Source organism: Elephas maximus, chromosome 10, assembly GCF_024166365.1.
Source record: "Elephas maximus indicus isolate mEleMax1 chromosome 10, mEleMax1 primary haplotype, whole genome shotgun sequence".
Taxonomy (NCBI): Eukaryota; Metazoa; Chordata; class Mammalia; order Proboscidea; family Elephantidae; genus Elephas; species Elephas maximus.
In genome coordinates this window covers 35,368,515-35,490,410 of record NC_064828.1, presented here as the reverse complement: position 1 = coordinate 35,490,410, position 121,896 = coordinate 35,368,515, and the positions used below count along the sequence as shown (strand labels likewise).

At 48.7% G+C, this 121,896-nt stretch overlaps 6 protein-coding genes and 2 long non-coding RNA genes across 17 annotated transcripts; 3 read left to right on the top strand and 5 right to left on the bottom strand.

The window, feature by feature from the left end:
- Positions 1-1,162: 1,162 nt before the first annotated feature.
- DCAF11 (DDB1 and CUL4 associated factor 11) lies at positions 1,163-10,042 on the bottom strand. Of its 9 annotated transcripts, none has more exons than XM_049898476.1 (15): positions 9,553-10,042; positions 9,088-9,321; positions 7,707-7,834; positions 7,315-7,442; positions 6,974-7,038; positions 6,562-6,662; positions 6,181-6,327; positions 5,918-5,972; positions 5,495-5,563; positions 5,099-5,156; positions 4,816-5,001; positions 4,216-4,369; positions 3,281-3,433; positions 2,163-2,269; positions 1,163-2,064 (listed from the first exon to the last, which is right to left on the bottom strand). In XM_049898476.1, the coding sequence occupies exons 2-15, from the start codon at positions 9,240-9,242 to the stop codon at positions 1,930-1,932; spliced, it is 1,641 nt and encodes a 546-aa protein (XP_049754433.1). In that variant the 5' UTR covers positions 9,243-9,321; positions 9,553-10,042; the 3' UTR covers positions 1,163-1,929. The 9 variants fall into 9 exon arrangements, with proteins under 9 accessions (XP_049754433.1, XP_049754435.1, XP_049754434.1 ...); XM_049898478.1 differs by having other exon boundaries at positions 9,088-9,294; XM_049898477.1 differs by having other exon boundaries at positions 9,088-9,267.
- A 7,950-nt stretch (positions 10,043-17,992) lies between these two features.
- PCK2 (phosphoenolpyruvate carboxykinase 2, mitochondrial) lies at positions 17,993-29,166 on the bottom strand. Of its 2 annotated transcripts, XM_049898717.1 has the most exons (10): positions 29,030-29,166; positions 26,490-26,735; positions 25,805-25,989; positions 25,514-25,717; positions 24,949-25,136; positions 24,486-24,648; positions 23,999-24,217; positions 21,751-21,888; positions 21,353-21,448; positions 17,993-21,084 (listed from the first exon to the last, which is right to left on the bottom strand). In XM_049898717.1, exons 1-10 carry the CDS (start codon positions 29,056-29,058, stop codon positions 20,630-20,632), a joined length of 1,923 nt encoding a protein of 640 aa, XP_049754674.1. In that variant the 5' UTR covers positions 29,059-29,166; the 3' UTR covers positions 17,993-20,629. The 2 variants fall into 2 exon arrangements, with proteins under 2 accessions (XP_049754674.1, XP_049754673.1); XM_049898716.1 differs by lacking the exon at positions 25,514-25,717 and having other exon boundaries at positions 29,030-29,140.
- An 8,994-nt stretch (positions 29,167-38,160) lies between these two features.
- On the top strand, positions 38,161-41,092 carry NRL (neural retina leucine zipper). Its single transcript, XM_049898131.1, has 2 exons — positions 38,161-38,535; positions 39,613-41,092. Exons 1-2 carry the CDS (start codon positions 38,161-38,163, stop codon positions 39,943-39,945), a joined length of 708 nt encoding a protein of 235 aa, XP_049754088.1. The 3' UTR covers positions 39,946-41,092.
- Positions 41,093-42,911: 1,819 nt separating this feature from the next.
- CPNE6 (copine 6) lies at positions 42,912-49,441 on the bottom strand. Its single transcript, XM_049898015.1, has 17 exons — positions 49,348-49,441; positions 47,838-48,009; positions 47,231-47,410; positions 46,788-46,862; positions 46,536-46,610; positions 46,294-46,377; positions 46,113-46,202; positions 45,650-45,754; positions 45,354-45,440; positions 45,045-45,104; positions 44,654-44,787; positions 44,524-44,578; positions 44,390-44,441; positions 43,926-44,059; positions 43,551-43,787; positions 43,198-43,370; positions 42,912-43,091 (listed from the first exon to the last, which is right to left on the bottom strand). Exons 2-16 carry the CDS (start codon positions 48,003-48,005, stop codon positions 43,233-43,235), a joined length of 1,674 nt encoding a protein of 557 aa, XP_049753972.1. The 5' UTR covers positions 48,006-48,009; positions 49,348-49,441; the 3' UTR covers positions 42,912-43,091; positions 43,198-43,232.
- Positions 49,442-51,517: 2,076 nt separating this feature from the next.
- CARMIL3 (capping protein regulator and myosin 1 linker 3) lies at positions 51,518-69,535 on the bottom strand. The gene is made up of 40 exons (XM_049897795.1): positions 69,435-69,535; positions 67,787-67,881; positions 67,427-67,477; positions 67,268-67,327; positions 67,070-67,185; positions 66,755-66,852; positions 66,461-66,531; positions 66,287-66,360; positions 65,985-66,060; positions 65,814-65,902; positions 65,243-65,337; positions 64,930-65,016; positions 64,617-64,726; positions 64,395-64,472; positions 63,191-63,267; positions 63,005-63,109; positions 62,845-62,914; positions 62,290-62,371; positions 62,065-62,161; positions 61,849-61,903; positions 61,593-61,765; positions 61,287-61,355; positions 60,900-60,993; positions 60,713-60,811; positions 60,184-60,312; positions 59,893-60,006; positions 59,274-59,449; positions 58,202-58,289; positions 57,924-58,061; positions 57,573-57,636; positions 57,224-57,432; positions 56,731-56,831; positions 55,769-56,084; positions 55,293-55,424; positions 54,433-54,493; positions 54,244-54,333; positions 52,480-52,598; positions 52,216-52,396; positions 51,956-52,066; positions 51,518-51,832 (listed from the first exon to the last, which is right to left on the bottom strand). Exons 1-40 carry the CDS (start codon positions 69,472-69,474, stop codon positions 51,807-51,809), a joined length of 4,116 nt encoding a protein of 1,371 aa, XP_049753752.1. The 5' UTR covers positions 69,475-69,535; the 3' UTR covers positions 51,518-51,806.
- Positions 69,536-70,309: 774 nt separating this feature from the next.
- Positions 70,310-84,849, bottom strand: LOC126083815 (dehydrogenase/reductase SDR family member 4-like). The gene is made up of 8 exons (XM_049897794.1): positions 84,584-84,849; positions 82,849-83,026; positions 76,171-76,272; positions 74,117-74,187; positions 73,965-74,016; positions 73,540-73,674; positions 73,045-73,100; positions 70,310-71,023 (listed from the first exon to the last, which is right to left on the bottom strand). The coding sequence occupies exons 1-8, from the start codon at positions 84,715-84,717 to the stop codon at positions 70,909-70,911; spliced, it is 843 nt and encodes a 280-aa protein (XP_049753751.1). The 5' UTR covers positions 84,718-84,849; the 3' UTR covers positions 70,310-70,908.
- LOC126083817 (uncharacterized) lies at positions 74,183-88,204 on the top strand. Its single transcript, XR_007518877.1, has 3 exons — positions 74,183-75,398; positions 76,109-84,433; positions 85,166-88,204. It is a non-coding gene; the product is annotated as an uncharacterized LOC126083817 (long non-coding RNA).
- A 3,079-nt stretch (positions 88,205-91,283) lies between these two features.
- Positions 91,284-115,318, top strand: LOC126083818 (uncharacterized). Its single transcript, XR_007518878.1, has 3 exons — positions 91,284-92,058; positions 113,153-113,259; positions 113,813-115,318. It is a non-coding gene; the product is annotated as an uncharacterized LOC126083818 (long non-coding RNA).
- Positions 115,319-121,896: the final 6,578 nt, after the last annotated feature.

The following is a 121,896-nucleotide window of genomic DNA, read 5'->3' as shown; positions in this document are numbered from 1 at the left end:
TTTACAAAATATCACAAGATTTTCATAAGTCAGAAATCATATATCCATTCTACTTCCCCCACAGAACTGATTGTTTTTTATGCTTGAAAGATTTTACTAAAGATTTTATCACACTTCTCTGTAAAAAAAAAAAAAAAGATATAATTTGAAATTTATTTTTTTTAACTTCCTGTGACCAGAAGGCGGCCCTAGGAGTTAATTTTTTTTTTTTTTTCTTCTGGATTGAATTCTCATTACAACTGTTAGTAGTACAAAAAAAACGTTCACAAATTTGGTAATAGCTAAAACTGTCTTGAAAATCCATCTCTTCATGAGAAACACGGCCAGTTTGTGGGGCCTTGCACAAATGAGGCTTTGGGGACACTAAAAACCTTAACTTGCCCCTTAGTTTGGTGCCTGGAGATAGTTCAGGTACTGGGTGAGGTAAGTGGGGCCTCTCAGGTAAAGTGACGGGGGGACTGAAAAAGGGCAGGTGGGAAAGGTGATCTGGCATGACATCACACTAGGCAGATCAACATAAGGAGAACACAGGAGGCTGAAGACCTAGACAATTTCTTCTTTTAAAACTACCTACTTTGCATACTGCATTTTAATGAGAAAGTCTCCAAGTACCCTGGGGGTGTTTGAAAATTGCCTCAGAGACAATGAAATATAGTGGAAAGATCTGGTCAGAGCTAGATGAGAATCCCAGCTCTCCCAAAGACCACCAGTTTGCTTTGGGGCATGTCTCTGACCTCTGCACTTCTCCTTTTCCTCAACTGATACAGTGGGGCCTGGGGCCGTGAGGGTGGATGAGGTTTTAGGTGTGAAGTGCCCAGGATGGGGCCTGGCGTCAGTGTCAACCAGGTTCTCTGTGGCTCTGTGTTCATGGGCTGCCTCTTCTGTAGACTGTACCAGCTCCAGGGCACAGCCAATGTGGGCAATCCTGGGCTCTAACTTAAAATGTGCTCAGTCCCCTGCTGTCCCTATGTTTACTTGCTGAGAAGTTTGTGAGGTTGATGAGGGAGTTGTAAAGTTTTGGCATTTCCCTTGATCTTAGGGGTGTCAGGGCACTGTTTTCTCCCATATAGGAGATACCTAAGGCTTTGTTAGAACTTTGTTTTCTTGAAGTGAGAGGCCTAAAGAACTTAGATATAAAAGAGACAGAGGAAAGACACTGAGGCAGGTTTCCCACAGGAAGTTTATTGAGGGAGCCAAAACCAGTGAGAGGACAAAGGAGTTCTACCTCAGCCTTCCTCCTTGAAGCTGCTGGCCTCCAGCATGATGGGACACTCTGGGTGGGGAGGGCCTACACTGTGTGGGGCTGCATAGAGCTTTTGGAAGCTCCTGCCCCTCACACCACAGTGTGTCCTGCCCCCAAAAACCCAGATATATGAGACAGAAGACATAATTCCCACCCCTGGACGGTGCTGAGGAAACACCATTACCCATCCCACCCCTCCCCCAAAGGGCTAGAGCTCTAGCCATCAAGACCTCAGGAACAAGAATGCCCAGCAGCCCTCTGATTGGCCAGTCTAATCCTCAGCTTGAAGGCTTGGGCAAAGGGCCTGGCAGGGATGAAGAGGCACTGACTAGTCAGTTCAGACCTGGCCTCAGGCGTATTACTCTAGGAGCTAATACCTAATATCCAAACATGATTAAAAACACTCTGGACAGTTCTGGTGGCAGAGGCCACACCCCAGATAATGGCAGTCCTGCTAGACCCTGCCCAGAGATAGGGATCCAAACCAACTGGGTGTATGTGAGTGAGACCACTCTGCCCCGCAAGGAGGATCCTCCAGGGCTCAGCTGGGGCCCAGAAGCCTGGGCTTCTGTTTCTCCCAGTCCAATGCCAGAAATTCCTCCAAACATCCCCCAGGTGGGAGAAAGGGAGGCAGAGGTGGAGAGCTCGTCAAAAGGCTCACCCATGTATGAAGCTGGAGGTCAGATCTACTGGGGAGAGGAAAAGGCGGTAGAAGGGTGAGGTGTTGCGGTGGGAGCACTGGGGCATTCCTCAGACTCTGGCATGTCATCCTGGAAGTATTCAGCCTGGCGGTACTGCCACAGACGCAGGTTCCCGTCCCACTGTGGGGCAGAAGGCGACAAGTAGTCAAGGGGATGCTTCCCCATCCCAGGCCCAAGCCCGCGACATGCGCTGGCCTTCCTAGCCCTTGCAACCTCACCGAACTGCTGACAATCTTTTCCTCAAAGGGGTGCCAACTGACGTCACGCACACAGGCCTTGTGGTTGGTCAGCTTCTTCACGATGTGGCCGCTTAGGAGGTCGTACACTGTCCAGAAAAGGCCAGAGTAGAGCAGGGCCGCCAGAGGACCTCCAAACCACCCTCCTCTCTCTGAGCAGCAGTGCTTACCTGCCTCTCAGGCAACTTTCTGCTTCCCCAGGTGAGCAAAGGTCACACCAGAGGGCTGCTAGGTCTGTTTCTTTTCCCTGGTCCTTTCCCTAACTCAAGTTGAGGGGTTGGCTAGTGGAGGTTGGGTATCTCTGGCCCTTAGCTAAATTTCACAGGGCCTACAGTTAACACAGCACAGTTAAAAAACTGTGGCTTCTAGTAGAAATTTTCTAAAAAGCCCATGAGACTTGGAAGGTAAAACAACAGTGAACAATGGGTTGTCTCTGCAGATGTCTGAGCTGGCTGCTCCATATTTGAAATGGGTGTGTCTTTCTCTTTTTCTGCATGGATCTCTATCTGAAGGCCTTGTCTCAGACACAGCATTGTCATAGGCTCATTATATCTGTGCCTGTGTCTCTCTGTCCTTTACTACTTGCTGATGTCTTTTTGCATCATTCTTTTTGTCTCTGTTCCCTCCTTTCATCTGCAAGTCCTCTTTTTGACTGGCTACAAAATGGAACTGAGTATGTTCTTTGTAATTTATTATATCTACTGACTAGAATCCTATGGAAACCCTGGTGGCATAGTGGTTAAGAGCTATAGGCGCTAACCAAAAGGTTGGCAGTTCGAATCCACCAGGCACTCCTTAGAAACTCTATGCGGCAGTTCTAGTCTGTCCTACAGGCTCACTATGAGTTGGAATCGACTCAATGGCAATGAATTTGTTTTTTTTGGTTTTAGACTCCTATACTCCATTTCTTAATTTAAAATGCTGATAAACAGAATATCTTCTTTTTCTCTGTTTAAGCCTCCCCTGCTCCACACTAAATTAAATTTCACTTATAGTCATCACTGCGCTTTTTTTTAAGGTGGTCACTGGTGGTTACAGGTGGAACGCCAGAGAAACATCCCTGCCCTTCCTTAGGCCCCCTGAGCTGACACAGTCCTTACCAACCACTTTGCCGGTAGAGCAGCCGCTATAGATGAACTGTTGCCCAGTGCTGTGGGTGGGGGAGAACCGGCAGCGGATGAGGGTATGCAGCACTCCGTGGCCCCGGTAGGTCATCAAGGAGCTGTCCCCTGGGAGCTTCAGCTTCCGCCAGGCTGGGTGAGGATGCAGGGAGAGCCCTAGGTTAGGAGGTCTGCTTCTGAATTCTCCTGTACAACCAGTCCTTGGCAAAGACCAATGCTCAGAGACATTGCCTTTCCATCTCTCCACTGGTGGCTCTTTCCCCTCCTAATAGTCCACTGGGGCACTGGTGGTTCAGTGGTAGAATTCTTGCCTTCCACGTGGGAGACCTGGATTCGATTCCTGGCCACTGCATCTTGTGCACAGCCACCACCCCACTTGTCAGTGGAGGCTTACGTGGTGCTATGATCCTGAGCAGGTTTCAGCAGAGTTTCTAGTTTAATACAGACTACAAAGGAAGGCCTGGGATCTACTTCCGTAAATCAGGCAGAGAAAACCCCACGGATCACAACAGTCATGGAGTGGCTCAGGACCTGGCAGCATTTGGTGTCATTGTGCACGGGGTCACTCAGAGTCAGAGGCTAACTCAACGGCAGCTATCAGCAACGACGACAATCCACTAATGTGGTCCAGCTGTTTGAAGATACTGAAATATTTCTGTATCGGCTGGTTTGGAGTGATCCCCTGCCCAGAACCCTGGGAACCCCTGGCCTTTGCCATGGTCCAGCAAATAAAGAGTTAATTCTTGGCCAAGCAGGATGGTTGGGTGGGGTGGGGGTAGGGGTGCTCCAGGACTCAGCTCCAAACTACAACCACATGTACTATGCCTATGTCAAGACTTACCAGTGGTTAAGTGTTTGACCTGCCACCCTGGCTCCCAATTCTTCCGATCACAGGTTCTCCCTTCCACTCTCACCTTTTTTGGGCACCTGCTGCCAGCGGTAGTCCCAGTCTTGCTGTGTGGCAGCTTGGCGTGAGGCTTCCATGCCTTCCCGGCTGGAAAAGCGCCGGATGTCCCAAAGCTTGATGGTCTGGTCTTTAGAGTTGGAGATGAGATATCGGGCATCGCCCTGGGAATCCAAAGATGAATAGGAAAGCATCAGAGCTTGCAAATGTTGGTGCCTGTCAGTCGGTTCCCCTTCTCTAGTGCAGGAGGAAGAATGTCAGTCCTTTGTGTTCTTCTTCCAGGTGAGCTCACCTTTGGTTTTCTGCCTCAGGTAGCTCCTCCTGGTGAGGTTTTCATTTCTTTGCCCAGGCCACTGCCTGGTCCTCTTATTCTAATCTGGATTAGGTTCTCTTCTACTTGTCTATAGCCCTGCCCTGTTCCTTGAGGACTAGTAGGTACAGAGGGATCTCGTGTTTCCTGGCTTAAGCCCCTCCCCTAAACTCTAGCTCTTGTAAACCTTGGCTAATAAAGAGCTTGACAAGTTCCCACACTGGTCCACTTTCACACCCTCCTAGACAACTAGAAGCTTAATAGGTAGGTTGGCTGTGCAGTTCTGCCTCCCCTGCCCACCTTGCTGTCAATGAAGGTTATGCCATCCTGGTGTCCAGCCAGTGCACCCACAGGCTTGGGGTCATCCTCCCGCATGGTGCGTCGATCCCACACTTTGCAGATAGCATCATCTCCCCCGGAAAACAGGATTTGGGAGCTTACGTCAGCAAAGGCTACTGCATTCACATCATCCTCGTGGGACTCAATCTAAGGGGGAGGAGGGCAGGATACCTAGGATTTCTTTCTAGGTCTTATGACAGGTCATGAAACAGGAGGCAGAGGCTCTAAGTCTTGGGAGCAATACCTGAAGGGTGCGCTGGTTCTGTTCTCGGTCAAAGACATACAAGCAGCCATCATTGGCCCTGAAAGGGAAAGAGTAAAGAGGACCCTGGAGCCAGGACCAAGAGGAATGATGCCATGAATGCTCTGGAGAGTCCCTGTGGAGAAGTCCTGTTGAGGGGCAAGCTCCTCTCCTTGTACAAAAAGCAGGAGTTAGCTGTGTTTGCACAGAGCTCCCGTCTTGTGCTGGGGAAATGGTGAGCAAGAGATGAAGTAACTCATAAACCTTGACCTTGGAGAAGGGCTAGATGTCCTCCATAGCTGATGAGGTAGAGGTGTCCAGTGCAATCTCTTTAACAGCAGAGCTGATCCTGAAGAACTCCTATTTCATTAAGAAAGACATGCCCTGCAAAATACTTACCCTCCTAGCACTTCTCGTCCATCTGAGGAGACGGCAATGGAGAAGACAGCAAAGCGACGCTCATCTGGCCTGAAAAGAGCCAAGAATGAGCTGGTTAAGTGGGCTTCCCCTCAGCCTTTGTTAATCTACATGGGGTCTGACAAGGGGTGTACGGCACACTTCGAAGGGGAAAAAGAAGTCCTGCCAACATGTGCCAGAATGTGGACCACTTCAGTGAGAACCGAGAAATTATCCTGCGACCCTCTATTTTACCCTGTTTCTTTGGTAGGCAGGATGGGTGGCTCCCTCCCAGAAATTCACGTGCAATTTGAAACGAGTGTACTTCTTTTCCTCTAAGCAGGGACTCCAGTTCAAGAGGTTTGCTCCTGGAGAACCTTTCTTGAGAAGTTTCTGATGAGACTGACTAGGAAGGGAAGCCAGTACCTTAGATCCAGGGCAGTGTGTGTGTCTCCCTCCCCGTAGATGCTGCAGATATGAACTAAGAAAAGAGAAACAAGAATTGTTCAGGGCTGGGGGAAGGGGAGTGGAAGAGATGGCAGGGAAGAGAAGGAACAAAGGCAAGGATGTCAGAGCACCCTGGGAGTGATCATCCCGGATGAGGCGTGGAATCCTGATTCAGAGGAGATGGGAGTATGAAGACCTCACATCTCAGGTTGCAGAGACAATGAAGTCTGGTGCATACTCACTGTAATCAGACCAGCTAGAGTAAAGGAAGTGGTTTCCATCAGGGGTGAAGGCCACATCCAGGACACTCCAGCCTACATCCCGGGCCTTGATGCTCTTGAATTTACGGAAGCGGCCATACCGGCAGTCATACAGTCGGATAGTCTGGTCTGTGTAAGTGGGCATCAGACAGAATTAGGGAACACCCTCCTTGGGTCCTCTCTTGATCAGACCTCTCTCACTCAGGGTATCTGTGGGATCTTTCTTTCATCATGGGAAACATGCTCTGGCTAAGCATCCCAAGGCCAGGGTCTGAGCTCCCTGGGTCTGGGGCCTTCTAGTTCAGTCAGGGAGAATGTTCTCTGTTCCAGGAAAGGGCAGTTTATGGGACCAGGGTCTGGTACCTTGGCAAGCAGACATGAAGATTTGACCATCTTTGCTGTAGATACCACAGAAAGCCTTCTGAGAGTAGGTGTCAGTGTAGCCCAGATCATTGGGCAAGAAGCTGGGGAAGCAGAGGGAATGTGAGGGTAAGGGGAGATCAGTGTGAACTAGGACTCCCAGTCAGTAGAATGCTAACAGAGCTGGGACATCAGTACAATGCACCCTTTTGACTTTGGGTATAATCCCTTTTCTTTTATCCACTTTGCCATCCTCAAAGTTTCTATACTTTCCTCCTCCGTTTACTCTCAAAGCTGCAACCCCAGTTAATCTAACTTTATTATCTCTGAGGATCCTTGCACACCTGCCCCTTCAAAGTTTAGGTGATAAAACCTATCTGGCCCTTCGAGTCTCTCCACCAAGCCCCATACTCACTGAGACATCACTCGAGACTGTTCTCCAAGGGAGAAGCTTCCCCGGTGGCAGAGGCCCCGTTCTCTCTAAATGGAAGGGATTGGGGAATACTGCTAGCAGAAACAGAGGACCCCTTCAGCCATACCAAGTTCCCTCCTCCAAAGATACTGCTCTTGCTACAGACATAGATTCCACACACAGAAGTCTGCCCCACAAAACTCTGATGCAGCTGGCCAAGAATTCCCCAGCTCAAGTATTTGAGTCTTTCTTGGAAAGTTTACTTCCCTCCTCTCTGTGGCTAGCAGAGCTTCTGGCTATCTCAGCAGGCCTCTTGCAGTCAGGCTAGAGGTGGAAAGGCCTACCTGGTGCAGCATTCGAGGAAAGCTGTACTTCTGGGCTGCCTGCCTGAGACCCAGACGACCTGTGGCCAATTCCACTTGTGTCTTGATCTCATTGCGTTCCAGCTCTCGGGTGTCAGGGGTTGCGTCCACTGTGAGTACCAAGGAGAAGTTTCATCCTAGGTCTCCTAGCCCCAGAGGACACTTACCATAACCATACCCAAAATGTAAGAAGATGGGGCTCACTCAAAGTGGCTGGCTGAATATACTGGAGCTGTAAGGACTCCCTCATTCCCTGAATTATCTCATTTTTTTCTTCTTTCATCTTAACCCATGGTTCTTCACCAAAACAACAACAAAAACTGTTTTCTAATTAGTCTTCCAACTTTAGGGTCTTGGTCTGCTTTCCTTCTTACCAGGTGGGTTGTATCGGTCCCCCAGGCGACCATCCCAGGCACTGTCATGCTCTTCCTCTGAGTCAGAGAGGGCCTGGATGAGTTGCAAATTTGCTGCACCTCCGCCCTGCACCAACCTCACTTGGCCTCTGTTGAGAGAACCCCCATGATAAAGGGGGGAACCCCTTCCCCCAAACCAACCAAATTCAGGGTCAGTGGCTATCCAGTTCTTAGACCACCTGATACTCAAGCCCTCATACTGTCCCCATTTTGAGAGTTTGAGGCTAACTAGACTGTTATTTTCAGTCTTCTATAGGACACAGGGAAACCCTGGTGGCATAGTGGTCAAGGGCTATGGCTGCTAACCAAAAGGTGGGCAGTTTGAATCCACCAGGCGCTCCTTGGAAACTATAGGGCAGTTCTACTCCTTCCTGTAGGGTCTCTATGAGTTGGAATTGACTTGATGGCAATGGGTTTGGTTTTTTTTTTTTAATAGGACACAGGGAGCCCTGGTAGCACAGTGGTAAACAGCTCAGCTGCTAATCAAAAGGATGGCAGTTCAAATCCACCAGCTGCTCCTTGGGAACTCTATGGAGTAGTTCTTCTCTGTCCTATAGGATTACTATGAGTCAGAATCGACTTGAGGGCAACAGGTTTGGTCTTTTGGTTCATACAGGACACAGTAGGAAACAGATTCTCACTCTTGGAGCAGGAAGAGAGAACCACTTCATGCCCTGGAGGTTGACGGATCTAACTAAGCTGACTTCCCAAAGAGCTAAGAATTCTGAGAGCATTTCCTTCTGAGCCTCTGCCTGAGAAATTCAGTATAGAACTCAGCAGTCTGAAGGGATCCCCAAGTTCATCTTATCCCCAGAAGCCAAAAGCACCCCTTTCCTGTCAATTCTTTGTGATCACTCTCTTCAAGTCATTCTTTCTCAAGAACAGGATTAGCGGTAGGTCAATTTAAACCTGTTTTTTCAAGTACACCCACATGGCCTCCTATCACATAACAATGGCTTTGCTAAAGTTCAACTCCCCCCTTCCCAACTCTTGTCCTCACCCCCCACTTCACTCCTTTCCCACCAGGGCCCTTTTTTTTTTTTTTCTACTTACTTAGAAAACAGATTAAATTTGTGTAGTCATAGCCAGAAAGGCTGCCCTGACCAGCCCCCTCAAACACAAGAGTGGGTCCTCTCGGTGGCCCTCCCTAGGCAAGGTAACCACTCTTACTGGGTATGGAGCTGAGTGCCACGGGTGCCTAGCAGGGAAAGGCTGTTCTGCTCACACAGAACAGCTGCCCTGGGCCAACCCTGTTCCCTCTCCTCTGTAACTTTCCTGCCTGAGAGGTGGGATCAAGGAACTGTGGTGGTGCCTGTTGGGGACACACTAGAAAGTAAGTTACCTGCGGAGGAGATAGGCCAGTACCTGGGCCAGATCCACATCTTCATCCTCCTCTTCCTCTTCCTCACTCAGTCGAAGGCCAGCCCCTCTTCGGGGCAAGCCCTCAGAGGGGTCTCCGGACCCGGATCCTGCACTGCTGCTGTTCCGTGATCCCATCTTCTGCTCACAGCATCCTTAGGACCTGTGCAGGGGCTCTTCCTGTCAACTCCTTGGGTTTAGTGAAGCAAAGCTTGCTCTAGAAATATCAGGATCTCCTGAGATCGGGCGGTAACTATTTCTAGGAGAATGACCCTTCCTAGGAACTCAGATCCCTTCTCTTTAGCAAGTGACAACTCCCAAGCCTTCAGGAACACAAATCTTTCCCAATCTTGTGAAGCAAAGAATGCAGAGTAAAGGCTAAGGCGCTACCCTAACTCACCAATGAAAATAATTTGAAGAATTTCTCAGTTTTCTACCCCAAACTCACCTATCAAAGTCCCTGGGGGAAGTGAAGTCTCAGGTAACCACTCCGGCTGTCCAATAAAAACCCCTCGCGGAAGAAAGTGCCGCACTAGCTTATCTCATCTAGCCAATCAGAAGCTTTAGGACTCAGAGACCTCCGACGCCCCCCATACCGACCAATCAGAGCGGTCTCTTGCGAAAGAAGGCAGCAGTGACAGCCAATGAGGTTAGAATTCGGCCGACCGCCCACCTTCCTCTGCCTCACGCCCACGTGGGGTGCCGGGGGTGCGTACATCAAAGAGGAGGCAGGAGGACGCCGGGAAGCACCAGCCGCTGGAGCCAGAGGTTACGGTCCGCGCTAGACCACCCACCAGCCAGGAACGGTCGCAGGACGCAGCTGCCCGAGGCCTTGTTTACACCGACTGCCGCTATATCATCGCCAACCGCTCCTCCGTCACGCGCCTCTTCGTCACGCAACGCCCGGCTTCCCGGCCGGCGGAGCGCCTACGTCATGCGACGCTCCTAGTGGTCCCGCCCCCCCGGCCCGCTAACTGGCCAGTGCAGCATGGTGATTGGCAGGTGGGCGGGAGAAAGAGCTTGAGAGGGCTTAAAAAAAAAGCCGATGCAGTCGAGTCTATTCCGACTCATAGCGACCCTGTAGGACAGTAAAACTGTCCCATAGGGTTTCCAAGGAGCGACTGGTGGATTCGAACTGCCGACCTTTTGGTTAGCAGCTGAGCTCTTAACCATTGCGCCAGGGGGCTGAGGGGAGAAGAAAGCGCAGGATAGAGGAGGGGCGTTTACTCCTGTTGGGAGGAGGTAGTATGGGGGGAACCGGCTGCTTCCTGGATCGGGGACAACGGAACGGGACTTAATGGCATAGAGGCGGGGCTTACAAAAGAACCGGTTGGTGATTCGCTACCGAGACACCTTAGCAAGGGATACAACTTGCTGCCGGTTCCTGAAGTTCCTATCGCTTCGCACTTTTCAGGCAATCCCGAAACTTCCCCTGCTTGAGCCGTTCTTTTTTCGCTGGCTTCAGTCGGCTCTTTCCGAAGCACGAACTCCATATCCCAGCGCGTTTGGGGTGTCTTCACGTCACAGATGTGGACCCCAGGCCTCCACACTCTCCCTCCAGGGTTTAGCTTCCGGAAGCCTCGTTGTCGTGGGGATGGCCCTTTGTAGACGACCCCTAGCCGCTCCCTCATCTTTTTAGGTGATCCCTGGCCCCTCCCCGCGGTCTTTGCAGACTCCCCCTAAAGCACCTGTTGGCCTCTATGAGCCTTTCCGCTTCCCGTGGGTTCCTTTAGTTGCCCCTTAGGCACCTCACTGCACGGATTGCCTAGGTTGTGTGTCCTCGTGGGGCCTCCCGCCCCTGGACTCAGGTCCAGGATGTGCACGACCGCCGCCTCCCATCCTCTTATCCGGGTTTATGAGTAACTGAGCTGAGTCCAAGGCCGGGACTTGCCACGTCTCGGGATCCTTGCCCGGGCTCTGTTGGGGAAGGGAGGGACAGTGACCTCGTTGTGCCCAGCGCAAAGGTCTGGGTCGGTGCTGCACTCCCTGCACTCCCTTAGGCGTGCGCGAGCTTTCATCCGCCCAGAGCGCCCTTTGGTAGTGAGGGGAGTGAGGGCCCTTAGTTCCCTTGGGCCTGTCTTCTGGGGCTCGCCTACCCTAAGATGATGAGGGTGTTTTCTGTCCTTCGGGCGACACCTCCTGGTCCCTAGACCACTAGGCCAGCGCCGGCCGTATGGGCATGCGATCTGTGCAGTCCTACAGAGCTCTTTATTTAGAAGTGCCCCACGCTTGGTTTAATGCTTTGCAGTCGCTGTCTTGAAATTCTTAATATTAACTCTGAACAAACGCCTGCATTTTCATTTTGTGCTGGGGCGCACAAATTATGTAGCCAATTCTGCAGGGCACCCATCCCCTGTTGCCAGATTACTTACTGTCTGTGCCCTATAACCTTAGGATTCCATGGTTTCTGGATTTTCCAGCCTGGACAGTCTGGAATCATTTTCAGAAATAATCTTTCCTTCCTCTTTGCCCTTTAAATTCGGTTCTTTAACCTGTAGATTCTTCAGCTGATTAGTTGAAACTGTTTCACAGTTACCGCCCAAGGTCGAATTTCCATTACTTCATGCCTCTCTCCCTCCGTTGATCTGCAGGAAGTATCCTCTTAATGTAGTGTTTATTCCTTAACCTACAAGTGATTCACTGTTGTTTATTGTTTCAAATACAGATTTTCAACCCTGGTTGTCTGTTTTATACCAACTTCATTTTTTGTTACTTCTGTCGAGTATATATGTCCACAAACGCCTTGCTTGTTTCCACCTCAGCTCCTTCCCAGGAGAATTTCTTATCTGCGAGAACGCGGGTGTCTCCACCAGCCAGACTCCCTCACATCCTTGCACTTTGACCCAGTAGCACCACTTCCAGAATTTGAGCCCAGACCTGCATAAAGATTTATGTTCAGCATAACACCACACACCGGTTGTGTGGAGTCGATTCCAACTCATAGTGATCCTGTAAGACAGAGTAGAACTGCCCCAAAGTTGCCAAGGAGCGCCTGGTAGATTCAAACTGCTGACCTTTTGTTTAGCAGCCATAGCCCTTAAACACTAGCCACCAGGGTTTCCATGTTCAGTATAGCAATTATTAATAACAGTGAAATACTGGAAGCAAAATAGATCTAAATACTCTACAGCATGGTATTAGTTAAATAACCTGTGGTCTACATGGTATAGACAGTAAAATACCATGCCATCATTAAAAACATACTGTAGTCTTCTATTTTTATACCATGGGTTATTGTAAAAACTATGTTGTTAAGTTAAAAAAAAAAAAAGTGGTGGTGAGGACTTCTGGCAACGCCGCCTGGTAGATGCAAAAACAATGGTTTCAATTTTGCATAAAGTCTAAAAATATCCGGGTTCCTTTTATCATTAAACAAATAATAAAATGAAGAAGGCCTTACATTAACCAATGACAAAGGTGTATTGTGAACAAAGGATTAGGAATATAATTTGTGCACCTGAGGGTCAGAAAAAAAAATCTGTTAAACTCACCTCCTTAATAATGAATTGTTGATTGTTTTTCTACCGCTTCTTATTTACTAATCCGGCTTAAACCTGAATAAAATCTTGTTAATTCAAATTGTAACATGGAACTTGTATATTATTGAGTAAAATATTTTAAAGTCACAGTAAATTTTTTTTAAACAATGCTGGGGTTTTATGACCAAAATGAGTCCTCTTTAACATCAAATCAAATGTTAAATAACATAGGATTTCATCTTTGGATCCATTGACTAATTTTTGTATGTAAAAGATTTTTAAGCTTATGAACTCTTGGTTTTGTCACTGTGACCTGTAATTTTCCAAATGTAAAGGCCTTTATATGTGTTCTATCGAGAGAAATAAAGTGGCATTTCTTTAGAAAATTGTAATTACTTAATATGTAATTAAAAGATAATTTTTATAAGCTCTGTTCACCTTCCCTCTCATGGTTTTGAAACTTCTCTGTGGCTTTAAGTGTAGTTGGGGAGAGTAGAGGCTGCCCAAATGAAAAGCACTTTATACAAATTGTCACCAAGCAACATGGCAAGTTTCAAAAGGATCCAGAGATGAAATCCTATGTTATTTTAGAACCAGTTCTGCTAATTGCAGGATCCTTGGTGGCACCGTGGTTAAAGCACTTGGCTGCTAACCAAAAGGTCGCTGATTGAAATCCACCAGCGCTCCTGGGAGAAAGATGTGGCAGCCTGTTTCCATAAAGATTTACAGCCTTGGAAACCCTATGGGGCTGTTCTTCTCTGTCCTATAGGATGCCTGTGAGTCAGAATTGAATCAAAGGCAGTGGCTTTGGTTTTTAATTTTGTTTTTCAGGTAATTGCTAAGTAAATGTCAGCAGGCTGACTTCCTGTTCGACCTGCCTTGGGCTGTTTCCTGTTCATTAACATCTCCACTAGAGGGCGGGCTGGGCTGGAGAAGAGAGAAGAAAAACGAATTTCTCTTTGTCTGGCTAGTCCCTCTCGTGCCAGTCCCCAGCCTGGTGACTGCACAAGGCTTTTGGGACATGGGCAACATGAAGGGAAAGTTTTGCTTTCTGAGTTGACTGATGCCCATGCATGTGTCTACATGGTCTTCTTGTAGCATTCTCTGTGTAGGAGGAAGAGGGAAAGTACTAATTTATCTGGGAATTTAAAGTGTGTTGACTATAAGGCAATTGAGTAATTATGAGATATTCTAATACTCTCGTGTCCCGTGTTGCTAAGAACCAGAGCATTTTGTGTGGAGGACAGGAGTTACAGATGTAATAGAGAAGAGGCTAAAACCCTGTAACCTTGAGTTTGAATAGGGAGTATCAGCATGAACTAATACTTTTATTTATATGTTTTATTTTCCTATCTTTGTCCACTGAAAAGGTCTAGAAACAATGATCAATCCAGTAGCCATGAACACTTCTGGCACTGAGACTGTGGTCTTAAAATGCCATTTCCCACCAGAAGAAACCAGATTTTCTTGGAGAAATGTTTGATTCCAGGTCTGGGGCAGGAAATGTACAAGATTTTTTTTTTTTTATATACCAGATAGCAGGGAAGTCAGCAAAGAATATTATGGTCATGTCAAAAGGACTCAGGAGCCAAGTTCCCATGGCCAAAGATAGGACAATTTGAGCATAATAAGGATAATTTAATACACATTGAAAAACAAAACCAGTTGCCATTGAGTTGATTCTAACTTATGGCAACCCCATGTGTTTCAGAGTACTCCACAGGGTGTTCAATGACGGTGATCTTCCAGAAGTCGGTCAACAGTCCTTTCTTCCAAGGCACCTCTAGGTGGATTCGAACTACTAGCTTCTCGGTTAGTAGCCAAGCACTTAACCGTTTGCGCCACCCAGGGGCTCCTAATAAACATTAAATATGTTCAAATCCATGACTTTGTATATTTGTATAACTAAGTGGTCACTTTTCTTAAAGAATAATAGGAAACCAAATCATTACCTTGAAGATGGTAAATAAAGGAAAAGAATCAAGCAGTTATCTTGCTGTTTCTGTATATATTGAACCACCTGGTAATGAAATAGAAGATGAAGGAAAGTATGATACTTTGTAAAAGTATTCCAGCTATTATGACCAAATGCAGCTGCCTTACAACCCCTAGTGAATGAGTCAATCTACGAATTGAGCATCTAGGCCTTCATTCCTTGACAGGTAAATTGAAAGAAAGAACCTGTAGATTAAGAGACAAGACATGAAATTTTTGAAAAATCGGAAAGGGTAAACTATAGTGTCTAGAGATGCACATTTGGGTGTGGTAAAACTATAAAGAAATGCAAGGAAATGATTACCACTCACCACAGTGGATACTTATGGCAGGAGGAAGTGTGCTGTGATTGGGATGGGGAGCACAGGCAAGGGGCTTTGGTGTCCGGCAAAGTTTCATTTCTTTCCCTGGGTGATGATTTTACAAAGTGTGTCGCTTCTAACGGCACCTTCGTAACTGTGGTTCTTTCTGCACCAGGAGCTAGGTCAGTTCTCACAATTTAAAAGGACACCGTCCTTCAGGCTGCCAAAGAGGCAGACACCAGCTGCAAGTTTGGGAGTCCATATGGCACCCTCCCTTCTGACCTGCTGGCTACGAATTTGGAGTTTCCCTCTCCTTCAGGTCGCCAGACACAAGCCTGGAAGTCCCACCTCAGCCCCCTCACTTCTGATCTACTGGGTCCCATTAGTCCTTTGTGTTGGATAATTTGCTGAAAGGACTCACAGAACTTACAGAAGTGGTATACATAACTGTCGTAGTCATCTAGTGCTGCCATAACAGAAATACCACAAGTGGATGGCTTTAACAAAGAGAAATTTATTTCCTCACAATAAAGTAGGCTAAAAGTCCAAATTCAGGGTGTTAGGTCCAGGGGAAGCCTTACTCTTTTTTCTGTCAGCCTTCTCATCAATCTTTTGGCAGACTAGGAGATTCTCCTGGCAGGGACCCAGGGTCCAAAGGACATGCTCTGCTCCCAGCACTGCTTTCTTGGTGGTATGAGGTCCCCCCTCTCTGCTTTTTTCCTTTTTATCTCTTGAGAGATAAAAGGTAGTGCAGGCCACACCCCAGGGAAACTCCATTTGCATTGGATCAGGGATGAGACCTGGGTAAGGGTGTTACAATTCTACCCTAATCTACTTTAACATAAAATTATAATCACAAAACAGAGGACAACCACACAATACTGGGAATCTTGGGCTAACCAAGTTAACACATATTTTGGGCGGACACAATTCAATCCATGACAATAAGGGTACAGCTTTAATTGTAATCAAAGGGATACAAATTGATGCATCTGAGGAAGTCTGGGAGGATTACCAGCATGGAGCTTCCATGTCCCAAGGGACCACTACCCTTCTGTATGCATTGATGTCTTTCACCAACCAGGAATCCCATGGATCTTCCAAGTCCACAGCCTCTATTGGCTTCATCACAATTGGTTGAATTAGCCACCACCCCCCACCTTGTTAGGTGCGGTCGAGTTGGCTCCCACTTATTATGACCTTACCTATGACAGAACGAAATGTTGCTTGGTCCGGCACCATCTTCACAATAGTGGATATATTTGAGCCCATTGTTGCTGCCACTGTGTCAATCCATCTAGTTGAAGGCCTTCCTCTTTTTCGCTGACCCACTACTTTACCAAGCATGATGTCCTTCTCTAGGGATTGGTTCCTCCTGATAATATGTCCATAGTAAGCAAGATGAAGTCTCACCATCCTTGCTTCTAAGGAGTATTCTGGCTTTACTTTCTCCAAGGCAGGTTTGTTTGTTTTTCAGAGTCCATGGTATATTCAATATTCTTTGCCAACACCATAGTTCAAATGTGTCAAAATACGACTAGGGAAGGGCTGCCTCCTTAAAGGAGAGTTAACTTTGGTTATGTGGATGGAGTAGAGCTTTTGGGACCTTCATCTGCTGTTGTGGCATGACTCAAAATGGGAAGTAACAGCTGCAAACATCCATTAGTAATCAGAATGTGGAATGTACAAAGTATCAATCAAGGAAAATTGGGAATTGTCAAAAATGAAATGGAGCACTTGAAGATAATACTCTAGCATTAGTGAGCTGAAATGGACTGGTCTTGGCCATTTTGAATTGGACAATCCTATGGTCCACCATGCCAGGAATGACAAATTGAAGAGGGATGGTGTTGCCCTCCTTGTCAAAAAGAACATTTCAAGATCTATCCTGAAAGACAATGCTGTCAGTGATAGAATAATATCCATATGCCCACAAGAAGTCCAGTTAATCTGACTACTATTCAAATTTACCACTAATGCCAAAGAGATTGAAGATTTTTACAAACCACTGCAGTGTGAAATTGATCACACTTGCAATCAAGATGCATTGATAAATACTGGAGATTGGAATGTGAAAGTTGGAAATAAACAGGAAGGATCAGTAGTTGGAAAATACCACCTTGGTAACAGAAACAATGCAGGAAATCACATGATAGAATTCCCTCCCCTGAAGTTAGTTAATTTCAGTCCATGTGGTGGTCTTTCTGGAGTCCTGGTGGCACAGTGTTTAAAGCGCTTGGCTGCTAACCAAAAGGTTCGAACCCACCAGCTGCTCCTCGGGAGAAAGATGTGGCAGAGTCTATAAAGATTACAGCCTTGGAACCCCTATGAAGCAGTTCTACTCTGTCCTATAGGGTCTCTTATGAGTAGAAATCAACTTGATGGTAACAGGTGGTCTTTCTGGTCAGTCCAGCCCCCACCCAGGTGTGATTCCCAGGTGTGATCTAGAGATCTAGATAACAAAGGCACTTTAAATACTCGGGAAATTCCAAGGGTTTAGAGCTATCTTTCAAGGACCAAGGACAAAGGCCAAATTATCAGAGGTAAAGTAATTCTTTACCCCACACAGTGATAGTCACTTTGTAATACTTTATTAAACTATACATTTGCTTTGTGCGGTTTTATTTTAAAATAAAAAGGTTAATTAAAAATCTGCTAATCATGTTTTATTATTTATCTGGAGCTGTAAGGGCATGCAGCCCAAATTCATTCTCATTGACAAAATCATTTTTAAGGCTAACACCTTCCTGTCACCATGCACTTAGATAGACAAAAAGTGCCTGGAACCCCATTTCTGTGCCTTTTACCTGGAGGGACTTATTTCCAAGTCTCTTTTCTTTCCCCTCTAAATTTTATTTATGTTACTCGTTTTTCTCTTAAACTGTAACATCAGTAATATAAAATGTTGACTTACAGGGCCAATTCTAATTGATACAGGATGGAAAGTTGATGATGGCTAACATACTACATTAAATGGTTACTTGGTGCCAGGCACAGTTCTGAGGTCCTTACATTCACTGACTTGTAATCCTCCCAACAACACAATGAAGTGTGTTTTAGGGTAAAAAACATCACAAAGTTTAGTAAAGCAAAAAAGAAAGTTTTATTCGGCATATATTCAAAAAGGCAAAAGTGGGAAAACAGACAAGCATGCTGCTAGAGCCATGTCTGCCTGAGTCCAAGGAATGTTACAGAATCATCAGTATATATTAATACTACAAATGGGCAAAACCATTGAAAGCTTCACCTCTTCACAGATTGCTAGAAACTGCTAAATCTCTGTGATTCTACATTTGGAATCGTCTTTCTTAACAATGATTGGTACAGGTTTCAGTCAGGAGGGTCCTCATTGGTCCAACAAATTTCCTATCCACTAAATGCTAATAGAAAAAGATAAGAGTAGAAAGTCTTTTGTGTTCTGTTTGATTGGTTTATGTGAAAGATTCCCTAAAAGATATTTTCCAAGATTGTCCTAGCTATTGTCTTTATATGTCAGGGCTCGGTTGATGTGTCCTTGTGAGTTCAGCTCCACAGCTGGTCACATTCTCTATGCTCAAAAACAGAGAATAATGACTCCAATATTATTTCCTAAATCACGTGTAGATAAAAAAAAACCTCTTGCCAAGTGTATTCGATTCTGACTCATAGTGACCCCATAGGACAGAGTAGAACTGCCCCCTAGGGTTTCCAAGGAGCACTGTCAACATTTTGGTCAACAGAGCTCTTTACTGTGCCACCAGGGCTCCATGAGGTGTACATACATCTCCACTTTACAGATAAAGTAAATGGGAGGTTAGGCGATAAATCAGGCAGTCTCCTATGGGCCTAACATCTGTGTTAGACTGCTTCTGATGGTATTGGTTCAGTTATCACATGCTGTTTATGAAGTTGTCGACTTAGCTGTATATTTTAAGTGCAATGTGCTCCATTGCTGTTTCACCTGTGACCCACTGTGACCTTTAGATTCTTTCTGTTCTACTTATACATCGTAGCTGGTCATTGGTTGTTTTCTATGAGAACACTTGATGTTTCCTCCTCCAATTCTTTCCTTTGAGGGAATTTTTCAATAATTCCATTTTATTTATTGAAGTTTGCTATTGTTTTCTGAGTACAGGCTCCCATCTTACCCACCTCGGTTTATCTCTGTGTTCACTGAGCCTGATCCAGGTCACAGGAGAGGTTATGCTCAGCTGATGCCCACTGATTCATGCGGGGTCACTGTCTCTTTCTGTTTTCCCTTCAAAGTTGATTTCAGAGGAGTTTACACTAAGTCCTTATTCCTCAGCAGCATCGGCATCATCGGAGCTTGGAAGAAAGGCAGAACCTCCAGGTCATCCCAGACTTGCTGAATGAGAATCTGCATTTTAACAAGATGCCCAGGTGATTCATATGTGCTTTAAATTTTGAGGAGCATGCAGCAGTTAAAACCTCAGCTGCTAACCAAAAGGTCAGCGGTTCGAATCTACCAGCCACTTCTTGGAAACCTTATGGCGCAGTTCTACTCTGTCCTACAGGGTCGCTATGAGTCAGAATCAACTGGACAGCAACAGATTTTTTTTTTAAGGTTCCTATGGTTGTTTTTTTTTTTTTTATAGTTAGGAAACCCTGGTTGCGTAGTGGTTAAGTGCTATAGCTGCTAACCAAAGGGTTGGCAGTTTGAATCCGCCAGGTGGTCCTTGGAAACTCAGTGGGGCAGTTCTACTCTGTCCTACAGGGTTGCTATGAGTCGGAATCAACTGGGCAGCAATAGGTTTTTTTTTTTTAAGGTCCTATAGTTGTTAAGGGGCCCTAGTGGCATAGTGGTTAAGAGCTCAGCTGCTAACCAAAAGGTCAGCAGTTCGAATCCACCAGTCGCTCCTTGGAAACTCTAAGGGGCAGTTCTACTCTGTCTTCTAGGGTCCTTATGAATCGGAATCGACTCAAAGGAATCCAACAACAACAGTTCTTAAAGTCTGTGGGGCTCTGAGAGACATGCCTGTGTACTTATCTTTGCCCCTACTGTTTACTGTGTTGCCTTGCGGTAATTACTTGGCCCCTCTGTCCTTCGTTTCTTAAACCGCAAAATGGCACCTCCCTCAAAGGGTTGCGCTTTGAACTGTGCCTGGAACACATCAAGTCCTATAGAAGTGTGAGCTGTCTCACTACTGAATACACTTTCATGAATACTTTGCGAATCCCAGTTCCAGGTAAGGCAAGGGAAGAACAGATTGGACAGCCATGGCAATACAAATGGGCTTTGCTGGAGAATGGGGTTATAGAGGTGTCTGCCTCAGGCCTGGGAGACAGTGAAGGTGTGTCTGAGTGGGAGAGCACAGATTTTAGATCTGGAGTGCATACTGAGCAGCTTGAGAGGCCCCCACCTTTTTAAGATCTCAGGACATAGAATGGAGAGTGCCTTTTCCTAGCAATTCCTACTTATGTGACCTGGTGGTAAGAGCTGCCTCTGTGATAGATCCTTGATACCACCAGGCTGTGCCAGGGACGATGGGGTGGCAGCTACTTGGAGGGGCTGGAAGAAGATTGTGGGATTGGGATTAGAGGGAAGCCTGTGAAGACAGGCAGGAAATGAAAACAACACAAATGTTATGCAAAATAAACGAGCATCTCTTATTATTGAACAGTGGCCTGGTCTAATGGCACCCAGAAGATGTTAGTTATATCAAAGTTGCTCATATTTTTTGCAAGCCTGCTGGCTCTGCTATTACTAGATGGGGAGTGCTGTGCTCTCTCCTTGGCCTGGAGCTTCAGGTCACATTCTGCACACGCGTCCCTCCAGGGCCTCCAGCTCAGCCAACACCTCCTTGGGTAGATCCTGGTTGACCTGCTCTGTCAGGTAGCTCCGAATATCACGAACTTCCTGTTTCCAGAAGTCCTTGGGGAGTGAGAACAGCTGGGTGGTATCTATGGCTCCCAGGCCACTGAGATCCAAGGCCCCTTCCTTTGGCACCAGCCCAATGGGCGTCTCTCGGGCACTGTCCTCTCCCTCTAGCCGCCGGCAGATCCAGTCTAGCACACGAGCATTCTCCCCAAAGCCTGGCCACAGGAAGCGGCCCGCCTCATCGCGCCGGAACCAGTTGACATGGAAGATGCGGGGCAGCCGAGCCCCCTTGCGCTCCTCCATGCTCAGCCAGTGTTCTAGGTAGCGCCCAAAGTTGTAGCCGAAAAAGGGCCGCATGGCAAACGGGTCGTGCATGATGATCTTCCCTGGAGAGGGAAGCACTATGGGTAAGAGATCTTCCTCCTTACTGGGCAAGGGAAGGGTACCCAGCTGGAAGAAGCTGTGAAATGTTCGAGGTTCTGAAATATCCTCAGGGCAGGGCAAAGAGAAGGGATTGATGGGGAAAAGATAGAACCGGGAAGGGATGGGACCATTAAAGATGGCAGGCATGGACAGGAAGAGGGTTTATCTCAGGAAGGGAGGTAGGACGATGAGGGCACACAGACAAGAGTGAGCAATGGGAAGGGTAATCACCTTTGTGTTCAGCTGCAGCAGTAGACTCGGAGCGCATGGCACTGCCCACAAACACGCCATGGCGCCAATTGAAGGCCTCATATACCAGGGGTACCCCTAGAATACCAATGCAGAGGGTCACAGGCAGCCCTTTCCTTTGGAACCTCACTTCATCCCTTCTGGTGATCTTGACTCCTAGTCTCCCTCTCCTAGGATCTCATCGCTCTCCTTTTCTGACCCCGTGTCTCCTCCTGTTTTTGCATCTACCAGGGGAAAACTCTGGAGATAGACAGCTACAGCTGGGGATCCAGGCCAAGGCTCCCTGAGCTTGAAATACGAGAGAAATGGCCCTAGATCTAGAGCCAGACCTTCTACCAAGAAGGTAGCCCCTTAAGGCATGGAGCCCACACATTGTTTACCTTTAGGTCTTCGGCCTCCAAAGATGATGGCGTCAATGGGGACTCCTTCAGGAGCCTCCCAAGCTGGGTCCATGATGGGGCACTGGCGAGCCGGGGCACAAAAGCGAGAATTGGGATGTGCACAGGGCTCCTTGTCACCTGGCAAAGAAAATGCAAACACTATCACTTCAAGGGGCGTGCCTGCCCCCAACACACACACACACACACACACACACACACACACACACACACACACACGCATGTACTCTTGCACAATTTCGTTTTGCCTCATCAGCTCCCCACAACCTCATATGGTAAGGTGCAGGGTGAATGGAGCCAAGATATCTTTCCCCAAATGGGCAGGCTATTTGTCCATCTTGGTGCTGCCAGCTGAGCTACATGGGACAAAAGTGGGAAGGCGATTGGAGATCATCAGGGAACTAATGTTTATGCCAATAAATAGCCACTTGGCATTGACCTGGGCTCAAGGGAAGGGGGTTAGATATTGATGTAAATCTATTATGGAATTTTCCCCCCAGAAACTATTTCTTTATTTATGGGCTTATTATTTAAATAAACATCCAAGCCTAACACAAAAGCTGAGACTGTCAGGTCAATATTTTAGACAATTGACCTTCTATCAGCAAACAGGAAGAAAAAATCTCCTAAGCTATCAAAATGCAAACAAGAATTGATTTTAAAGCTAACAGAATTTGGGTAATTTCCTCAGCCCTGCTCAGACCATTTAGCAACTTCAGGTGCCCTGGAGAGGGGTTGGGGTACCACCATGCGGGGCTCCTGAATGGGCTTTGGGTCTTCTCCACTAGAGGTTGCTGGGCAGACCTGCGGGGTGGGGGAGTCACAGAGCCAGCACCCTCCTGTCTCCGCCCCCAGCTCCCGCCTCCTCTCTCAGATAAGAGCCATCCCTGATGCTTCTCCCTTGAACTCCCATCTGGCCCCGATTCAGGACCCTAGCACAGAGTATTGTTCTGGAAACTCAAGCTGAGCACATAGCGCCCTAGTTACAACCCTGACTCTAGAGATGATGAAAGGGTTGGGGAACTAGCCTGTGGGGAGAGATTAAAGTTTCTTGGATTTCTCAGTTGGGTGGGAAGGCTGAGGGGGCTTAATGATGGTGTCTGAGAAGATGAAGGGTGATCAGATGAGGAGGGTAACTGTGAGGCCGGCCTGGCACACTTGAGTATAGGCTTTGGTGACCACAAGGCTCGCCCCCTTGTCATGCTCTTCTTTGCTCACAGTCCTAGGTCTCTGGGGCTCTGACTGTAGAATGAATGCTACTAAAAGCTGAAGGTCCAGAGTGTGGCGCTGGGGGCAGCATGGAGCCATAAGTCCCCTGGGGTAATGGCAGGGTTGAAAGACTAGCTTCTGGGAAAGGCTAAAGAGCTGGTCTGAATTAATTTGGAAGAAAGATCAGGGTGTATGTGTTGAAGGAACACGGGAAGGGGGACGGAGAGGGTAACAGTAATATTGACCTTTAGGTTATGGTTATTATACAGGGGATGGTGGGAGCCAAGTGGCAGAAGAAAAGGTGGGGGTGGGGACAGAGTAGGAGGCAGGCTTCCATCTTCCCTAACAGGTCAGACTTTATGGGGTGTGGTTTCAGCCCAATTCTTTTTGTAATAATTTTCAAACCAGTCCTTCATCTTCTTTTTTTTCCCCTTCCTTCTTATATTTCATGGAGCCCTGGTGGAGCAGTGGTTAAAGAGCTCAGCTGCTTACTGAAATGTTGGCAGTTCAAACCTACCAGCTGCTTCTCAGGAGAAAGATGTGGCAATCTGCTTCTGTGAAGATCTTCAGCCTTGGAAAACACTATGGGGCAGTTCTACCCTGTCCTATAGAGTTACTATGAGCTGGAACCGACTCCATGGCAATGTGTTTTTTGTTTGGGTTTTTCTTATATTTATTAAGAATTTATTATGCATTTGGTGCTGTGTTAAGCCCTTTGCATGCATTATCTAAATTTAATTCTCAACAACCTTATGAGATAGGTACTATAATAATTACCCCCATTTAACTAACGGGAAAACTGAAGCTTAGGAAGGTTAAGCACTTAGCCAAGTCACAAAACCAAAAAGCAGTGCAGTTGGGACATGAACTATGATCTTGACTGGGGTTGGAAAACTACAAACATTTACAACTTCCTGCGCTTTCCAGAGGTCCTGGAACATGGCTGGAGGCTGTGGAGAAGGCTTTCACATCACGAAGGTGCTAAGCCTGGGAAACTGTCAGGACTCCTCATCTGACATACCGGGTTTCCAGGGTTTGCCCAGCCAGGAGGTCACGGTAACGCCAGGTGCAAGAGGCTGGTCAATACCCTCCCAGTACACGCCGCCATCACTGGTCTCAGCCACATTGGTGAAGAGAGTGTTACTCTGGATCGTGGCCATGGCATTGGGATTGGTGGTGGCAGAGGTGCCAGGGGCCACCCCGAAGAAGCCGTTCTCAGGGTTGATGGCCCGAAGTCGACCTGTTGGGAGGAGAGGTGAAAGAAAGGAAGGACGAACCAGGACAAGTTGAGAAGTGAGACCTAGGGAGGTCCTGTTCCACCCCTCCCTGTCCTGAGCTGGTTTGTGGGGAAAGCCTCTGCCTATAGAATGGCTAGGCTACACAGAGTTATGGGACAGGGTCAAGCTGCTCAAGGGAAGCTCTGTCAGAGCTTACCACGAACAGTGGGGGAGGGACTCCTATGTGATGGCAAGAGCCAGAACTCAGAGTGTGGTCCAAGAGCCTCTCACCTTCGCTGTCAAACCTCATCCAGGCGATGTCATCTCCCACACATTCCACTTTCCAGCCTGGCAGTGCGGGCTGCATCATGGCCAGGTTGGTCTTGCCACAGGCACTGGGGAAGGCGGCGGCCACATAGCGCTTCTTTCCGGCAGGGTTGGTGATGCCCAAGATCTGCATGTTGGGGAGACAGGAAACAAGGAGTCAGTCACCAAAGGTCAGGGTAGTGTGCATGGGGAAGGACAGCTAGGGGTTCACGGGGAGGGCCAATGTTGATTCACTAAATAGGAGCACAGCCTTGCCGTCAGCAAGAGGGACCCGATATTCAGCAGCCTGGGACCAAAGCTTTGGGCAGAGTCCCTGCCCACCAGCCTGGCACCACCTGGCAGGGGGGAGGCAAGGCTGAGGCAGACCAGCCAGGCCCTGCCCCAACCCTGCCCCCCACGGCTGCCCGGATCCTCACCAGGCCCTCACCAGCATGTGCTCCGCCAGCCAGCCCTCATCCCGGGCCAGCCGAGAGGCGATGCGCAGGGCAAAGCACTTCTTGCCCAGCAGGGAGTTGCCACCATAGCCGCTGCCGAAGGAGATGATCTCCCGCTGGTCAGGCACGTGGCCAATCAGGGTTTTCTCTGGGTTGCACGGCCACTGGCTCACTGGCTCCCCTGGGGACAATGGGGTCATGGGACTGCTGGCAGGGGTATCAGAAAGTGGGGTGTTGGGGTCCGGAGGTATCAGGGATTGGCAGGAGATACTTGGGAACTGTGGTGGTGCCAAAGGGTGGCTAAAGCCCCCACCTCATATTACCCACCAGCTCCCATGCCCCTACTCTTTGACGTGGTCCACTGACTTTTCTTAATCTTCTGCGTACTCCTCTGCAAACAGCCTCACCCCCGGCCCAGACTGCTGCCCTGGATCTTGGGAATTAGGTTTTCAGAGAGGGTGAGTAGGATTTGAGGTTCCCTAAATTTTTTTTTTTTTTTTTTTTATGAATACAGCAGGAAGACCTCCGTGTCCTCCCTTGGGCAGAGTACGTGCTTACATTGCCCAGTGAGGGGCTGACCCACGGAGTGCAGACATTTCACAAAGTCGCCATCTCCCAGAGCACGAAGCACGGGTGTCCCCAGCCGGGTCATAATACGCATGCTTGCTACCACGTAGGCAGAGTCAGTGAGCTGCACCCCAATGCGGGAGAGTGGGGAGCCCACGGGACCCATGCTGAAGGGAAGCACGTACATGGTGCGGCCTGTGGAGGAGAATATCACCTGGATAAAGGGTCCCAACCCTGTTCATACCTCCAGTGCCCCTGCCTCTGTATCCCTGTGCTGATTACCCTGCATGCAGCCTGGAAACCTCTCATCCACGGCTTGCTGGAACTCAGCAGGGGACATCCAGTTGCCCAGCTGCCCACGGGCCCCACCAGCTGGGAGGGGCACTGTGTCCCGTTGAGAAGGAGTTACGATCACTGTCTTGCTCTCTACTCGTGCCACATCCTTGGGGTCTGTGCGGGCCAGCCAGCTGGGGGAGAGGGGAGTATCAGGTAGATGGTGGCCAGCAGATCTCCCTCATCCCCAGATCCTCTTCTTCAGGTCCAATTTGTTCTACGTCCTTGTGATGGCCTATTTCCCCCCATCCAAAAGCATCTCAGACCCTTCCTCCTGGTTTTGTCCCATCTAGGGGGTGGCATACCATGGCCCAGCCCGCTCGGCGACTCAGCCCCTGGGAAAAACTACTTGAGCTCATGAGTTTAAAAAAAAAAAAATTGCAAAAGCTCTTATTTATATCAGCTTCTTCATTTAATGTCAAGATACTGATCAATTCCAGTTCCTGATTCTGTTTCCCCCAAAGCTCTCATTCTTGCTGACTCCATTGGAATAAAAAAAAAAAAACCACTGCCGTTGAGTCGATTCCATTGGGATAGTCCAGTTAAATCTGGCTTTGTCTTGGTAAACACAAATGGCTTTAGTCCAGGCACCTACCCCCATCTCAGGGGTTGCTGGGCCCAGGAAGGAGCTTACCAGTTACTGTACTTGGGGAGCTTTCGGACAAGGCCTTGTTGCTCCAGCAGGGTCAGTATGGCAGTATTCTCGGCCTCGGTTCCATCACAGATGTGGATGCCCTCTGGTTGGCACAAACGGGCGCTGCGTTCCACAAAGTCTCGTACACCCTCAGGTAGCTGGCCCAGATCGCCACTGAGTACTTGAAGGGTCTGGAGGCTGCGGCGTGATGCCCAGCCCCAGGGGCTCAGCACATGCCAGTTAAGCCTGTGAAAAAAAAAGACAGGGAGGTAATGAGCCAAGTGCTCTAAGTGCTACGGTGGAGGTTGGGCAAGTGTGGGGGGTGGGACAGACAAAAAGCTTGGCGGAAAGCAGTCTGCGTTGAGGCCCCATGAAGAGTAGGTTGGAATTGGAGTGGGGGATGGCTTCAGGCCACATGTACCTTGTGGCCTTCATGAGGCTTAATGAGAGCATCTCCTGGTTAAGTGACACTGGTCTGGCTAAAGGAGTATAAAGGCACGTGCCTGGCTATGTGGAAGTGTCTGTGTAGGCATACTGATGTGTTATTATTATGTGCATAGCCCATGCCTATGTTTAACCATGTCTGGTCAATGTCTGAAATGGGCAGGTGCCCCAGGGCCCATGGCTCTAGAAACTGTGCCCAGGTGACAGTTTCATGTATCTGGTGTTTAAGCTCTTAGCCCTGTTCTTTCCATTCTCAAGTACAGTTTTTTGTAAGTTAAAATGGCAGCTGTTTTTATTTTTTTCTTCTGGTGTGTATGCTGTAGGGTTATGAAAGCCCTGAGCAAACTGAAGTTCTTTGAGGTAACCCAGCCCTCTTCTAGCCCCAGCTTTCTAATTAGGCTCTTGCACAGAGAGGGGGTGACTGGGTGTTGGAATTCTGGGCACCCAGTCTGCTGCTGCCCACCCGGGCCAACAGGATTGTGTAAAACGTTGCTGTTAGGTAGGTAGTTTTGAACTGTGTGGAAGGTTAACTGTTGGGGAATGAGTGTGACTGCTTGGGATTCATACCCCAACTCCCAGGAGGGCATGGTCCCTGTTGTCTGTCCTCTCATGTCCCTGGGAGAGGGAGAAGCAGGGTCTGCTCTGATTGGACTGGGTCCAGGGTGAAGTGATCCAGAGAGAGCAAAGGCCATGAGAGAGAAGTTGCCCTCCTCCTATGCCAGGGCCTCACCCACCAGAAAACTGTGCCCCACACACCCAGGACCATGTGATTCTGTCCCTCCCCTGGCTCCTTTCTAGAGGCCACATGCCTAGCAAGTTTGGTATCGGTGGTACGGTGGGACATCAGCTTACAGGAAATTCAGACTCAGGGGGGTGTAAGCCTAGGGATGGGAGAAAGCTACATGTTCAGATCTTGGCTGTGGTATCTTGAGCCTGGCTAGGATGGGAGCTGGGGTGGCTTCCACGAGTCACAGCAGGATGGAAACTCAGTGTAGCCCCAAAGGCAGGGAAGGAGGACTGCTGGGACCTGGGTCTGTACTTACCTCAGACAATTCCTCCCCACCCGCCAGCATTAGTTTTAAAGACACTAGTTTTTTTTTTTTAGTCTTGGGGAGTGGAGCCCTCTGGAGCAGTGGTTAAGAGCTCAGCTGCTAACCAAAAGGTTGGTAGCTGGAATCCACAAGCTGCTTCTTGGAAACCTTATGGGGCAGTTCTACTCTTTCCTATAGGGTCGCTAGGAGTCGGAATCCACTTGACCCCACCGGATGAGTCTTGGGGAGAGTCTCTCTTCACCTGGAATCTGGTTCAGGAAGCCACTCCTTCACCCCCCCCCCCAAGTCCTCTAAGCGGACCTTCTCCCTTTCCTGTTCTCCAGAGACCACCAGGAAGACATGGGGTCAGCGGCAGACTCTGGGACAAAAGCTGGGGAGACAGGAGGCCATAGAAGGAAGACAAGGGCTCCCGTTCTAGACAGGAGAAGCCAGCCAGCCATATACGAAATGAAGGCAACTTGGACCCCTCCTCCCACCTTGCTTCCCTTCCTCCCCGGCCCCAGTTCTCTCTGGCAGCGCCGGGCTTCCCGCCAGGTTCCAGCCTCGGAGGAGGCCGGGAATGGATGTTTGCCTTCTACCTTCTTTAGGGAGCTCTGAGCTCTGTTCCCCAGAGACTCAAGCACCCTTGACCCCTGGGCCCTATTGCTCCTCACAGCAACATGGGGTGCGGGCTGGGAGACCCTGCTAGGGGTCTGAAAGTTCCAAATGGGAAGGAAAGGAGAGTACACGCATACAGGGCTCAGCGGGGACCTCTGAACAGCGAGGAGGGGAAAGGAAGTTCTGTGAGTGGCAGACAGAGACCGCGCGGTCAGAGACGAGCAAGGCAGGGAGGGGGAGGCGGGGACGAAAGCGAGGAGGCCAGGAGCGGCGAGGCAGCCCCAGACCTCGGGAGAGACGCACGGCCAGTGGGCCGTGGGCCCCCTGCCTCCTCCTCCGCCGATGGGAAAGCAGGCGGAGGTGGGCGATGAAGGCAGCAAAACTGGCAGCCCCAAGGGGGCCAGCGCGGCGAAAGGTGCAGGTCGCCCCGGGCTGGGGGTCACTCACCGCAGGCCGGGGCGGTACGCAGCGGCCATGGCACCTGGACGGGGGCTGCGGGGTGGCCACGAAAACCGAGCGGAGCCGGGGAGATGTGGAAGGCGGGGAAGGAGGGAGCGCGGCGAAGGGAGCAGGAGCTGGGGCGGGAGGTGCTTAAAAAGGAGGCGGGCGGGCGGGAGGGCGCAGGAGGCGGAACCCAGCAGGGCCGGCGCGACCCTCCCCGCCCCGCCGGCAAGCCAGCTCCCCCGACCCCCGGCTCCAGGCCCTAGGCCCGCCCAGTCTACGCCCCAGAACCGGCCTCGCGGCCCCTAGCCCCATCTCGCATTGGAGGACTGGGTCCGCTCGACGGCCCCTCCCCGAGGCCCGCCCCTCGCTCAGCCTCGCCCCTCTGTATATGATGTAACTTTGAGGACTCTTGCTCCCGGGGGATGGCGACTGGGAGACACTGGTTGGCAAACAAACTAGGGACGTGGGGGCGAGGCAGGAGGAGGGAGCTCATGGGGACTGGACATCTAGAAGCTCCGGGGTTGGGCATCGCCTTTCCAGTTCTTCCTGGGGACTGGACACTCTAAGCTTTTCTGTTTGCCAAGGTCCCAATGCTAAGGTCCTCTTAGGCCCCGACCCTCAACCCCCTGTTGTCTCCACCATGATGAGGCCTTACCAAATGGTGCACAGCAAACTGTCTTCCATGGGCCTCTGCCCTGGCCAATCTCTCCATATTCTCCAGGAGAGCTCATCTGCCCCCACCTAATCAGCACCATAAAGTCTTTGGGTAATTTCTCAAGCTTTATCTCCATCCAGACACATGTCTTCAACTTGAGACCACTGGATATCACTCCAAGTGCCACAACACCTCAAACTCAACATGTCTATAGTAATAGCATCCGCCCAACATCAATTCCCCCTTTTCCAGTAATAAACCCGTTGCCTTCCAGTCGATTCCCACTCATAGTGACCCTATAGGACAGAGTAGAACTGCGGCATAGGGCTTCCAAGGAGTGGCTGGTGGATTCGAACTGCTGACCTTTTGGTTAGCAGCTGAGCTCTTAACCACTACTCTCTGACTTCAGTTATAAACCCATTGCTGTCAAGTCGATTCCAACTCATAGTGACCCTATAGGACAGGGTAGAACTGCCCCATAGAGCTTCCAAGGAACACCTGGTGGATTCAAACTGCTGACCTTTTGGTTAGCAGCCGTAGCTCTTAACCACTACGCCATCAGTGTTTCTGACTTCAGTTATAAGAGTCAAGATATCTCTTGTCTTGCTCAAGCTAATTTTACGTGGATTTCTGTCACTTGGAACAGAAACAACCTCAATTCTTGAATTTCTCAGAGTTCTGTGCTGGAACATAGTGGTACAGGACACCTGGCCTCCAGCCTTGGGCTTGACACCCCCCCATCTCTGCTCACCCAGGCTGTATCCTGCACTGGACCTCATGTGTATATTTGGGCCCCTTCCCCGCAGAACCTATATCTAAGCTCTATCCACACCTACCCTGCTGCAACTAGCTGCCTCTTAGCCACCCTTTGAGCCTAAAGATATGCCTACTGGACAGCACAGTCAAACTCTTTTGATTAATCTGCACCTGCTGCCTTGGTTCCCTGTCTTAGTGAATCTGACAACCCTCTAGTCAGCTGCCCTACAGAGGACCTGAATCAGTGTAGAATACTCTTTGCTTATCCTCCATAGCCGATCAGACACCTGGACCTTTAGATTTGTACCATTAAGTCTCAAATCCGTGTCCATCCCCACAGCCACCGTCTTAGTTTAGTGCCTTATCTCTCACCTGGCTCTAGGTAATAGCTTCCCAGGCCTCTTGGACTCCCTGCTTTCCAACCACCACTCCTTCTTCCCCCCACCAAGCCACCCGCCACGCTCTGTACACAACTTCACTCTGGAGAGTTGAGAGCAATAATTTTTATTGTGTGTTTGCCAGGTGCCAGGATCCGTGCCAGCAGCTTTACAGGCATAATCTCACTTAGTTTCACAACAACCTGTTTCATAGATGTGGACACTGAGGCTTACAGAGGTTAAATCATTTGCTCAAAATCACACAGCCGGTCAGCAGAATTGGAATATGAATCCAAGTCTTTCTGACTCTAAAGGCCAAATTTTCTTTTGTTCGTTTGTTTTTCTTTTCTGCAGCCCTATGCTGTCTCTTGGAGCTCCTGGGTAGTGCAAATGGTTAAGTCGATTGGCTGCTAACTAAAAGGTTGCTGGTTGGAGTCCACCCAGAGGTGCTTCGAAAGAAAGGCCTGGCAGTCTACTCTTGAAAAATCAACGATTGAAAACCCTGTGGAGCACAGTTATACTCTGACACACAGGGGATTGCCATGAGTCAGAGTCAACTTGATAGTATAACTGCTTGGATGGCAACTGTCTCCTTAATTGATCATCAAGAAATAAATTAGATCAGATCACTCTCAGGCATAAAAGCCCTTAATGGCTTCCTATCACATGGCATTTGATGTTCTTCGTAACCTGGCTCCAATTTATCCAGCTTCGTCACCTTCACCTCCCTGTTTGCCTTCTTCTCTCCTACGTGCTGGACCTACTGAAGTCTGTAGTTTCCAGAGCTACTGTGGACCGTTTCCTTCTATCAGGACTCAAACTGAACATCACCTCCTCCAAGAAGCCTTTCTTGTTTGTCCCTTAGAATGAACATCTATCTGACCTCTGCTGGTTGTATACTCAGAACATACCTGTGTCTGTGTACTTACCACACTTTATTATAGTTGCTGACGTGTCTCTGTAATCTTCATGAGGGTGTTTGCTCCTTGAGAGGAGGACCCAAACTTTAGACTTGTTTTTAGTCCTAGGCTCCTAGTAGTATCTGGCCTATAACAAATGTTGGTTCAATGAAAAATGAATGAATCCCACATTTCTGAACCCTCCCCCCACCATTATTTCCTTCTCTAGCTTTAGGCAGACTGAGTAAGGGACTCCCATAAGGATTTCCTTACACTCCTGATTCCTCCTTATCTGCTACACACTTTTGTTCAGTTCCTGGGTCCTCCTGAGCCAGGCCCACCCCTGGCCCAGCATTCAAGAAGCACCACCAGGGGGCAGGGTGTGACCAGCCTTGCTCTGGTCTGCATTTTCTCCTTCCCTGGCGCCCTCTGGGCTATGCCCTTGAATGTCAAATGGACCCCCTGTAGTGGATTCGGTGGTGCAATGCCCAGATTCCCCCTTCAGGATCAAGGTACCCACTGTCCCAGCTGCTGAGTGTTGGCTGCTGATGGCTCACAGCTGAGTACTTCCCTGAGCATTGTCTGTTGGCTGAAGGAGCTGTCCAATGGCTGGTTTATGTGGGGTCCAAAGGCCTGTCTTCCTTGCTGGAATTTGGCCACTCTGACGGTCCATCCTAGCTCCAGGTTTCCTATGCCTCCGCTGAGGTCTCGGCTGCAACTGCAGTGCTGTTCAGCTTTTCCCTCTGTCGAGTCCTCCTCGCTCCCTTTGAAAGTCCTCTTCAACAAACTATCTGTACACAAGGTTCCATTTTGGTGTTTGTTTCCTGAGGAATCCTTAAGATATCCCTCAAATTCGACTTGGATGTTGCATTTGCCCCCCCCGTCTGACTCCCTGATTCCATTCCCGCCCCCACATTAGAGCCAAAATGATCTTTTCAAACACAAATCGGATCACATCGTGTCCCCACTGAAAACCTTTTAATAGCTTCTCACTGCTTAGAATAAAGCCCACATCATCAGCTTGGCCTACGAGCTCTGCATGACCTGGCCCTTGCTGAATTCTCCAACCTCACCTTTTACCTTTCTCCCCACCTTCCTTGCTTTCTACTCTCTAGCTACATTGGTCTTTTTTTCAGTTTCCTGAACATGTCTACCTCTTTTCTGCCTCAGTGCCTTTGCATGCACTGTTCCAGACCCTGAAGCCTCTACCCACTCCACACCTCCAGGCACAGCCAGCTCTTACTCACTTGACCAGCTTCAATTTAATGTGGCTTGTTAGGGACGCTGTGCCTGCAACGCCACCCCTCCCCACCCTAATAAGTCTAATAAGACTAGGCCTTCATGAAATAAAATCTCATAGTACCCTGCCCTTCTCCTTCATAGCACTGATCTCAGTTACAATGGTTTCTTTTTATGTAGGCCCATCCCTAACACATGTAGGACCTGGGGCAGAGTACAATTAAAGGCTCACGTGTCTTGTGTTTAAATATTTAAAACGTATAACTCAAGCAAACAAACTGTTAAATAAAACATGTTCTATCCTTCTACCTTGACAAATACACCTTCATAATGGTCTGCAAGATCAGGTTTAAATTTGGATTTTTCTTGGATTCCTCAGCATTCTGCACCAGAATGTGGTGCTGTGCAGAGACCAGTCTTTGGGCACTGACCCTCACCTGGGTCCCCTTCTTTCCCCACCCCTGACACCATCTTGTTATCGCCAGTGGCCTCATGTGCACTCATGTGGCCTTCCTAGTTTGCACATCCAAACTCCATCTGCATCCCCCTGCAAATAGCCTCCTCTTAGCCAGCCTTTGGGCCTAGGTAGTGTGGTCCACCCCTGGGAGGACAGACTCAGGGAAGAGGTCCATGCAGGGAATTGCAGTGTGGGGTGTGGGCGGAAGAGGGCTGGACTCCTCTTTTCATGGGGTGGGGCACAACCAGAGGAGGGCCAAAGTGGAGCCTCCCAAAACACAAGGCCCAGGGCAGAGGCCACTCTTGCCCAGGTCTACTGGCAATAATTTGATGCTTCTCTGCTTCATGAAGGCAGGGCTGATGTCAGTCTTATTTACTGATGTATCCTGAATGTGTAGTACAGTTCCTGGCATACAGAAGGTGTTTAATAAATATTTGTCAAATGAATGCATAAGGTAGACCAGAAAGAGGTTTGAGGATTTGGATCTATTACTGAAGATCTAGATACCAAAAGCCAGAACTAGGAATGAGAAGTAGTCTTACAGGGTTCCAAAAATGGGGATACAGGACCGAGAAGCTGGGGTAGCATCCCAGAATGCTGACCCTGTTTCATCTCTTCTCCTTCCTCTTCATTTTCTACCCCACACCTCCAGGCCCCCTTTCCCTACGGCCTGCATCCCTCTGTCTGTATCTTTCTCCCTCTTTGTCCTTTGGTCATCACTTTTCCTCAGTCCTGACCATCTGTCTTTCTGCGTCCCCGTATCTGTGCCTAATCCTACTTTCCTCTGTCCCTTTCTTCTGCCACTTTGGTTCTTCTAGTCTCTGTGCTCCTATCCACCTCTCCTGTTCTCCCTTACTCCCTTCTTGGTCCTCTCCAGAAAGCTTCCTCCCTTTCTTTTAGTTTCCTGTGGCCTTTTGCCCGTCTCTTCCGTGTGCCTATGTCTCTCTGCTTCCTTAAATCCAAATGCCTGTGGAGCACCTGACTTGGTCAGCCGTCTCTCCCAGCTCAATACCAACTGCCTCCTTTTCCTTCCCCCCTTGCTCTGTTTTCTCATTCCTAGAGTCCACCCTGGCTTATCTTTTTCATCTTCATTTCTGTGTCTCCAGATGTCCTTGAGGGAGTCAGTTCCAGTATCCGTTTCCCATCTTCTGAGTTCCCACCCTGGGCTGGGTTCTGCCTCCCTGGTCCCTGCTGGCTGCAGCATCCTCTCCTCTCTGTTTCCTTGGTCCTTCCCTCTGGACCAGCCCTGGCCCTGCCTTCACTCCCCACGCTCCTTTCCCTGGTTAGTGGCACCTGGTCAGAGCCCCAAGCAGTTCAGCTCTCCTGAGCTTGTTTAGTCTGACTCCTTTAGCCTGTTAGCAGCTTAGCCCTCCCACGTATCCTTTGAGCCTGCTAGTAAACAAGAGAATCAGCACAGACCTGACAGCTGCTAGGTGGGGGCAAGTGTCTGGCCAGCCCTGACCAGGCATGAAAAGAAGGCTGCACAGAACACTTCCTCTTTCTTCTTCAAACAGGGAAACTCTGGGGTCTCTGTCCTGAATGTCCACCTTAGAGCTACATTCCACGGCATGTGTGTGGCCTTCCCCGTCTGGTGTTCCCCACTACCATTTCGCGGCTCTGCTCCCAGGCCTTGGGTTCATTGCTCTGAGCAAACAGCATCAGACCCAGGCACACTTTGAGAACCACTGTCTTAGACTGTCTGCATCTACCAGCTCTTCACCCAACACCTAAGGCTAGCCTGGGATCAGGTTAACGGACGTAACTGATGACCCTCAGGGTTGATGGACACCCAGGTCTCTCTGTGGGTTGGAAATGAGGACTAGTTAACCCCATGGGAGTGTTTGGGTGTCCCCAGAGGGTAGGGAAGAGACTTTAATTCCTGGAGTCCTAATACATACCCTATTTAAACAGCTTCAGACAGGTTTAAACATCTTGGGTAATTCCCAGTATCTCTGTTCCAACTCCTACTTGGGGATGATAGCTCTAAGAGGTGTTAGGGGATTAGGCTGAATATGTAGGTCACCTCCCCAGCCATCTGGAAACAAGGATGGCTGAGAGAGGAAGAGAAAGAGACAGGCACACATAGGGAAAAGGCGAGTGGGAGCAGAGGGCACATGAGGGCAGTTACAAAAGTGCCTGGGCTGGATTGCTGGTGATGAGATTTCAGTGTCCTGCAGTGTCCCGGAAAGAAGGAGCAGAGTTCCTCATTCTCTCTTTTCCTGCTCTTCCTCCCAAGCTGGGTTGCCTATACTGGGGCTGAGTCAGCAAGAGAGGGAGAGACTGAGTATTGGTCGAAGTAAGGGTTGTTTATCTTTCTGAGGAGGCCTGTCAGGCAGGGTGAGGATGGGCAGGGTGTAGAGACCCCTCAGGCCAGGTGAGAGTGAACTGGGGAGAACTTGTACTCCCTAAGGAGCCCTGGTGATGCAGTGTTTAAGAGTTCAGCTGCTAACCAAAGGCCAACAATTCAAATCCACCAGCCACTCCTTGGAAACCCTATGTGGCAGTTCTATTTTGTTATGTAGGGTTGTTATGAGTTGGAAACGGGTCTGGTTTTTTTTTTTTTTTGGTACTCCCTAAAGACAGTGCCATGGAGGATGGGGGTGCTGGGAGCTTGTCTGCCCCTCTTTCCCATTCCTAGGCTTTCAATAGCTGAGGGCTGAGGGTTGTGTTCATATGGAAAGGCACTGGTCAAGAGCCAGTGAGGCTCTGTGTACTGGGGACTGAGCACAAGTTAGTCAGACCATCACTGAGGAGCTTTGTTGGGAAGGATACCCCCCTCTCCTTCCTAGAGAACACACATACTTGTCCTCTATTCTCTTCTCACCCCCACCCCCTGCCACCCCAGGCCAATGGGATATACAAATGATCCCCTTACCTCATTGGCTGGAGGTCTGAGGACCACAGATGACCTCAGAGCACTGGCCCTTTAAGAGTGCCCTTTGGGCTCTGTGCCCACAGCCCCCTGTTCTGAGCACAGAGGCCCCAGGTCCTGCTCAATGGGGCCACCAGTCTCTGGGGAAGCTGTGCCTGCCTGGCTCGGACACTGACCACATCATCTTTGCCAACCCTGAAGTGAGTATGTCCCCAGGCCTACCTGGGCACCAGGCCTCTCACCTAGAGACTGTCCTTCGACACCTGCTGTCTGCTCTCTGCTTTGGAATCTTCACACTTCTGTACTCTGCCCCACTCCCACCCTGGCTGGCCTATGCCCTCACAGCTATCACCTCAGAAAGATAAGTAAGTTTCCCCCTTACCTCTTCTCTTACATCCACTTCTCCCTGGACACTTCTTCAGTCATTCTCTCTTAGTGTCTCACCAGCTCCTTCCCCACCAAGGACCAGTTCCTTAAATTTGTGTCTTTGTTCCTATTCCCTCTGTCCTCCCAGAGGTAGAGGCCAAAATTCTTTCCTGGGACAATGAGAGCGAGAGGCTTTGTGCTTCTTCCCACCTGTTTGGGTAGAACCTGGGGGTCTGAACTGTGGGTAGGAAAGAGGGCTACCTGGGCCTGGGGCATCAAAATGGAATCAAACTGCAAGCTGTGGTGATGAGCGCTCCCTGCCTTGCCCTGTCTGGGGATGGGATGAGGCTGTGGGAATGGGGAGCTGGGCCGGAGCGCAGGATTTCCAGGCTGGGAAGGCTCTCTGAGGTCATCTAGCTAGGGGTTCCTAAGGTGTGCTCTGAACACATGTTCCATAATTGATAACAGGGAAGAGAGCTCCTTGGTGACAAAAACTTGGGACACTCTGTGTTAAAATGGAACCGAAGGACTTCTTATGCTAATATGCTGCCATGCCTTGTGAATCTGCAAGAGGTGGGCACAGGAGGCTGTATTTCTCAAAATTTCTGAGCACAGACCTCTTCTTGGGCATTTCTCAGAATTGAGTGTTCCATAGAACACACTTTGGGAAAGTCTAATTGCCCTCATTGAACAAAAAACTAAGGTCAGAAAGGGGGAGGTGATCTGCCCAAGTTCACAGAACACAGCAGGTTCTGAATAGGAGGAAAATCAGTCTTGGTAAGTTCCAGTTGGAGAGGCTGGCCTTGGGGATAGATGGTCACCACTCAGTCCTGGTCTTTCTAGAATGGATTCTAGGACATTCTTTTTTTCATTGGAAAGTCTCTTGCTTCTATAAAAGGGATTCATTGCTTGGGTAGTTCACACAACAGATGCGTACTGAGGGTCTTCCATGTGCAAGGTATTGGCCCGGGTGTTCTGAGAGACAGAGATGTACAATAGCACATTATCCTTGATATCTTAAACTTCGCAACCAACTTGCCTTCCCACTGTCCTAAAATACACACATACTCTGTCAGAGTTAATTAAGCAATTTTTTTAAATTGCCTGGAAATGGATGATGCCTCTTGAGACGACAGAGCCTCTCAGTATGTCCCAGCACTAGGGCTGAAGCATACTGTATTGCTCTTGTTTTTCATAGACATCACCCAGAGGCACCAGTAGGGCCAGGGCCTGTGCTGCCCTGTTCCTTGTTCAGGTCCTTAGGCTGCTGTGCCCCTGTCAGGAGCCCCTCTACCCAAACATTACCCTCTTCCCCTCACCCCCACCCCCAGCCTGGAGGTGACTAAGCAGGGAACAAGGCTGCGCTCTCACTCTGGCTTTCCAGAACTCTGGCTCCAGGGCACTTGGGCTTTGGGCGAAGCAGGTTTTGGTGAAGGGAGCTGTCAGGCATCCTCCAGGTGCTCCAGACCTCTCCTATTTTTTCCAGGTGCACCCCTCCCAACCCAGCCTCAGAATGGCACTGCCCCCCAGCCCCCTGGCCATGGAATATGTTAATGACTTTGACTTGATGAAGTTTGAGGTAAAGCGGGAGCCCCCTGAGGGGCGATCTGGCCCCCCCATAGCCTCACTGGGCTCCACACCCTATAGCTCTGTGCCTCCTTCGCCCACCTTGAGTGAGCCAGGTGTGGTGGGGGCCACTGAGGGCTCCCGGCCAGGCCTTGAGGAGCTGTATTGGCTGGCTACCCTGCAGCAGCAGCTGGGGGCTGGGGAGGCACTGGGGCTGAGTCCTGAGGAGGCCGTGGAGTTGCTGCAGGGCCCAGTCCCTGCTGAGGGGCCTCAAGGCTACTACCCAGGAAGTCCAGAGGAGACAGGAGCCCAGCATGACCAGGTGAGTGAGGTGGTCTAAGGGGGAAGCAGGTTGAGGGAGCAGGAGGAGGAAAGGGACAGGCCAAGAGGAAGGAGGGTTCTTGGGGAGGGTATAGACAGGAGAAAGAGACAGAGAAGGAAAAAGACAGAAGGCAAGGTGGGCCCTTGCAAGAAATCAGACAGAGAAAAGTACGTTATGCTCTTCTCCCCTCTCTTGAAATGGAGAGAAATCAGTGGACTGAATCAGAAGGAATAGGGAGAAGATGGAGTTCCAAAAAAAAAAAAAAACCCCCAACGCCGTTGATTCCGACTCAGTGACCTGATAGGACAGGGTAGAATGGCCCTGTTGGGTTTCCAGGGAGCAGCTGGTGGATTCCAACTGTTGCCCTTTTGCTTAGGAGCCGAGTTCTTGACCACTGCACCACCAGGGCTCCGTTAACAGACAATTATGGGGAGGTAAATAGGTGCACCTTGTGAAAACCAGGGAACGGTTATGTGTGGAATGGAATGGTGTTAAGGCTGTGGGGACCAAAACGAGGTTGGCCTTTTCAAGACTGGTGTTTCCTCAGCCCCCAACCTTCTCAAGAGGGATTGGAATTCATCCAATTAATTACAGACACAGATGGGGGCGTTGAGGGCATTAGGATGTAATCCAAATCCTTTGAGGGTCACACCGTTGCGGCCTTCAGGACAGGGAAGGGCTGTGCGTTGGGAGGGCGGAGTCTGCGTGGCTGCGGTTCCACCCGACTGGCCCATTGGACGCCTCCGGCCTCGAGCCGCAGCTGGGGACGGCCCAGGGGCGGTGCCGGGTTCAGATGGCACGTCTGGCACGCATGACCGCGGGAGGCGGGGCCTTAACCGAGGGGTGGGCCTAAAGGCGCGCGTGGCCTGTGGCACGGACCAGCGGGGGCTCCCAGCTGCGTGTTGGGGCCTGGGGCGGGATCTGGACTGCTGGGTAGACTGTAAAGGGCGAGCCTTCAGGGAAGAGGCAGGAGCCGGGGGCCTGGCTTTTCCGCGGGGGGGTGCAGTCTGGAGTCGTGACCTGCGTGTAGAGCGGGCGGACCCGCGCTGACCCGGTCTCTGCACTCGCCCTCTGCAGCTGGCCGATCGGTTTTCGGACGCGGCGCTGGTGTCGATGTCTGTGCGGGAGCTCAACCGGCAGCTGCGGGGCTGCGGACGGGACGAGGCGCTGCGGCTGAAGCAGAGGCGCCGCACGCTGAAGAACCGCGGCTACGCTCAGGCCTGCCGCTCTAAGCGGCTGCAGCAGCGGCGCGGGCTGGAGGCCGAGCGCGCCCGCCTACTCGCCCAGCTGGATGCACTACGGGCCGAAGTGGCCCGCCTGGCCCGGGAGCGCGACCTCTACAAGGCTCGCTGTGACCGGCTGACGTCGAGCGGCCCTGGGTCCGGGGATCAGGCCCACTTCTTCCTCTGAGCCGCTTGATCAGGGCCGCAGGGTGGTGGTGGTGGTGTGGGTGGATGGAGGGCACCACCCAGGAGGCGGCTACATCACTCACCAGATCGTTATCCAGCGTCTTCTGGGACCAGGCACTCCACTGTGTGGCCACACAAATATCCCCAAACTTCCTGCACCCTCAAGACACGCCTGGAGGTTAGGTGCTGTCGTTTTCTGGGAGAGAGGTCCGTGACCTCCCCTCCCCTCGTGCAGGCCATACACTGAAAACCTCCACCTCCTGCCCCACCCATATCACCAGACACAGATCTGCAGGGCCAGAGCCAGGCAAGGCAGATAGACTGGGGGTGGGGGAGTAGGGGAGGGGTGGATGGTCGCTGGGTAACGAAGTAAATGGTGTCCTGGGAGGGAGTGGTGCAACTCTGCCCTCAATTTACATTTTTAATTCAAGGTTTTCAACCTATAGTGCTTTAAGGTGGTAATTAGCAAGGAGGCTGTATTTTCATTCTGAAGCTTGTGGTCTCCCCGTTTTAGAACTACGGCATTTTCAAGATTTCAATTCCCAACTGTAAGGCAGACTTTATCCAAGAGGCTTTCACCCTACCCAGCCCAGCAGCCCCCCGGGGCCCAGAGCTTCAGCAAAGTCTTGACAAAGTCTTGCTCTGGGAGTGGTTGGTGTGGCTGGGAGAGAGCCCTGGGCAGGAGTCTGGAGACTGGGCACTTGTTCCAGCTCTGCCACTGGATCTCTCTGTCACCCGGAGCAGATCCTTGCTTCATGGGCCTCAGTTGCCTCACCTAATCCTCATTTGGATTAGATACCTTCTTACACCTTTCCAGTTCTTTCTCATTCTAGTGTGGGAGCCCCAATGGCCTCTCCAAGAATCCCCCCAAAAGAACATCCCATTCTGCTTCAGCTTCCTGAGAGGGCCTACCCTTTGGGCAAGTGGCCCAGGTGAGGAAGTGTGGCTGCTCCCAGAGCACACCCGCTGCTCCTGTGCTGCTTGCTCCAGGCTGCCTCTTCTTCCAGACCTGCACAGACCCTGTGACCTTGTGCCTCTCCAAGGGCTGAGGTGAGACTTTTCCCAGAATGAGAAGAAGCTGAGAGAGAGCAGCTATTGTGAATTAAACTTGAAGTTCAGGCGGAACTCTAATACTATTGGCTAAATGCTCTCGCAATTAAAGAAGTATTCATTCTTTATTCCTTCTCTAGGCTACTGTTTCTCTCTCTTTGTGTGTGTGTGTGTGTGTGTGTGTGAGAGAGAGAGAGAGAGAGAGTGATATGAAGTGGAATGCTCCTACCTGGTGCTGAGTTGCTATCTCAATTCTGGAGTGCCAATGAAAATGGGGTGGAGTGATGGGGATTGGACCAGATGGAGCCTCCCTCCTCCCACCACCACCACGTGGAAGCCCTGGAACAGTGGCCCAGCCAGTGGCTATCTGAGAGGCTTCACAGTTGCCATGGTAACCCAGCGTTTAGCTGGGCAGCCTAAGGGAAGGGTGAGTGGGGGCTCTGGGCAGAGCAGAGGCACCAAGCTGGAGCAGGCACTGAGCTAGGAGCAAACACCTCACCAGCCACTGTCTTGATCCTCTAAAGGACATAATAAACGGGCAAGTGTGGGGGAAGAGACCCCATATGTCCCTCTTCCTTTCTGTCCCCTCTAGCCACCCCCTTCCCAGCTGTCTCTTCACTTCCCATCACAGTTCTCATTCCCTCCTCCCCCTCCTCTGCCCAGCTCATTCCTCCTCCACTCAGGAGCCTGTGACGGGTGTCCTCTCTGCCATCTCTCTCAGAGTTTCTCTCCCTTCCCCACCATATCTGCTGCTGGCTATTCTCTCTGGCTCGGGGTCCTCACTCTGAGGGGCTCACAGAACCTTTACCTCTTCACTCTACTTCCACACTCGTAGTTGAAGGGAGAGGATGGGGCAGAGAGGGGTTCCTCCAGAAGCCCAGCTCTTCTTCTCTTGATCTGAATTGCATCCATGTGCTTGTCTGCTCTTGGACCCACTATTGCTTTTGCACACCTGCCTTACCTGACTGAGGCCCTGCTTGGCACACATGGCAGAGATGCCCATCCACAGACCTGTACACCTGAACAAACAACTAGGGCACGTATACATACACCGGGGCCTTGAGATGAGGGTCATATAGGTACACCTCAAACAGGTGCTACACACTAGAGTGATTAAGAGTGTGGGCACTGGGGTCAGATAGGCCTGGGCTCAAGTTCCAGTTCTGCCAGTTCTTTGGCCATGGGTGAGTTAAAATCAAGCCTCACTTGCTTTGTCAGAAAAATGGGGGAAATAACAGTACCCACCTAATGAGAGTGAATGCATTTAAAGGATTCAGCACAAAGCCTGACACATGCTAACCCAAGTTTGCTGTTTTTGTTGATGTTATCAATAAGAGTACGCAATCACTTCCTGAAGCATTAAGTCCACAGTCATGTAGAGAGGCAGGGATTTACAGAGCATGAACATACATACCCACTCGCCCAGGAAAACCAGGCTATGAAGCCCTTGGATGCCTGCTCTATGTCCTTAATTCACCAGTAGTTCAGACCTGCCGCCCTCCTCAGTGCCTCAATACTCTTTCTCAGCCCACCCCACAGCTGTGTGGGGGCCGGGGCTCAGCCCCTGGGGGGTGCAGCTGGGCTTCTCTGGAGATGGCTGTAAGAGGGCATCAGCCTGCCCCCTTGACAGCCCCTCATTACCCACCCCCATCTCCTGTAATTAACCCCCATGGTGCCTGGACCCCCCTGGGGTTGGGGGATGAGGGTGGGGGCTCCTCAGACCCCATCAACACATAGTTGGGGGAGACTGCAGAGACAGCAGACTGCCTGGGGAGCTCTGGCTCAGATTTCAAAGGATGCTGGTCCTCATTTCTCACCATATGTGTGTGTATGGGGGGGTAGTACCGTAGACTGCCAGTGGGCATCTGAAGCATAATGGATAGATAGAGGCTGAGCTGCTTAGAATAGTTTCCTTTATTAACGGCCAGAAAGTCAGGATCACTGAAGGAAGTCACCAAGGAGCCACATGGCTGAGGGGTGTGGGGCCTGGGGAGGTGGGGACAGGGCCCACCATACACTTCCAGGACCCAGAGGAGCACAGCTTGTCCAAGAGGCAGAGGCACTGGTCACTCGAGTCACAAGGGTCCGGACAGGCACCTGGGAAGGAGTGATATAGTCATAAACACCTTCTGCGCCACACCCGGCCAAGCTGAGCCCACCTGACATCCCCTAGTCCCCACCTCCTTGGGCCCTCCCGACTCACTGAGAGGCTGAGAGAGTGTTGTCCGGTGGGTGGCGTCATGGGCTAGGGCTGGAGGTCTTGGCCGGTGTGCAGGGCCTGGGAGCCCCAGGACTGATGCCCTGGCTGGCGTAGTACTCCACCACCTGCCGCGGCACCTCTGCCAGGACGCACTTAGCTAGCGCGGAGGGTGGGGCCTGGGGGTGGAAACCGAGACTTGGTTCAGAGCATGACTGAGGGAGCCCAGGTCAGGGAGGGAGAGGCGGAGTTTTGGGATGGTCCTTCTCTGGAACCAACCTACTGGGAAAGACAGGTCAGATTTGGGGGCACGAGGAGCTGAGGAGTTCTTTGGCAGGGAGGGGGCGCCAGGCACTCACATCCTTGAAGTCCCTGAAGGGCACGAACTGGACGATGTCACGGGCCGCGGGCACCCCTCGGGGGCAGCGCAAGGGACCGTCGTCGCCGTCCAGCAGCCGCATGTCCGAGAAGTCAGCATTGCCCACTCCCACGATGATGATGGACATGGGAAGGCGGGAAGCGTGCACGATGGCAGCGCGGGTCTCGGCCATGTCGCTCACCACGCCATCCGTGAGCACAAGCAGCACTGAGTACTTCTGAGATCAGGCAGAGGGGAAGGAAGGGTTGGCTCTGAGTCCAAGGGCCTTGGCGTCAGTCCCCAGCCCAGGCCCTGGCGCTGCGGGAGAACACACTAAGGAGGAGGTAGCGCCTAGTTGCCTGCTCGGCTTCCTCACCGTGGCTTGGCCAGTGCTCTGCTCCCGCTGGGCTGGCTCAGCCACGCGGTTGATGATAGGAGCCACATTGGTGGGACCATAGAGCTGGATCTGGGGCAGGCAGCGACGGTAGGAAATGATGACCCCCGAGATCTCTGTGGGCAGACAGAAGAGGTGAGGCTAGCAGAGATCAGCAGGGAGCCCTTCCTGACCCCCCTAAGTCCCTGCCTCGGAACTCCTTCCCTCCAAGTTTCCCACTGAGCAGAGGAACAGGTGAATGAACAGATGTTGGGTGATGGGGCTGGAAGTCTTAGCAGATGAAGACAGGCCTTGGGTGGGTGGAAGGGGCAGAAAGCTTGGGCCATAGGACTGTGGGAGCTGGGCCCATGGGATTGGGCTCTGTGTTCCTTACAGGTATAAAGACATGTGCAGCAACGGTGTGTGTGGGGTGGGGGGGGCTAGCTGGTAGGAATCTCCCCTCTTACCTTCACATTCAGGATTTTCTGGGTCAAAGTTGATAGCAAAGTCATGGGACACCTGTGAAGGTGAGGAGTGAGCAGTGACAGGATGCCTTTCCTTCCTATCTGATTCTCCTCCATTCCCCTGGTGCCCAGCCTACCTCGAAGTTGGGGGGGATTCGAGCCCCAAAGCCAAATGCTGGGAACCGTTTATCACTGTGGAGGAGAAAACACTGTGAGACGCCAACTGGGCAAGGCCTCCCTGCCTGACCCTCAGCCACCTCCTCCTACCTGTCATAGTCCTGGCAGATACCTCCAACAGCACGCAAGGCCTGCAGGTAGTGGTTGGGCTGGCGGGGGCTGAGGCAGTGTAGGGACTGGCTGCTCCTTGGGTCCCCATTGGAGGCGGTGAAGTCAATGGCCACCTGGAGGGTGTGGGGGGAGAAAAGGGTCAGGGTCTGGGCTTTGAGGGCCAACAGAGGCTAGGCCAGAGCCAGGGCCTGTAGGAAGGACTTAGTTGAGTCTGGGAAGCCCACAGGGAGCCCTGACATGGGGTGCAGCCCGACAATGCCAAAGCTCGTAAGAAGCCCACATAGAGGGTGGTGGGGATTCTGGGCCCTTTTGTTTCACTATGGGTTTAGCCCCTCCCTCTTGCCTATGCCCCTATCCCCTGGGCCTTTACCGTGAAGCTGATCTGGCAGCCGCCCATTATGTAGTCCAGGAAGGTGTGTACCTTCTCCACCTGGTGGGATGGGGGAAGGCAAAATGGAGAGAAGGTCCTTTGAAGAGGGAGCTAGGTGGGGCTTCTGTGGGGGAGGTGAAGGGGCCAGAGGTTTTGAGGTTGAAGTTGGGGGTGGGAGAGGGCAAGGATTCCCAGCTCCCAGGAGCAGAAAGATTGGTCTTTGAGACAAGGGAAGGGGTGAATCTGAGGTTGTGATAGGGGGCAGGGGTTGGGTTGATGCAGGGAGTAGGGCAGGGCTTGAGAATTTACCGTGCACTGGGCCAGCACTACGGTTCCTGAGCTCTTGTAATTCTTCTTCTTGTCCCGGTACTTGGGGTTGATACAGTCCCACTGCATCTAGACCCCCGCCCACCCCACAAGCCCAGGGTCACAGTGCCATCGGGTAACCCTTCTTACTCCCTGCTAGTAGCACCTCCCAGGGTGATATCTACCTTCTCCCCCTCGGACCTTTCTATCCACCTACAGTGGTCTCTTCAGCATCACCCTCAGGATTCTCCCAGGTATTTGGGTGAGATTATAGGGGATGGAAGGGGTCTTTGTGGCACCTCCTGCCCAGGTTTTGCTGTCCCTTCCTGCATCTCCTGGAAGCTACTGGTGAACTCGCCGATGAAGTCATGCTTCCCACTGGAGTCATAGTCATACACCAGGAACTGAGAAGGCAGGGGGATGGGGGGTGGTCAGGGTCAGGGGATGCTTTGCAGTGGCTCCTGTTGGGGGTGGGCTGGAGGGACTCAGGGAGATTGGGGCCTAACGGTCTGTGGGCCCAGACAGACTTTCCCAACCTCCCAGAGAGGCCACCTGCTGAGCTTTGTTCTTTGGCTCAATCTGGCAGGAACTTTGGCCCCTGATAAAGTCCCACATGTAGGAAGCTTAACATTATGATGGTTATTTACCCCACAGTGGGAGGATCTTATCACATGCATGGTTTATGGGGGAGCCATAGGAGGCCACACTTTGGGGGGAGGGTCTCAGATAATCAGGCTGCCCTTGCTTGGTTTCAGGCTTCACCTTGAGAGGCCGGTGGACATCACAGCTGCATAGGGAGTGTAGGGACAGGCGGAAGGGCTCCCAACTGGGGTTCAGGTTGTTCTTCACCACCTTGCAGAGGCACCAGGGAGCCGATTACTTCCTGTCTAGGTTTCCCTACTCTGCTCTGCCTCCCTCCATCCCCATATCCCCAGGCACCAACCTCAGTCCTCCAGACCAGCTGGTCATTCTGATCTCCATTGGTTTTATAGATCTCCATGAAAGGGTCAGACTTGCTGAACAGATCCTGAGGAGACAGGGGAAAGTGTGGTGAGGTCTGCAGGGAGGGTCAGGAAGGGAATGAACACTGAGAAGGGGCAGGGCTAGGACCCTGGGGTCTGTCTTGAGTAGGGGCCTTGGGCTCTCTAGGGAAAGAGATGAGGGCCCAGACTCTGGGGTTCCAACCTTGTTGTCCAGCTTATGGGCTCTGAAGCTGAGTTGCACATAGTCATTGGTGCCAGACACCTCCTCGGCCACAATCTGCAAGGTGAACGCAAGTGGCAGCATCCCCCCAATCCTGCCCCACATTGCCACAATGCCTCCCCCTCAGGTCCCTTCCCTTAGGTGGGGGTGGGCTCTGGGTGTGATGTTGCCCTGGATTTCCATCCCGGGTCACTGAATGCTTGGCCCAAGGGTGAGTACAGGTGGCTTGCCTACCGTGATGGTGGACTTGCCCGCTGTCTTCCCATTCTTCAGCAGTAATGGCTTAGTGACCTTGGTTTGTGACACAATCTGGGGAGGGAGGTAGGGGGAGACTCAGCTGTGATGCCCCACCTGCTTGGCCAGGGTAGGGTGGACAGAATAATAAGTGCCCTTTGAGTGACTACAAGGGTTGGATTTGACTAGGGTTAGACTTAATTTCCACAGCAGCCTTAAGAGGTAGGCACAGTGATGTTCCTATTTTTAGATGAGGAAACTGAGACTCAGAGAAGTTAAGTATTTTACCCAAGGCTCCACTCCACAGCCTGTGAATGGTGGAGTTGGGATGGATCCAAGCCTGACTGAACTAGCTCCAGAGCTCAAAAAAAAAGCTCTCTCTAATTTTGGTTTCTGGAGGCAGAAGCTGATGGGGTAGGGTGGGGTGGGGCTAGAATACAGACCTGGCCCAAGGTGCACTCCGTAGAGCCGAGGAAGGTGTCATTCCGGGGGCTGGTGGCTCCATCCTCAGCGTCATATACGTGGAACTGCAGGGGCTGCTTTTCCTCAAAAAAGTACTCGAGGGCCAGCACCCGGGAGAAGACGGGGCTAGAGCAGGAGCGCAGCACCTCTGTGCGCTCCACCTGTGGCAGGAGGGGCGAGAGCCTCTGGGGACTGAGGCTGCTTTCCCCATCCCAGACTTCCCTGGCCATGCCAGCTCTTCTTGAGGCCCCATATCTCTAGTGACTAGCTCTTGCCTCCCTAGGCTGAACCACAAGCTTGGCGCTGCTGTTTCACTGGCCCATCAGCCCTCTGGGGCTATCACAAGGCCTTTGGGAGCTATCCCATTGCATCTGGGCTGTCTCAGGACCCTCTGGGACTATGGACTTTAGGAGCTGTAACATGATGTAGATTTTTAATGATGGCACGCCCATCTCCAAGGTTACCCACGTAACCTAGAAAAGCCCCCCTGGACTCCTCTCACTTGTCTATGAGGCTGTCATTTCCCCACCCAGACTCCCTTCTTCCCAGGTCAGAGGGTTGTTAAGGAATGCCCGAACCCGCTCTCACCTCCAACCACTGCTCATCAGAGTAGAGCTTGAGCAGCACGCAGGGGTGGGGCTTGGTGAGTGTGTCTCGGTCCAAGAGGCCATGGCAAGACACCCGCAGCTCCACCCTCGAGGCCCCCAGTGTCATGGCTGGGGGCTCAGGCACCCATCCCATCTCAGGGTTCGACATGTCACTGTGGGGACAGAGCAGACAGGCCTGGACACTGCAGAAGAGATACCTGCCAGGGAAGGGATCGGTCCTCACCTCTGATGGGGACACCAGAGACCTTGTGTGGGGTGGGGAGGGGTCCTCTGGGGCTTTGGGCCCACACCCTTGACCTCATTCCTGAGGCCCTCCTGCGTCCTCTGCTTGGCCTTCCTGGGATTCTGAGCAGGGAGGGCAGAGGACCCGGGCCTCTACTCCTGCCCAGGGCCCCTGTGCTTCTGTCACTCCCCTTGGCCTAGATGTGTGTAGATGGGGCTGGAGAGGGCTCGAGTGTTGGGGGGTTCCCAGCAGTCTTGGCTCCTAGGGACATCAATTGATCCACACTTTCTGCTGCCTCAGCATCTTCCGCTTATTTCCCGACTGATGTTTGAGCCAGCACTGCACTCAGTCTTGGCACGAGGGAGCTGAACTGGGGCAATGGGGTGGGGAAGGGGGTGGAGAGGCCGCTGGAGGTCTAAGGATGACTGAGGAGGAATTGAGTCTATAGTAGGCAGGAGACAGGTTGTAAGGTGCCCGGCTGGACTGTCCCCATCCACCCCACACCCCACTCACCTCCTAGCTGGCCAATAGAAAGATGGGATGGTGGGCTTGGGAAGTTAGGGGCAGGGCCCTATCCTTGCTGAAACCTCTTCCAGGTTCCTGGCAGGGGCTCCCACTATGACAAGCTTTGCATCCCTCCCTACCTCCCCTGTTCTCACACTTCTTGGCAACACTGGCACTGTCTCTTAGCGACAGGATTTTGGGGGAGCGGCAGCCCCCTCCATACTGCTTGTGGGATGCAAGCTTGCCACCCTCCCCCAGCAGTGGGACCAAGCCTCCAGCAGCGGCAGGCAGGGGTATGCTGGCCTGAGCTCATGGCTGGTCCATCCATCTATCTGTGTCTGTCTACATCTCAGGGTGAGGCTGTCTGCTCCCATGTCGTGCTTCCCCGAGTGACTGTACCTTGGTATGTCTGAGTGTCCCTACCCTGTGTGTCTGTCCCCCAGTCATGTGTCTGTCTCCAAGAGGTTGCGATAGTTCCTGTACCTCCCTCAGAATTGGGACCCTTCCCTGGCTGGGGTCCCAATTCCCAACAGTGTGCCCCTTTCTGCATATGTTCAGGAGGGTCTGGGTTGAGGGGGGTCTCTGCCTTCCAGCCACCAGTCTCTCAGCGCTCGTGGGAGCCCTGAGGTAGGCAGGGGCATGTGGTGGTGATGGGGTCAGACAGGGGTGGGGACCTCACTGGGGGCTAGGAGAGATGTCGTTAAGGTGACTGGGCCAGGCCGGGCCGGGCCAGGGCTGGGCTAGGGAGGAAGGGTTGGCTTACCTGGGCTCTCAGTCGGGGGCTCCTCGCTCTGGCTCTCCAGCCCTGGCCCTCACTCCCTTGCTGCTCCAGCCGCTGGCGCCGGCTCCAGCTCCGACTCGGCTCTGCTGCTATTTATGGGGCTTGGATGGGGAGGGGTGGGGGGGGGCCGCAGAACCAGCTCCCCCCTCTCAGACTGGGCGGGGAGGGAGAAGGGAGGAGAAGGGAGGAGCAGGGCCACTGCCTGGGAGGGAGCCACAGAGCCCGGGGAGGAGGGTGGGCTTGGGGTGGCTCCGAGGCAGGACCCCCCCAGACACAGTGACACACATCCTCCCCTTCACGCCACACCCACACCCAGAATCACAGAGATGCACACATTGCAGTGGTGCGTGCACACACACATTCACACAGAGAAACGGTGGAGATATACATGCACCCATGACTCATAGGCTCACACGTATCTTGACACACACAGACATCAGTACATAAACTCACAGTGACACCATGACAGTCACAGCCCCATGGATACACAAAGGGAAACACACCCAGTCTCTAACACGTTCAATGTCACACTTTTTAAGGATATTCACAGTCACGTCAACAAGAACACTGGGCTATCCTTGTCTCTCTCTCTCTCTCACACAAACACACACACACTCACTCCTCCAACCCAGAGTACAACGGTGTGTGTATCTTCATGGACGTCTTAAAAACCATCACATATTATACTGAACCTTCTGTCTTTGAGAATGATGTCTGGTTTCCTAGACACCTTTTTTAGGGAGACACAGGGAAATGGACACAAGTGCTTAAGGACGTACAATCTCACATCCTGGTCATGCAGCTCCCTGAAGAGTGGGGAGCCCCCTGCGCGCACAGTGGGGAGATGTGCATCTTCCTGGTGCCCACAATGTATGCTTTTCCCTCCCCACCAGATTCGGCCCATATGCGCACATCCTTGTGGGAGGGGCCACGCCACCCACAGATCTTAAGGAAACAAGAAATTATTCATTCCCTATTGAGGCCAAGGGAAGTGAGCAATTGCCTGGGGCGCTGCAAACCACACGTGAAGACATTTGGGCACATGGAGATCTGGGATGAGTTCGAAAGAGCTTTCACCAGGACGATCACCCTCCAGCCTCTTCGCTGCTCATACTCCCATGTGTGTCAGAGCAGAACTGTGCTCCATAGGGTTTTTAGTGGCTGATTGTTCAGCAGTAGGTCACCAGACCTTTCTCTCAAGGTGCCTCTGGGTGAACTCGGACCTCCAACCTTTTGGTTAGCAGCTGACTATGTTAACTGTTTGTACCACCCAGGGATTCCCACATTAAGGTAGCAGCCATTTATTGAGCATCTCCTGGGTGTCAGGCACTGTGCCACCTGCTGGGGCTACAAAGGTGATTAAGACACCGTGCCCATCCCTGGGGGAGGCTGACTTGTATATAGGATAGACACAGACAGAGGTGATAGGCCAAGACACAAATGTGATTTAGTGTGACAGGCACAGTTATGGGCCTGTTTAGGATGCAGTGGGAGCACAATGAGGGTTTAAATCAGATGAGCAGGAGGAGGGCATCAGGAAGGGCTTCACGGAGGAGGGGTCCCTTGATCAGAATCTTGAGTGCCAAGGTAGTATTTGCTAGTACACCAAGGAGAAACAAATCGTTTGTTGATCTCACACCATGGGTGGTACTTCTGCTCACCTACAGGCCACTCTACTGTTGAGGGTGTTGATGATGCCCCCAGGATGACTCAACACCACTTAATTCTACCATTAGTGAGCATGTGCAAACACACACACACACACACACCCCACACTGCTCTCCAGTCTCCTCCCATGCACTGGGGCCTTCTAACTCCACCACATTCCCCCAAGCTGGGCTCACAGCAGAGTTGGCTTCTGTCATTTCCATCCCCCTCCAGCCAACTTAGCCCTGACCCTGCATATACCATCCACCCTGGCTTGGGGACTTGTGAGTCCCTTCCCATCTGGCAGTTCTCTGGGGCTCTGTGAAAGCCCCTTCCCCTCTTCTCCTCTCAGACCACCAGCCTCATCCCTGTGGGGCCTTCCTCCATTTTCCCTGACTATGGCCAACCTCTGGGGGCTTGTCGGAAGAGGAGCAGATGGTGAGGGGTAGGGGCAGCAAGTGGGGAAGGCAGTAGAGACTCGAGGCAGGTAGTGATTTTGCTTTTTATTCTGTACAAGTGGGGAGAGAGCCTCCTGGGGCTACAATGACAGAGATCCGCCTTCCGGAGGAGAACGCAGGCCCCCCAAGCTCTCTGCAGAGCAAGGCAGTGAGCACCCCTCTCTCCAGGTTGCTCCCTCCCTTTCTGTCCCCCACCTCCTGCTCCCTGGAGCCTCACCCCGCCCCTGTGGGGCTAGGGGGCTGGCAGAGAAGCCTGGGGATGCAGGGTGAATGGGGGTCTGAGTCCTTGTGAGGCACATGTCGAGAGTTGGGCTGGGGAGGGTGTTGCGGTGGCCGTCAGTCTGTTCCTGGCTCACTGGTTCCTGCTGGGGACAAATTCAGGAGCGCTGTTTCCTAGGCAGGGAAAGCCAGCCGTGGTGGTGGTGTGGGCATGCTGGATAGATGCGTGGGCAGGGGACCCCGCCTCTCACCCTCCCCACTGCCACCTGTGGGGTCAGGGGGCAGTCTCCTATCAGGCTCCAGCTTGTCACAGGACTGTGCCCGCCGTGTCCTCTTGGGCTTCAGTGGTGCGGTCCGGCGGCTTGGCTCAGAGGGCCCTGAAATGACAGTTGAGGCAGGCCTGGCACATGAGCACCCACACATGGGGGATATCGATTGTTCCTTGCCCAGAAGGGGAGCCCAGGCCCACAGCAAGGTGGCAGAGGTGCCCTGAAACCCCCTCTCCTCATTAGCCAGGGTGGCAGACCTTGGGCCTCCAGCTCCTCTTGGTCTTGCTGCGAGCCCAGCCTCAGCCGGGGTTTGTTCACTCCTGGGGCTGTACTCCCAGCCTCGGCCTCCTCTCTGCCCCCTGGCTCCTGAGGGGGCCGGTGGCCCCTGGGCACAGCCACTGGCTTGGGTGGCCGTGGAGCTAAAGGGGGCTCCTGCAGCTAGCAGAGGAAGGAAGATGCTGGATGAGTTAGTCCATTGGCCTTGTGATGTTGCCTTCCCCACCCACCTCGCCGGCCCTCACCTTGCCATTCCTAGCTGGCACTGTCCTCTCTGGGAATAGGGCCCCCTCCTTCTCCTCCTCCCCATTTCGGGAGGCTGGGCTGGGGCTCTGGCAGCTGTGGTTGGGAGCACTTTCCTCAGCTGGTGGTGGGGAGAGAGGAGAAGCTGTAGGAAAAGGCATTCTTGCATAGCTCCTTCTCCCCAGGAAGCTCTGGATGCCAAGAATTTCCCCCTCCAAGCCCACTTGCTCCCACATCTCTGCCCTCAATGCCCCTTCCTGCTCCCACATTTTCTTAGCCCTTGGTTTCCAGGGTTGTCCTGAGCCTATCACTTCTGGAGGGGGCTCTGGCCTGGCTGCCCCTCTTGCAGAGCAGGACCCTAAGCCTTTCCCTGCTGGGGTAGAGCCAGGGCCCAGGGCCTGCTGGGTCCACAGGCATGGCTGCCCATTCAGGGCCGCAGTGCCTGGGCCCTGCCAAGGCTGCAGCCTGGCATTCCCAGCACTCTGTCTGCCCGTCTGAAGGAGACGGGAGAGCCTCAAGGAGAGATGCCCTGGCACCCTACCCTCCCACCTCCATGGCTTTATGCAACGTGAGCCTGGGTGTGTGATACCTGGAGTGTGTTGTCTATGTGTGTATCTGTGAGCTGTGTGAAAGAGTGGCCTGGAGGGTGCTGACAGAAGGGGCGTGTGTGTATAAGGTCTGACTACTGGGGTCTCCTAAACGAAGGATGGAGCCCCACTCTGCATGGCTCAGTATGCTCTGAGTCGGATGGGAAAATCTGCAAAGATGCTTAGAGTGCTGGGTTGGCTTTATAGATGGGGCAGCAGCACTGGCATTGCCAAGCCTCTCAGGCCCAGCCTAGCTCTGCATCACGAGGAAGGGAGGAGCAGGGCAGCATGGGGCAGGATAATACAATGGGGAGCATGCGCACAGGCCCAAGCCAGACCTGCCTGCTCATCTCTTAGCTATTTCCAGGTCTGATGCCCTGGCCTGGATAGGTTGGGATGGGGCAGGTGAGTAGGCATCTACGTCTACAGGGAGATTTTGTCTATGTCAATAGTATTGGAGGGTCATATTCCAGGTTTGCGGGAACTTAAGTTGGCCAACTTTTCTTTAGTTTCCCCCTAAGCTGCTCTGATCCCAGAAGAAGAGAAGCGTCATGCCTGAAATAACCTCCCTCCCCTTTACTCCTCCAGAGTCATGAAGCCAGAAGTTAAGCGACTTGTTTAAGGTCAACACAGCTTGTAGGTGGCTGAACTGGGACTAATACTCAGGATTTCTGACTTCTAAGCCAGGGCTCTTGCTCATGGGTGCCCTTCTCGGTAGCACGTTTCTGAGCGATCTGAGGATGGGCTGGTGAATTGTCCCAGGAGGAGGCTGGAAAATTTGAGGTTGGCCTGGTGTAGCTGGCAACTGCTAGCTTCTAGGCTTGGCCACTCTCTTTCCAGCTAAGGTGCAGAGAGTGGTCTTCTTTCTAGAGGGTGCTACTCCACTGACAGTGACCAGAGGTGGCACACTCTCTAGAAGATTCACCTGAATCATCCATAAAGCATTATGGCAAGGCTAGGGGGAGGGGGCCGCTTTTGTTCTGTAGAACCTTTCTTTGGCTTGGGTTGTTTTATCTTTTTTAGAGGTAGCTTTGTAAATATTCTTAAACATTTTCATTGTGTTGACTTCTCACTGCCCCACCTTGGCTGTAAATTCCCCAACGCAGGGGCCGTGGCTTCTGTTTCTTTGGACACACCCTGGGCCTTCAGTGCTGCTGCCTGAGAAGAGGCTTTCCATACCTATATGCCATGTGGCCTCTGCTCGGCGCATGGCGCTGAAGCTTGGCTTGGTACTTTGGGGTGGTGGTGGGGGCTTCCAGGCTCCAGGCCCTGTAAGTGGAAGTGGGGAATGGGAAAGAGGGAAGAGCAAATCAGGAGGGGCCCCTGAAAGAGGCGTCAAAGGAAGGGGGTGAGGGCAACCATTCACACCTGCATCATCTGAAGAGCGTCGTTTCTGCCAAGCGCTGTCCTCCAGGTCTGGGCCTGTGCCCTGAAAAGAAAGCTGAGTCAGGTCATAAGGAAAGTCCCCTCCCTGAGGACAGTCCCTGCAGGTAACAAGGGGCTTCTTCTCTAGCATCTCATGTCATTAGTCACTAGACCCACAGACTGTAATTCCCAAAGAGGGGTACAAGAACTGGTCTAAGTTGGTTCACAGATGAAAACACTGTTATCTTAAAAGGTACGTGTTCATTTTATGTGTAGTAGATAAAACATAACTAGTACAAAAATCCTGAAGTTTTAAAGAAAACAATGCTTAGATCCAGACTAAAAAAAAAAAGTTAGTTGATTTAAATAAAAACATTATGTAAAAATAATACAGATGGTATGTGGAAAAGATAAAAATCAAGTCACCAAAGTTTGGGAAACAGTAGCTCTAAAGGTATTTTTATGGCCCCATTCATAACAGGGAAACCATGGTGGCGTAGTGGTTAAGTGCTACGGCTGCAAACCAAAGGGTTAGCAGTTTGAATCTGCCAGGCACTCCTTGGAAACTATATGGGGTGGTTCTACTCTGTCCTGTAGGGTTGCTATGAGTCGGAATCGACTTGACGGCACTGGGTTTGGCTTTTGTTTTTGGTTCATAACAAGGAAGTAGAGGCTCCAAGAGGTTGTGACTCATCCAGGATTCCCTGGCACCTGTGTGGTAGGGGCAGGGCGACAGGTAACACCTTCTAACGCCAAAGCATCTGCTCTCTCCACTGAACCAGCACGGATGGGGGAGTGGGAGGGATGGGTGGTAGACAGGGACCCTGCAGGATCCTCAGTTCCCTGCCCCAGGCTCCCCTCACCTCTCGCTGCCCATCGAAGCTCCAACCTTTGGCTCTTCCCAATCCAGGAAGGGCAACTCCGTGTACCCGAGTGGACTGTTGCAATGCCCCAAGGGCCGGTCCCCCCTCCCCTGGCTCTGACACCTCGGTGCCCTGGAACAAGGTCTCATGTTTGCATGCACAGTTCCAGATGGACAAAGAGCTCCACCGGTAGCAGGAGGCCCCGCCCCGCCCTAGGCCCCCAGTCGGGGAAGTCCCACCCGAACCATCCGTTTTAAGAGCCCCTCCAATCGCCCTCATTTGCATATAGCACTCCCAGCATGCTCTGGGCCTCCACCTCTTCTTCCATTCTCAGGGACAGGGGAATTGAAATGACCAAAGTTCCCTAGAAACGCTAGGATTCTTTCGTTCATTGCCTTGGGTGGGGGTGGGGAGGTGGGCTACGCGTCGGGGCAGGAGAGGAGGAAGACAGACGCAGCACCCCCTGCCTTACTTACCATCTTCCTGCGGAAAGAAGGTACCCGGCCCCCTCCAAATCCAGGGAGGAGGCCGCTCTCCTCCTCTGGGCTCCAGCAGGGGGAGGAGTTATTGCCGAGGCTGGGGGGGTCTGGGCTGCGGGGGCTCTCCTGAGTGGGGGGTGGGGGCGGGGGTGGAGGGAGGAGGAGCCCGGTGGTGGGGGACCCCGGCCCTCTCTCCCCCTTGAAGCTCCGGGGTCGCCGGAAGTGAAACAGGCCTCGGCGCCTCTTCTTTTGTAGTGGAGGCAGTGGCGGCTCTGAGAGACCTGGCCGCACGGTCCTTAAAGTCCGGGGGTAGCTGGGCAGAGTCAGGAGCGAGTTAGTGACAAATGCCATGCAGAAGTCACTCAGGGTCCGGACTGGTGGTGGTGTTGGCATTAGTCCAGTCCGGGTTTAGTACACTTCCAGTTCTCCTATTCTCTTCTGCAGGGTTGTAACCCTTTTCCATTCAGTTTTCTGGGGAGAGTGTCCTCAGCTTCCCTGTCATAATCCTCCAGAAGCTTCTTTCCCTCAAATTGATTTTTTTCTCTCAGTCACCATCCCCCCACATCTCATCTCATCTCAGCTTCTCCAAGTGACACAGTTCCTTTGAACAGGTGCTGAGGGAAGGGGGTCTGTCTCCGGCAGTCACAGAGACAAGACATGCCCTTCAGGCCTCTTCCCATTAACCATCATCCCTTCCCAGGGCTTGTTACCAGACACCTCCCACCCCACTCTGTCTCCACCATCCTACGGTGCTGGTTCATTCTGACCCTACCCTTTCCACCTGTCGTGGGGAGACTCAGAGGCCATGGCAACTAAGAACTAGGTGGGGAAGGAAGGAGGAAATTGTGGGGGAAATGTCCCAGAGAGACTGGCTTTGGGAAACTGCCAGTGGATAGGACACAAGCAGCCCTTGCAATGCCCCAGGGCTGGCTGAAAATGTGAGTGTCTAGGCATCACACCTGGAACTTTCATCCATGACCCTTCGACTGAAGAAGTCCTCTAGTCCCTCATCCAGGCGTGTGGCCATCCCATTCTCCTGACGAGTCCCGGGCACTGGTACCTGCTGGGAGCAAAGTCCTGTTGGGTATCTTATCCGGTCAGGAAGTCCTGTTCCCACGCCACTCAGGGCCTTCCCCTTTGGACATGGACTTTGCCTCTTCTTGGCCTCATGGACACTTAGACTTCAGTTCACCTGGGCATCCTCGATTTGGTGACTTGGCTCTGCCCTTCACCAAAATGAGAACCATCACTGTCTGGCAGATAGCAATCTCCTATCTCTAACAAGTTCTAGCTCCCATCCAAACTGGATAATCTCTCCTCTTTTTGGTGGCCTGCCAGGGCCCCTGCCAGTTCCCCAAGGTGTGTCTCTGGCATTTGTGTCCTGAAGCTAGAACACTTAGCTCTGGCATTGCTAAGTGAAAGCATTCCTCTTGTGAGGGCTTAGAGACTCACACTGGGCCGGCCAGGTCCTGGAGGGGTAGTCCTGGGGGGCCGGGGTCTCCCTTGTGTTTGATGCCTTAGTTTATAGCCGTGAGTGGGCAGGTCGGATAGACCTTCCCAGGAGCCACTAGCTGTAGGCTGGCTGTCCCCGAGGCCTGAGAACCAGCCAGGGGGGATCCCCAGGCTCCCCAGCTGGCCTTCCATGTCCTGAGGGCTCCCACCTGTGGGGAGAGCAGCATTAGAGGGACTAGCAGAAGGGACAGGGAGAAAGCACGATGGAGGGACAGAGAAAACAGAAGAGCAGGGCTTAAGAAAGGTGTGGGAATCTGGAGGACATTAGAATTGAGGCTGGGGGACTCACTAATGAAGGCAGATACCGGGCGGATCTTGCGGCAGCGTTTCTGCTTTTTGATGGCCATGGTGTCCTGCAGAAACAGAAGCGAGTGGTGGGGTCAGATCACAAGTCCCAGGACCCTCACCTGGAGCCTCACTCCTGATAAAGGCTCGTTTTTGGAGTTCATCCTGCCTCCCCCTCCTCAGGTGGTTGAGGTATTGAGAAGAGGCAAGAAGCTGAGCTGGGTTGGGGATGGGGATGAGACCAGGCCCAGGAGGGTAGAGAGTAGAGTCCAGAGAAGTAGAAGGGGGACAGTCTGCTACAGGGTCAGGGGTAGGGCCCAGGTTAAGGAGAGGAGCGGGGTTATGGGGGACTCACGATATTGGTCCCAAGTTCATCATCTGTGGTCTCCTCATGGTCATGGCTTTGGCCTCGGCCCCGAGAGGACAGATCCTGCCCTTGGCCTGCCCCCCCTGGTGGATCTGAGAGTGTCCTTAGCTGGGCTAAGTGGCGGGCCTGGGGAAGAAAGAACAGGTATGAACAGGATCGCAAGGAAGCTGTACCTCCAGGGCCTTGAGGGGGAAAGGTGGTCAGGGTGATGGGATGATGTGGGGCAAGGGGCATGCCCAAGCATGGCCGGGGCTCCGAAGCCTCACCAGACTCTTGTGGGAGTGGTATAGCTCCTGCAGGATCTCGTCCACTATGGAGTTGGTCAAGTAGGTGACGACTGAGAGCTTCACTTCACTGTAGGCATAGGTGGAGCAGCTTAGTCACCCCATCCCCAGGCCTCTGGGCCTTAGCCCCACACCTCCTAGATGTCCCAGAGTGATCTGGATGTCCAGCTGATCTGGATGTCCATGGAGCACATGGTTACTGTAGGGGTGGGTGTCTTAGGTCCATAACACTCACGTTTGCATAAACATACACCCAGTCCCAACTACTAATTCCACTAGACTAGATGTGTGTATATGGGGAGGGTGGGCAAAGAGGACTTGAAGAAGGAGGAGGAAGGGTTTCCCAGTTAGATACTTGGAGCTCCAAGGGAACTAAAAACCAAAAACCAAACCTGTTGCCATTGATCCTGACCCATAGTGACCCCATAGGACAGAGTAGAACTGTACCATAGGGTTTCCAAAGAACGGTGGTAGATTCAAACTGCTGACCTTTTGGTTAGCAGCTGTATCACTTAACCACTGTGCCACAGGTAAATTGGGGTACCGAGTAAACCCTCCTGGTTGCTGCTGTAAGAGTAGAAGCCAGGACTTCTTGAGTCTGGTTGTTTCATGGATGTGTGTAATAATTTTCCTTTGCTTTGATGAGTGGTGCCACCCACACCCAGAGGGAAAGAACTCTATGGGGCAATGAAAACTGGGGGGAAGGGAGAGCATAGGTCACACACCCCACTTCACATCACTGTTCTTTGCCCACACCTCAGAGGAAGCTATGCTTTGTTTCTAAAAGGTGATCCCTGGTGTATATGTGTGGGTATGTGTGTACACCTGTGTGTGCGCCATCTTGGCTCCTCAGTTCACACTCAGCACTTAGAATTCTAGGACAAAAACCAGTCAGGCCCTAAATAGCAAGGCTGCATTTGGTTAAAGATTTATCCCTTGTAATGGAGATTGTGCCATCATTCATTATTCATTGCTGATAGCTCAAGGGCCCCAAGTCCCTAAGTGCTCTGTGCCAAATCCAGCCCTGCCTCCAGCCCTGCCCAACGCCTCTCACTCCAGCTTGTTCTGAATGTCTTGCCCCGCCTGTTCCAGCAGTGCCCCTCGGATGAAGTTCCGAGGCACAGTGACACGCTCGGCGACATTGCTCAGCATCTTGTTGTGCCCCTCGGCTACACGCATGGCCACGGGGCATAACTCCTGCGTTAGACTGACCATGGACTCCAGGATCACCTAGTATGGGGGGAGGGGAGGCAAGAGCCCCAAGGGGCAGGGTCAGGGCTGGCACCCTGGTGGCAGACTTTTGCATGTCTATCCCAGTCCCTATGTAGTCAGACTGAGGGACCTGCCCCCTAAGGCCGCAGGCTGGTTAGCGGCAGAGCCTTGGACACTAGGCTCCCCCACTTTCTGGTCAGCGTTCCTTCCACCCTAGGCAGAGGGAGAGTCGCCCAAGGATCAGAGTCTAGAGGGAAGAAGTCAGCATTCAGGGGCCCAGGTTGAAGCTAGTGGAAAAAAATCTAAGCCTGATTTTGTAGCAGTGACTTGTGTGGGTGGTCTCAACTCCGTGCGTTTCCTTCTTGCCCTCCGGTAATTTCCTGCTGACCAGACCCCTTCGCCTAGGGCCTGGGTCTCCACTGGGCTTCCCACCCTGGCCTCCTCCCTCCTCCAGGACTTGCCTGCAGCTCCTTATCCACTGCCTTGGACACCTCACTGGCTACTGACTCCAGCCTCTGTCGCACAGGCCCATCATTGGCCAGCACATGGCCCAGCTCATAGAGGCTGGGAAACAGCTGAGGAAGAAAGGGGTTACAGTCAGAAAGGCAGAATCAGGCCTTACTAGGTCCCTGGGGGCCCTGGGCTAGGAGCACAGATGGACAGGGCAGAGCTTGCACACTCCTGGGCTAGCCTGGCTGGCCGCCTCCGGTTCTGCTGGCTGTCAGGGAAGGGTCGGGCAGCGGAGCGCTCACCGCCCGGGAGTTCTTGGCGTCCTTGATGAGGTCCCGAGCGTAGAGCAGCTCATCTTGCACGGGCTCCAGGGGGCACAGCCTCAGGGCCCGCACCTCCTCCTGCACACGTCCGCATAGCCGCTGCAGCATCTGGAGCACAGCCGACAGGAGTGTCAGGGGGCGGCCGGCTACCCCCATCTTTCCAGGTGGGTGCCAGGTGCCCCGTTTCTAGGCAGTGGTACTGGTGCTGTCACTGACAGTGGTGGAGATGCTGTCCCAGGATGGCCTGTTCTCTCAGTCCTCCTTGGGGTGCAGACAAATACCAGCGGCGCTCCCCACAGTCCTGCGTGCCCTGTCTGTTGATCTCCTGTTGTTTGCCCTTGTTCGTGCATGTCTGGGGCCCATATTCTGAATGGCCTGTCATTTTGCTCTCCCACACGCTATGCTCAGTCCAGCTGTGGGCACCGCGCCTCTTTCATTCCCCCTCGCCGTGTGCTCTATCGCATAACGCCTGTGCCCATGCCCGTGTGTCCCAGAGGGAAACGTTTACTTGCTCGGCGCTGCTGGTCACCAGGCCCTGCTGCAGCCTGAAGGCCTGCTCCTGGGGGCACGTCTGCGAGTGGTTGTTCCTCACCAGGCACCACTGAATCTGTAGATGGTGGGGGTGGGCAGGGTGAGGGCCTGGGGGCGCGGGCTGGCCCCTGGCCCTTGCTGTCCCACCCTGCCTAGGTCACCACCTTTTGCCAGACATCCTCGGTTCGCTCAGGGGCGCTGCGGTAGGCTTGGGAGATGTCACTCACAGGGAAGGACATGAAGCGCAGCGTGTGGTTGCTGTGGGACATAGTGGCACAACTGGGTGGGCGAACGGGTGACAGGGGAAGGCCACCTCTCCCCAAAGATCCACCACCCTTTGCTGACATTTTCTTTTCTCCCTTTCCAACCTCCTATCTGGGCTCTCAATCTTCTACTTTCTGTCCCCCCTCCATTTTCCACGGCCATCCCTAATGGTTCTGTGCAAACAGGTCAAGCAGGCTGGGGTAGGACTGGGGTAGTTCAGGCCTGGACATGGTCCAGGCACAGGAAGGCTGGCGGCTTAGGGCAGGGCAGGGCCCTGGTCCACTCACCTCTCCAGCGCCCTTGCAATGTCCAGGAAGCCCAGGGCAGAGGTATTGTTCCGATCCCATAGGATAGTTCTGGGAGAAGGGTGAGCACAAGCTTGTCACCCCTCTTTCTAGGTCCCTCCTGGGGACAGGGATACAACCCTCTCTGCAGCCCTCCCTTCTTTCCTGGGAAATGAGGCTGACTCAGAGATGGTTTTGGGGCTGGTGTCTCCTGGAAGCTCAGGTACAGAGCAAGGAGGCTTGGCAAGCGGGGAGGGTGTGTTTTGGGGGGCTGGGCTCTGGGCCATGGGGTCCAGGTGTGGGCCTCACCTGAGGGAGGAGTTTATCTGCAGGGCCTTAGACAGCATCTTGGCCCCAATGTCCTCCATGCCATTGCCGCTCAGATCCACCTTAGCCAGGCAGGTATTGCTGCCCAGGGCATTGATGAGGATGCTGGTGCGAAGCTTTAGCCGGGAGTCCGCCACTGACAGTGACTGCAGGGACTGTGTGGGCAAGTGGCGGGGGTTGGGCCTAGTCCCTGCAGCCCCCTGCCACTGTGGGTCGATGCCCAGCCCCAGTCACTTACACAGTCCTCTTCCTGGATCAGCTGCACCAGCTTGTGGAGGATCTCCTCCAGGGTCCTGCCGGGAGGTGGGGCTCAGAGTAGAAGGGGAGGGGTAGGGGCCATGCTATTGGAGGGGAGAGGTGGCTTGAGCCAGGGAGGAGGCCAGAGGTCATACAGTCAGCCAGGAGGATGGATGGATGATGGGCAAGGGTCTGTGGGTATGGGGAGGGATCTCACTTGGCCTTGACATTGAAGTTCTTGCCCAGGAACAGGTGCTTGAGGGACTTGTTCTTGCCAAGTGCAGGTACCAGTGTCAGCAGGTCCGAGTCAAACCCTGGCCAGTAGATGGGAGAGGCCTGACCTTGAGGCCTGAGGCTCACTGGACTCCCCTCAGGGCTTCTCCCTCATGCTCCAGGCCCTGCCCCGACCTGGTTCTCAGAGAAGGGAGACACCCCCTCTCACCATTGTCTGACAGGTCCAGGCTGCCCACGCAAGTGACAGCCCCCAGCTGCTCCTGCAAGGCCTGGGCTCCTGCTGAGCGGAGCTGCAAGGACAAGTTGGGGCGGGAGAGGTAGGGGTTGGGGTGGAGACAGAGCAGCTTTAATGCTTACACCAGGCTCAAGGTTACATCAGGTCACTGGGAGGGCAAAATCATAGAGACCCTGTCTTGACACTAGATCCTCCTCTAGGGCTCTCTCCCCTTCAGTCAGAAAAATCCCAAGGTGGCCACTCCTGAAACAGCTCGCTCCTGCCCCCTGGTGGGAAAGCTTGGTATCTTTCACCCCAAAGCTTCAAGTGGGGAAGGTACTGGGGCTCAAGATGAATAATGGCCTCTGGAAAGAGGAACCTAGACCACAGACTGAGGGGGGAAACAGAGGCATGGTTAGGTCTGGGGGGCGGGCAGAGAAGGGTATCACAGAGGCAAGATGGAGTCGGGGTTTGACTTAAGGCAAAGAAATGAACAAGGGAGTGATGGGTGGGAGGCAGGTGGTGGGATTAGGGGGACCGAGGGCTCACCTCACAGCTGCTGAGGTCCAGGTGCAGATCACTGAGGTGACTGTTGAGGGAGAGGCCCTGGAGCAGTGCCCTGTGGGAGGAAGATCAGTAGGCCTGCTTTTACCCACTACCCCCTCCTGTGGTTCCCTTGGACCCTCCCCCAACCCTGCACCCACCCGACCTGAGGGCCTCCAGGGGCAGACGTGTGGCAGACAGGTTGACGTGGCTCAGTGTGTAGGCACTGCTGAAGAACTGCTTAAAGGCTGGTGGGGCCTCCCGGCCCTTCCTGCGGAGACCCCTGGGGTCAGCAAGGGAGGGGAACACCATGGCTTACTGAGTCCCTCCCTGCATCCCTGCCTGCTCCCACCTGTGGGAGCAGCTGTTGCGCGCCAGGTTGAGGTAGGTAAGGTGGGAGCAGCAGCCATGGAGCAGGGCGCCCAGAAGCTGTGGGGAGAGACATGGTGGGTCTTAAGGGCTGGGAGCAGTGTTGGGAGGGTACGCCAAGGACTCCCTTCCTCCCTTTCCGTCAAAGTCCTGGCTCTTCACTCTCTGAGGTCAGCCTGTGTTTGCCGTTGTTAGCTGCCATTGAGTTGGCCTCCCACTCATGGTGACCCCATACACAACAGAATGAAACACTGGCCAGTCCTGTGTCATCCCCATGACCAGTTGTGGATTGGACTGTTGTGATCCATAGGGTTTTCATTGGCTGATTTTTGGAAGTAGATTGCCATGTCTTTCTTCCTATTCTTAGTCAGGAAGCTCTGCTGAAACCTATACTGTGATGCTGAAACCAGCATCATAGCAGCACGTAAGTTTCCAGTGACAGATGCATGATATTGACTGAGAATCCAACCTGGGTCTCCTGCAGGGAAGGTGAGAATTCTACCACTAGCCACCACTGCCCCGTACTTAGCCTGTTAGAGCCTCAGTTTTTCCCTTTGTGGAAGGTGGGTCTGCCTACTCCTTGCTTGGCTTCCAGGGGTGGTGGTGGTAGTGGTAGTTGTTAGTCGCTGTTGAGTTGATTCCAACTCATGGTGACCCCATGTGTGCAGAGTAGAACTGCTCTATAGGATTTTCAAGGCTGTGATCTTTCAGAAGCAGTTCACCAGGCCTGTCTTCCAAGGCTCCTCTGGGTGGCTAGTAGGTTCGAGCACTTAATTGTTTGTGTGGTGGTGGAGAGGCTCAAATACAGTGGATATATAAAGCTAGGGCCATCATCAGCTTATAAGGTGACTTTGTTCAAGATAGGAAAAACTTCCTTTCCTCCTGGAGGATGTAGCTGGCACCCAGGCACACAGCATGGTGAATGGAGTAGGGGCTGTCTTTCAGGCACAGCTGGCAAAACCTTGGGCGGTGGCCTGCATAAAGGGCTGTACAGGTGAGCTACAGCCATTGCTTTTATAATTCACCTGAGCCTGAAGTCATCCCACCAGCTCTGCCCTACTTGGTCTCCTGTTAACTAGCATTTTCCTCCCATTTACCATCTCTGGACTCAGGAAGGGGGTGAGGCAGAAGCCCTCCCTGGGCTCTCAAGTCTCCTCAGACTTGTCCCTCCTCCCCCAACTCCTTACCAAGTCGATGGCACAGTCAGTCCCCGACAGGTCCAGGTGCACCAAGGCATTGGGCTGGGCTAGGAAACTGTAGAGGGCCTTGGGAAGGAAGGACAGAGGGGATGCTGGGAGAAGGGATGATGGAGTCCCTTCACCCCCAGGGGCCACAGAGCGGAAGCCTCCCAGACCCTGAAGCCTGAGCGTGCTTCTGCAGGGGCTTGAGGCCACATTCCATGGACTCACATTGGCCTCATCCGTGGCGAGCAGCCCAGGGTTCTTGCTCAGGTCCAGGTATCGTAGCGAGCTGGCAAAGGCTGGGTTGGCCCCAAAGGTCTGGCCCAGTGCCTGGAGCCCTGAGCACAGTGGGCACTGGGCTGGGTTGGTCCCCATCCTCACCTCCCCCAACAACTCTTCACTACTCCTGAAATGTAGCCCCCTTTCCCTCCTTGATCCCTGGGATGGTGTGTGAGTGTGGGAGTATATCTAGGGGATTCAACACCCCAGGCACCTTTGGGGAGGGTTTGGGGTCAGAGGTCAGGGGTCTCGGTGTGAGTACCTCGAGGGGAAATGGCAGTCTTGGCCAGGCACAGTTTGGTGAGGCCAGTGGGGAAGCAGAGGAGCTGCTGGCTCAGACTGAGGAAACCTGAGTGGAGAGAGAAACCGGCAGTGTGAGACGCTGGGCAGTGGACACAGGTGGTGCAGAGTCAGACTGGGGGCTTGAATAGGGTACAGGCCTGGGGTCAAGGGTAGAAGCACTGGGGTGGGGGCTGGAATCAGGCTAGAGAGCCCCTGTTCAGACCCAGGTTGGGCTTTGGGTGAGGATGGGGGTCTGCATTATGGTGGGGGTAGAATTCAGGGGTGGGACTCACCCTTGTCCTCGATGGGGTTGTGGGACAGAGTGAGGGCATGCAGCACACAGCTCCCGTTCTCCCCAAACACCCCGGCCAGCTTCTGGACAAAGTCCCTTTAGGGAAGGGTAGGAAGGATTTGGCCTGAGCTGGGCCCCATGTTCCAGCCCTCCCCTCCTCCTCCACCTCCTGCCTGCCTGGAGCTGCACTGGTCAGAGGTGGGGAGCAGCTAGGGTCCTGCCAGGGAGCTTGTCACCACTCAGGAGTACCTGGGAAGCTGTGCTGACACAAAGTCCAGCTTCAAGTCTTCAAGATGGGAGTAGCCCACCCTGCTAGGTAGCTGATAGAAAAAGGGATGGGGCAGGGGACAGGGTGCATACTGGGACAAGGCTGTGGAGCTGGGGTCAGGAGGCTTATTTTTTAGTTCCAGCTTGACCATTGACTTGCTATATGCCCTCTCTGGGCCTCAGTCTCCTCTTCTGTAATGTGAGGAGCTGAATGAGATAGTCCAGAGGCCTATCATGCTGTGAAGTTCTGGAACCCTAAGATTACATAGGGGGGCACCACTGCCCAAGGAGGAGGCTGGCCTCACGTCTTAAGCCCGGCGTTGTCCAGGACCAGCTCTTCGAGGCTCCTGGACTTGCTCAGGGTATGTAGCACCTGTTCTAGCACTTCAGAGCCCTGAGGACAGAGGGGGACCTGCAATGAGGAGCCAGGAAGGGCACTACTCTCTACCCTACCCCCGGCCCCTCCTGGTCCCTACCAGCCGCAGGTCCTTGCAGTATAGTTTGGTGAACCACTGGTTGTAGGCCAGGGCTGCCACCATTAGGGCCAAGTCCCTGTGGAGAGATTGAAGGGGGCAGGCAAGTGGTGAGCAGGTGACTGGGTAGGAGTGAGGTGCGGTGGTTGGGCTGGGACAAGAATGGATGAGTAGGTGGGAACAGGGATTGGGAATGGGGAGGTAGAGCTGGGGAAATGGGTGGGACCAGAAGTGAGACCCTGGAAAGGGCCGGGGTGGGGCCGAGACTGGGAATTTGGGGGTTGAGTCTCTGCCCATCTGCTTACCGGCTCTCCAAGTGGCTGAAATCCAAAAGATTGAACTCCCGGTTATCCTCAGCGTGGTAGATGGTATCCACATCCTTGGAGAGGTGGAGCTGGCTCACACCTGCTCCCCTCCTCCTCCTCTACCCCCTCCCTCAGGGCCCACCTGCCCGCCTGCTGGGCCCCTGGCCAACGCACCCATTGCACCTCCTCACGGCAGTGCAGCCCATTGTAGTCGCACAGGGCGGCGTAGGTCTCGGAGAAGCCACCTGTGAGGGAGGAGATGGGCTCGGTCCATGAAGGGGAAGGAGGTGGGGAATAGGCTGGGGGTTCAAGGAAAGGTCAAGGTCATTTTTTGCCTGTGCTAATGCCTGTGTTCCTGCTACACCATGAACCTCCTGAAAGCTCATGGGGTCCTCAGGGTAGGCACAAAGGGCTCTGGACATGGGCCAGGGTGGTTTAGGTCCAGTTTCCTCATCCACCCCTGCTCACCGCAGACACTGTGAGTAGTAGATGTGGAAGTCTCAGAGTTGGGGGATGTGTCTCGGGGCCCCTCTGGGGTGTCTGCATTTCCACGCCGGATCAGACACCTGGAAGATGGACAAGTCCATCCCAGAAAGGGGTGGAAAGAGGCTCTGTCAATGCTTCCTTTATTATAACTTCTGGATCCCAGGAAAACACAAGTGGGGACATGAGTGCTTTCTTCTTGGTGTCCCAGGAGCCCAGGTCCAGAGGAAGGAGGGAGGAAGGGAGGGAGAAGTCTCCCTGTTGTCTAACCCCTTGAGAGGCTCCTCCTTTGCCACTCACCCAGGGCCAGGGCAGACCTTGGAGAGGGCGGAGCTCACGTGTCTGGTCACCTGGTCCACGCTTTCAGCCGAGGGCAGCCGCATGCTCACCATGCCACGCTCCGTCTCCACCAGGATCTGGGGGCAAGGGAGCGGCAGGGCCTTAGACACGGACTCCTTTGGCTGGCCCACTTGTGGGGCCCCAAGCCCTGGTACTCACCTGGTTCTGGCTGAGCGTGTTGAAGGCGCGGATCTCTAGGACATTGAAGGAGCTCTCCACCTGGGAGGGCACAGGGATGGCTCAGCTCATGCTAAAGGCCTGGGTAGCCAGGCCCAGGAGGAAACATGCTGGGTGCTCCTGCTCCCCAGCCTAACTCACCTTGGCTGGAACCTTAAGGGGGAAGAAGTGGAGGCGCCAGGAGGTCAGGGCCTGCAGAGAGAGGAAAGAATGTCAGCCGCTTGCTGAGCTGCTGCCTGGGCCCTGATCTCCCTGCCTCACTTTAGTCTCCTTAGCTTGTGTGTAACCCTTGCCGGCAGTGGCCCTCTGCCTGAGAGTCCTCCCTTTCTCTCATGCCCTACCTTAGGCTTCTGGACATCAGCCCAGTCCAGTCCTGTATCTTCTCCAGGCTGTGTCTCCTCAGCCCCCTCCCACCTCTGTCTCGCCTGCCTCCCAGGCTCACTGTCCCCACCACCAGCCCAGCTGCCTTCATCCCCCCCACCCCAAGCTCCCTACCCTCACCAGCACTCGGTCCTCAAACTTCTTGGGCTTGATCTCCAGCTTCACGCGGTGCTGTTGGAGCACAGCCCCTTGGCTCAGGTACCTCCGGATGCTGTCTGCAGGGGGGTGGGAGCCTGCTCAGAGCTCCCCCTACCCTAGCCATCCCCTCCCCCGCCTCCCCAGGGCTCTCAGATAGAGGCAGGGGCAGGGCCAGATGGCAGGAGAGAAAGAGAGAGAGACAAAGGGCAGCAGCAGAGATCCTTCCTTCTTCGGTGATTTTTCTCGTATTAGAGAGGGGTGAGGTGTGGAGAATACTCTGGCTCCTGATGTCTCTGAGTCAGGGGATAGTTGCTGAGTGCCACTGTCTGTGGGAGGGTGTGTCTTACACTTCTGAGAGTGTGAAGGATATTTCCAACCCATGCACTACAACAGCCGTAGACATAACAGTGAGTCAGTGTGTGGGGCATGGGGGTGTCCCTTTGACTATATTCTAGGTGGTCTGGGTGTATGTGTTTGCCTTTTACAACCAGCGTGTGTGTGCCATCTGAAGGTGCCAGGAAGTCTGTGTGTGGCATTGGTGGGGATGGAGAAGTGTGAATGAGTTTCCTGTGCTTGCTCTTGTAAAAGGGGCACAGAGCCAGACGCTTCTGTGGTGTGTGTGTGTGTGTGTGTGTGTGAAGGACTGGAGGGAAGGGAGGAGTTAGTGTTTAAATGAGTCCCATACCCATCTGCTGGCAGAACCATCCAGATATCCTATAGTGTGTGGGGGTACGGTTTTTGTAACGCTGTGTGTACACACATCTCGTGATTGTGCTTGTGTGTATGGAGGTGTGGGAAATCACGACGATACAGCATGCCTCTGAGTATCCTTGAGCATCCTGGTGTCTGTGTGGGCTAGCCTGTGCTCCCGCCTCTGGGAGACAGAGATAGTAGGGTTCTGGCAGTGCCTGGAGGGGGGTGGGGGTTGGGCTTTGGTTTGGGCTGAGTCGGAGAACCACGCAAACATGAGAAGACTTGAGGTGAGGTCAGGGGCTAGCGCGAGGGGGCAGGCTGGGACGGGGAACTGTGGGGATGAGCCGCAGACACCCTACTCTTGGTTTTTGCTCCAGTTCAGGGCCTCTTCCCTGACTCCCTTCTTTGCCCCACTAGCCTGGGCGCTGCCGGGCTCCTGGGGGGGGGGGGTGCACTCTCCAGGGTCAGTTCCGGGGCGGGGCCGTGAGGAGGGAGGGTGTGGAGCCAAGCACGGTCAGGACCAGGGGCAGCTCCCACCGCCCTGCGGGGCCGGCCTGGCCTCTCCCGGCGGGAAAGAGGGGAATCTCCAAAGGGGAGACTGGACGCCACGCTGAGGGGTGGTGCCCGGAGCGCTGACGGAGCGCTGAGAGTCAGACCCAGGGAGCGCAAGGGGACTGCACCTGTCACCGAAGAGCGGGACGGGCGGCTGCGGGACAAGGAAGGTCCTGACAGGGTGAGGCGAGAGGGGGAGCAGAGGATGCTCCGGGGCCAGCGATGCCCGAGCTGGGATGCCGGGGCAGGGGCTGCCGTGGAGCCAGGATGCATGGGGGTGGGGAGGACGTGGGAGGCACCGGGGCTGGGGCGTACCGCGGGGAGGATGAACTGGGTCTGGGATGCTCCCGGACGGGGCGTCCCGGAGACCTCGGCAGCCTCGTACCTTGCAGCTCGCGGGTGAGCTCCGCGCTGGGCTTGGCCATGGCGGCCGCTGCTGCTGCTGCTGTTGCTGCAGAAGAGCCGCCGCCGCCGCCGCCGCCGGGGAGCCGCGGCACATGCTAGACCCGGCTTCGGCAGGGCCCGGGCGCGGAGCGCTGCAGCAGCGGCCGAGCCCGCTAGCGTCAGGGACCGCTGCGCGAGCGCTCCTCCCCCAGGCTCGGAGCGCCGGGGCTCCCGCCCCGCCCGGCCAGGTGCCCGACAGAGCATGCGCGCCGCGCCGCCGGGCCGCGAGAGACCCCGCGCGCGCTCGCGCCCACCCCTCCCGCCGGCTCCCGCGTGGACGCCCAGTGCGCGTCGCCTGGCGCCCCGGCCATCTCCGAGCGGGGTCCGCGTCCCGTTTTCGTGTCACCTGCTTCTCAGACACTGTGGGCAGAGCTCGTTTCTTTTGTTTGTGGGCCTGAGTACCCTTCCCCGGGTTATTCTTCCAGTGTCGCTCCCTTTCCTCTGCCTACTTAGGAAACGTCCAGCTCGTCCTCGCTGACCCTGGAAGGAGCTCGGGGCCTAGGGCTATTCCGGGAGAGGACCTGGCCAGATCTAGGGAGTTCGTCCTTCCTTTCCCGCTTGCCCAGCCTCCCGGATCCCTGCGGCGTCCCTGGCACCATTCATGGGGGGAGAGAGGTTGAGAGTGGCACCTGGGAGTTCCCGTGCCACCTCCTCCCAGCTGGCAGCTCTGCAGACACCTCCACCCCTCAGCGTCACACTCGTGTTGGAGGCAGGGAGGAGAGTTAGGGGGATCCAGAGATTCAGCCTGCCCAGACTTCTGTTCTTTGCCCAGCTACCATACCTAACCACCCCACACAGAAAAAGGAATACGTTGACTCAAAGCAACACAATCATCTGCATTTTATTTGCATCTCATTTGGAAGTTGTTAATTTCCCACTCTGCTCCTTCCACTCCAGGTTTCTTCTCTCTCATCTACAATTGAATTCCCCAGATGCCCAGAAAAAAAAATACTAGTTGGTTTTTGCCAAAACAGATTCGGCCTTCTCAGCAGGCCTGCTCTGTGGTCTCAAACCAAAAACCAAACCCAGTGCAGTCGAGTGGATTCCAACTCATAGCGACCCTATAGGACATTGTAGACCTGTCCCATAGTTTCCAAGGAACGCCTGGCAGATTCAAACTGTCAACCCTTTGGTTAGCAGCCATAGCACTTAAGCACTACACCACCAGGGTTTCTCTGTGGTCTCAGGGGGAGCCTTTATCCAGTGTAACACACCAACAGCTGGGGTCCTAGTAAGACCACACCTTGACTGCAGGAAAGATTGTCTCTTTTCATCTGGCAAATTGATTCTGGGGAGGGGGGAGTATAAGGTGAGAAGTATAACAGGCAGAGGTGGGAAAGGCTGGTCCATGGATGCTGGAACAGAGCCCAGGAGTTGGAGCCTAGCCTCTGCCCTGGTGGGTTCTCTCCAGGTCCTCAGAGGCGGGAGAGGGCCCCTCCAGCCACCACTATTGTCTCTCCAGTGATGTAGCTGGCATCTTCAGAGCACAGAAAAGACACAATGCCTGCACACTCCTCTGGTTTGCCTATCCTGGGAAATAGAGGAAACAAAGGAGTAAAAATCAGACAGCTCAGGCCCTCGGACCCCAGCCCACAGGGAATGACATTTCCTTAATCAAGAATTATCAGTTGTAGAAATGGCAAATGTTTTGTTACCTGTATACCTATATATTGTCACCTGTAGGTTCTGTTACCCATACACCCAATATACTTACCACAATGGACAACAATGAGAATTACTAGATGATTTTTCAGGACCAGTGGACAGGCTTCTCGTCCATCACATAGGATTACCATGAGGGTAAACCAAAAACCAAACCCATTGCCGTCAAGTTGATTTCTACTCATAGTGACCCTAGGACCGAGAAGAACTGCCACATAGAGTTTCCAAGGAGCGCCTGGTGGATTCCAACTGCCGACCTATTGGTTAGCAGCTGTAGCTCTTAACCACTATGCCACCAGGGTTTCTACCATGAGCATAAGCTGTTATAATTTAGTGTCAGCATAAATACTGTACTCTGCAAAAACCATTATGCATTATATTCAAATACTATAGAGATGCTGTTTTTTAGAGAACACAGTACACAAAAACTCAAAGTTATAAAAGGTAAAACAGGGAACAGTTATTTCATATCAAAAGAATTTGTTTTACATGTGTGCATACTGCTCAAGTGTCAGGTGGTCTGTGCGACCGTAAATGGCGTGTTTAAAAAATGATTCCATTTGTACAGGTTCAATTTACAGGAACTTTTTCAGGAATTTACTTTTGTCCTTTAAAGTCAGGTTCATTTTGTGAGAATGTACTAACTCTCATTGTTTGTAAGAGTGATTGCAGTTTAGGGAATACTTTTAACCTAACTGCTATAGAATGCTCTAGAGGTAGCTAGAGCAAGGAACTCAAACCTAGCAGTGCTTCCCTATCCTAGCTGCACACTACAGTTATCTGGGAAGCTTAACAGCAACAACAAAAAAGATGCCCAGGTCCTACCTTGGACCGATTACAAAGAATCCCTGGGAGAGGGGCTTGAGCATCTTTGTTTCGAAAAGTGGCCTGGGTGATTCTAATGTGCACCCAGGATTGAAAAGCATGGGGCTAAATCATTCACTGGGACTCAAGGATGGCCATACCCTGAGTTAGGAATGAGTCGTGAGCTAGTGCTGTAGCTCATGCCTGACATTAGAATGGCTTTAGCGGGAACTGAGGGAGTCTAGTGAAGGCTCCGTAGTTCAGGGGTTAGAGCACTGGTCTTGTAAACCATGGGTCATGAGTTAGAGTCTCACTGGAGCCTTAGCTCCTTACTTTGGAAACCCTGGTGGTGTAGTGGTTAAGTGCTATGGCTGCTAACCAAATGGTCGGCAGTTCAAATCCACCATGCGCCCCTTAGAAGCTCTATGCAGTTCTCCTCTGTCCTATAGGGTCATTATGAGTTGGAATTGACTCGATGGCAATGGGTTTGGGATGTCTGGTGATCTGTAAAAAGTTAGGCATTGTTGGCATTTGTCCTTGAACGGGACAAGATGGAGATGAGAGTGGAACAAGTGAATGCCCAGAAGCTAAATGGAAGAGGCGAGCTTAGAGGAAAGGGAGCCAGATGAAGGATCCTGTACAGTTTGGCCAGCCCACTGGGGAAGACGGTAGTTTTCTTAGGCAAAGGGAGTTCTTTTTATTTAGATTGTAGAATCAGGAACCTGAGCTTTGGAAGTATGACTGTTTTTATTCAAGAGGAACTAAAAAAGTGTGGTTTTGCTTTTGGTCTAGGAGCTGTGTCCCTGGTGGCTACCAATGCCCAGAGGTGGAGACAAACACCCAGGTGGAGAAAGGAGTCAGGGCCTCTCCCAGAGCTCTGTGTTTGGTTTTTGCAATGGAAGCTGACTCCTTACACACTCCACTGCAATGACACAGTGTTAATGAACTTGTAAAGCCTGTGTGTTTGTGGCAGGGGAGAGCATGCCTGCATCTGTGGGACTGAGGGGCAGCGAGCTGTGGGCTATGTCAGGGACGAAACCCTTCTACCTTTATCCCTCCGAACCCTCCCCTGTGACAAGCCTTACCTTTTTATACACAGGCTTTCTTTTATGCTTTCTTCTTTTGCCTTGTCCATCCACAACTGCAGGAAGAAGGGAGAAGTTACGTGACATCTTTTTATGTGAAAGATGAGGAAACTGAGAGACGGAGGCGGAAAGAGACTGCCTATTCTTACACTAAGAGTAAGAATGAGGAGACTCCTTCTTTCACTTAGGTCCCAGTCTCTCCCATCACCCTTTTCTGTTTCAGTCTTCTCAGTAAAGCATTTTGCTGGGTCTCTGAAGAGTAAAGTCTCCCCAGTTCTCACCACTTAAGGAGATAAGAGCCTGAATTCCTCAGTCTCCATTTATACCTCAAGAAAGGAGTGTGTGGATGTGTATGGGGGTCTGGTCTGAGGATGGTGGCTGGCATGTGGAGGGGAGATGGAAAATCCTAGGGAGGTGGGATAAAAGTGGTTGGGAGCTCAGAAGCCAGGCAGATCCAGGTAGATGGATACCCTTCAGGGATCACCCTTTCCTCACCACATGGCTGAATTTGGTCTTGATGACTCCAGGTGCCAGGCAGTTCACCCTAATGTTCCTTGCAGCCAGCTCTGTGGCCAGGTTCTTGGTGAGGCCCACCAAGGCTGTTTTACTAACATTGTAAGGACCCAGGCCCTGAAGAAAGGAGAGAATGGGTTAGTCTCTTCCCTTAGTTTCCAGTTCTTATCATTAGACATAAAGGGCAGCAATCAACAGGACATCTCCTATAAGGGAGGGTCATAATTAACTGTCTGGTGATTAAATGTTCCCTAGGGTAGGTTTGTGCATGCAAAGGACCTATTTTTGTGGGGAAGAACTTGGTGGTGTGACTCCAAAAGGGGTCACAAACTTCTTAGGGTGACTGGAGAGGTGGGAAGGTGTGGGATGGAGGAAGGGATGATGGTAGCAGAGAAAGGGGTTCTTACAGGGAGCGGGTTGTAGGCTGCTACGGAGGCCACAATCACTACTGAGCCACCTCTGGAAAAAGAAGAAAGCTGATACTTTTCCCAGTGTAGACCAACGCCCTCAGCCCCGTGTGGGGTTCCACTGTACCCAGGCTCCCTCTTATTCTTTGTACCCTCGTTTCTCCATCTCTGGCACCACTGCCTTTGTCATCAGCGCTGTGGCCTTCACATTAATGTCCAGAATCTGAAACCGAGAGAAGCGGAGGCAGCATATGAGAAAAATGAGTTGGAAGAGGCAGGGTGATGAGGAGTTACAGTAGTGTTCTTAGGATCTGTTTGTTAGATCTCAGGGGTGATCCATCCGGACCTCACAAGTGAAGAAACCTAGGCTCACGGAGAAGTGCCTTTTACCAGCTTATTCAGCTTGGTAATGACACATAAGGCTTGGGTGAGAAAGAAAGGGGCCTGGTTTATCTGGTTTCTTAACCAGCCAAGTATGATTTAGCCCAGAATGGACTTAACCTCTTAGTGCTGTCTAGGTTTTGAGCTGGGTTTTCTGTGTTTCTTTCAACTAGGGAGAGGCTGAATCTGGGTCTGCCTCTGGACCTTTCCTAAAGTAGGCTGCATATCTCAGAGAAATGGGTCTGACCTTGGGCACCTGGGGCCATTCCAGCACTTCTCTGGCCTCTGAGAACAGGCCTTGAGATGTTCTTTGCCCTCCAGGACAGATGGCCTGGCTGGGCATTTACTAGAAAGTGGGATCACGAGGAGACATTTTGGGGGAAGCTGGGCCATATGCTATAATAAAAATCCTCACGTCCATAATTTGAAGCAAATGTATGACACTTGTTTACGTTGTTCTAGACACTGCTAGGATATTCTCACTCTCCCTATGGCAACTTCTTATTTAGAAAAACTTCAGTTTTACAGAAAAAGTTGAAATAGAAGTACAATGACTATCCAGATACCCTTCACCTAGATTCACCAGTTGCTCACATTTTGCTTATTTGCCCTATCTATCTGTCTATTTATACTTTTTTCTGAACCAGTGAAGGTAAGATCTTGTAATGTTCTATCCCTATTCGTTAGCATATATGTCCTAAGAAAAAAGGCATTCTCTTACACAACCACAATCCACTATCATACCCAAGACATTTAACATTGATAATAATAATTTTATGTAATAACATTTCCCAAAATGTCTTTCTTTTTAAATCCCGAGTTCAATCATAAATCAACCATTGCATTTAGATTTGCTATTCTGTGATATTTTAAAACACTACAAAGAAAAATTACTTGGTTTAAAACTAATTTTCATATGGTCTCTATCCAGGCTGTTCATGAAAGATGGTTCTCTGCTTTAAAGGATACCAGAATCAAGAAGTGGCTCACTGAAGACCATTTTGGCACTCTGGTGTTTATGCCTGTGAAACACTGAGAAACTATAATATTCTAGTATCCTTAAACTTCAGTGTTGGGAAATTATTGACGACATCGGAATAAATGCAAATCCATGGGCGGTCATAAAAAATGTAACATTCCCAAATCATGTGGGAATATTAACCTTACTAAAAAAAGACAAATATTTTAATTAAGGCTTTATAATTAAAGAATGTAGGCATGTGAAGTATATTATAAATATAATGTAGATTATACATGTTCAAATAAAACCAATATCCTAGCACTTAAATTTAGAGATCTGGGTCTCAGACTTTTTTTGACACTGCAGTTAAGAAGAAAAAAGTACAGGTCTTTTTCAAAGGTAAAAAGTTATATAAAGTGGTAACTTACTGGTATTTCACTCAGTTAGCAGCTATTAAAGTTTCCCAACTAATGAAAAATCATTCTTTTTTGGCAGCTGAAACGGGGATGGTAGGTGTGTCCAAGACTATTAGTTATTGGCATATTAGCTGCCATGTATCTGCTGGAAATAAACCAGGAAGAGCAGCGTGGACAAGCACGTTGGGAGGAAGGGGAGGGAAGTAAAAGAAAGCTAGCAAGCAGCAAATGGAAAAAGACCAAATGGGGAGGAGCAGAGATACAAGGGAAGGAAGGGCAGGGGTAGGACCACCCCCCATTGCCCTCTTCCAGGTGTGCTCCAGGTGTGTAACAAATAGTGATGATTCCTCACATTGACATTGTACTTGACAAACACATTTTAAAAGCAGACTGAGTTGGCGTTGCATGCTTTCTGAGGCCGTCCCCTGCTGCTTTAATCCCCTCTCACCTTGTCCCATATCTCCTCAGTGACATCCATTAGGTTTCCAAAGAAAGGGCTGACAGCAGCATTGGCGACCAGGATGTCAACACCCCCATGAAGCCTCACAGCCTGGAGAGGAGTAAACCCTCAATCAGAGAGGCAGGTAAGTCAGAGAGAGCCACTTACCAATGTTAAGAATTCCTTCTTAGGGACAGCTGTCAAAATGACATACATCTCTTCTTGAAAAATTTTCTCCCCAAAGCTACCCTAAACTCTGCTGCTTAACATTTAAAGTTGTCTTGTTTCTTTTGCAGTCTTTTTTTTTTTTTTTTCTACCCTCACTTCTTCTAAGGCTTTTTCTGACCCTTTGCTCTTTATACTTTCCTTTGGAAAGCTCCTTCATTCTCACGACTTCAAGTCTCACTTCAAAGTATTTTTTTTTTCTATTTTAAAAAATTGTGGTAAATACATAGGTAACAGGACATTCGCCATTTCCACAATCTTCACATGTACAGTTCAGTGACATCAAATATGTTCATCCTGTCATTCACCCAACACCATTAACTGTTCCTGAACTTTTCCTTCACGCTTAACAGAAACTCAGTGTGCCCGAAGGGTTGTGTCTTCCTCTTTCCCTGCCTCCTGCCTGCCCCTGGTAACCACTAATAAACTTTGATCTCTATACAATTGCTTATTTAAAATGTCTTTTCTTTGTTGTGCCCCACAAGGTTTTCTTTTTTTTAGTTTTATCTATTTTGTTGCTGTTGAGTATATACACAGCAAAACATATAGTAATTCAAGTTTCTACATGTACAGTTTAGTGACATAGATTACATTCTTTGAGTTGTGCAACCATTCTCACTCTCCTTTTCTGAGTTGTTCCTCCCCATTAGCATAAATTCACTGCCCCCTAAGGTTCCCATCTAATCTTTCAAGTTGTTGTTGTCAATTTGATCCCATATAGATAATTCTTAAAGAGCTTAATGACCAAGGCAGACACTTTTTTTTGCTAGTTAAGCTAAATTACTGTTCGGTTTTAAGATGACTTTAGGGGATATTTTTGGTTTAAGTTTTAAAGGCTATCTCAGGCAAGTAATTTCAGGGTTTCTGCATTCTCCATGGCTCCAGAAAGTCTGGAGTCCATAAGAATTTGGAATTCTGTTCTGCGTTTCCCCCTTTCGATCAGGATTCTTCGATAGAATCTTTGATCAAAACGTTCAGTAATGGTAGCCGGGCACCAGGCAGTTCTTCTGGTCTCATGGCAAAGGAGGCAGTTGTTCATGGAGGCAATTAGTCACATGTTCCATATCCTCCTTCTATTCCTGCCGGGTCCTTCCTCCTTTGTTACTTCAGACTAATACAGACCAAATGTTGTGCCTTGGATGGCCACTTGCAAGCTTTTAAGCCCCCAGGCACTATACAATGAACTAGGAGGTAGAACAGAAGCACTGAACATGTTATCAGGCCAGTTAACTGGAATGTCCCAGGAAACCATGACCCTAAACCTCCAAACCAAGAAACCAAATTCCATGAGATTTTTTGTAGTACATCGGCAGTCTCAGCAGCTACTCTTTTTTTTTTTTCACTGTTGTAAATATATCACACAAAACTTTTGCCAATTCAGCTTTTTACAGGTGTACAATTGATGAGAGCAATTAAAATAATCGGCTGTGCAACCCTACCCTTAACCATTGTGATATTTCTATCACTGTTACCGGTCCATTCCCTTTCCTTCCCGCCCCTAGTAACCACTAATAAACTTCATTCTCTATACATTTGTTTTTTCTTGTCTTTTTATATAAGTGAGGTCATACAATAGTTGTCCTTCTGTGATTGACTTATTCCACTCTGTTAATGTCTTCTAGCTGAAAATGTATTTTTAATCCCCCCTCCCTCTTTTCACACTGAGTCTCGGCCTTGTTTCTCCAAGTGTTTACTGTCCAATTCTTCTTGAATAAGTTGACATTACATCAAAATCAACCTGTCCACACTTACCTTAATGGAGAAATCAGTTTAAATAGATTCATAGGAAGTTACCATGGGAGAGGCCTTTCAGATCATCTAGCCCAATGTTCTCACACTGTAGGCAATGAAACTGAGGTACAAGGAAGTTAATGTCTCAAAGTCACATAGCTCGTAAGGGCCAGCTAGGAGCAGGAGTCCTGCTCATTTGGTTGTTGGGAAAGGGAAGTGATTTACTCAGGGGACAAAGCTAGTTAGTGGGGCAGAACTGAGGTGAGGGCCTCAAATGCCTACTTTCTAGTTCCGAGCTTTTTCCATCACAGCAAACTGTACCCCTTTGTTTAGAACTGTGCCATGTTTTGGTTTAACAAAGTTTCAAAATGACGTTGTGGGAAAAGGGTGTGTGCTGTTTGTGACAGAAAGTAGGCTGTACAACAGGAGAACTGTCCTGGCATTGGTAATCCATAGGAGCCCTCTGTAGGGGAGTTGGAGTCACTGGGAAGCTGGCTGCCCCGGTGAACCAGGATGGGGAAGACACCAGCCTGGGTTTAAAGCACTCCCACACTCAGTTACGATGTCATTTCCTCATTCCCTTTTTCTTTTGGCCTGAAAGTATAGAAGATGCAAGGCAGAAATGAGATTTAAACTGGGAAAGCGAAGAAAAGGAATATCTCACCTCCTTAAAAAAAAAAAAAAATTTTTTTTTTTTTTTTCACCTCCTTAGTAAGTTGTAAATGGGTGGTGATAGCAAGTGCTTGCCGGAGTAATGGCCAAACAGACTTTGCCAACAAGAGTTTTCACTACAAAGCCACCCTGAAACCAGACTTTGCATTTGCCCAGAACTGGCAATTTTGATGCCTTGGGCAAGTAGCACTAAATGGGCCCTCAATCAACTTTGTACTTCCCGATCTGGCACACAGAGGGGTGTTATTAACAACGTGCACCATCTGCTAGCTTCCCATTTTAACTAATTATTCTTGCTAACTAGGTGCTAAGCTCAGTTGTTTCCACACTGCCGAAGGAATGCCTGAACCACCAACATGTAAATTTAAACAACATTTAAAATCATATAATCTTTTAAAATCAAAGGTAGCCCTTTTTTGCCCTGTCTAGATTTTAGTGTCCTGGGACCAAGCTCCAGTCACCTGCCTTGGCTCTGTGTAAGCCTTGCCTAGGGACTTTTGACTAGGAAAGATGTAGATGATGCTAGGAAGTGGGGTGTGCTGTGCTCTATGTGTGTGTGTTTGGAGGTGGACTGCACCAGAATCATCTAGAGAGGTTTACACTTCTGTGCATCCTGTCCCCTGCCCCTTCTACGCCTATCGGCATGGAGAGGGGGAGAAGGCTGGGTTTTGACGGAATGGAGACAGGGAACCATAGACGATTAATGAGAAAGGCACCTGTTACCTCCAGGTGTCTTCTGAGTCTTGCTCTAAGTTGTGTGATCACTTTACTACAGTAATTAGGAGTTGTTTTGATGTTGTTCTTGCTAGATGCTGTGGAGTCGGTTCTGATTCACAGCGACCCTATGTACAAGAGAATGAAACACTACCCGGTCCTGCACCATCCACATGATCGTTGTTATGGTTGATTCCATTGTTGGCAGCCACTGTCTCAGTCCATCTTGTTGAGGGTCTCCCTCTTTTTCACTGACCTTCTAGTTTACCAAGCATGATGTCCTCCCGATAACATGTCCAAAGTATGTGAGACGCAGTCTCACCATCCTTGCTTCTAAGGAGCATTCTGACTGTACTTCGTCCAAGACAGACCTGTTCGTTCTTTTGGAAGTCCACGGTATATTCAACATTCTTTGCCAACACCATAACTCAAAGGCATCAATTCTTCTTCTGTCTTCCTTATTCATTGTCCAGCTTTTGCATGCATATGAGGTGATGGAAAACACCATGGCTTGGGTCAGAAGTGCCTTAGTCCTTAGAGTGACATCTTTGCTTTCTAACACTTTAACAAGGTCTTTTACAGAGGATTGGCTCAATGCAATGTGTTGTTCGATTTCTTGACTGCTGCTTCCATGGGTGTTGATTGTGGATCCAAGTAAAATGAAATCCTTGACTTCAATCTTTTCTCCGTTTTTCATGATGTTGCTTACTGGTCCAGTTGTGAAGATTTTTTTTTTTTTTTTTTTATGTTGAGGCATAATCCATACTGAAGGCTGTGGTCTTTGATTTTCATCAGTAAGTGCTTCAAGTCCACTTCACTTTCAGCAAGTAAGATTGTGTCATCTGCATAATACAGGTTGTTAATGGATTAACAATCCTGATGCCCCGTTCTTCTTTCTAGAGTCCAGCTTCTTGGATTATTTGCTCAGCATACAGATTGAATAAGTACGGTGAAAGAATACAACCCTGTTTTGATAGTTGTAGTTTTTTTAGAGAAGTATCACGGGTGGTACAAATGACTAACTGCTCAACTACTAACCTAAAGGTTGGTGGTTTGAACTCACCAGGTGGTACCGTGGAAGAAAGAAAGGTCTAGTGACTTGCTTCTGTAAAAATGACAGCCAAGAAAACCATACGGGGCAGTTCTACTCTGTAACACATGGGGCTGCCATGAGTCATCATCTAGTCTATGGCAGTGGGTTTGGCTTTGGTTTCATCATCAAGCTGTGAAATGGCTGATCTGGTTTCTGCTTACCACGCCCTTGAGAAGCTTTGTGGTAGAGATTAGGACGCCACCAGGTAGTAACCACCCTTAAGGCAGCAGCTTTCCTTATCATAGTTGTACAGAGGGGTGTTCAATAGAGGGGTGTTCTGCCAGCAATAGGCAGAACACATCTCAAACTGATGACAAGCATCCTCTCAGTCTCCATCCTGACACTGGTCATATAAACTATATGAGAGTCATTTTGGAATCATTCTTTCTATTTCCTATTTCTTGATAACAGATTAGAGAAATCTTGGTTGATTCCTACTTTGAGGCACATGAGTTCTGGTCCCACCACCACTGCTCTAGTCCTGTACTATAGCATCAGCTTCAAACATCCTTGGCTTAGTCTCCTCTACTCCAATATGCCCTTCCTACCAGTTAACCAGCTGCCATCGAGCCAATTCTGACTCATGGAGGCCCCATGTATGTTAGAGTAGAACTGTGCTCCATAGGGTTTTCAGTGGCTGATTTTTGGGAACGAGATCACTAGGTCTTTCTTGTGAGGTGTTTCTGGGTGGACTCAAACCTCCAATCTTTCGGTTAGCAGCTGAGTATGTTAACTGTTTATACCACCCACGGACTCCATCCTTCCTACCAGTGCCAAATTATTCTTCCTTAATAATCACTTTCATCTTGTTCAAAATCTCACATGTCTTCATTATTTCCTACAAGAAGGCGTAAACTCTTCTGGGAGGCTCTGGAGGCCCCTTTCCCTTATCCTTCTGACCCAGCCATTTCCCACCAGCACTCCTGAGCCTGTGCTCTCTACTGAGGACTGACACTGCTCCCTCTTTCCTTCATTCCCTCCTTGGCTGTCTGCTCATTTGGCAGGGTCATCTGGAACCCTATCCCCCCTCCAATACCACCCACTCCTCAAGATCTAACTCAAGTCCCCTCTCTGGTCCAGGGCTGCAGGAAAGCTTAAGTGGACCTGGTGGGGCCCCACCAGAGGCTGTTTATTCCCACCAGGGTTTTGATACTAAGTTGCCACATGCATTTCATTGGCTAGTCCCTAATTGGCCCCACCTCCCAAATGGCTCCCTCACCCTGGGGATCAAGGTCTCAATCTCAGGCTGTATCTGGCAGTCTATGCTACCCAAGGTGCTTTTCTTGGATTCGCACCTGGTCCTTTCCAATGCACATTTGAGTATTTTTTAAACAGTTCCTTAAAAATGGAATAACCTTATACCATCTACCACACCAGTCTCTGCTTGCTCTAAACTGTTGTGTAAGGTCTTCCTCTTTTAAGAAGATTACCCAAATTATTTCTGCCAACCTTTCAGTCTGTTAGTACAATCTCATATTTCCCATTCTTGGGTGGATTCCCACTTCCAATGTGGGGAATAAAGTGTGTGCCCTGAGACTGGAGGGAAAAGGGCCTCCTTTGCTAGAAGTTCATGTTTTCTTGTGCAAATGAAGGCTGGTGTCAAGCACCAATTGAGACTAAGGTCCAAGTGGGCACCTAAGACCAGACCCTACGCTAATAAGGAAATGCCTGGTAGTCTGCAGGCAGCTGAAAAAGGAAGGGCGTAGGTGTAGGCTCAATCACATCTCTTTCTTTACTGGCTGTGGGACCATGGGAAGTTACTCCACGTAATGAACCAGTGTACAGAGAAATAGTCCCTGGCTGAAACATAATGGGGTGCCTCCTGTAGGTTCCTGGGGACTTTACTTTGTAATATGGAGAATTGGGAATTGTTTATTAGTTCATGGGTAGGAACATCTATTTTGCAATTGCATTTACTCTTCTCATCTGCCCAATTTGACTGGAAACTACTGGAGGGGAAGGCCACCTGTTTTTGTGTGTGCCCTAAGGGATGATATGGGGCTGAAGCATTAGAATGGTTTTGATTCTCTGGAATAGGACGATTCTGAGACTTCAGGATATGGACATAACAAAAAAGCACACTATTAAAATGTGCTGGCAGACCTGTGTGGAGATGCAGAATCCACTGTTACTTTTTAGTTAACAGTGCTGGGTTGGATGACACCAATATTTTAGAGAAAAGCAGGGAAGGAGGCTTAGACTGGCTTCCCTCTGTCACCTCCTGGCTCTGTGCCCATATCCCTGACGCTTACTGTGGCCACCAGCCGCTCGCGGTCCTCGGCCTTCCCCACGTGGCACACGGTGCCCGACACACTCAGCCCTTCCCTCTGCAGCTCCGCCACTGCCCGGTCCACATTCTGCTGCTTCCGGCTGCTGATGACCACGTGGGCGCCCTCCTGGGCCAGACGCCGGGTGATGGCAAAACCAATCCTGGGGCGGAGAGGGGCAACAACTGTCAAGGACACTACAGGTGACAAGGTTGAGGCTCTGGAGTCAGAGTGCCCCGAGTCCGAATTCTAGCTCACTCTCTGTGTGACCTCCATGCGTCTCTGTTTACTTGGGTTATTGGCATTACCATTATCTAGCCATTACCACGCAGAGGACATACTTAGCCCATTTTCGGCACTTCTTTACTTATTTTTATTATGGTCTTGGCCCTCAGCCTAGGTTCCCAGGAATTGACATCATCTCCCACAGGCCTCAGGTCTCATGGTGCCAACATTTTGAGCTGGACTATTAACCTAAAGGTCAGCTATTCGAACCCACCCAGTAGCATTGAAGAAGAAAGCCCTGGCAATCTGCTTCTGTAAAGATTACAACTAAGGAAACCATATGGAGTTCTACTCTGTAGCCCATGGAGTAGCCATACTTTGGAATCAACTTGATGGCAATGAGTTTTTTTTTTTTTTTTTGGTTTCTACAGGCTTCACCAAGGGTAACAGGCCCCATACTCTGTACAGACTGAGGAGAGAGAAATGAGCTGAGGGTATATAGCAGCAGCCAGTTCTGTGATTTGAGAGTCTTATACAAAAGAGCTTCTGTTCCCAAATATCTCCCTTACTAGTCTCCATCATTCTCAAAATTGTATCCTTAGTTACATTTTTGGGTGCACATGCAACAGCAGGTCTCTGGTTTAAAAAAAAAAAAAAAGTAAATATTTCCCTGGGAATAAAGGTTAAACACATTTACAATGGCCAGCCATTAGCATTTTTCATACACTTGTATTTCAGATTTTCAAAGAGCTGGCATCTAGCACGAAGGAGCCCTCGTGGCACAGTGGTTAAAGCGCTGGACTGCTAAAAGGTCGGCAGTCCAGCAGCTCTGGGGGAAAAAGATGTGGCAGTTGGCTTTCCTAGAGATTTAAGGCCTTGGAAACCCTATGGTGTAGCTATGAGTTGGAATCAAGGCAGTAGGTTTGGTTTTTGTTTTGGACATCTAGCAAAGTCATGTGGGAATGAGAATCAAGTGTAGGGGATGAGAAAAAGGCTGGGCAGGGGAGGCAAAAATGTACGGATCTAAATGAAAATCTGGACCATGGATCCTGTGCTGCCTCTGGGTAAGAAGGGGTTGTCTGGGAGACTTGTAGGGGAGTCATATGGGGGTGCCTGAAACATTTTCATAGTTAATGGAGGCAGTGAAACAGGATTTTTGAAATCTGGGCTCTCTTGGATTTCTGGTTTCTGGTCTTCCTGACTCTAGGTGGGGCCGGTGGGCTGGGGCAGCCCAGAGTGCTAGAGGAACGAACTGAAGGGGCAGCATGGAGTAAGAGTCGTGCCAGAGGCAGCAAGGACACATGGACAGACAGTGGAGACGCCTAGGGCCAGGGGATTGGCTTGGGTGAGGGGCCTCAGGGCCAGTACGGGTTCCTTTCTTCTGTCCTTGCGTGTGAGAGATTAAGGGCAGAGGCCACCGGGAGGCAAGGGGGCAAGGACTTAGTCCCAGTTTCCGGGCAGCAGGGGCCTGAGAGACTCCGGCCCAGTCACTCACCCATCGGTGGAGGCCGTTACCAGGGCCACCTTATTCGTGAGCGGTTGCTGGGGAGCCATCCCGGAGCTGGCCAGTCGCAGCGACACCCTCCACGCTCGGGCACAGAAGCCCCCAAACAGCCCCGCCGTCTGCATGGCGCCGACTAACCGCGCATGATTGTGCGCACAATAGGGGAAGTGACTGCGGAGCAGGGCGAGGGGCAGGGCGTAGGGCGGGCCGCCTTCTTGGCTCCCCACCGCCCCTGGCTGATCACTTTGTCCCGCTCTAAGGTGGCCCTTGGCGCAGGGAGCCTGCTGTGGCCGCGGGCGCCCCCTGAAGGCGCATTGCCGGTACGCCCGGCAGCCCTCTTCCCTCCGCCGACTTGGCCTTCCCTGGCCAGGTGTAGGAATGTGCTCCTCACAGGCCGAGTTACGGTAGGGCCTGCACTCCTGGAGACTCGGTAGATAGACCTCCCCGCCCTCCAGATCTGCTTCTACATTTGCTTGGCTGCGTCCTTTTGGGGTGGGGGTGGGAGGCAGAAGAGGGGCTTTGAGTTGGTCGGTTTTACTTTCCAGAAACTTAAGACGAACTTTCTTCTCTAAGAAATTCTGGGCCTGTGTGTGATAACCCACAGGAGGGCACATGTTCAGAGATCGCCCATGGAATCGTCTCCACAGATTCCACCACGTGAGGATCCCAGGTGAGGGTGGAAAAGGCACCGCTCTTCCTCTGACTCTAGGTCTCCTCCATCCTCCAAGGCCCTGGAGAGCTGACTGTGGTCTCCATGGTAACCAGCAGCCAGGGATAAAAATTCTGACTCTAGCCCTTCAGTTTCTCTAGAACCTGCCTCAGGAAGCTGTCTGTGCTGGACAGGAGCTCTTTATACTCTCCACCCCAAGAAGAATACTTCCCCCATTTTACAGGAAGGAAGGTGGTTGCAAGAAGTCTAGAGATCCCCAGCCAGTGGTGGAATACAGAGAACCCAGGAGCACTCAGGCTCACTGCAATCACTGTGTCCCCAGGCCTTGGCCTCTGTCCTAGTTCAATAAATATTTTTTGAATGTAAAATCACTTCATAAACTGTAAACTACCAAACACACAGTAATTTTTGCCACCTTATAGTAATTATTATTGCTGCTACAGGCCAGGCTCTTCATCTGTAAACTGAGGATGCTGGAGTAGATGATGAATAAAGTCTTTGCCAGCTATAAATTCTGTGTCCAAGACTTCAGCCTTTATTTCTACCAAGAGGGCTGAAATGATCTCCCTCCTAGGTTTCTGGGAGAATTAATACGTCTGGATGGCTTATGGTACACTACAGAAAGGCCTCAATAGACCCAAGTGTCAGCGTCTGAATTGGTTTAACCAACCAAAACCAAACCCATTTTTGTAGAGTAGGTTCTGACTCATAGTGACCCAGTAGAACACAGTAGAATTGCCCCATGGGGTTTCCAAGGCTGTAATCTTTACAGAAGCAGACTGCCACATCTTTCTCCCGAAGAGTGGCTGAGATTTGAATTGCCGACCTTCCATTAGCAGCTGAACACTTAACCACTGTGCCAACAGGGCTCCTTTGGTTTAACCCAGTGGCCTCCAGATGCCTGACTGAGAAGCAGTGCTGGTTCATGGCAAAATTTCACTAGCTCGAGGCAAAATGAAAAGAATCAAGACAATATCATGAGTTTCACAAAGCTAAAAAAAAAACCCCACCATTTAATTTAAAGGATTAAAAAATTTTTTTATTCTGAGATACGCTCTTGATACATTTTGCGTGTGTGTGTGCGCGTGTGGGTTAGTCTTTTCTTTAAGAAAAGATGATGAAAGTAGATGGATAGGTTTAGAAATGTGTTCTTAGTTGGTGAAAAATCACAAGTTTGGCAATCCTGTGTTAGTCCTTACAATTTGAGGGAAGAGAATTCTGGTCCATGAAATCTAGTTCTGGGGATCACTGTTTAATAGAATTCATACTTGCTAAAGATTCATTTAGTATATGTGTAGGTCAGCTGAGCAGCTAAAGAAGGATTTCAGCATTCAAAAGGGAGATTGTGGATAGCAAGTTATCTAACAGACATGCCCTGGATTTATACTGTATTCCTCAACCAAGAAGGTGCAACCATGGCCCCTGTTTCATCCTTGGTACTCAGCACGTCCTGATGAGATAAGAGAGCTTAAGCCTAAATTTCCCAGTGTCCGGGGAAAACGGACTCTCTGGTGCCCCTCAGTCTGAGCCTCATGAATTATTGACACCATAGGCTGGATAGCATTACACTCCTCTTCCTCCTTCACTGTTCATAGCTAATGCACTGTGGGAACCCTTCCCAGTGCTTTCCACCTGTTTGTGGAGAGGGGGAGAGTGTGCAAGGAGGACTGTAACAGGGTTTTTCAAGGCTTGACTCAAAAGGCAGACCTTCAGGGCATATTGGATCTCTCTCCGCTTCTCCACAGAGATTGAGATGAGGGCTAGGGAGACCATAATCCAAAGACCAAAAGTTTCTTGGAAATGCAGATTTTTGCCTGGAAGCTTGGAGAATATCACATGGCTCCTTGGCGTACTGGTGTCTTAGTGATCTAGTGCTGCTATAATAGAAATACGAGTGGGTGGCTTTAATAAACAGAAGTTTATTTTCTCACAATTTAGGAGGCTAGATGTCCAAATTCAGGATGCTGGCTGTAGGGGAAGGCTTTCTTTCTTTATTGGCTCTGGAGGAAAGTCCTTGTCTCTTTGAGCTTCTGCTCCTGGGTGGTCTTCATGTGGATTGGCATCAGTCATCCCCTCTGCTTGCTAGCTTTCTTGTTTAATCTCCTTCTATCTCAAAAGAGATTGACTCAAGACACACCCTACACTTACCCTCCCTCAGTAACATAACAAAGACAACCCTTTCCCAAATGAGATGATAACCACAGGCACGGAGGTTAGGATTTACAACACATGTTTATGGGAGACACAATTTAACCCATAATCATGCGTAACCAGTTAGTCAGGTACTGTCACATGGATTCTGACTCATGGTGGTCTTATGTGTGTCAGAACTCTGCTCCTTTCTTCCAAGGCACTTTTGGGTGGACTGGAACCTCCAACCTTTCAGTTAACATCTGAGTGCATTAATTATATTGCCCAGTGACTCCATTGTATGGGTAGAGTCGATATTTGGCCTCTGGCACCATTTCTTTTGGGAGAGCAGAAAAGAGTAGAGGGACGCAGGAAGTGTGAGTCTTTTGCTCCTACTCCCCAACAAGCTGTTCCTTGGAGAAGGGGGTAGGGAATCATAGGGGGAAATACGTATGTATGTAGGAGTGTCTCTTTGAGATGGGAACTTCAGTAGGTAATGGGAGCATTCTTGTACTGAAGTGGCACCATCTGCCTATCTTGAGAGGAAATGCCTCGAGGATCGAGGACTACATTCTCATCTTCTTAAGGGCTGACTGCAGTTCAGAAGGGGAGTCACCTGGGATGGAGTTTAAGTCTTGCCATTTGCAAAAACCATCCCAGTTTGATCATTGACTCATATGCCATAGACACAAGTCAGGCAATGTGAGAGAGAGGGCTGGTGTGGGGTGAGGCAACTGCCAAACAGAGAAGCTGGTAATAAAATGATGACAGTAACTAATTTATTGAGCATGTACTTACTAAGTGCTGATAATCATTGGGTGCTTTTTGTAAGCTTTATTGAATATGTCTTATCTGGTAAGGAAGGCATTTTTGTTCCCATATGTGAAATTAAAATGAGTCATGACACCCTGACCTGCTGTCAGGATTGTATTGTATAGCTCCATTTCATTTCTCCAGCACTGTTGGGGAATGACAGTTTTCATGGAAATTACTTTTCTCTGAATGGGAATTTTACTTAAAGCACCAATCATTAAACTATCTATCATTTATAAAAATAACACATGCTTATGATTTAAAAAAGGGACAGAAAGTTATAAAGTGAAAAGTAAAAAGTAATTTTGTCCAGTGCTTCTACTTGCTCCCCACATAGCCCCATTAATGGGTTCTTGTGCGACCTTACAGATGTTTCCTTTGCATTTACACGCATTTTTCCCTTAAAAAAACTTTTTTTTTACATGAATGGACTCACATTATACATACTGTTCTTCAAATTTCTCTTCTTTTCCTTCCTTCGTTCCTTCATTTCGTCCTTCATCTGTTCCTTCCCTCCTCCTGCCTTTCTTCCTTAAAATACATTCTTGGAGAATGTACAGAGTAGCACATAACAGATCCACTTTATTCTCTCTCCTTTTTAAATAAAAACCAAAACACGTTGCAATTGAGTCGATTCTGACTCATAGCAACTCTATAGGACAGGTTAGAACTGCCCCATAGAGTTTCCAAGGAGCGGCTGGTGGATTTGAACTAGTGACCTTTTGGTTAGCAGTGAGCTTTTAACTACTGCGCCACCAGGGCAGTATTCCATTGTGTTGATATTCCATAATTTATTTAGCCAGTTTCCTACTGATGGACATTTAAGTAGCTTCCAGTGTTGTTATTTCAAACAATGCTACAGTGAATTACCTTGGATTTATATTTTCCTGTGTTTGGTACAGATACATTTGGTTTGGTACAGATACAAATTGATGGCTATGGTTGAATTACCTTTAAAAAGATTTAAGCATTTTTTGATGGATTTATTTTTCTAAAATGAATTTACCTGCTGTTTGACCCTCTTAAGCGTAGTACGTAGAATGATTTGAACTCTGGGTGATGGCTTAAGCTCAGTGACAAATGGCAACACACCCTGGGCCTCTGTGGCTGGGAGCCGGTAGGAATTCAGTGGGTCCCTATGAACTGCAGGATGCAGACCCAAGGTGTCCTCGATTCCCCCATGTTTGTCAAGGAGAAGGCTGGCCCAGCATTGTCAGGTTTTAGGATTTTTAAACAGAAGATAGAAATCTGGATTTTAATATGAAAGGTTTGATTTTGAAGTGTTGGCAACTAACTTAAAAAAGCAGTGAATGGGTCTGTAGGAGCCAGAGGCTGTTAGTGTCTCTGCCTATTTAAATGCAATGGATTATTAATTCTGTGAGCTATTGCTCTATTTAGAGGTTCATAACTCTATTGTATAGCTTATTCAATTTTTGGTGAGATTTTCATTTTTTTTCCTCTGATTGCTTTGGATTTAGGCAGCTGGCTGTGAGCACTGTTCAGAAATCATTCATCTGGTCTTCACATCATCTGGGTTCTTTTCAGGAGCTCTGTATAGCAGCAGGCAAAATGTTCTTATAAGACAGGCCCTGGCCTCTCTTTTCCCTCATCACGCCCGGGATTGCCTTCTTCTGCTATATTTGGGATGGGGTGAGGTTGGGGAGATTGTCTAGGGCAGTTCCCAAGTCTGTTTTCAAGTTGCAATTGGCTTTCTCTTGGGCCTCAGTGCCCTCTGCTCCTGGTCACTTCTGTGAGCTCCAGGGATTACAGCCCTTGCATGGCTTCCCTGTGGATGCTGAGTTGCAGGCTTGGGGGCAGCGATGAGATGGGGAAGGCCACACTTCCGCAATGGCCCTTGCCTTTATTTTTTACGAAACTACTGGGCCCAATAAATTCACTGAAGATTTTGGGGATAGAGTGTTACAAGATAGGAAGACAAATCTCCCAAATAGGATGACGAATATGACTTTCCATTGGGTCCTTATAGGTACAACCAAATTCCTAGCCCAGTTTTCCTAAACTGTGGTTTCTCCCTTTTCTGCCCTTAGAGACAGTCCCTGTGGCAGACATGGAGACACAGATCACAGCACAGATCTCTCTAGTTTCTGGGAGCGTGATTGGCTGTCAGCCTCCAGCTGTTAACTCCTTCAGGTCTGCTTCTGCTTTTGAATCAAGGTCATGCTCTTCTCCGTGACTGGGCAGGACGGTGGTACAAGGACCTCGCCCGCATTTCCGCCTAATGAGGCACTCCTCTAATGAGCATAGTTTCCCGTTGGCCTGCTGTTGTCAGCCCAGCATCACGGTTTAATAGCTCCTCCTCAACCCTGTTTCACCCTTTTCCTTTCACAGGTGTTACCAGGTGCCATGAGTCAATTCTGACTCCTGGATGGAGATCCCATGTGTGTCAGAATAGAACTGTGCTCCACAGGATTTTCAATGGCTAATTTTTTAGTAGTAGGCCACCAGGACTTTGTTTCGAGGTGCCTTTGGGTGGGCTGAAACTTCCAACCTCCCAGTTAGTTGCTGAGCACTGTTAACCATCCGCACCACCCAGAAGCTCCTTTATTGCTGTTACTTCCCCAAAAACCTTTCAGATTTCTAACTCCAGCCAGGCACCTACTTCGCAGAGGACTCAATGACACGGTCTCCTTTCTTCAAAATCTTTATACTGCAGGTCTCCACTGTCAACGCTCAGGGGACATTCCCTCAGAGGATCGGCCCTTCTCATTGAATCAGAGAGTCGGGATGCTCTGAAACAAGAATACCTGTCAATACAGCGTCTGTCACCCAGAACAACGTGACGAGAGGCTTTAGGAGAAAATCACAGAGTGGGCTTCGGCAGTTCCAAGGCCAGTGCAATAGTCCAGCTTGAGTTCTGGAGCTGCAAATGTGTCTTCCTTTGTAATCTCTGTCAGTATAAGATGAAGAAATGTCTCCTCACTCCTTCTGAGGAATTCTGTTTTCCTGCAAGAAATTTCTGGACCTACTGAACACACACGCACCCACCCCCCCCACCCCCGGCTCCCCCCCCCACCCCCTCATCCCCCCCCCCCACATGCACACACACCCCTTCCAAGAACCAACAGTAATTCTTTGGGACAGTGCAGTCTAAATCCATGTTAAGGAGGAGAACCATTTCTCTAGAGGTGGCCAGCCTGCCCATGCTGGAGATAACATTTGATAGTATTATGCAAAGCCGTTTCAATTTCCTTCTGCTTTTAGAACAACGTAAGAGACCTATAGTAGGAAATAAATAAGGCCCATCACAAGCCTTGGCAGATGACAGAGCAGTCTATTTCTGAGGGCCCTCTCTTTTATGGGCCAGGATAAAATAGAATAGATTCTCTTTAATCTTTGCAATGGAAGTGGGGGTAGTTGAAGAATTTATTATCTTTCTACCTCAGGAGTGTAGGGAATGAGTGGGTTTGTCCTTATGTTTGCTCTGCATCATTCATTTTGAGTTTAATAACAACAGATTCTTCTTGCCTTTTGAAACTTTCTAAAAAAAAAAAAAACTGAGGAATCAGACAATACACACTTTTTGCACCTTACTTAGAAAAAAAGAAACCTTTTTATTTTGAAGTAATTATAGAGACTCATTGTCTTGGTTATCTAGTGCTGTCATAACAGAAATACCACAGTAGATGGCTTTAACAAAGAGAAATTAATTTTCTCACAGTTTTGTAGGTTACAAGTCCAAATTCAGGGCGTTGGCTCCAGGGGAAGCTTTTTCTGTCTGTTGGCTCTGGAGGACGGTCCTTGTCTTCAATCTTCCCCTGGTTGAGGAGCTTCTGAGATGCAGAGACCCCGTGTCCAAAGGACACGCTTTACTCCTGGTGCTGCTTTCTTGGTGGTAAGACATCCACAACTCTCTGCTGGCTTCCCTTTCATCTCTTGAGAGACAAAAGGTGGTACAGGCCACACCCCAGGGAAACTCCCTTTACCTTGGATCAGGGAGGTGACCTGAGTAAGGGTGGAGTTACAATCCCACCCTATCTTCTCAACATAAAATTATAATCACAAAATGGAGGACAAGCACACATGGCCTAACCGAGTTGATAGACACATTTTTTGGGGGACGTAATTCAATCCATGACACTCATAAGAAGTTGCACAAATAGTGCATAGAGTCCCCAGGTCCCCTTCCCCTAGCTTTCCCCAGTGGTGGCATCTTATATAACTGAAGTACAATATCAAGACTGGGAAATTGACATTGGTACAGCACCATTAAGTAGACTACAGACCTTATTCAGTTTTCTTTCATTTTTTTTGTTTTTTAATTTTATTTTTTTGTGCTTTAGGTGAAAGTTTACAAAGCAAATTAGTTTCTCATCCAAAAGTTTATACACAGATTGCTTCATGACATTGGTTGCAATCCTCTCAATGTCAGCACTCTCCCCGTTTCCACCCTGAGGTCCTCGTTTCCATTCGTCCAGTTTTCCTGTCCCTTCCTACCTTCTTGTCTTTGCTTTTGGGCAGGTATTGCCTATTTGGTCTCATATACTTGATTGATCTAAGAAGCACATTTCTTACATATGTTACTGTTTGTTTGATAGGCCTGTCTAATTTTGGCTGAAAAGTGAGTTTCAGGAGTGGCTTCAGTTCTGAGTTAGAAGGGTGTCTGGGGGCCATAGTCTCAGGGGTTCCTCCAGTCTCTCAGACTGTTAAGTCTGGCCTTTTTTGTGAATTTGAGTTTTGCTCTCATTTTTCTCCTACTTTGTCTGGGACCCTCTATCGTGATGCCTGTAAGAGCAGTCGGTGGTGGTAGCTGGGCACCATCTGGTTCTTCTGGGCTCAAGAAGGCTGTGGTTCATATGATCCATTATTCCTTTGGACTAATATTTTCCTTGTGTTTGGTTTTTTCATTCTCCTTTGCTCCAGTGGGGATGGAACAAATAGATGTATCTTAGATGGCTGCTTGCAAGGTTTTAAGATGCTAGATGCTACTCACCAAGGTAGGATGTGGAACATTTTCTTTATGAACTATGTTATGCCAATTAATCTAGATGTCCCTCAAGACCATGGTCTCCGGCCCTCATCCCCAATAGCTCGGTCCCTCAAGGTGTTTGGATGTGTCTAGGAAGCTTCTATGACTGTGCCCCCTTTGTGCTCTATTATATATATAAATATATGTGCTGTACCTGTAAATATGTTTGTGAAAATATCCACAGCCTAACCTATATATGTATGTGGGTATACTCCTATATGTCTGCCTTCCACTATTCAGCAAATGTATCTGCCTAGGTATCTGCTTATAAGTTATTGTTTGTGTTTACTGTTGTCGTAGTGTTGTATGTGCTATAGTATTTACCGTGGTTGCCTCTTTTTTTTTTTTTTTTCTTGTGATCCTCTAAGTGTCTTCCTTTGCCTTGGTCAAGTTGTGCTTACTTCTCCTATGTTGTGTATTGTCTTTTGCTTCACCTTAACACGTGTCTACTATCTAGTTAATGATCATCCCTTCCCACCCCTCCCCTCCCTCATAACCCTCAAAGATTGTTTCTTTCTGTGTATAAGCTTCTTCCTAAGTTTTTATAATAGAGGTCTCATGTAATATTTATTCTTTTGTGATTGACTTATTTCACTCAGCGTAATGCCTTCCACATTCATTCATGTCGTGAGATATCTTGCAGATTCATCATTGTTCTTTATCATTGTGTAGTATTCCATTGTGTGGTATGTATCATAATTTGCTTATCCATTTATCTGTTGATGAGCACTTAGATAGTTTCCATCTTTTTACTATTGTGAATATGCTGCAATGAACATAGGTGTGCATATGTCTATTCGCGTGATGGCTTTTATTTCTCTAGGATATATTCCTGGGAGTGGGATTGCTGGATTATATCGTATTTCTATTTCTAGCTTTTTAAGGAAGTGCCATATTGTTTTCCATAGTGGTGGTACCATTTTACTTTCTCACCAGCAGTGTATGAGAGTTCCTATCTCCCTACAACCTCGCTAGCATTTATTGTTTTCCGAATTTTTGATCAGTGCCATTCTTGCAGGGATGAGATAGTATCTCATCGTGGTTTTGATCTGCGTCTCTCTAATTGCTAATGATCGCAAGCATATTTTCACTTATTTGTTGGCCATCTGAATGACCTCTTTGGTGAAGTGTCTTTTGTCCTTTGCCCATTTTGTGATTGGGTTGCTTGTCTCTTTATTGTTGAGTTGCTCAAGTTTTCTGTATATTTTAGAGATTAAATCATTATCAGATATGTCTTTGCCAAAGATTTTTTTCAGTCTGTAGGTTCTCTTTTTATTCTCTTGGAAAAGTCTTTGGATGAGCATAAATACTTAACTTTTAGGAGGTCCCAGTTATCTAGTTTATCTTCTGGAGTTTGTGCATTTTTAGTTATGCTTAATATTCTATTTATTCCGTAAGTTAAGACCCCTAGCATTGTCTTTATGTTTTCTTTCATGAACTTTATAGTTTTAGGTTTTACATTCAGGTCTTTGATCCATTTTGAATTAGTTTTTGTTATGGGTTGAGGTATGGACCCTGTTTCATTTTTCTGCAAATGGATATCCAGTTTTGCCAGCACCATTTGTTGAAGAGACTATCTCTTCCCCATTTGGTGGACTTTGACTCTTTGTTGAAGATCAGGTGTCCATAGATGAATGGATTTATTTCTGGGTTCTCAATTCTGTTCCATTCGTTGATGTGTTTGTCGTTGTACCAGTACCAGGCTGTTTTGACTACTATAGGTGTATAGTAGGTTCTAAGACTGGGTAGTGTGAGGCCCCCTACTTTGTTCTTCTTTTTCAGTAATGTTTTACTTATCCAAAGGCTCTTTCTTTTCCACGTAGATTTGGTGATTAGTATTTCTATCTCCTTAAAGAATGTTGTTGGGATTTGGCTTAGGAGTACAATTTATCTATAGATTGCTTTCGGTAGTATTGACATGTCCACAAGGTTAAGTCTTCCTATCCATGGGCATGGTATGTTTTTCCATTTATGAAGGTCTCTTTTGGTTTATTGCAGTAGTGTTTTGTAGTTTTCTGTGTATAAGTTTTTTATGTCCCTAGTTAGGTTTATTTCTAAATATTTTATCTCTTGGGGGGCTATTAAAACTGGTACTGTTTTCCCGATTTCCTTTTCAGAGTCCTCTTTGTTAGTGTATAGGAATCTGACTGATTTTTTTTATGTTGATCTTATACCTTAACACTTTGCTGAATCCTTCTATTAGTTACAGTAGCTTTCTTGTGGATTTTCTGGAATTTTCAATGTATTGTCTGTGAATAGGGGTGGTTTTACTTCTTCCTTACCAATTTAGCTAGGACTTCCAGTACAATGCTGAATAAGAGTGGTGATCAAGGGCATTCTTGTCTGGTTCCCATTCTCAGGGGGAATGCTTTTAGCCTCTCTCCATTGAGAATAATGTTGGCTGTTGGTTTTGTGTATACGCCCTTAATTGTGTTGAGGAATTTCCCTTCTATTCCTATTTTGGTGAGTTTTTTTTTTTTAAATCAGGAATGGGTGTTGGACTTTATCAAATGCCTTTTCTGCAACGATTGAGATGATCATGTGATTCCTTTCCTTTGTTTTATTTACGTGGTGGATTATTTTGATTGATTTTCTAATGTCGAACCATCATTCAATACCTGTTATGAATCCCACTTGGTCATGACGTATTATTTTCAGTTTTCATTTTTTACGTGCACTTGTTTATGTGTGTTGGAGTCCCTGGGTGGCACAAACAATTAAGTGCTTGGCTACTAACTGAAACGTTAACAATTTGAGTCCACCCAGAGGCAACTTGGAAGAAAGACCTGATGATCTGCTTCCAAAAAATCAGCCACTGAAGAACCCAGGGGAGCACAGTATTACTCTGACACACATGGGGTCGCCATGAGTCAGCATCAACTTGATGGCAACTGGTTTGGTTTCTTAAATTTATGTGTGTCAGTGTGTCTGTGTGCATCTCAACTTGTCCGTATGTCTTAGAGATTTTGAATAGCAGGCCATGTAGATCTACTGCATTCTTATTACTTCATTCATTATCTGTATGAACTATCATTTATCATTTATTTAATCAGATCCTATTGAAGGCCACTTTGGTGGTTTACGGTTTTGCTCCAATACGTGTGATGTTGCAATAGCTATTCTTGTACATGTAGCTAAAAGAACTTGTACCAAGCCCAGGGTAAATAGTTGAAGTGCTAGGGCAAAGGCTATGTGTGTTAGATATCTTGATAGAAATTGCCAGTTGGTCTCCAGAGAAGCAGCACTCTTTTCCAGGCACAGAGAAGCTTCCTGAAGGGCAATTCAGTGTGTGATGGGGCCAATTTCACCACACCCTTGAAAGTACTCAGTTTCACCAAACATAATTAATTTTTACTAATCTGGGTGAAAAATTATTTTTGATTTGCATTTATTTATTAAGACAGTTGAGTATCTTTTTATATGTTTATAGCTATCTGTATTTCTTTTTTCGTGAACTGCTTGTTCACGTTCTTTGTCCACTTTTATTGAGTTGTTTCCTTTTTTTTCTTATTTATTTTTATAAGCTCTTTATAAAAGACATTAACCATTTGACTGTCATGCCTTACAAATGTTTTTCTGTTTGACTTTTGAATTTATGTCTTTTTAATGCCATGTAGAAGTTTTAAAATTTTATGGAATCAAATTTATTAGCCTTTTCTTTAATGGCTTATGAGTTTTATGTCATGCTTAGAAAGGCCTTTCTTACTCCAAGGGTATAAAAAATTCACTCATTTTTCTTTTAGTTAGCAATGGTTTTTTTTTTTTTTTTTGCATTTAAATCTTTGAGCCATCTGAAATTTATTCTTGGGTAGGAAGTAAGATAGAGATCCAGGTTATTTTTTTTTCCCCCAAATGGTTAACCAGTTGCTCCAACACAATTTCAGTAATCCCCCACACCTTGATTTATTATGCCTTCTTTGTCATTCCCATATGTATCTGAGCCTATTTCTGTACTCTGTTCCATTCCATTGATTTGTCTGTTCCAGAGTCAGGATTTTAATAGACATTGCAAAGAAGAAAGTGACAAGTGCCATAAAGTAATCTCAAATGGAATGGCATGGCAATTCAGAGGTGGGAGAGTATTTTTAGTTGGGATGGTTGGGAAGCATTTCATGAAAGAAGGGCATTAAGATGAAGCTTTAAGGATAAGTAATATTAAACAAAGGGAATAAAGAGTGAAGGTATGGCAGCAATAACGTGGTGAATGTTTGCACTGACGAATATTCTATCTTTCCAAAACAGCCCATACTCCTCCACTTGTGTCTTGAACACAGTCAAGAATGTACAAAAACTTTGGTACTAGTCTTTTGAAGCATTCTGAAGATACATTTATTATTAATAATGGCTACAAGTTGAGCGCCTACTATTTGCTAGGAATATCTATGTTGTTTCTGATTCTCACCACAATGAGCAAAGTTGGTATTATTATGCCCATATTAAGAATTAGGAAAAACCTCAAGAAGGTTAAGTAACAGCTCCTCAGTGGTTGAACAGAGATTCAAATCCATGGCCAGCATTAAAACCAACCAACCAACCGACCAATAACTCAACCCAGCCCAACCCAACCCAACCCAACCCAACCCAACCCAACCCAACGCAACCCAACCCAACCCAACTCAACCCAACCCAACCCAACCCAACCCAACCCAAACCAAAACAAACCAAACCAAGACAGAATAAACCCTACAAACTCCAAAACAAAATAGAAAGCATCACAACTTATCACCCACAGTTACAATGTTTGTAGCAGTCCCTGCTCTGCCCATGTCACCTGGATCCCTTTACTATCATTGTGCACACTGGCTGACTTCCAGCGTGCATTCTCTCCCAACAGCCGGCATGTTGTTGGAAGGTGCAGGAGCACCAGAAGTGCCTGGGAATTTTTGTTCTTCCCCTCTGCCTGCAGCCCTTAATCAATGATTGATAGGGGATATACATGCTCTAGCTCTTCTGCGCTCTCCTTGGGATGACTTTGAAATGTGACCTATAATGTCCCCTGAGTCCTCTGCAGAAATGAATCAAAATTACACTTTATGAGACTGGGCTTGATATTGCGCCATTACTTGGTCTCCTTTCCTTCCTGGTCTTACTTTCCCACTCCTCTCTTTTCCCTGGAAACATTTCCTAATAAATCACACTAACATGAATTCTCATCTAAGACAGTGTTGTTTCAAGAAAGTTTTACTTCAGCTTTGTAGGTGTGTGTGTGCATGTGTGTATGTACTAGGTCACATTTCTTTCTGTGGAGGAAATGTTTGAAAGCCACTGTCCTATGCCACATTAAACTGCCTTTCTATTTATGTATAGTTCACTGAACTGGAAAGTTTCTTGGATATCCCAGAATGAGAGCTGCAGATCAGATTCTAAATCTTATTGCCTATTTGAGTACAGCTACTTAAAATATAGTGAATAAAAATGCATTAGTCATGGGTCTAGAGAATGCCATCAACTTTGACACAATTGGCTAGGCTGTTCTTTGAACTTCTTTGGGCAGTCAACCTTGCCAAATACCTTTCAAAGTCCAGATTTCCTTCTTCTAAGGCTGATAAATGTGGTATAAAGGTTGTGCTCATTGTCTGTTAATTTTTTTGCAGACTAACAGAAACAGGAAACCAAGTTTGCCTAGCAGTAGAACCAGAGGGCATGGCTGACCACAGGGCAGGGTAGCTGGCCTAGAGCGGTGGCTGTAGGCTTGGCTTGGATGGAGAGGTGGGGTGTTCGGAATTGCTCTGCATTCACCCCTGAAGACAGTACTGTTAAGGGAAGGGAAGACAACTCACCACATACTCACTAGCAACAAATGAGACCAAGCTAACAGGTTAGGCAAGTCCCTGTCGGTTGGCTATGTGAGGACCCTGTGGCAGGTCTGGCCATCCAATCCATTGGAAGCTATGAGGAGAGGGCAGAGAGCACCATTCCCAAAGTACAATGAAGATGAAATCTGGAAGGTGGTGCAGAGGAAACGGAAAGATTCCCATCTTCCCAGGGGTGTCTTGGGAACCATGTCACCATGGGAGTCAGTTGAAGTAAGATCTCCTCTGTATTCAGATAAGAACAAAAATATGTTGAAAATCTGCTGGAATAATTAAGAAAAAAAGGGAGGTGATCTAAGCTCATTGAGCTTAGAATGAAGAGAGCTGTGAAGAAAGAATTTATAGGGTCCCCCCCCAAAAAAAATTTTTTTTTTTTCTAGTGTTATCCCAAAGAAAGAGTCATGTTTTCTGGTAGACGTGGACATGCTAGACATCACTAAGGTGTGGTGCAGTGTGAGGAGTGGGTGCTCAACATCAAGTCCTGGTTGAAGGATCCTTTAGCACCAGCCCACTCCCTCTGTCCTGATTTCACCCTCACTTTACTACTTTCTGATTATTACTCCAGGTAGGAAGGACCATGGATCATGGACAACATCTTTACTCATCACCAGAAGGGCATATTCTCCACTGAAACATAATCCATTGGCTTGTGAGGCTAGACCAATTTCATGTGAGTTTGGGTTGTGAGAGCCAGTCTTCAGTACCTTGTTCTTCCTGAGGTGTTGGCTATCCAACCTCCTGACTGATGGTCTGAGAGCCCTGCCAGGGGTCAAGACCCTGTGCGGCCCACCTGAAACCAGCAGTCAGATCATAAGACCACAGATCAAAGCTGGGCACTGGGCCCCCACCAGACAGCATCCTGAGGCTGAGCTGAAAACCCTGGGGCTAGGCAGACATGTTAATTCCTTACTGAGGGTATTGGCAATAAAGGATATGGTCATGTGGTAAGGAAAAACCTTTGACTCCAGAGAACAGAGCAGAAGTGGAAGAGAGATGCAGGACACTTCTACCCACAGTTTCTGGCTTGTCTGCTGTTCCTGGAGAGTTAGGTGGGAAAGAGGCTATTGTGCTCTGACTCCAGGGGAAGCTCTGCTCAATTCCAGCAGTGATGGAGACTTCCTAGTTCAGGATTCAACTTCTGCGGAACTTTCAGGGTCGGGGGGTGGGGATCGTATGACTCCTGTGAAGCACAATGGCGTGTGTATGTGTGGGAGAAGATCCTTGGCTCATAGTAGCTTATATTCAATGTAGTACTTTCACGTAAAGCTTATACTGTAATTGTTGCAAGGACATGCACTATTTTTCTCCCAAAGCAGACTCTAATTAATCAAGAATATGCTGACTAAGCATCTGCAGGAGAAGCAATGTGCTAAACACTGTAGGAGATTAAAGATTTACAGTATAAACTTAGTCCTTGCACTCAGGGAATTTATAATCTAGCTGAGGAGGTATGATAAGTCGATGAAACACCTAGAAAACAACTGCTAAAAAAAGTGCTAAGCTAAGTGTTATTTATCTGCACCACTTCTCCACCTTTCTGTTGCATCTCCTCCACAAAAAAACAAAACAAAACAACAAAACGGAAACAAAACTGGTTGCTATTTGTTCAAGTTGTAGGGACAGTTCTCTGATTTGGGCTCTTTCTTCTTTTTGTATGTGTGCATTTATTGATAGAAATTGGCCTCTGAGCACTGCTTTTGCTGTGTCCCAGAGGTTTTGATAGGAAGTGTTTTCATTCTCGTTGCATTCTATGAATTTCCTTATTCCCTCCTTGATGTCTTCTATAACCCAGTCTTTTTTCAGGAGGGTATTGTTCAGTTTCCAAGTATTTGATTTCTTTTCCCTAGTTTTTCTGTTATTGATTTCTAGTTTTATTGCCTTGTGGTCTGAGAAGATGCTTTGTAATATTTCGATGTTTTGGACTCTGCAAAGGTTTGTTTTATGACCTAATATGTGGTCTATTCTAGAGAATGTTCCATGTGCGCTAGAAAAAAAAGTATACTTTGCAGCAGTTGGGTGGAGAGTTCTGTATAAGACAATGAGGTCAAGTTGGTTGATTGTTGTAATTAGGTCTTCCGTGTCTCTATTGAGCTTCTTACTGGATGTCCTGTCCTTCTCCGAAAGTGGTGTGTTGAAGTCTCCTACTATAATTGTGGAGGTGTCTATCTCACTTTGCAGTTCTGTTAAAATTTGATTTATGTATCTTGCAGCCCTGTCATTGGGTGCATAAATATTTAATATGGTTATGTCTTCCTGATCAATTGTCCCTTTTATGATTATGTAGTGTCCTTCTTTATCCTTTGTGGTGGATTTAAGTCTAAAGTCTATTTTGTCAGAAATTAATATTGCTACTCCTCTTCTTTTTTGCTTGTTGTTTGCTTGATATATATTTTCCATCCTTTGAGTTTTAGTTTGTTTGTGTCTCTAAGTCTAAGGTGTGTCTCTTGTAGGCAGCATATAGACGGATCATGTTTCTTTATCCAGTCCGAGACTCTCTGTCTCTTTATTGGTGCATTTAGTCCATTTACATTCAGCGTAATTATAGATAAATAAGTGTTTAGTGTTGTCATTTTGATGCCTTTTATGTGTATTGTTGACAATTTCATTTTTCCACATACTTTTTTGTGCTGAGACGTTTTTCTTAGTAAATTGTGAGATCCTCATTTTCGTAGTGTTTGACTTTATGTTTGTTGCGTTGTTACGTTTTTCTTGGCTTTTATCTTGAGTTATGGAGTTGTTATACCTCTTTGTGGTTACCTTAATATTTACCCCTATTTTTCTAAGTAAAAACCTAACTTGTAATGTTCTATATCGCCTTGTATCACTCTCCATATGGCAGTTCTATGCCACCTGTATTCAGTCCCTCTTTTTGATTATTGTGATCTTTTACATTTTGACTTCAGTGATTCCCTGTTATGAGCATTTTTTTAAATTAATCTTAATTTTTTTTTGTGATTTCCCTATTTGAGTTGATATCAGGATGTTCTGTTTTGTGACCTCGTGTTGTGCTGGTATCTGATATTATTGGTTTTCTGACCAAACAATATTCTTTAGTATTTCTTGTAGCTTTGGTTTGGTTTTTGCAAATTCTCTAACCTTGTGTTTATCTGTAAATATCTTAATTTCGCCTTCATATTTCAGAGAGAGTTTTGCTGGATATATGATCCTTGGCTGGCAGTTTTTCTCCTTCAGTGCTCTGTATATGTCGTCCCATTCCCTTCTTGCCTGCATGGTTTCTGCTGAGTAGTCTGAACTTATTCTTACTGATTCTCCCTTGAAGGTGACCTTTCTTTTCTCCCTGGCTGTTTTTAAAATTTTCTCTTTATCTTTGGTTTTGGTAAGTTTGATGATAATATGTCTTGGCGTTTTTCTTTTTGGATCAATCTAAATGGGGTTCGATGAGCATCTTGGATAGATATCCTTTCGTCTTTCATGATGTCAGGGAAGTTTTCTGTCAGCAGATCTTCAACTATTTTCTCTGTGTTTTCTGCCCTCCCTCCCTGTTCTGGGACTCCAATCACACGCAAGTTATCCTTCTTGATAGAGTCCCACATGATTCTTAGGGTTTCTTCATTTTTTTAAATTCTTTTATCTGATTTTTTTTCAGCTATGTTGGTGTTAATTCCCTGGTCCTCCAGATTTCCCAGTCTGCATTCTAATTGCTCGAGTCTGCTCCTCTGACTTCCTATTGCGTTGTCTAATTCTGTAATTTTATTGTTAATCTTTTGGATTTCTACATGCTGTCTCTCTATGGATTCTTGCAACTTATTAATTTTTCCACTATGTTCTTGAATAATCTTTTTGAGTTCTTCAACTGTTTTATCAGTGTGTTATTTGGCTTTTTCTGCAGTTTGCCTTATTTAGTTTCTGATGTCTTGAAGCATTCTGTAAATTAGTTTTTTATATTCTGCATCTGGCAATTCCAGGATTGTATCTTCATTTGGGAAAGATTTTGATTCTTTTGTTTGGGGGGGTTGTAGAAGCTGTCATGGTCTGCTTCTTTATGTGGTTTGATATGGACTGCTGTCTCAGAGCCATCACTGGGAAAGTAGTTTTTCCAGAAAATCCGCTGACTGGGACGCTGGCTCCAGGCTCTGAAAATAATCGCTGCTTCCCCGTATTTGTTTGTTTTCCGTCTCTAAATCTGTGTTTGTTGTTCAGGGTTCGTAGATTGTTATGTACATGATCGATTCACTTGTTTTCCCGAGTCTTTGTTGCAAGAGGGATCTGAGGTAGCGTCTACCTCGTCCGCCATCTTGGCCCCGCCGCTCTGGTTGCTATTGAGTTGATTCCAACTCATAGTGACCCTATTGGTCGGAACAGAACTGTCACATAGGATTTCCAAAGAGTGGCTGGTGGATTCAAACTGCCAACCTTTTTGTTAACAGCCAAGGTGTTAACCACTGTACTAGCAGGGCTCTGTGTACAGGGAGGCTCAAACCTGCCCCAGTTGGCAGAACTGTGCTGGCATGAGGCAGACAATGTGAACTTTCCCTCCCTTGCTTCACTCTTTTGTCATCCATGGGACTTTGTCACTGTTTAGGAACAGTCTGTCTGTACCCCTCCTTCCCCTGCCTCTCCACAGGGCTCAGTGGGGGGTGCCTTGTGGACACATGTCCAGAAAATGGGCTCTGGAAAAGCAGTCATGCTCAGATAAAAATGGATTTAATTTCTTTGGCTGTCTTCTATTAAAATTGAATGCATCTGTTTCGTTGTATGGGTCGTATGTACCTTGTTAAATCGATAAGCATCTGCAGGGTCTCACACATGCAGAAGGATGATAAGAGGCCATCAGGAGGCCTAGGTGCTCATTTCTTAGGGCTCCTCTGGTTGCTAAGTAGCTTTTCTCGCAATGCTTTTATACCCATATTGTTAAAACAAAATAAATATTTTCCCTCTATTTATGCTAATACATACGTGAGTGTGATCATTTGTGTATGAGCCTTTGAAGTGGACAGACTCAAGAGAATGATAAAAGTATTGTTAGAACCAGCTTCTGCCACTGGACCAACTTTTCTCTCCAGGGTTCCACAGAATATTATTTGAATGACTATTTTCTCAATTCTTCCAAGGATGGTACTAGCTAGTTATCATCCTAAAAGCGTAAGAAATATAAGTTAATTCATTATAATAGATGCCTTAGGACATCAGGGCTTAGTTCTCTCATGGAACTGAGACTGAGAAAGGCTGTTCTAGGCCCTAGTCCAAGGGCTTCAAGCAAGACCTGAGCTCCCTCCTTTTTTTGGCCTACCTCAGTTGCCACAAGTGACCCATAATGACTTCTTCAGTGTAAAAACGGTGTGGCATCTGACTTCCTCTAACTTCACAAGGTGGAAGGCGAATCAAGATCAACAGCCCAACGCTGATTCCTGTGAGGTGGAGGTCAGACATGCCTCCACCCTCCAACCTTTTTACCAATTCTGACACCAATCATTGCTCCCATGGCACCCTACTTCTCTGCTGAGTTCGACAATTTGTTGCAATGGCCACACAGAACTCACAGACAATATTCAGGATTATGGGGTTTATTAGGGAAGTAACAGGTTACAATTCAGATTCAGGTATGTTCAGGATACAGTTCTTCCATCAGGACAGCTCCTTTTCATCCATGCCCACAGGCAGGCCTCTCTCTGCTTCAGCTTCTGCCCTGCTTGGGCAAGTGTTACAAAGGTCTTTTAGCTCTGCTGATAAGTACCTGGAGGCACCCTACTCTGCCAGTAAGCCTTGGCCCGAAGGTGCTCAGCTCTACCTCTGTGAGTTGGCAAACCTAGCTCCATCAAGTGCCCAGAGACACCCTACTCTGCCTACAAGCCTTCTGCCCAAAGGCACTCAACTTTCTTGCTCTGTGAGCCGGGAAGCTCACTGCACCATCTCCTTTTGCTGGCTCTCTTGACTTGCTGCCATTTCTCTGCCATCACTTCTCACCGTCTTCAGTGTTACAGCTCTCTCTCTCTCTCTCTCTCTCGGTCTCCTGGTTCCAGGAGCTTCTCAACACAAGGATCTTGAGTCCAAAGAACATGCTCCACTCCTGATTCTTCTTTCTTGGTGGTGGCGAGATCCTCTCCTTCCTGCCTCTGGGACAGCTCATTTTAAGTGTAACAGGATGGCAAAACTGACCAATCCCTTTGTTAGGGTTCCATAGACCTTATTTGCGTGGTCCCACCCCCACATGGATGCCATGAACTCTATCCAATCCCCTTGGAGGGCCACAATTACCTTATTTGCATAGTCCCACTCAATCACTTAAGTGGGAGTTACAAGACCATGGCGAGAAAGACCATATAAAAGCTATCCCTCACACCGCATTGAGTAATGAGTTTTGACAGTATAGGCTAGGTGTAAGCAAAGTTCAAGGGAGAGAATAGAGCCCTGTGGCTGGTAGTATGTTGAGCTACAATGTTAGACATAATAAAGTCTAATATTAACTTAGACTAGGGAGTGAACTTGTAGGGGAAGAAGATAGTCAAACATTGCTCCCTCCCCCACTCCATGTTAGGGAACACTTCAAGGCAGGTGGCTTGGAACGGCCACGCATTTGGGTAACGGCTTTCCTTTATAGTATTGAATTGGAGGACCCTCTGTTCAAAAACACAGTTCAAACTTTGTAAGCAGTGGTTTAAGTGGCAAAGATAAATAAAGCATGCCTACCCCACCTGATAGGAGTGCCTGGGTGGCGCAAACAGTTAAACGTTTGGCTACTAACCGAAAGGTTGGCAGTTTGAGTTCACTCAGAGGTGCCTCGGAAGAAAGGCCTGGTGACCTACTTTGAAAAAAATCAACCATTGAAAACCCTGTGGAGAGCAGTTCTACTCTGACACACGTGGGGTCAACATGAGATGGAGTCTACTTGACGGCAACTGGTTGGTACTGGTTACCCCATCCGATACATAAATTTAGAGTTTTTACAATTTGGCATGAGGAGTCAAGATGTTGAGTAAACCTGGAATTTTTCAGTATTGTTGAGTAGATACTGGCTCTCCCATCTTTACTCCCCACCATACGGTGTTGGGTTGGGTGGAAACTTGGGAAACACTGTAACATCGGAGCTTAAATCTTTGGGTAAGCATTTTCTCTGAGTCAGGCTTGCCCTGGACATTGCCTGACTCCTATGGTTTGGAGGTTGCCATGGAGATAATACATTTCTCCAAGATTCTGGCTTTTCCCTGGCTGGACAAGGCAGAGTATAGTTTTCTTGGGCACTTGCAGGCTGTCAGAATAACTCTGTCCCCCCTTCTGTACGACTATTGTGCCCTGAATTCTGCTTGAAACCCTTGACTTCCCCGTTTGACTAGGGACCCTTCCTTTCTTCCCTGCAGGATTCAGCATGAAAGCTTGCTGTGTTTTAACCACAGCTTGTGGGGCTGTGTCTCTGGGTAAAGATCTGCTTAGGGTTTCTAGTTTCTAGTGTCATCCTTGCAACTTGGGTGGGAATTACAAGACCATGGTGGGAAAGGCCATATAAAAGCTATCCATCGTGCCACATTGAGTAATGAGTTTTCACAGTGTAGACTAAGTGTAATTGGAGTTCAAGGGAGAGAATAGAGAGTAGGTTCCTCTGTAGTGTGTTCTCAGATCTCCCCTTTTGAGATACTTATACTAGTGGTCATTTATTTGATATCTGTTTCCTGGATAGATTGAGTTCCATGAGCTCAAAAACTAAGTCTGTAATCCTCATTGCATATCCCTGTTGCCAAGCATAACAAAATTATCCTAGGCATTTCAAACAGGGAGTTTAAAACAGGAAATTGGTTACACAGTGTTACAGGTTGAATTGTGTCCCCCCAAAAGATGTGTTAAAGTCCTAATCCCCTGAACCTGTGAGTGTGACCTTATTTAGAAATACAGTGTTTGCAGATATAGTTAGTTAAATTAACATGAGGACATACTGGAGTAGACCCAAACAAAAAAACCTGTTGTCTTCCGGTCAATGCCAGCTCATAGTGACCCTATAAGACAGAGTAGAACTGCCCCATAGGGTTTCCAAGGAGCGCTTGGAGGATTTGAACTGCTGACCTTTTGGTTAGCAGCTGAACTCTTAACCACTGCGCCACCAGGGCTCCATACTGGAGTAGAGTGGGCGCTAACCCAATATAACTGATATCCTTATAAAAAGAGGAGATGAGATACATAAGCAGACAGACACAGAGGGAAGATGGCAAAGTGAAGATGGAGGCAGAGATTGGAGTTATGCTGCCACAAGCCAAGGAACACCTGGGACTACCAGAAACTGGAAGAGGCAAGGAAGGATTCTTTCCTAGAGACTTTGCAGGGAGTATGGCCTAGCTGGCACCTTGATTTCAGACTTCTGGCCTCCAGAACTGTGAAAGAACAAATTTCTGGTTCCTAAGCCATTCACTTTGCAGTAATTTGTTAACGGCAGCCCTAGGAAACCAATGCACAAAGGTAGTGGACACAGCTGAGAAACCAAAGGGGCTGGTGAAACAAGATACGAGTGACAGCAGGAAACTACTACCTCTGTGGGGGCTGGAAAGACACAGGGAAGGTGCTGCCCAGTGGGAATGAGGAAGCTGGCTGGTTCTCGTGGACAGAGGGGCTGTCTAGTGGGGAGCTGGAACCTCTGGAAAATGCTCCCCAAAACAGAGAGAGGGAAGGACGCAATAATCTGGTTTCCCCTTACTTCTCGACTTCCAGTCTCGAGCTAGTGCCTCCCATTGGCCATTCTTGCTGGCAGCTAGTTGGCAGGGAGAAACAGGAAATAGGATATTGAGGAGAAGGGTGAGGAGACGTGAGAACAAGCAGGCAATTGTCGGCATGGTATGAACTAATACCATTTGTGGCTTGCATGAATGAATAGGCATAGAGACATGTATATTGACTGATCAATCATTTACAGTAGCCACAACCCTCCTATTCACAGGTTATCACAACAATTCTATCCCTTACTTCTCTACCACTACTTGCTATACATGATATTTTTATTGTGCTTCAAGTGAAAGTTTACAAATCAAGTCAGTCTCTCATATAAAAATTTATATATACCTTGCCATGTACTCCTAGTTGCTCTCCCCCTAATGAGACGGCACACTCCTTCTCTCTACCCTGTATTCCCTGTGTCCATTCAGCCAGCTTCTGTCTCCCTCTACCTTCTCATCTCCCACCCCCAGACAGAAGCTGCCCACATAGTCTGATGTGTCTACTTGATCCAAGAAGCTCACTCCTCACCAGTATCATTTTCTGTCTTACAGTCCAGTCCAATCCGTGTCTGAAGAGTTGGCTTTGGGAATGGTTCCAGTCTTGGGCTAACAGAAGATCTGGGGACCATGACCTCCGGGGTCCTTCTAGTTTCAGTCAGACCATTAAGTCTGGTCTTTTTATGAGAATTTGAGGTCTGCATCCCACAGCTTACCTGCTCCATCAGGGATTCTCTGTTGTATTGCCTGTCAGGGCAGTCATTGGTTGTAGCCAGGCACCATCTATTTCTTCTGGTCTCAGGCTGATGTAGTCTCTGATTTACATACATGATTTCTCGAGTCATGAGTTTTAACAGTGTAGACATGTAATTGGAGTTCAAAAGAAAAACCAGAACTTCTTGGATGGTAACTTCTTTCTGATTAACCTCATTCCAAATTACTTGGAATTTAAAAGTTTTTCTTCTGCTAGGGATGCCCAAAATATCAGTATAAATACAGGCTATTTAACATAGCCTAGTTTGAAATTCAGCCTCGCTGCCTTGAGCCTCAACTCTAGCAGCTACCAGGGATAGTGTTCTTCAGAATAATGCAAGGCAGTAGTTCTGAGGCAGACCAGCCTATCCCTCATTAGTTGGCCCTTGGTTGGAGTTTCAGTTCACCTGGTAGAGTCATCAGAGGCTTCCATCCACCCCAGAAGGGCTCAGGTGCCTTTTTGGATACAGAGGAGCCTGTAATGCCACTGTATGTCCACCACAGGGCCATAAGGCCTCCCCTCACAGAGTCTGGGCTAAGAGTTGGTGCCTCCTCCACACCTTAGCAAAGTGCCTTCTGGGGTCTTCTTCTGGGTATCTGGAGCTGAGGCTGCCCTAATTCTAGAAAGGAGGAATATTCTATTCAGTTCCCTCATTTTCTCTTTCAACGGTTCATTTTATGTTTAATAACAGTTGAAAAATTAACATATTATGAAATCAAAATGGGGCTGTGTGTGTGCATATGTACAAGCACATATGTGTGCATTTTGCAGGTGGGGCATCAGGATGGGAATAAAAAAATTCTAATAATTCAAGCTGAAAGCGGTTTACTGGTCACCTTTCTGGTGGGTAACCTCTGGTCACATCAGCTATTGCCTATTAGCTATAATTTAAAGTTTTAGAAATTCAGATCTGGAAAAAGACCTTGGAAGCTATAACCCTATCAGTTATAGCTATGAAAACTGATATAGCCCTTGCTGCTTACAAGATGCCCGGAAGGTGCAGAAACTTTAGAGATGTGGCTTAATGACAGGTTATTAAGGGACTGTGGTGAGATTGTATTTCAGCGTCCCATCCTTGCTTCTTCTTCCTTAGGCCCAGCCTGAGTTTTAACAGCATCAACAAAGAGAAAAAAAGACACTTTTCAGTTTTCTATTGAAAAAGTTTGGTTCTGTGGTTCTAATCCCATCTTTGGTCTTCGGATTCTTTCCAAACTCTGTGGAACCAGAAGATAAAAAAGCCTGAGATGGTAGGAAAATTACCTGGGGAGATGGTGGAGTGTGTAACAACTCATTCAACCTCCTAATCACAAATTTCTATTAAAATTAGTAAAGACAACTTTACTAAAGCATTTCCATGAGTACAGCAGAGATCAGTCAGTAAGGGAATCTAAGGGAGGATGCATTAAATTGGAAAAAAAAATTAATGTGGGCTCCCTGAAAAAGTCTTATCACCCCTCAAAAGAGAGCCAAGAAGCTATAAATAGAAGACTTTAATTAATCCTGAAAACAAGCAACCACGGAAACTCTAACCAGAGTTCACAAAATGTTTGGAATCTTTTTTCAAAGAAATGAGTAGACACTAAATCCTCTCAAGTAAGAGAAGGTCAGAATAAAAAAAGAAAGAAGGGAATGCAGACTGTAAAAGACAAACTTAAAATGCCATTGAGGCTACACAAAGCAGAAGTGGCGCTTAAATAAGCAGGAAAAGCTTGAGCAGTATCTCCAGAATTTTAAGAACATAAATTAAGAAAATATTTAAAGAGGGTAGGTATGGGGAATAGAACTCAGCATTCCAATTTCTGAATAGGTGAAATTCCTGAATAAGCAGACAAAATAAAAGCCTCCAAATTCATAATTAGGAGCCCTGATGGTACAGGGGTTAAGCACTCGACTGCTAACTGAAAGATTAGTGGTTCGAACTCATGAGCCACTTCCAGGGGGAAAGACGTGGGAGTCTGCTTTTGTAAACATTTACAGCCTTGGGAACCCTATGGGCAGTTCTACTCTGCCCTACAGGGTTGCTATGCATTGGAATCAACTGGGCGGCCATGGATTTAAATCCATAATTAAAGATGTAATAATACATTTTTTCAGAACCAATAACAGATGAAACTTGGAGTAGAGGTGAGTCATATGATCTAATAGAATAATTATGAACATTCGGAGAGCAACTTGCTGTTTACAAAAGAGTTCTCACACTCGCACATCTTTTCATTTGATCTTCCCAACAACCATGTGCGGTGGACAGGTAGTATAATTCTCCCGTTTTATTGATAGAAATTAACCTCAGAGAGGCTAAGTGAGTTGTTCAGGGAATATGACTAGGAAGTCAAAAGCCCAAGGCCAAGTCCAGGTTGTGCCCTCCAAAGTGGGGACCTTAGAAATGTCTTAAATGATAAGAGAAAGACACCTGCAATAACATGCAAAAAGAGCGGATCACTTTCCCTCCTCATTTTTTTTTTAAATGTTTATTATAAGAAATTAAAACAAAAAAGAAAAGTACAAAAGAAACAGGTAAAAAAAATTCACCTCAAATCTCACCATTTGAAAATAAGCATAATCAACATTAAAACCAAAAAACCCATTCCCACTGAGTCAATTCCAACTTATATTGACCCTATAGAACAGAGTAAAACTGCCCCACAGGGTTTCCAAGGAGTGGCTGGTGGACTCGAACTGCTGACCTTTTGGATAGCAGCTGAATGTTTAACCGCTGTGCTACCCGGGCTCCAATCAACATTAGGTAAAACTATTTTCCAGACATTCCATATATTTCTCAGCACTTTGAAGCTATTGTCTTCTTGTACCTAATGTTGCCAATAAGAAGTCTAATGTAAATTATTTTTTTATTTATTGTTTGAGGAAAACTTTTTTCCCCTAACTTCACCGAAAGCTTTTACAAGCTGCTTTTTATCCTTTGAGCTCAGAAATTTCACCAAGATCTATCTTAGGCTGGATCTTTTTTTCATTAATGTTGCTTGACACTCAGTAGGCTCTTTAGTTAGAAGACTTGAGAGTTTATTGGTTAAGGGTGTATACTCTAAATAAAGCAAATGTTAAGGACTTGGCTGCTAACTGAAAGGTTGGTGGTTCAAAACCCCTGGGCTGAGGCTAGAAGGAATGCAGTAGGTGGGAGTGAGTCTGCCTGGGAGTCAAACTGAAGTGGAGAGCAGGGGTAACCTTGTGGCTGGGGACAAGGGAGCCGAAACTTGCCGTGTAAGACATAACTGCAGATGGTGGCAAAGGTAGCAGAGGAGAGGTGTGTGTATCGTGGGTGGTAAGAGAGGGAGGTCTGGGGTGGAGAGGCAAGGGATACCAGGGCTATATGCTGTGCTGTAGTGAGATGGAGGCTCAGGTGTGGAGTGGGGGCTGCCCTGGCCAGGCTGCCTGGGTGAGTAAAGTAGGGACACCAGGGAGGCTTGGAACAGGGGATCCTGCTGGGGCAGACTGCCGAGGTCCAGCCACCTGCAGCCCTTGCAGGCCAGTGTTGGGCGAGAAGGAAGCAGACACACCAGCCTGGGCCTCAGGCCCTTGGGTCAGTGGTGCTGGGGGTGGACTGTCTGGCTTGTTTGGTGGCTGCAGATCTTAACAGTGTCCTCTCTTAAATAATTGGTAACGTGGAAAGAACAGGATTAGAAACCAGAAGGCCTAGGTTCAAGTCTTGCTTTGGAGGGGCCTTAATCACTATTTTGACATCCTCAAATATGGATAGTACTGCCTGCCCCTTGGAGGCAGAATAAGGAGGCAACAGTGAGGCTACCTTTGAGAACTTTGAGATAAGGGAAATAAGTGCCCTCTGGACTATTAACTATAAAATCTACGTAAGCCAGAGCAAAGCAAGTCACTTTAAGGAGGCAGGATGACTCTCATGCCACTTTAGACCTGATTGAAGCCTGAGTTAAGATGCTAACTTGTTAATCAGATCAAGGGCTGGGAAACCACCTCCCAAAAGAGGAGAGGCAGTGTCCACGTTCTGCATGCTCAGGAGAGAGTGCTAGGCCCCAGGCCTTGATGTCTTTAGCCCCAGGGACAAGCGTAGTGTCTATATGGAGAGAGATGCATTAGTCTACCCCTACTTTTCACACGTTTGCATCATATCTGCTCTGCCACTTCCTGGCTGGTGACCTTGGGCAGGTTACTTGACTTTCCTATGCCTCAGTTTCCTCATTTGTGAAACTGGGATATTAATAGTACGTGCCTCATACTTGTGAGGAATAAGGAATGATATCATGTAAGGACACTCAGTGCCTGGCACATGGTAGGTGCTGTACACATGTTCGTGATCTGTTTTAGTTTTCTAGGGTTGCCATAACAAAAAATATCATAAGTGGGTGGCTTTAAAGAACAGAAGTTTATTTTCTCACAGTTTTGGAGGCTAGAAGTCCAAATCAGGCCATTGGCTCTAAGGAAGGGCCTTTCCTTGTCGGTAGCCCCAGGTGTTTCTTTGTGTTCCTTGACTACTTGTAGATGTCTTTCCACATGATTCTATCTTCCCCCTGTGTGTGCACCTCTATTCTGCCTTTTTTATAAGACATCACTCAGAAGGGATTAGGTTTAGGACCCATGCTATTCTGGCATGATCTTATTAACATAGCAAAAGAAAAGCCCTATTTTCAAACAGCATAACATTCACAAGTACCTAGGTTAGGACTTCAAAGTATATTTTTGGGGGACAAAATTCAATCCATAACATGGTGCTTATGAAAGATTACTAACTTGGCATTCTGGCTTATCCATTGTAGACCCTGTGTAAGATCGCCTTACTCTCTCTGCGCTGGTAGAGTCAGGCCTCTGAGCCTGTACGCCTGAGCAGAAGATGAAAACCTTGAACCGTGGTGAATTCTCTACGGTAATTCCCTGTGAGGCCCTTAGGCAGGGAGCCAGTTGGGCTTTTCTGGGGAAACTCTTCCCTCTTGTGTTCTGCCACTTGGGATTTAACACCACTTGGGGTTGTTGGGAGCTTTGGATAAGATGTATATAAGCCCATCGCAGAGAGCAGTCATTGAGTAAATGAAATTACCTACTTATACCTAATAAGGTACAGGGACAGTGTCCTCCAGGTCTCATGGTCTCCAGGGAGACAGACTAGGAGAAAATAACACAGCTGTATATGAAGGGCTGTGGGTGCCCAGAGGAAGGAAGAATCTGTGCCAGGGGGAGGGGGACAGGGGATGAGATTTGATTAGTTTTGAAGAAAATTCTATGAGTGTACCGGTAGGAGGGCATTCTAGGTGTAGAGGACTTGGTTTGTGAGTCTTGGAGGGGTGAACGGCTACGGGTAGCTAGAATGGTTGCAACCTGGGTATATATGGCAGGGTAGTAGAAGGGGAGACAGAACAGTTTGACTGGGACCAGATCCCATGAGTATAAACAAAATGATAGGTTTTGATTTCATCCTACAGGCAATGGGATCCACTGAAGAATTTCAGGTAGGTGAGGGACAAAACCGAGTTTGCATTTGAGACTGTGAGATCCTTGAGGAAAGGGGAGGTGTGTTGTTCATCCTTGTGCCTTCAGTAGGTAACATATAATCTTATTCAAGATAAGAATTCAGTAAACATTTGGTGTTATAGATTGAATTGTGTCCCTCGAAGATAGGTATTGTAAATCTTAACCTCTGTGCCTGTGGTTAGGAAACCTTGGTGGGGTAGTGGTTAAGTGCTATGGCTGCTAACCTAAAGGTCGACAGTTCAAATCTGCCAGATGCTCCTTGGAAACTCTATGGGGCAGTTCTACTCTGTCCTATAGGGTCGCTATGAGTCGGAATCAACTCGGCAGGGACAGGTTTGGTTTTTTTTTTGGTGCCTGTTGTTATAATCCCATTTGGGAATGGGTTGTCTTTGTTATGTTGATGCAGGATTAGTATACGGTCAATTTCTTTTGAGATATAAAAGAGATTAAACAATCAGGTGGCAAGCAAAGATGGGAGAAGAGAGATGCCATGCCAGATGAAGATGGCCCAGGAACAGAAGCTCAGAAGAGACAAGGACCTTCCTCCAGAGCCAACAGAGAGAGCCTTCCCTTACAGCTGGCACCGTGAATTTCGACTTCTGGGCTCCTAAACTGAGGAAATAAATTTGTTTGTTAAAGCCACCCACTTGTGGTATTTCTGTTATAGCAGCACTAGATGACTAAGGCATTTGGTAAATGAATGAAAGATAATGCTGGTGACTGTGGTGAATAGGTGGGCATTGGGAAGATCACTGAAGAGGCTGTTGCAGCAGCCCAGGTGTGGGTCATGGAGGTGTGAAAGTAGGCAGCAGTAGGGGATTGAGAGGAGGTGACATTTTAGAGACTTGTGAAGCAAAATCATAGTATTTGGTGACTGATTATGGGGGGCGCAGTGACAGATGAAGATAAAGTAAAGGAGACTTTATGATTTCTAGTTAGGATGATGGCAAAACCCAAACCAAAACAAACCAGTTGCCGTTGAGTTGATTTCAGCTCGCGGCAACCTCATGTGTGTTAGAGTAGAACTGTGCTCCATAGGATTTTCCATGACTGATTTTTCAGAAGTGAATTGCTAGGCCTTTCTCCTGAGGAGCTTCTGGGTGGACTTGAACCACCAGCTTTTCAGTTAGCAGCTGAGCATGTTAACCATTTGCACCACCCAGGAATTCCAGGGAGGTGGCAAAGTTATTAGCAATTAAGGGAAAACAGGAAGAAGAACGAATTTACTAAAGTTTAGGATAACAACACTGTATGAAGTGCGAAGTGGATGTAAATTACTTCCCCCCCTTCTATAATTTTGCCCCCATGAAAGGCTGTCATTGTTAATACCTCTAATCAGCTCATTGGAATCTTTGAGGGAACTAGTAGTTGCTGTTTCAAGGTAAAGTTAAAAAAAAAAATTAAGTGTTACAGGTTTTACCCATATATTTTCAGTCATATGTATGATGGGATATGTCTGAAAAGGCATGTATAAGCAAATTTGTTTAAATATCAACATTAAAATTACACGACTGTGTACTATTGTGGAGACACACAGGATTGTTTGGTGAATGACCCTGGGGCATCTCTCTGAGATGTCTGGCAACAAGCCAGCTCTCAAACTCACTGTCCTGTGAGGATGAGGGCCCCCAAGATCTCCAAGTTCTAGAAACTGTGACATTTCAGAAAATTCCCCCAAACATGGGGCTGCTTGGTGCTTATGTTTAAAATGTTTACTTTTCCATGTCAGATCACTTTTGCACGCACCCCATAAAACAGGAAAGCACAAAAGGAGTGGGGTCCTTCTGCTGTGGGGTCCCATGGTGCATTTTATTGCTTCTGCCCAAGTACACCTTGCCACAGGAGGCTGGAGGGCAGGGACCTGGCCCCGCTGACCTTGCTCCCATGAGTTCCAGCAGCACCAAGTAATGCTGGTTAATGTCATGGATTGAATTGTGTCCCCCCAAAATGTGTATATCAATTTGGCTAGGCCATGAATAGACTCAACGGCAACGGGTTTGGTTTTTTGGTTTTGATTCCCAGTATTGTGTGATTGTCCACCGTTTTGTCATCTGATGGGAGTTTCCTATGTGTTGTGCATCTTGCCTCTATGATGTTAATAAGGGGGGATGGGCGGCAGTTGTGTTAGTGAGGCAGAACTCAATCTACAAGATCGGATTGTGTCTTCAGGCAATCTCTTTTGATATATAATAGAGAAAAGTGAGCAGAGAGACAGGGGACCTCTTACCACCAAGAAAGCAGTGCTGGGAGCAGAGCACATCCTTTGGACCGGGGGTTCCTGCGCAGAGAAGCTCCTAGTCCAGGGGAAGATTGATGAGAAGGAACCTCCTCCAGAGCTGACAGAGAGAGAAAAGCCTTCCCTTGGAGCTGATGCCCTGAATTTGGACTTTTAGCCTATTTTACTGTGAGGAAATAAATTTCTCTTTGTTAAAGCCATCCACTTGTGGTATTTCTGTTATAGCAGCACTAGATAACTAAGGCAATTGGTGTCTGTCCTGAGCCCTTTACCTGAAAAACTGCAGTCTTATTCCAGATCCTGGGGAAATAAATGACTCCTGTAGATGAGAAGGCAAACTCTGACCTTATCGGCTAGTGGAAGAAACGGTACTATTTCACCGCATGACACGTGTGTTTTAATTATTCCTACTACCAGATTTAGCAAAGGTCTCAAGTTAAATTTAAAGTAGAATCAGGATTTTCTGAAGACCCTGTATAATACATTCCAGCTGCATTAACCCACTCACAGAATCTAAAAGACGGTTATTTACTTTTCTGACTACTTTCAAGGTGAAAAAATTTTAGCTCTTTTTCTCCCTAGGCCTCCCAAATAATGGCTGTGTATTTTCTGCCTAATGGCATGGGTCCTTTTGTGCTGACTTTATTGATGAGGTTTGAGTTAATGGTAGTGGTTTGTTTGAAGTACATTTTTGTATATGTGTGTTTGAGAGAGAAAATTCCTGCAAAGTGACAGGTGGAATAGTCCTCTGGGTTCTTGCTGTGAACAAGAAGTTTTTATCTTTTTTTCCCTTTTTCCTCTTTGGGAATGAAAATAACACTGAAAAATCTTCATTGGCTTTGTAGTTGGTCCAATTATTGGGGGTTAAATAATTTAAAAAACCCTCATTAATGACATTATCAGGTTTCATTCTACTACAATTATATAATTATAAGGGCTAGCTGTATTTAAAATAAACATTTAGTTTTGAAGAAAACTGTAAATGCTTGTTAAAGCACTTTGACCTTCTAATTAGTAGGGATGCATTTGATGTGGGTAACTGCTACCTGAAAATATCTCTGAATATTGCCTCTAAGGGAAAATATTTCTAAAAAAGTGGAAAGCTGTTTGAAAAGACACAGAATCCCAAATCACACAGGAACAAGACAGAGCCAAAATATATAAATAACTATGTGAGTATGTGTGTGAACCAAAATATATAAACAGAATGTGGGTATATGTGTGTGTATGTGTATATATATGTGTGTGTGTGCATATGTGTGTATATATATATATATATATACATATTTATGTGTGGTGTATATATATATCCACCACCCATCTGTCAGTTTGTTGTACTGTGGTGGCATGTGTGTTATTTGATGCTGGAAGCTATGCCACCAGCATTCCAAATACCAACAGGGTCACCTATGGTGAACAGGTTTCAGCGGAGCTTCCAGTCTAAGACAGACAAGAACAAAAGTCCTGGTGATCTACTTCCAAAAATTAGCCAATGAAAACCCTATGGAACACAACTGAATATTGTCTGATATAATGCGGGGGGATCAGCCTCTTAGGCTGGAAGGCACTCAAAATACACAGTGGCTGCAAAAATGGACCCAAGCTTACCCGTGATTGTGAAGATGAGGTGGGGCTGGAAATGGCATTTGCTACATAGGGGTGGGAACAAAAATTGCTTTCTGGTTGAAGTTTTTCAGATCTATCTGTGATAAGAGAATGGGCAATTGAGTATTTTCCTCCTGGCGGTTATTATTACACTGATGGGGATCTAAAGCATTGTTACTGTGTACTAACACTGAAGAGAATTATTATGGAAACTGATTTATAATGAGATTTTACTTCTAGTTATGAAAAAACTGATAACCATATTTATAATACAAATGATTACAAAAGCCTGAAGACCTTTAATGGCAGAATTTGTTAAATGATATATTAGTCATAAATACCACTATCTTGCTAATTAATGTGCCTTGTCTGGGCATATTGAGTATGTAGACTGTAATCTATCCAGAGTGAAATGGGCCTCATTAAGACAGCATTCTGTAGGAGGAGTCTTTTTCCCCACCTAGTTTTGATGTTTCCTGTCCACGACTAACCTGATTTTTTACTGTAGTCATTCCTAGAAGGAATTCAACGAAATTTCTTAGATGAATTGATCTCAAGTATAATCTACCATTTACCAATGTGTTAGCAAGATTACTAAAGAATGTGATGGTTTAGAAAGGGTATGGAAAATGGAGGGGTTGCAGAGTGGCCACCAATGCTAAGGTAAGCAGCTAGTTAAAAAAAATATGAGCATTTGCGACTGATTTCTAAGGTCACAAAAACATTGACTCCACGTCAGTTGTTGGGGAAGAAGTTTGGGGCAGGATGGTCTGAGATGACAGGCATGCAGATTATCAGGCAGGATGAAATCATGTCTAAGAAGTGAATGATAAGGCTGCCTTGTGGCCAGTAATAGGAATAACCAGTAATGGGAATAACCAGTAATGATGTTAGGGCCAATAATGAGAAAGCACGATTAGTGTCAAAGCCATTGGGGGCAGGTCTCCAGGGAACAAGGTCTGAGTTTTGAGAAGCCACAGCCGGTGGCTTTTCTCAAATGTAGATGAATGTGCAGAATACGCAGTCTGGCCATTTCTCAGTTTTGGAACAAATTTTATTTCCCCTTCAATGAAGCGTCTTTGATTTGCGATTCATTAAGAATGACAGAAAGCAAATATGGTGAGAGGATACAGGTAATGTGGGGATGCTTTTAAATAATGAACTTTACATGACATGTAACCAAAAACCAAACCAAACCTGTTGCTGTCGAGTCGTTCCGACTCATAGCTACCCTATAAAACCAAAAAAACCAAACCCAGTGCTGTCGAGTTGATTCCGGCTCATAGTGACCCTATAGATAGAGTGTAACTACCCCATAGGGTTTCCAAGGAACACGTGGTATATTTGAACTGCTGGCCTTTTGGTTAGCAGCTGTAGCTCTTAACCACTATGCCACCAGGGGGGCTCTGAAATGTTTTCCAAACTGGAGCTGGGGTGCTCTTTCCAAAACACACATCAACTCATATCAGCCCCAACTTGAAATGCTGCAGTGGCCTTCCATTGATCATAAGACGAAGAGTAAAAATTCCTAATGAGGTCAATCAGGTGCTTCATGGCTGGCTCCTGTCCACGTGTTCAGCCTCATCTTCCATACTCCTTCACCCTTACTTCCTATTCTTAGAACGTGCTTTGCTGTGTACCTCTGCCTTGCTGTTTTCTCTGCTTGCATCAGTCCCTTCTTCAACCTCTCGGTCTAAGAGCTTTTACAGCCCTTAGGCTCCTTTCCTTCATAGCACATATGGTTCTTCCCTATTAGCTGGAAGCTCTAAGAGTCAGCTGTTTGTGCTCATGGTTGTAGCCCCACCCCCCAATACCTACCACAATCCCTGGTACACAGAGGATGCTCTATATGTTTTTTTTTTTTTTATTAACTTTTATTGAGCTTCAAGTGAACGTTTACAAATCAAGTCAGTCTGTCACATATAAGTTTACATACATCTTACTCCGTACTCCCACTTGCTCTCCCCCTAATGAGTCAGCCCTTCCAGTCTATCCTTTCATAACAATTTTGCCAGCTTCCCACTCTCTCTATCCTCCCATCCCCCCTCCAGACTGGAGATGCCAACACAGTCTCAAGTGTCCACCTGATATAATTAGCTCACTCTTCATCAGCATCTCTCTCCCACCCACTGTCCAGTCCCTTTCATGTCTGATGAGTTGTCTTCGGGGATGGTTCCTGTCCTGTGCCAACAGAAGGTCTGGGGACCATGGCCACCGGGATTCCTCTAGTCTCAGTCACACCATTAAGTCTGGTCTTTTTATGAGAATTTGGGGTCTGCATCCCACTGATCTCCTGCTCCCTCAGGGGTTCTCTGTTGTGCTCCCTGTCAGGGCAGTCATTGATTGTGGCCGGGCACCAACTAGTTCTTCTGGTCTCAGGATGATGTAGGTCTCTGGTTCATGTGGCCCTTTCTGTCTCTTGAGCTCTTAGTCGTCATGTGACCTTGGTGTTCTTCATTCTCCTTTGCTCCAGGTGGGTTGAGACCAATTGATGCATCTTAGATGGCCGCTTGTTAGCATTTAAGACCCCAGACACGACATTTCAAAGTGGGATGCAGAATGTTTTCATAATAGAACTATCTTGCCAATTGACTTAGAAGTCCCCTTAAACCATGGTCCCCAAACCCCCGCCCTTGCTCCGCTGACCTTTGAAGCATTCATTTTATCCCTGAAACTTCTTTGCTTTTGGTCCAGTCCAAATGAGCTGACCTTCCATGTATTGAGTGTTGTCCTTCCCTTCACCTAAAGCAGTTCTTATCTACTAATTAATCAATAAAAAACCCTCTCCCTCCCTCCCTCCGCCCCCCCCGTAACCACAAAAGTATGTGTTCTTCTCAGTTTTTACTATTTCTCAAGATCTTATAATAGTGGTCTTATACAATATTTGTCCTTTTGCCTCTGACTAATTTCACCCAGCATAATGCCTTCCAGGTTCCTCCATGTTATGAAATGTTTCACAGATTCGTCACTGTTCTTTATCGATGCGTAGTATTCCATTGTGTGAATATACCACAATTTATTTACCCATTCATCCGTTGATGGACACCTTGGTTGCTTCCAGCTTTTTGCTATTGTAAACAGAGCTGCAATAAACATGGGTGTGCATATATCTGTTTGTGTGAAGGCTCTTGTTTCTCTAGGGTATATTCCGAGGAGTGGGATTTCTGGGTTGTATGGTAGTTCTATTTCTAACTTTTTAAGATAACGCCAGATAGATTTCCAAAGTGGTTGTACCATTTGACATTCCCACCAGCAGTGTATAAGAGTTCCAATCTCTCCGCAGCCTCTCCAACATTTATTATTTTGTGTTTTTTGGCTTAATGCCAGCCTTGTTGGAGTGAGATGGAATCTCATCGTAGTTTTAATTTGCAATTCTCTAATGGCTAATGATCGAGAACATTTTCTCATGTATCTGTTAGCTGCCTGAATATCTTCTTTAGTGAAGTGTGCGTTCATATCCTTTGACCACTTCTTGATTGGGTTGTTTGCCTTTTTGTGGTTGAGTTTTAACAGAATCATATAGATTTTAGAGATCAGTCGCTGGTCGGAGATGTCATAGCTGAAAATTCTTTCCCAATCTGTAGGTGGTCTTTTTACTCTTTTGGTGAAGTCTTTAGATGAGCATAGGTGTTTGATTTTTAGGAGCTCCCAGTTATCTGGTTTCTCTTCGTCATTTTTGGTAATGTTTTGTATTCTGTTTATGCCTTGTATTAGGGCTCCTAGAGTTGTCCCTATTTTTTCTTCCATGATCTTTATCGTTTGAGTCTTTATGTTTAGGTCTTTGATCCCCTTGGAGTTAGTTTTTGTGCATTGTGTGAGGTATGGGTCCTGTTTCATTTTTTTGCAAATGGATATCCAGTTATGCCAGCACCATTTGTTAAAAAGACTATCTTTTCCCCACTTAACTGACACTGGTCCTTTGTCAAATATCAGGTGCTCATACGTGGATGGATTTATATCTGGGTTCTCGATTCTGTTCCATTGGTCTATGTGCCTGTTGTTGTACCAGTACCAGGCTGTTTTGACTACTGTGGCTGTATAAGAGCTTCTGAAATCAGGTAGAGTGAGGCCTCCCACTTTCTTCTTCTTTTTCAGTAATGCTTTGCTTATCCGAGGCTTCTTTCCCTTCCATATGAAATTGGTGATTTGTTTCTCTATCACCTTAAAAAATGATATTGGAATTTGGATCGGAAG

Coding starts and splice junctions, on each gene's coding strand:
- DCAF11 (XM_049898476.1), bottom strand. CDS start 9,242: ATGGGATCACGGAACAGCAGCAGTGCAGGATCCGGGTCCGGAGACCCC. Junction 4,370..4,815: donor TAACCTTCATTGACAGCAAG/GTGGGCAGGGGA, acceptor TTGGATTCCCAG/GGCGATGCCCGATATCTCAT. Junction 2,065..2,162: donor AAAAGATTGTCAGCAGTTCG/GTGAGGTTGCAA, acceptor TCTGCCCCACAG/TGGGACGGGAACCTGCGTCT.
- PCK2 (XM_049898717.1), bottom strand. CDS start 29,058: ATGGCCGCTGCGTACCGCCCCGGCCTGCG. Junction 24,649..24,948: donor GGCTGGCGGAGCACATGCTG/GTGAGGGCCTGG, acceptor CCCAACATGCAG/ATCTTGGGCATCACCAACCC. Junction 21,889..23,998: donor GGGCAAACCCTGGAAACCCG/GTATGTCAGATG, acceptor TTTCTTTGCCAG/GTGACAAGGAGCCCTGTGCA.
- NRL (XM_049898131.1), top strand. CDS start 38,161: ATGGCACTGCCCCCCAGCCCCCTGGCCATGGAATATGTTAATGACTTT. Junction 38,536..39,612: donor CAGGAGCCCAGCATGACCAG/GTGAGTGAGGTG, acceptor CGCCCTCTGCAG/CTGGCCGATCGGTTTTCGGA.
- CPNE6 (XM_049898015.1), bottom strand. CDS start 48,005: ATGTCGAACCCTGAGATGGGATGGGTGCCTGAGCCCCCAGCCATGACA. Junction 45,441..45,649: donor CAGCAAAACCTGGGCAGGAG/GTGCCACAAAGA, acceptor GCGGGGGTCTAG/ATGCAGTGGGACTGTATCAA. Junction 44,442..44,523: donor GAATCCCCCCCAACTTCGAG/GTAGGCTGGGCA, acceptor TCACCTTCACAG/GTGTCCCATGACTTTGCTAT.
- CARMIL3 (XM_049897795.1), bottom strand. CDS start 69,474: ATGGCCAAGCCCAGCGCGGAGCTCACCCGCGAGCTGCAAG. Junction 64,473..64,616: donor TCGCCACGGATGAGGCCAAT/GTGAGTCCATGG, acceptor TTCCTTCCCAAG/GCCCTCTACAGTTTCCTAGC. Junction 58,062..58,201: donor ACCACTCCCACAAGAGTCTG/GTGAGGCTTCGG, acceptor TTTCTTCCCCAG/GCCCGCCACTTAGCCCAGCT.
- LOC126083815 (XM_049897794.1), bottom strand. CDS start 84,717: ATGCAGACGGCGGGGCTGTTTGGGGGCTTCTGTGCCCGAGCGTGGAGG. Junction 74,017..74,116: donor CCAGAGATGGAGAAACGAGG/GTACAAAGAATA, acceptor TTCTTTTTCCAG/AGGTGGCTCAGTAGTGATTG. Junction 73,675..73,964: donor CAGCCTACAACCCGCTCCCT/GTAAGAACCCCT, acceptor TCCTTTCTTCAG/GGCCTGGGTCCTTACAATGT.